Source organism: Megalops cyprinoides, chromosome 8 (genome assembly GCF_013368585.1).
Source record: "Megalops cyprinoides isolate fMegCyp1 chromosome 8, fMegCyp1.pri, whole genome shotgun sequence".
Classification (NCBI taxonomy): Eukaryota; Metazoa; Chordata; class Actinopteri; order Elopiformes; family Megalopidae; genus Megalops; species Megalops cyprinoides.
The window spans coordinates 11,872,527-11,983,843 of NC_050590.1; the positions used below are offsets into that span (position 1 = coordinate 11,872,527).

Genomic DNA, 111,317 nt, shown 5'->3' on the forward strand with positions numbered 1-111,317 from the left:
CATAACTACTCAGTCCAACAGATAAACTATTATATTTCCCCTTACTTAGATTTGCATCGCTGCATTAATTCACATCCCATGTACATCATTGTTTTCACACGACACGGAAAACTCTGAAGAATACCATAAGAAAATAAATGCAACACAATGTTCCATGCAACAAATCGTTTTCCATCTAAGGGAGCGCATGAAATAAACCGACAGTTCTGGACAATCTAAAAAACACATTCCAATGAGCAATGCAGTGCTGTTGATTATCTCACTATTCCACTGACCTTCAGTTTTAACTTTCATTCACCAACAGAAGGGCACTGATGGAGAAAAATAACTGGCCTTTCTCTCATCACTCCCCTAAACTCTGGAGAGCCGCTCACGCATAAAGAGAAGTTCATAAACTGCCACAGCTGGGAGAGAGCTGTAGAGCCCTACACATTTCTATGAGTACAAAGAGACATTTAATGAAAACACGGCCATAATGGCCATCATATAATAGCCACTTGGTGGTTCGGCTCAGTTCTTTATGCAAGGCAGGAGACAGCCATTACTCAGCCTGAGGCGAACTTTCTTAGAACACTGGAGACCTCTGTATGGGAACCAGAAGCGGTCTGCTTTAGGGGCAGTGTATTCAGAGGCACTGTGATTTCTAAATCCCTGGGATAAGCTGCTGTATTTAAGCTGCCGCACAGTGTCAGCAATTTAACCTGCCAATTAAGGAAAACAAGGAAGGCAGAGAACAGGAAGGCTAAGACTTTGACTCACTCTTAGCCAACAAATTTAGCAGAGCTGTCCTACTTTCCTCAACTCCAGCAAGGGGAATACTCCACAAGTCTTTCAAAAGACTTACTAAACCAGAACAAACTAAATTGAATGTTTATTACATGAAGCAATGAAATGATGAAATTGTTTGTTTAAAATGTGCCTAAACAAATCTCAGATGTGTGAAGTCACCACCTGGTGCACTGACTTGTCAGCAGAAAATTATAAAATATGTATATTGTTTGTTGTCTTTACAATTTTGTGAAGTAGGCCAGCTGTATCCCAGAATGGAGGCACACCCCCTAAAAATCAGATCTCAGAGCCACTCCTCAGATCAGATCTCAGAACCTGCTCATCAGCTCAGGTCTCTCAAAGAAAACAAGACTACAGTTTCACCTACTCCTAACCAAGTTAACTTAAAACAGGGGCTCAGACTGATGAAAAACAAGGTAGGTTCACCTTTCAGTCAGCTGTCAGAGACAAGGATTTTGCCCTCAGGAAACCAATTGGTTTGTATGATCTACTGTTGCTGTAATCTGGTAACAAAGACACTGAGTATCTGGAGGCTAAAGAGATTGCATAAGCACACTACAAAAGAGGTACATTCCTTGATATCCATCAGTCAGACAACAGACAAAGGGGCCATCGTTGAATATTCAAAGATCCTCTGTACTGATACCCTCTGTATTAAAAAAAAATCAAGACAAAGTTGATCGAACCACTGACCTGGCTCCGAAGCCAACAGTACTCCCTTTCGATCATAATGTATGACATAAATCGCTGAAAGCAACAACTCATCTCCTTCAGATAAGTGCAAATGAAAACTGCTTCATGTATAGGGAAGTAAGTTGGCTTTGATATTTAGGTTTCAACCACTTCAAGCCTTAGAAAGTGTCAATGGTCTCTGAACTGTGAATCTGTTGCTAGGATCTGGGGCCTAAGGCAAACCAGGGTAGCAGTGATTGTGGATGTAACTGGTTTCGTACACTGTGATTGGCTTCCAGCTTACTGTAGCAGCGAGAGAGGTAATGTGCTTCCACCCAAACAAACACATACCATAGAAAGGTCCATGGCCTCCGCTGGCACTATGCCAGTACGGTTTAATGTCATTCTTCCTGCACTTGGGTCTAATGTTAGCACAGCAGCCCTCAGTACACTTCTCAGCTGCTAGACTTGGACAGGAAGCCATCTAGATCGGTTTCCCCACGTGTACTTTCTGTCGCCAAATACAAAACATCATGACTAATGATGTCATTACTAATCTGAGTTACAATCAAAAGATAAGGCTGTTACACAACACTAATTTTTATCTGGGGTGGGGAGGAGTACACAGCATGTAAAATGTTAAAGTAAGCAAGCCTACTGTCAAAAATATAAACTGCTCATTTTAAACTATTTGGAATGGAAATGTGTAAAATGTGTGTACAGTTGTCGCTTTTTCTACCTTGTGTCAAAACGTACATTCAACAGACATACATAAAACAATCTACTAGGCAGAGATTCACCTGGGTTTTACAGCACTGTATGAAAGTGTTGATGTTAGGTTTTTTCCCCCCCATACCTCCACTGAAAATAGTACTGGATTGTTGAGAGCAGACCTGTAGATCAACACTTTCTGATGGTGCTATTTTTGTAATAATGCCAACAACTGACCTCACAGACCAAATTAGGGCAGCAGGTCCATCCACTGACAGCTCCTTATCTGTCAGACACCCTATGGCTCAGGTCCACTGATGACACAACTGAACGCCTGCACAGCACACCTCACATGAGCTCTATTTCAGCCTCCAAAGGCAAACAGCTGCTGCGCACTTTTTTTTTTTTTTTTTTAGCAGCCAAAGTTTAGGCCTCTGCCTCTGTTGTCAGTAAAGTACAGGAATGCGTTTATTCACTCCATGTACTTTGTTACAAACAAAACCACTTCAAAAACAGGTCATTAGCTTTGCTTACTCACTGAGGAACGCTGCCCAAAAACTACACGTGCCATCTAAAATGCCTCACCGGCAAGTCAAATCACTTCCTGGCTTCGACATGTTGTTCATCTCGGACTGTTACTTTTTACTGGTATGTATTCAGAGTAAACACAGTCATGATAGAGAGGAATCTTTTGTTAACATCTACACCAGTCCTACCTTCTGTAGAACAATCTTAACAGAAAGTCAGAAAGTCAGCTGTTGAGCCAAGTGGCAACACAAGTGCTACAAACAACTGTGTCAGAAGGGCAGTTCCCAATCTCTGCCTTCCTCTGAAAGCATGACCAGAACAAGAGGGAAGGAGAGGCAATTCTCAGCCTTACATTATCCCAAGCCATGCAATGCAGACTCCAAATAACATGAGTATTAGCACAGAAACTGTGTTGAACTCTCACTGCCACAGCTGAACAATGTGTCAGTTAAAGCAGGCTTTGCGGTTCACTGCCCACAAGAAGTAAACTTAGCTGCATTTAACAAACAACTCGTGCTAAGAATGAAAACATATCTAGGTTTTACCTGGTAAAGTATGGTATCCTTGTTTGACTTGCCTGATCATGACCAAATTACATATATAGACATAAACAGGAGATCTGAGAGAGTTTGAACAAGTCAACTGTAACCTGCTCATAACAAGTCATCTGTAACCTGCTCATTTGCACATTGTAGGCATAATGGTTCTCATAGTGTATCTAGTTACATTCTTGATTAGGCCGTCACATTTTTAATCCATTGTCACTATGTTAATATTAATGATTGAAAATACTTTTGAAAAGAGCATCTATACCCAACATAGTAATGAATAATGGCAAAAACGACTACCTAAGGTCTGGAAACAGTGTGTGAAATCCTGACTCAGGCTGCCTATTGCTCTATCTAAAAAAGCAAGAGCTGACCCATGAATTCTCCAAGCTGAAAGCAAACACATCTCACGTTGCTCCTCTCAAGTGTTGCATTGTGAGAGTTATGTGTTGAGGTCACACTTTTCCTGACTCGGCCACTTCTGCTTTATTTTTAGAGTTGACAAATGTAAGAAAATGACTTTTTTGTCTAACTGCACAGAGCACAAGGTAATCAGTTGCTATGGCAGCACTGCCTAGTTGTACAAAGCTACACAGATATGAACAAAAAAAGGCTAGTCTGCACAAAATAGTAGAACGGGCCCAATTTTTATTTTTTTTAATTAGGTTTAGCAGTGGGTCAATCTGTGAGTCAACATACTGTCTTTTGTAATATCAAACCAGACAAATGGATAAAAAGAGCTATATTTATCAGGCCCACAACTTTCCGATATGCTTTGCATGTGAGGATCTGAACATGACTGAAGACAGAATTTACCACCATTTCACTACACTGCAAGGCAGCTTCTTTTTACTGAGAAGGCAAAGGCAAGTGGAGAGGACCATACAACAAGTGTGCAATCTAGAATGGACAGGAACAATGACAGGTAAAAGTTTGGTTTAGATTACATTGTATCTATGTTTAGCAGTAACCTTAGTACTGCAGAATAAGGAATTGAACTGTCCTGAATTTATTGCATAGGTCAAAGACGACAATTATTTTTTGCCATCTAACATGTCATGTGCTGTGCTTCAGTTCCTCATAAAAAAAGTGCAAATTTCACAATACGAAGCACCAACTCCTTCAGAAAAGTAATCCATCAGTACTGCTCACTCAGGTCTTCTATTATCTTTTGTCAGTCTGGATTATTATAGGAAAATGTGATTAGTTGTGCAAAAACATACTGTCACTAAGTAAGTTAAAATTAGCTGAAATCTTAGTCTTATTCTAAAAATATGATCTTCCCTTTTGTGTAATTGGATGAAATGTTTCAGCTGTCAAAATCTTTTCTATGATCCTTAAATGAAAAGAAATACACACATGAAAATCTCACTGATGTAGCCTGTTCTCACCTTTTACCCTTCACTGGCAAAGAGGCTCAGTCTGGCCCCATGTGGCTTAGAAAATACTCTCTGTGTCACAAATAATACTAATTTAAAGTCCAACCTGTGAAAAAATGGGGAACAATCAAATCTCCTTAAGATTACCCACTGAGAATTAATGTTTACAAACGGCAGCAAATCTCTGGCAGAGAACAATGATCACAGTGATGATGTCTGCCTTGGAATCCTGAAATCTCACATGGGAAATCTGCAGTCCAGAGAAACAACATAGGGCTGAGTGCAGGCATTGAGCTGGTTTCCTGGGAAACCGTGGCATGTCCCTACAGTGGCAGGGATGATTGGCTATGCTCCACGCCTTCCTGCCCATTCCACCTTCCTCCTGATCCTCTACTGTGGGCCAGAGCACCTTTCTCTCTAAGGGCTTCCCCAATCACAACCAGCAGCTGCTTCACAGAGGCTCTTTCTCAAAAAGGCCACCATAAACCTAACACTGGAAACAGCTATAAACATACATGACCATATATTTCTGTTAAACAAAGCACATGACATGCATGGGCTTGATACAACTTCTGAAATATCATTGTTTTAATTATTAGTACATTGTTCTTTCTTCATATTTACATAACCCACCACATCAGAGGAAATGATCATTAGGGTAGCTAATCAACAATATGTTTCCCTTGCTTTAATATTAGGCCACATGCACAAGCATTCTTGCAGGACATACTGCCAAATAAATATGTCATGTGGGCATCCTGGCATCCAATAATACAAACACTCCACTATTTTTATTGTCCTCTCTATATCACTACAATACCTGTTCAAGAGCCAAGCCAAATACGGCATGAAATAGTTTGAGATATGTGGAAAAACTACCTCTAGCTGAATTTATCAATGATATTACTCCTTTAGTAACTTAGGAGGTCTGAGGAAAATGTATTCAGTAACTGATAAATCAGGTGCTTTTCAGGCAATTTAATTCTGAACATGCAGCATATTACAACAGCTGTCCTGCACAAACGACAAATGGCAGAGACTAAGGTAGTGTGATATTAGATAAATAAACTGTTCCCCTTCCATAGACAGCCCTTCCCTGTAAACAAATCAGACATAAAAGTACTAAAATTTTTACAAGTCCCCGAGGTCCATCAGGAGCAACCTCCCAAAAACTAAAGCATAAGCCTATTTCTCTTCTATTAAAAACATGCTACTGCTTCCACTACTGGAAACAGCCCGATTCATGACTACATACAGAGAAGGGCCAAATGAGGCAGGGGAGGATTCACGACAATGGGTTACACACTACAGAGGTCAAGAAAGGCCATGACAATGGGCTATAATGCCCTGTTGGTGTTTTCATCTCTACCCTCCAATTTGTGAACCGTAAACCCTAGGATAGATCTACAACAGGAAACCTACAGAATGGAAATATAACTGATTAAAAGTTAAAAAGAAGGATCAGAAAATTCATCATAACTGACAAAGACAACCACTTGTCCAACCTTTGACGGGTAGTGTTTTTGTTTGTTACGATTTTACCAATGGAAAATTACTAATAAGGAAGATGGAATGGCATAACCTGTGAATAGTGAACCTCATTCCACTATGACATCATTATTATGTTCACACACATGTACAACAGATGACAGGGACACAACTTTCAAGACATTCTATAGATGTGTTGTGGAAGGAGGCAGACTTGCATTAACCCAACACCAATTGCTGTTTTCTTAAGTATGACATGGGAAGCTGACCAAATCAAAAGATCACACAACATCTTGTAGTAAATGATATAATTAATAAACCTATGTAGCATAAACTTACATTTTAGTGAAAATAAATCATAGAATTCACATGTAAAATAAATCTTATTCACCTTTGAAAACTTCTGACAATTTTCAAACTATTCTCAGTTTTTTGCCTTTTGAAATAACTCTGCTCTGCATCAGAGCTGGCACATTTCTGGTAGAAAGCTAAATCTGTGTCAAACTTCAGTTTTGTGACAAAACTGTTTGTTTAATACTTACTTGAAACAATGACAGAATAACCAAATTTTGGCTCTCTTGTACTTAATGGGTTTAAATGTTTTACAGGAAATTACCAGAAAATGCATAAAAATGAAGTGGTATGATTTTAATTACTCATATCTTAAAACTCTCCTAGCAGCATTATATTATTTGTGCTTCCTAAATATATTCCAAGTCTAACTATAACCTGCAATCAACTACCTTCTCATATGTACCTTGCTTCAGCATGAAACATTTCAGTGGCTAAAACATGACATCAGCAGCAACAAAAATGAACTTCAGAGACAATCCTCCTCACATCTACACTGTAAATTTCTCACACTGTGATACAACATGTGAAACAACATGAAATCAGAAAATAGGAGCACAGCAGCACGTCATCAGTATTTTTCAGCTTCAAACAGACAGGTTAACACATACTAATTTAAACTAGCCTTTTAGGAGAAGAGATGTTACACGCTTGACCTAGTGTGAGAAGTCACCCACTTGACCTCATCTTTTAGGATGTGAGAGGTCACCCACTTGACCCAGTCTTTTTGGAAGAAGTTTTTAATTGCCACTTTCAGGCAACACTTTCAGAAGAGATGTGGATGACTAACAGTGGTCTACAGCAAAAAACAGTGAAATAATGCATTAATGTCCACATCAGACATGAGGGACAACACAGAGAGATAGCATGCAGTTTTACATTTTGAAGTTATAGTGTGGAAATAAATACTAACACCTAATCATGCTTTGGGAGGACAAATGAACACAAAACTTACAAAAATACAAAAGTTCCAAGTTTAATCTTGCAAAGGAAAAACCAGTAAAAACTAAACGACTGGGGAGATATATTAAAACATGAGAGCAGCTCTGTCCAATAAATTGTAATGCTTAGGCCTATGCCCCTCAGGAATATTCCAGAGGAATGCATTTATTTCCATAGCAACACAACTGTGACTGAGGAATCACCCTGCCTTACAGAGCCCCAGCAGTCAATGTTCTGAGAGGAGTATGTACAAAGACTACACATCGAAATCCCATGAATCCAACACGTTTGTTGTAATTAGCAATCCTATGATTTATAATGTATTAACACCTCCCTAAGTAGTCATATCCAAGTCTTATTTCTAGTGGTGCAGAAATCACATCAAGGCTTTGGTTACATGAACTTTGTGAGCCAAATTCTCAGCTTTAAATAACACATGTACCATCCCTACAAAATTAGGTCAATGGGTGACAAGACAATGTAGATGAATATTATTGATCCTGTGATGCTGTACACTTGTTTGACAATGTCAGCAAGGGAACAATAATGCAGCCCTCAAAATATTTTTTTCTGCATCAATAGGTTCAGAACATCCACACATTCCTTGAAAGTTGACACCACAGGCATCATGCAGCTCTTTTTTGGGGGGAGGCACTGTTATAAAAAATACATGTCAACTAGGAATTTTCTTCTTCACTGACTACACTACAAGGACAGAGACAGTAGGGACGCATAAAACAATGAGGTTTTCTTGTTTATTTAATGTAGCAGTTACTTGTGTTCTACCATCGTTCACTTTGCTCCCAGAGGACATTCTTCGATCCATTGAGTGAAGCCTCCTTACTTTTACTGCAATAACTGTAAGATGTAATCCTGTAGTGTGATCACTATCGTTATGTTCTGTTAGAATTTAATCATTAATCAGACGTCCGACTACTTCACATGAAAGGTAAATGACATTTCTGAATTTGTCCCTTAATTTTCTCTTTATGAAGTATTTATCCTGCTTGCACAAGAAACTTCCCACATCCAAAGTTGCTGCCAACACATATAGACAGAAAATAAGTTCATAGCACATAGCTGACAAAACAGACAAATATACCTAAACAGCTGGCAAGCTAGCTGGCTATTCCTGTGATGTAAGTATCCCTCATAAATTTACATCAATCTTATTTGTACTGCTGAATAGTATTAAAATTGATTAACCGAACTGAATACATAAGACTACTAACTTCTCAATTTTAAATTAAAAAAACAGGTTGCTGAATACTTACTGTCCCATCTCTGACGGCCACACAAAGTGAAGATTTAACTGTCTTTCCTCATACACCGGAGATACAGCTCCTCACCAAGGTGAAATGGCACTTCCAAATATAACTATGCAAGGAAAATGACAACAAATAACTGATGCTCAACTGTGTAATACTGCAAATGATCGAAACACAGAACTCAAGAAAACAGGGACTGTAACTCTTCAGGTCTTCAACGCCTCACACTCAACAGGCTGACAGAACAGTATGATACCCTGCTTCAACACAATTATTTATATGGACAACTTTGCTGTTCTTTTGAAAAACTATTTTTGAAGAGAGATGTGGCCTTTTGTATTATGTTCCCAAACAGGAAATGCATTCCACATGATCGAAAGCTGACAGTATTCCTTCTCACCCTGCAATACATCTCAAGTGGGAAATGCTCCACTGGCACACTACTGCTGTACCCTTCGGCAAGATAATTAACATAGAACTGCCTCAGTAAATATCCAGCTGTATAAATGGATAACATGTGAAAATTGTAACCTATGCAAGTTGCTCTGGATAAGAGCATCCGCTAAATGATAATAATGTAATGTAACGTAACAATAACACACCTTAGTGGCTAAATACTACTTCTATGAGGACTGAGTTGTGTAGAGTACATGTCTGAACTGCGATAAGTATCCCATTTCTTTACTTGTATGCAATTAAGTTGGAAAGCCATTTCATTATTGCATTTTATAAGCTCTTGTTTTTTAAAATAAATATTTCTAAAAATAATAACTGTCATCTTTAAAACAAAGCTGATTAAATACAATTTCATCTATTTAGCATCGAAAGTATCCAAAGAAACCAGAGAATGCTAACAGATAAATTACTCCTTCACCAGTTACAATAAACTGAGTCATTCATAAATGGCACACTGCACAAGATTTTGTGTGCTTTGCGTAAAACGTTCGCACATTTACTTATTCAGAATTTATTTCGAAAACATCAAAAGCAGTGTGGTCATTTAAAAACACTCCGAATATAGCCTAAATGATTATTACTAGCTATCTCCAAACCCATGTAGATCTATGAATGGTAGCAAGAGACAATTCCGTCTAAATCTATGAATGGTAGCAGGACAGTTTCATTCACCGCACGAGACAGGCTTAGCGACACTGCCGCTGGTAGCTAGTTACGTTCCAATATTAGCACTCGCAAGAAAACACACAAATACTGTTTAAAACTGGAAAATGAATATACTGAATATGCACTTTAAACATGCAGATTAACTGCTTACTGGTTGGTTCTAATCAACTGGACGGTGTGACTATGCATTGTATTTTCTAGCTAACTGGCTTGTTATTTCGGTTACTGGTTACGGAGTTGGGGCTCAAATACCAACAAAAACAACTTCTAGTACTGTAACAGCTTAACTATTAAGTCTGAATAAATTAAAACTCCTGCACAGAGACGCGTCGAAATCCATATCACCTGACGTCTCTCTTTTCTGTCTCATAACGCTTAGCTAAGTTATTTGTATGACTGGAAGTTAAACAGCCACCGCAGGGTATAAAAATATAGTTACAGCCAACAAGCTAGCTAGCTGCTACATAAAGAAGCTGATCACTATTTTGCAGGAAGGTCCATTGGAATCTCCGCAAGCGCAGTGTGTCAGTTTCATCGAAACTCCCGAGGACAACAGGGGAGGACACTTTGTAGCAAGTCATTAATATGTTTTTTACCCCCCCCCCCCCCCCCCCCCCCCCAAAAAAAAATAATATTCCGCCGCTCTAGTGAACTGAAGCGACGCAACAGTTCGGCGTTGTAATGTAGTAAGCAAACTAGCTAGCTACGCTTTAGCAACAACGTGGGAAACATCGATGTAAACGCCCATGAAAAGCACCAAATTACACAGCGATCGTTAACTACATGAAAACCACCTAATCCAGCTAGCTAGGTACTTGAGCCAAGTACGGAGTTTGCTGTAATAAATACTGACTCTCAAAATGTATGGAAACATCAAATGCCAGAATGCATAAATTGTTGGAATCACAATCTCAAAGACATACTTGTTCACATTTTCCGCAGTCTTTTAAACCATCTAATCGGCACGCGAAGAGAGTAGATCAATGAGACAAACGACTTAAAGCTAGGCTGCTAGCAATCTAGTTGTAAGGTTGCTTTGCTGCATACCGAATGGAATGTAGTACTGCACCACAGCTAGCGAGCTAGCTATGTCAGCCAGTGATTCCCGGACAATCTGCGACACGACTTTTCATGCCTTTGCAGCATATTCACAGATCACCACTTTATTTTACCAGTTCAGCAGAAAACTTATCGCCGTCGTAAGAATATTTCCGCGCGAAAGTATCTCATTTAAAAGGCTTAACCATAGACCTTTAAAATTGTCGACAGCCGCATCTCTTACCAGCAACATCCCTCCGTCCTGACAGCGGCAAATCCCTGTCTGTGTACACCGGAAGTGACGTATTCGATATCGACCACGTTTTAAAAAAATGGTCTTAAAGGGAGTTTCCCTAGGCTTGTGTGGGAGGGGATAATGTTGATGGTTTAACTTTTTGGTTGCGCTGTGCCATTAAATTAATAGATGGTTTAATTCGTGGTTGCTTGACATCTGAAGATATACACAATTTACATTATTGCTATATATATATATATATATATATATATATATATACACACAGCGAAACGTTAAAATTGACAGCAAAATACAAAAATGATAAAGCATTACATTTACTTTGAAAATACTTTGATGGATATCAAATAAAATATCTAGATATTTTGTTTCAATTATGTTAGTATGTATATATTGATAATACCAGTGCTAAGGTAATGACACAATTTAGGGGACAGACATGCACAAAGAACCATCATTCCCTTCCCTGCTGGCACTTTGAACCTTAGCTAACCCATACAGAAAATCGCCTCATACAAAACATTACCCCTCCATGTCTATATAACCTGACTTCAAATAGTTATGAGCAAGCTTGCAACTGAAGGCAGGAGCTGCTATACTGCAACTACATGGAAGAACATATGTTCCAAATGCCCACGTCAACGTTTCTCATGACAGGTTGTACAAGATGCCAAAAGGTAACTTGATTGGTTAACTAAAAGGGGCATTATACTAATTAATACTGTTTTTGGCAACTTTTATGTTAATGTGACCTGACACAAATGAAGACACAAAGAGAATTATTTCAATTGGAATATTTTGAAAGAAAAACGCCTAATTTAAATCAAATATCAAAGGTCTCTAATCTTTTTTGAATATCCCGTGAAATACATTTACTGTAATATACATATGGTCAGATATCACAGTTCCTTTTTTACCATTTCCACTTTTTGTTGCTGGATTGTTCAAAAGTAATTCCATAAACAGATGTACTTACAGCGATAAAAAAGGAGTCCAAAACGTTTTACTTCAAACAAAGATTCCACAGTAGGCCAAATCAGGGGTAAATGTGCAACAGAGGACCACATATTACAGCAAAGAAACATTCCATCAGCTTCAACGTAGATTTTTATAATATGGTGATTTCTGTCCTCTAGTGGTAACATTGTGTATTGATCACACTGTTGTTAACTTCCCTTGTGGAGATTATTGGCCCCCAGTGGGGAATTAAGAATGTCCATCCTCTTTTTTCCTCACAATATATACTTTTAACTATTAACTATATCAAAGCCAAGCAAAAGTAATGTCTCCCCCCTTGATACATTTGAACTTATGCTGAGTCTTTTAAATGCTTCAACTGAAAAAGGGGTCCAAAATGTTGATTAACCATTCAATAACCATGGCAAAAACACAGTGTCACAGGCAGACGCAGTCCACCTCTTACTTTGTACAAAAGGTAACCACGTCTGTTCACTCCGCCGGAATTATGTCTCGCGAATGCATGAACGTGCAATGTTGAGCGAGCTACCGAGCTACAAATTCAATTCGTAGCAAAGCAAACATGGAGCATGGTGACTTGCGCTTTCTTGCCACTAAAATACAAAGCGTGAATAACACGGACTTCATTAAATCCCTCATGCACTGTTAAAATACGCCAGACGTTCTGTTAATCTTTTAAACGAAGCACACTCACCGTCTTAGCAGACAAAAACTCGAGTGATGAAACCATCGTCCTCTTTCTTAAGTAGGGTAGCGATGTGCTACCACCAAAACTACAGGCAACAGGCGGATTCGTGATAGTTGGCTGTTTTCTTTGGAAATAGGCTAGCTGTTAATAGCTTTGATTTTGCATTTCACTTTGTAACGTTTATTGGGTTAATTAATATTGTATATTTTGTTAGACATGATTTGAAGAAATTAATCTGCCTTAACTGTTATTTTCGTTCATTAATTAAATTTTGGTTTATGCCTGTGGCCCGTGCTATAGCTACTACAGGTGTTGAGCTCCTGATTCTGCAACATTTTGAAGCAATCACGTGAGCAAAGTCGCACATACTCCGTTGGGCTTTTGAAGGCAGAGCTCGTTTCTGCCGTTATCTTCTGTGTGTTTTGTTTTGTCAGTCTGTCAGTCTTCCTATGCACTGTAAATACTCTACACTTTTCATGGGGACTAGAATTTGGGAATAAAAAGCAGAAGTATCTCACCAGTTCTTCAGCCTCCGTTGCTACCTCCTGAACGCTGGTACAATCCACATAGTTGTTTGTGAAATTAGCGAATGAAGTCTCAGGAAAACATGCATACATATCCAAAATAAAATAAGATCTCTATATGCAGACTCAACCAACAGGGGCAAAAAGAATGTGTATTGAATGTATTATTATTATTATTATTATATTTTGGTGCATGCCCAAGACATTACACAATTATTGAAAAGTCACTCCGTATAAGAGCATTTGATAAGAATGTAAACAATTATATTTCATTGACTGAACAATTAACAATTTCACACTCTCTAAATGATGTGAAATTTGTTTGATTACTCACTTCTAAGGATCTGATATCCCTTATCATTTCTGCTTGCAATAAAATGTATTGTGAAAGAAATCTGTGTTTTATGATAACATACAGATGACATTCTCCTGTCTCTTCTTCAGTCATTCCATTTAGTTTGACTGTTACTGTGGAATCAATATTGTCAGAGAGTAGGCCTATCTAACCTCTGCTGGCAGCTTCAAACTACAACCACAATACCCTCCAGTTAGCAGATCAGCAGTGGCAGCCAAAATGCAGTCCATTTCCTCATGGCTTCTGTTCTAGGACCTGCATGATCGGCTTCACTCAACCCTTGAGCTGATGACTTTGTGCCCTTGAACGTCCTCCTAATTGTTATTAACATCCCCCCCCCCCCCAAGGTACGTTTGAAAATTATGCTTATTTTCTCCTCTGCAGACAACAACACCACATCAGGTTTCTATTCAGAGAATAGCAGCCTCCCTCTACTATCCACCTGCATCTCTTGTTTTGATGTGTTTTGTAGTAGATTTTTCTTGTTTGGTTCACTTTTCTGCATTTTTCCCCTCCTTGATAAATGAGATTGTTGATATTTGGTTCACTGGGGCATGGTGTTTTTTTGTTTCTTTCATCTTTTGTTCTAATATGTCTGTGAGCAGTATCACGACAATCTGTATCTTCTTTGGGTTAGCACTGTCAGGCATCCTGCTAGTATACCTACCAACCCCCCCCCCCCCCCCCCCCCCCCTTCGCAAGGCATCCTTGGCTGATAATAGATGACATCATGGCTAGCCATGTAAGATAGTTGTCTTGCTAAATAAGCTCCTTAATAATGATTATTAATAATATATCTTTCATGGGCTGCAAATAAATTCCTAAATAGCACATTCCAGTCTACCAAAAAAAAAAAAAAAACATCTGTAATAACAGGATTTAACATTCTCATTCTAGATTTGCTGTTCTCATACAGTCGCAGTTACCTACCAGATTAAAAGGTAGCTCATTCTGTTTTCAGCCTTGAGGGGCACTCGCCAATACGTTACATAGCAAGGTACCAAATTTTATTTTCAGATAGTTTTCCGTTAGCTAGGTAAATCAATGGTTAGATGGCTATTGCCAAGCGAGATCGCTAGGTTGCTTGGTAGATAACACATTGAGAAACTAAGTAGTTAGCACCTGTGTGTATTTTGTAGATATACTTTGATACCAAAGTTTTGTCACATGCGTTTGTGAGTTTTGAGCTTGTAACGTGTAAATCGCTCTGGAAAAGATACGTCTGCTCAGTGCCGAGAATTTGATACAATGTAACGTCCATCAAAGTACGTGTTGCTTTTCTCATCGGCAGCTTTATTGGTAAGGACGCGTTTACTACAACATGTAAACCAATCAGAAGAGAGAAAGCGCACGCGAGCGGAGAAGAATATCCAGACAACGTTACGTAGTGGCGTAATAAAAGGAGGGGCACCTTGCTTGCACAGCTATTGGAGGAGAACAGTCAAGCGATTTCCTGCTTGCGCTGCATTGAATTGCCCTTCATCTTCTCCCATCAGCAAGCTGAGCTTCGCTTAACTCATCTCCCGGCGTACAGACAGGACCACTACGAGCTATACTCAGCACCATGGGACTCACAAGCGACCCAAACTACAAGAAACTGGAGCAATGGTACAGATCCAACGCTGGGAACCTCAACATGAGGCAGATGTTTGATGCCGATAAGGAGAGATTCAGCAAATTCAGGTAAGCACAAGGCTTGCTTCCGTTATAGCGTTCTGTGTCGCCAACGTTAATTATTGATATTGTAAAATGTTTATTCTGGTAAATTGCAAGCCATCGTCATGTTACCATGCGTAAAATAATTTCCCGTCACTAATGTCAAATTTAATGTGTTCGTCTGGCATAGAACATTTTGTACCGGTTGTAGACTGATGCACCAGAGTTTACCAGAGCGTGAACATGAAATGTGTGAGGGTCACATGGATACTAAGAAATAAAAGATAGATTATCTAGTTACCTGTTTTGGTGGCTAGGTGTATTGCTATTGGTATTTGACAGTTAAAACAATGAAAGTCTTGAGAAGCACAGTGTGTGGGCGGGGTCTTACGGTAAAAATGTCGCTCCGTGTAACCTGCGCAGTGTGGAGTGCTAACCATCCAACGTGATTTAGGTAGCCTACTGTCGGGAAACATGAGACGCAGGCCAGCCATACCCATCATATTCACTGTAACGCTAGCTAGATAGTATGCCTTCCAACACACCTAAACTCAGTTAAGTAGCTCACGCACGTCATTATGATTTCTTTTTTTCTTTCAAAGATCAATCCACCAGTTGATGTGCGGGAATGTGGTAGTAGCCAGTCAACTCGTAGCTAGCTAGCCTAAATAGCTAAAGGTCACGGCGGGCTCCTTTGGAGGAATCGGCTCCTTTATCAAACATCTACGTGATTTAAAATGAAGATTAATCCTAATTTTGAAATAAATGTTCGTGGCAGATTGTCTCTTATTTACACAGGTCGAAATGGCGAGCTGCAGTAGCTCTTTAGCTAGTTTATCGGCTAGCCAGTACGGTGCGATTCCATGGGCCACATCCTCGCCCTCCGATTTCTAGGGCAATAGCCAATTATCTTATTAATGTCCACTCGTTATATAAACAAAGAAGTCCGCTAAAAGGGAGACGCACAGATGCTTAACAAATGAAATCTGACAGATTTGTCCAGTCGGTGCCATTATGTCGCAAAAACGGTCTTTGCGTACGCCATTGATTCATGCAGTGCTACGTGCGGTCGAGCACATGAGGTCCTGTTGCTGGAAGAACGAGGGAGACGTGCACTTCCCTCTTCCTTATTTTAGCAGCGGCCAGGAAAGACAATTTAGCTTAACCTTGTGGATTCTCTTAACATCCATGTAACACTCGTGAAACATATTGAGCATGGAAGAGTGTGCGGAACACATGAATTGGTGCATAATGTGTCACACTGTGTACTTTTACCCCTATAATGCCAACACCCACTCAGGCATTGCGGCAGATAACGCTTTCCCTCAGATGGTAATTTATGGTTCAAAAGGTTATTTGCTGTAATTCTACGACGTGAAATAAAATTAATTGACCCAGATTTTGGTGTTAATCACTTTGTAATTTTATTTTCTCAACTGAATAGTACAACATTGGACACCGACGATGGGGAGATCCTCCTTGATTATTCAAAGAATCTCATCAATGAGGACGTCATGAAGATGTTGATTGACATGGTAATCACGAAGTTGTAATAACACTATTTGCTGAAGGAATACACATTACACGCACGTGCACGTGAATTTTAGCAATTTCCGTAGTTCATGCTATTCCATAAAAATGATTTCTGTATGTTTTCCTAAAACAACAATAACTAATTTTAAATAATTACTAAAATGATGAAAATATTTAACATTAATATTGTTTCCACCTGATAAGTGAAGTTTTATTATGTCCTGTGATCGGCTGGAATGGGTGACGGCATATATATTTTTTCCCATACTGACAAGGTGAGAACAGATTCAACTGTCATTTCTCATTAGCTTAAAGCCCCTCTTTCACAGTGAAGGGTCTTACATGGTAACTCCCCAGTCTTGCCTTTGCACATGAACTGAATTGTAAATCACCACTTCAAAAGGTTTCACGTGAACCAACATCATAGCTGTAGATTTGAAGAGAGCATGCAGTTGGCTCATTGTGGTTAAGCCTGTTGTTATTACGTACAGACCAAGTCTTTGTTTGGGTGAACATTTGCATTCCTGAATTTGACATCTTTGCCATAACTCATGGAGACATTCCAATCACACATGGGAAATAAGTAAAGTCAAAATATTGTTCTTTTTTCAAGGCCAGGGTATATTTACATTTACATTTATTTATTTAGCAGACGCTTTTATCCAAAGCGACTTACAGAAGTGCATACAGTAAGTATAGCAACAGTACGGGGACAGGATGTGCACAGTTCCACAATGAGACAGTTCTCAGCTGAGAGCAAGGTCTGTTTGAGGACAGTATATAATTGTTTGCAACCTGTATTTTGAGAGAAAAAAAACACTTTTGTATCAGGAAGCAATTGAGACATAAAAGAACAAGCAGGCTTGCTTAAGGGTGGGGCATGCTTTAATTTTAGTTGCATTGAATGTAAACTTGTTTAAATTGTTTGTCAGTGGAGCACTGCTCTGTTTTGTTGTTGCACAGGCAAAATCAAGGGGAGTGGAGGAAGCCAGGGAGAAGATGTTCGCTGGAGACAAGATCAATTTCACTGAGGTTCATACTCCCTGAGATGTTGCAACATTCACTGTATTTCTGCATAGAATGACACAAAGCAAGAACAAGACACTGTGGAACTGACTCCTGACACATGTATTTTAATGTCATGTCCATGACCCTTTTTAAAAAAATGCCTGGCCTGAGAGGCATTTTTGTAAACTATATAACGATTCTTTCAAAGCCAACCCTGAATATGCATTTGTTTTAAAACACCTGTTAAAGCTGCAGTGTACTCAGGGTGAATAAATAACAAAACAAATATTTGCAAAGGTTCAAGTATTGAACTTTATAGTTTCCTGTCTGAAAAAGCTTGTACCTTCACCACAAGATTGTGTTTTATCTTAACCAAAGTTATTGTGAAAGGAAAGCTGTGTCCACCCTCTTTTTGCAAACCATGCATTGTGCAATGGTATTATACAGTTACTTCTGCTATATTGCCTTTAAGCACACCCTTACATTTAAAAGGTATATGGGTGTGAATTTGGATGTGAAATGCAAGATGGATTTGTGATTCCCATTGTTGGTAATTTGTATGTAGATTATCTCTTGTTAGTCTACATATAGTAATCTACATCTACATAATCGATCTATCTGTTTTACTACATTGTTGTTGAACTATGCAACATTTACTGCACATTGCTGTGCAGATCAGACAAAATGTTTTTTGTTTTTAATGTTTTTTTTTAACTTGCTAATACTGCAATTGTGGTTATATTACATTGACACACTGAAAGCAGTCCCAATCCAAGTCTGTAACCTTTGTCACAAAAGAGTCTACAGAGATTCCAGACTGTCACACTCACTTGAATCTTGAATACCAGTATGACAAGGCCATGATATGGGTCAGACTCCCCCATTTAGGCTCAGAGGTATCTTAATATGTGTCAGTTGATATTGAACATAGGATCCCTACTATCTGTTGTTAACCCAGACTTTTCTCTAAAGTAAAAACAGGGCTCTGTTACTCTAACCCACCTGTCTGTTTTAATAGGGCCGTGCTGTTCTCCATATTGCCCTACGAAACCGCTCTAACTCCCCCATCCATGTTGGTGGAGCAGACGTCATGCCTGAAGTCAACAAGGTTTTGGAGAAAATGAAGAATTTCTGTCATGTAAGAAAAACTGAACTGGTGATAGTTAGTCTTATTATCACATCATAGAGTGATTCTTTTGAGGTGGGCAAATCAAAAATTTAATGTTGTGATTTATATATCTGCTTTGTTTCTGGGCACAGAAAGTACGCAGCGGAGAGTGGAAGGGCTTCACTGGGCAGCCCATCAGAGATGTTGTCAATGTCGGGATTGGTGGATCGGACCTGGTGAGTAGAATTCAGTAGTTATGTTATCTTAATCACGGTTTTTTGGGGGAAAAAAACCCATCTCTCTTGGGGCATAGTGTGAGAGAATTCACTGCAGCATAACTGACTTGGGAGAATGGGAAATGTGTTGAGTAGTTTGTGTCATGTACCAGGGCCCTCTGATGGTCACTGAAGCTCTAAAGCCATACTCCAAGGGCGGGCCCCGTGTGTGGTTCGTCTCAAACATCGACGGAACGCACATGGCCAAAACCCTGGCTGAGCTCAACCCTGAGACCACCCTTTTCATCGTTGCTTCTAAGGTACGTATATTTACCAAAGTCGAAGCAGATTTGCTTTATTATAGAGCAAGCAGGTGCTGTTGAATAATGCTGTTGCCAGTGGAAAAGCCTGAAGGGCCAAACAGTTGTTTTATTGGAGTCTCTGCTGTTAGGCTCTGGGCTTTCACACCATTACTGACTTGGAGCTATTTTCATTTTCCTTGTTCCGAAGTTTTTTTTTTCTTCAATTTTACCATGTGTAGAGAAAAATGGAAAAATGTCGCAAGGAATGACACAGGAATGATTCAAGGCTCCCAGACAAAAATTTTCCAAAGAATATATTTTCTTATTCTTGTTACTGCACATTTGATAAAGACCAGTTTTATGAGAGATTAGGTGGATATGCTATTGCATGCTATGATTATGCCATAATTACAGTTTATATCTGTATATTACAGTGTAAATATATATATGAAGTGATGAATAGGAAAAAATTATAAATAACTAGAGAATTAATACTAAAATGAGATGTAATTTAACAGATGTTCTTAAAATATAGTGACAGAAACTGTAATTAAAACTTCAGATAATTGTCCTATGGGTTAGAGTTAGACAAATTCAGGGGAATCTCTGTTGTGTGCAAAACAGCTTATAGGTGATATTTTTGATAACTCTCCTTCTAGCTGCAGTTGGATTTGCAACAGTATTCTGACTTGAAATTTAATACCCCAGACCTGTCTATTCAGTCTTAAAAATGTTTATTCTACTGCATTTCTGCATGCTGCAACTTGCCTAAACAGCCAGCCAACACAAAAGCCATTGCCTGTTCACAATCGTAGAAATGATGCCAAGGTTATGTCTGGTGGAATTTTTCAGAACATTTGACTGGCTTCACTGCACATGCCTTAACACTGAGCAAGTAGGAATAGCTTGAGTCTCTGCTGCTGTAGTGATAGTAGGTCAGAATTGACCAGGAATGTACAGGTCAGCATGACTTGACATTACTCTAAAACCTTCAGTGTCAGGTGGGGGAGGGTAGAGCTCCTCCAAATTATGTAACTTCCTCTGTGGGAATGAGTGGTTTAAAATAACTAGGATTTAAAGTCTGCCATTCCAAAGATGGCCAGTCGCTGTGACAGTGGTTGAGTCTGTTATTTTAAAGCTCTTTAATAATGAGACTGACAGTCTTTCCCACCCATGTTTCTGTAGTCTGTCATAAAAAAGTTAAGTCAGACAAAATTATTTCTTATGAAATTACTCCTCTGGAGAAGCAAAGCCCAACTTTATATGGTGAATTGCCACTAATGTTTCCACTACAGTTTCATTTAGTGTGCACTACTAATGCTTTCACTATCTAATGCCCTTGTATAGAATTAGTGGACAGGTGTATAGTGGTGCTGGTGTAATTTTGCAAATACCCTTTTTGAAATTTTGAACATGCAAAGTATGTTGACTGACCTGTCTTCGTTGTATTGGAGATTTGGAAACATACCTCTGAATGAACACAGTTCTGCAGTTGAGAATTAAGAACTCGGCTAAATTGTATTATTGTATTATTGTTACTGTCTCTGTGATGTAAATTCAGTCATTTGTACTGTCCTTTGCAGACATTCACCACTCAAGAGACCATCACCAATGCAGAGACTGCAAAAGAGTGGCTCCTGCTGGCTACTAAAGATGTGAGTTGCTTGTTTGTTTCAGTGAGGAGTATACAAGGACCTCACCATGAGCAAATAAGTATAAGTTAACTTGCATTTTTAATTTTGTTTACAGGCGTCTGCTGTGGCCAAACACTTTGTGGCACTGTCCACCAATGCAGTAAGTTCCCTTATTTCAAGATCTTTGTACTTTCAGTACATTCCGTGTTTGTGGTTTTTTTTTTTTCCACAACAGAGGCTTAAAGTCACTTGCTTTGTGTTTTCCAGCCCAAAGTGAAGGACTTCGGGATTAACACCGACAACATGTTCGAGTTTTGGGACGTAAGTGCCATGTGTTCATAGTCATGCATAGCACACTCCAGCAACTTACTTGACGAAGCTACAGGATATAGCTATTAATAGCTGAGCCCTTGAACTATGAAGCTGGTGTCTGCACACAAAGACTGATAGTTGCTGGGTAACCGGAATCCTCCATCCTATTCACTTTAGTATGGCGTTATTGATTGTAGCTTTGTCTGAGAGTGTTTACCACAAGTAAGTCCATTTAATTAAAATTCTGGTATTTAAAGAGTAATGCTGAAAAGATGAAATGCACTTTTATATACATTCTAAAATATATAAAATATGTTATAAAATATGTATATGTACTCGAGACATTTTTTGACTGTAAGGAGGCAACTTAAAAATAACTTCCATAAAAATGAACAAAACTGTAGAATGTAGTGTGTAGAATTTAATGTAGATGAAGGGTTGGAATATTCAGTGTAATTAGGCCTTGTTTACTGTAACTATTCATAAAACAAATCAAGAAGTACTGCTTTTAATTTATATGATGCATGTCCTCAAAGTGCATAAAGGCTTGGGCATATATGACTGATCCAGCCCCTCTAAAAAGAGGGGTACTGTACACTGGCCACTGTTTGTTTTGAAAACATGCAGACTTCTTAGGGTTAAATGTAACATGAAGATGTGCCAAGTCCTGAAGCACTGTGAGTCCTGGCTGCTCTCACTGTCACACGTTACTAAGGGCCATGTCTGACACAGAGCCGCTCAGTTGTCTTTTGTGAGGGGGGAGTTGGAGGGAAGAGGTAATGTGATAATATCCTGAGCAACTGTCTCTTTGACAGAGCTAGGGTTGCATGACTGCTATGAACATTCTGAATAATTAGAGATTTTGTATTTCTAGTGGGTTGGTGGTCGTTACTCCCTGTGGTCTGCTATTGGATTGTCCATTGCATTGCACATTGGTATGTACGCCAAAGGAAACTAACCCCATTTCATTTTTGTACAGATTTTATGAGTTCTAATGACTGATGCCTATGGCCCTTGTATAGCTGGTAGATAGCATTTGCATAGTCTTTACTTAGGCAAGATTATTCTCTGGGCATTACTGTACTTCCTAAATTTTGTCTGGTTGATTACACAACAAATTACTTAATCGGAAGTGAGTTATTTTCGGAAACTTATTTTAATCATTTATTTCTAAAGTTGGATAATTTACTTGACTCAGGTTTAGCACATAGGTGACACCAATTTTGTTATAGTTACTGCACCCTTTCCATATCCCACTGGAAACACTGGTGTATTAACTGCCCCTTACATTTAAAAGGTATATGGGTGTGAGTCCTTAGCTTGTCCAGGAAATTTACCAACACCAGAATTTACTGTTGTAAGTTGTGATAAAGGTCATGTTGTGAAGGCAGAGTAACTGTAGAGATTTTCATGCTTCTTTTCAGGCTTTGAGAACTTTGAGCAGCTGCTGAGTGGAGCTCACTGGATGGTAAGCAGATGAAAAAGCTCATCAGCCACCCCTTTGCCTCATGCAGATAAAAGTGTGGAATTACAATGGAAGCTATAGGAACTATGAGAGCTGAGACCTCTTTTTTTCCTTTAAACATTTGGTGCCTGGATTAATCTACAAACTTTTGTCAGATAAATGACACCAATAGTAATAAAAAATAATGACAAAACTTTTAATGTTCCCTATGTATGGCATACTTTTTTCACATGGCCCAGGTTTTATACAGTAGGTCTAGGTAAAATTGTATGACACACACATTATTTGCTTAGCAGACTCTTATCCAGAGCGACATCTGGATATTTAGTGTCATCTGGGAGAAGTATCTTGTTCAAGGGTACAACAGCAGTGCCTCACCTGGGAATTGGATTGGTAACCTTGTGGTTACAGAAGGCTGTGCAGCCTCAGAGCTCAGACAACAAGACTAGGTGCAGCTTCTTCCCTGAGGTTGTGAGGCTCATGAACTCGGTGCCATAAGTTGTCCTCTGCACTACTGCACTTCATCCCAAAATGCTGCTCGTTTTTTAACAATGTGTTTTAGTTATTATATGATTTTAGGTATTGATTTTTTTTGGCTTGGGTTATTTATCTATTTATTATCTATTTTAAGTGCTGGTCCTGGGAAACAGTTTTCGTTCTTTGTGTTTTTAACATGTGGAATGACAAATAAAGAACCTTAACCTTAACAAGCCCCACACCTTACCACCAAACTGTTCTGCTGTCCTAATACTGCTATGTTCACAGAAATGTGCAGTGGAGAATCTGAATGACCAATTATGTCATTGATAATTTAAAAGAACTAGCTGACATTTAGCTTAAAATTGACAACCTCCTGAACCTCTGTAACAACAGGAGCTATGTGTAATGCAACAGTGCTACCTCACACCTAAATTCCCCTTCTGTGCTGCATCTTGGACGTCATAACTACTCTGTGGGGGGGGGTGGGGGGGGGGGGGGGGGGGGGTTGGGGTATGGGCAATATTTAGCCCAACCCCATCGGCAGGAGTTTCCATGTCTCTCCGCTTCTCCTGCAGGATAACCATTTCCACACCGCTCCGCTGGAGGAGAATGTGCCGGTGCTCCTGGCTGTCCTGGGGGTCTGGTACATCAACTTCTTCCAGGCAGAGACTCACGCCATGCTGCCCTACGATCAGTACATGCACCGCTTTGCTGCTTACTTCCAGCAGGTCAGTCAGGCAGAGAGAAACTGGGGAGGGCCATCTGGCAGGGTGTGTGAGCATGCTCACCAGAGACTGCAGGAACCACAGAGCAGTGGCCTCTCACTGGAATGAAAGAGATGGCCGGCTGCCGTAGAGTTGATTTTAGTTGAAATAACACAAAGGCCAAATGGAAGATACTAAAGGATGCGTTGTTTACAGGGTGACATGGAATCCAATGGGAAGTACATCACCCGCCAGGGCACCCGTGTGAACTACCACACTGGACCTATTGTGTGGGGAGAGCCAGGGACCAATGGACAACACGCTTTCTACCAGCTCATTCACCAAGGTGGGGAGCATACACTTAAACATGGGGCGGATAGACTCACTCAGTCACAAGTGTGCATAATGATGTCTGGTTAATAGAAAGCAACTGAGCCACTGCCTATGGGTGGAGTGACACTGACTGCTTTTCTTTCTCTTTCCACAGGAACACGCATGATTCCTGCTGACTTCCTCATCCCTGCCCAGTCCCAGCATCCCATCAGAGACAACCTGCACCATAAGGTCTGCTCATGCTCCCAAAATCAAACAGGGTCTTTACTGCCCGGCTCTTTTCTTTTAGTCTTTCAGATAACTGAAGATGAGTCTTGTGTCTAGTTATGGTTAAATGCAGCAGGAATTGAATAATGGTACAGTATATATGTGAGGTCATTATTCTACCTGGGTTAGGTGTACCGTGCTTTAGTGGATGTAGTTAGAGGTTAATCATTCTTGCTATATTCTGCAAAAGATAAATCTGCTGCAAAGCAGCTTATGAAGTCTCCCTTTGAACTCTTTGCTTCAAACGAGTTGCTTAATCTTGCATTTTTCATGAATCACGAAGAGGTTAAGCTGCAGGTAAATGTGTAGAATGAAGTAGAATATTACTTACATTTCCTGTTCTTTGTGCAGATTCTGATTGCCAACTTCCTGGCCCAGACTGAGGCCCTAATGAGGGGCAAGACCACAGAGGAGGCCAGGAAGGAGCTGGAGGCTGGCGGCATGAGCGGAGAAGCTCTTGAGAAACTTCTGCCACATAAAGTGAGTGGACATAGGCAGTCTAAGGGGAGAGGATACATGCCATACTACACACTTTAAGGATTCATATTTAGCCTACTCTTTCCTGTCATAACAAGAGAATTGAGGAAATAAGAAAAAACAAATGCATGGTTATTTCTTTGGTGTGAAAGATGAAGCAAGCAATAATGCTACTGCTGTTTCCTGTATACATTTTAAATGATCTGGTTCTATATCTCTTAAAAAAAAAAAAAAAAAAGAATGTACAGTAAGAATGTATGTTTTGCTTATTAAAGGTATTCCAAGGAAACAAACCTACCAACTCCATTGTGTTCAAGAAGCTGACTCCATTCATGCTTGGAGCACTTGTTGGTAAGCACTGCAGCAGGTTTATATTTATTTACTTTTTATTTATTCCAGATGTCTGATGGCTGGACCAAAGATATTTGAATATCTTTAATTTTAAACTGTAGTTTGTAATGCATGAATCCAAGGAAATGTCTCACCGCAGAAGCAGATTCACCATTATCATATCAAAGTGTTGATTGGTATTACTTACATTATTAATATCCCCACTGTCCCCTTGAACCATGGCTCTGTTTTTTTTTTTTATTTGTAGCCATGTACGAACACAAGATCTTTGTGCAGGGCGTGATGTGGGACATCAACAGTTATGACCAATGGGGGTGAGTGTCAGTGCTCTGGTATAACCTAAATTTAATTTGGTAACATAGTACTAAATCATTTAAACATTTAATTAAAGTTTAATTCTGTTGCACTTCATATTTAGCTAAAGTGGTAAAGAGCAGATTTTAGATTTATATTTATTGTAAGACTAAATTGGTGAAATCTTTAATCCCTGTAACAGAGTTGAACTGGGGAAACAACTGGCCAAGAAGATTGAGCCTGAACTGCAGGATGACAGCGAGGTGCACTCTCACGACTCCTCCACCAATGGGCTCATCAACTTCATCAAGAAGAACTACGCCTAAATCCCCGGCCATGGTCCACTTGCCCCACTGCCCCACTGCCCCATGGGTATCAACAGCGCAAGGATCTGACACCCTAGTCACCGCTTGTTAGCCCTATGAGAGGAGCAGAGCACTTTACGCCTGTAATCACCTGTCTGTGTACTGAGTGTCTTGTGAATCGTGAGGCTTGACTGTACTTGTTAGTCTGTAACTTATAAGGGAAATGCCAGTGGTAACCCATATAATTGTGCAGAAATTAGACCAAACCCATTCCACTCTTTACCTAGTCTAGATGACTAGAAAAATAAATGTTTACCTGTCACTTTACTCAGTGATGTCTGCATCTTCTTTCACAGCAGCATGCTCACATCAGTCTAAAAAGGAACCACTAGATGAGATTGGACTCGTGATTGGTGTGTTTGAGGGTAGAGAATTCTTTTGTGTTTTGGGCATGAGGCTAGGAACATCATTTTTGACATCAATTTAATCAAACAAAAAAATTAAATATATATAAACAAAGTATAACATCAGGCCAGAGACCTTCTCGGCATAATTTTTTTTTTAGAAATTGCTTATGCTCCAGTTTTTGGAACTATTGGTTGTTTTTCTAAACAAATGAAAATAAAAAATTACTACCTGTAAAAGCAAGTTAGACATGAAAATTTTATTGGGATATCTCAAAACTCTAAACTTGCACCGTGAACAAAACATGAAACACCAACAGATTAATTAAAACTAAACTAAAGAAAATAACTGCATCATAGCAAAATTAATGAAACAAACAGTACATCTGGGATAAAACTACTGACAGTCATCAGAGTATAACCTTTTCTGGCCTTCCAGTCTTTCATGTGTCTCGCACAAGTTTTCACCACACATCATGTCCTCTTTCCAAACGCAGCTTGGAAAAAGCTCTGAAGATGATGAAAAAAACTGCATGCATCATCCATTACTTTTAGGGAAGGATACTTTCCATCTCTAGATACAGATGAATGAGTTTGGCTTGATTGTCCTTGATGGAGTTTAGCAAAGGAGAGTATAGTTGCAGGAACAGTGTACTGAAATGATGGGACAATATGGTGCTGCACACGGTCCTTGCACCAGTGCTTCAGTGCTGGTTGTCCTGCACTATGATGTGTGATTTCTGCACCAGCTTTGCCAAGGTTATGATACAGCTCGTTCAGGACCGGCTGCAACCCACAGCACCCATGGTAAAGTTTCCTTCATGTTGCCTGCAGACTTTTATCTCTGCTCGCTGCAGGCTGTTGCTCTCTGACCAATAATAATTCAACCCTGTCTTTTTAACTTTGCCAGACCGAAGGCCACTACATCAATAAAACATTTGTGGCAATTTGCATGCAGCTCAATTATCCTCTAGACAGAACAGCTCAGTTTTAATTAGACTTTTAACACAAGGGTATAATTGCATAATCATTAGTCATCATGTGAAGTTCTGCAAGTACAATGCAGAGCGGTGGAAATATTGTTTGCTTACCTGAAGATTTTAAGCTCACAAACTGATTTTATTATTTTTTTATCAAATGACACCAAGCAGGTTGTCTTCTTTGTCACTTGGTGCCCTTACAGAACACACAAAATCATCTACTCACAGATGATATTGTTAAAAGTTTTAAAAATGGAGTTTTAGCAACCAAAAACAACTGTAAACTCAGAAAGAATAACTTGCTTGGCAAATACTGTTAAAATTGCTACTGTGAATTAAATCTATTTTTAGCAGAAAAATAATTCAAATGTGCTCATACAGAATAAAGGACCTGAAGTGAATGACCTTTCTGTGATACAAAGGAAGATGATAGCCCTGTGTTTGCTGTCTACACAAAGAATAGCTCTTATTATCCCTTCAGTTTGATTTACAGTTTATCTCTTTCCCTTCCCTCTGAAGAAATAGTGGCATTTAAATCAGCCGCCAGGTGGCACTAATTCCCTGAAAAACCTCAGCCTCCAGTGCTGTTGAGAGAAAAGGGCAAGGGTTAGCGAGTTTTCCTCAGTTTTCTCTATCAGTAAGTTACAATCACTGATCTAACTCCCTAATCGCATTTTATGAAGCTTGTAGAAACTGTGTATAGGTTATATAGAAAAGTATTACTTGAATATCATCAACAACATATTGGCTGTTGATATAACTTGGGCAAAAGAATTCCAAACATCTCAATATTATTCAAAATGACTAAATGTGAGGTATTTCAGATATATACATGTCATATAAGAATATTTCATCCCTCCCATAATGCCTTGAATAATTTTTTGGCTGGCTCTGGTGTTACAGTATCTTTATCTACAGCACAGAAAATACTAGGAACCCAAGAGGCTGTTGATGGACATGCAATCTTGTTGCCTGGCAACTACACATTAGTTCAAAAGTAAGTTATTCTTTGTTATTCCAGGCTCAGAAGGGAGAAATATAATGAGTTTTATTATAGAGTCACAGAGGAGAAAAAAAATCCCAAAGGACCTGTTGACGAGCAATCTGCAGCTGCTTGGTCTGGAAAAGAACATGTTGTAACTAGTGCTTAAAGGAATTCTTAGAAAACACATTTGTTATACTTAACATAATGCACACTCAGACAGAGAACATTAGCAGATTAATGCATCACTAGGTGGAAAAGTGACTGTATCATTGCAATAACAAATATATTTTAATTTAATTTATATTCATGTCATTTATGTCCTTCAGTAAAGTTACTTGTAACTCTAAGTAAGAGTTACAATATTTCCAATAAAAATGTTTTTGAGTGCTGTCACCCCTATAAGTTTCAGTATGATGTGGAAAAATATCAACTAAAGGGCCAGATTGGAAATGGAGCTTTGCTCACAGAAAGAAAATATCTCTTTTGTGTGAATAAGTCAAGAAGCCAGAAAACATGGAAGAAAAAAGAACCCCAAATCCCAATGCAGCCAGAGTCCTTGGAATATCTCTTGCACAATCACACTAAATGATCTGAAACTTATTCCTTTGCGTCACTAGTTGACAAGTGAATCAGTTTGAGTTTGAACTGTCTTTAGTGAAACCCCCAGCCACATGTCTTTACATACGACACTGCACTCATTTAAGCAACATCTCAGACTCTATTTTGTGAGTCAACTTCAACTCTGAAACAGGCCTCTAAAATTCACAGAGACCTCTGACAGGAGTTGTAATGTCTTTGTCAGCTGGACCTTGACCAGGTGTGAACTGTCCACAGCTTATAATTTATCTCTGTCAGAGAGATACTTTGAATTCTTCCTTTTCTCCACCTTGGTCTGCGTCTGCACCCGTTGTCCATCTCAACAAGCTCTCACTTTTTTTTAAATTCTTTTTTTGTTCGCGTTTGCTAATGAATTCAAGTCATAAGTTGTATTACACAGGCAAATTAATGTGAAGACATTTTGCCAGAGGTGAGAAATGAGTAATAACACTGTACATTATACATTCAGGACACTCTGTCTCTTTGTTCCTTTTAAGATGCATGCCACTTATTTGGACTCCCCCCTCCCATTCCCCCCCCCGCCCCACACACACACACATGTATGCACTTGAATTACAAACAGACACTCAGTAGAAACAGTGTCCATATACTTCTAAAAGAGTTGTTGCTGAGCTTATACAAGATTACTCGTTTTACAAACCATATAATCGCCTGCTGACCCTTACCAAGGGAGCACACCTTGACGTTGCCCTGTTCCAAAGGGATTTTTACATGTATGATGTACTTCAGATTCACCTTGTTCCATTTTACACCCAAATTTGTGAAAATAACCTGATTTCCATTTCTACCTGTTTTCTGATTAAGAGTTCCAGTGAATTGTGATTCTATTTTTACAGATTATATCTCAGTTACATTCAAATGCAATACATAAGTGTGTCTGAAGCAACAAATTCAGGCATATACTGACGTATTTTTAGCCAGCAGCTCTGACTAAGTTACTTTATGTCCTCTTTGAAACACATAATAAGGTGAAACACAGCTCCATGTGAAAATGGGATATTAACAAAAAGCCACAGCCATTCAACATCTTAAAAGGCTGGTGGAAATGCCAGCACAATTACATGATGCATCTAATGGCTATAAATGGTCACTGCAATTTTCATGACATGGAAGAAATGCTAGTGAAGACATTTATTGTGCTTGGACTTGTTGAGCAGGGCTAATTTTGAGATGAGGCTTCTCCTGCAAGTCCATGTAGTTTGCTGTGTACCATAAATAAGTACTGATTCTTATTTTATATTTTGCCTGTGTGGGTTTATTCAATCTATAGTTAGCTAAGGATATCTGAGGTAGTTAAGGGTTTCACATAATGAGCATGTTTGGCTAGAGAGAGCTCATTTGGTAGACATACCACAAATACCTTATCATCTGCATACCATTCAGAGTGAGGCCAATATCATTCTACGTGAATTCAATAATGCACATTGAAAAGATGACAAGGAGCAAGACACAGCACCGAGAAAAACCCATGTTCAAATCAGTTCATTTGATTCAAAACTAAACCAAAAAGAAACCATTCAAACACAAATTTTACCTGACAAAAAGAGGAGGAAACTATTAAAATTCACTCCCGTGCTACAAAATACCAGTTGATTCTTCCGGAAACTCTACCAATTTTTTGTAATTTTTTTCACCTCCATGCATGTCACTATAAAATGTAGGACCACAATTTTCCTCAAACTTCCTGTGATCCTCCCCCCCTTTACTCTATATTCTGTTGACCCCCATTTACAGCCACCCGTACGTATGGTCACACAAAACTTGACTTGTGTGACACCAGAAATGAACATTACACCAGAAGTGAAATCGCTTTTGCACTCATCACTGGGTGAGGGAGCTGTGTCTCATCCTGGTGTGCTTGCTTATAAGAACCAGCTAGCAAGCAACCAAATAGAGATTAATTTGGCAATGTTGATCATTTCTAATGTCATGACATTTTGAACATACTGCCCTCCCAATACCTGTAGATGCCCTTTCACTAGGGAAAGTTTCATTTTTAGTGTAATAAGTTTATCAATATTAGTTCAATATAAATATTCTTAACATAAATATTAGTGGAGAGGTACAGAATTAAAATGAATGTGAAGCAGATCTGGCATCTATGGCTTGCATGTTCAGTTCTTAACACAAGCAAACATGTCAGTGTGGCCATAGGACAGTGGTGGGAGGCCACTCAGTGAACCTTCATGAGCAGATGGTACTGGACCTGTCCATTGGATGAGGACAGTGGAATTCTGGATCCAACTGGGAAGAACCATCATCAAAACCAGGGAGAAGACCCTGGGATATATCCTGGGACAAAGACCTGCATCAACATGTTTTAGCCTTTTCATCAAAATTGTAATGTAATGTATGACAACATGTCCATGAAGAGGCTGCTCATTGTCTGTGCATTTAAATTTGTATGGTTTGGTATTACATGAAAGAAACATCCTAAATGCAGTGAGTGACACTCTTACAAAGCTGATAACATCACATAAGACTGTATGGCATGGAGGCCTACAATGAAGTTCATGGGATTTTGAAAATGTTCTTTTGTGTATGTACCTCATATTGAAGGCCTGTGTCTTTTAAAAATAAGAGCTAGATAAAGTGACATTATTTTTGCAATCTTTGAACATTTTCATAAAACTCCCAATGGGAACATTACCAGGCAGTAGCTAAGTACATTGATCTTACTTTTTGTTTTGGTGTTATAGTTTTTTTCTTGTTTTTATTCATGTTAAATGTGCACATTTAAAATGAGTTTTCTACTGTTCTCATCACAGGTGAACAATTTCATCCTATTTATAACTGAAGGGTGAGTATAGCATTACCTTGTGTAGGAAGACTATTATGAACCTGAGGTAATCACATATTTTGCCCACTGCCTCTGGAGGAAGAAGGATCTCTTTGCTCCTGGGGAATTCTTCCTTTGTGTAATGTAACACAGCCCATCTCCACACAAATCCCTGGGGGACAAACCCAGCGCCAGACATTCAGAACCTACTTTCCACAGACTTCTGAGTCACTGGGCGGTGTCTCCACACATATAAAGGATGTTTTGTGTCCTGATTCCTGGAGCAGTCAACAAATACCTAGATCCCCCACAAATTCTGAAAGACAGTTTCCCTCTTAATACACCCGAGCACACAAAACACATCTGGTCTCTTGTCAGCGGCTGCGAGCAGGTGTATTTCGGAAAACAACATCCGGAATGAAGAAAGACAAACGCTTTTTTGTGTCCTCGAGTAGCCCTCTATGAACCTCAGGTGTTTCTCATGTATCTGCCAATTTGTCATATCATCAAATCATGTAGGCCAACGTCTACCACTGATGAATACAGTGCAATTAAAAGAAAGGATCTCTGGTGTTTGTCATTATGATAGCGAAATTTTCAACCCAGGACGTGTAAACGCCCATTGCGTACACAGAAAAGCCCTGCTCTACCACATAAATTCCATGCATAAAGTCCATGCTCAGATGTAAAAGGCTAATGAAAGGCAGTTCCTTGCTGTAGCCCCTCAGCTATTCCCCTGCCCAAATCACCATTCATTAGAGAATGGACACTGATGCCTGTAGAAGGTGATGTCTGACTGTGATTAAAACCCTTTATTAGCTGAGAATGCAGCATGGCCATAAAGAATTCCGATGCGGAACCATGGCCCGGCACTGAACCTTCCTCTGGAATCTTTGATCTTTTTATTAGTGCTCACGTTACACAGCCCACTCAGCTTTTATCTCCGTTCTGCACTGACAGGACTCGCATTTTTCACCTTGACAACACTTCCTAAATTCAGGTTAGTTCTGCATGGTTTTTCTGGACCGTGACATTTTCTGAATTCCAGGCCGGATAACGTCTGTCTGGACATCTTGTGCTGTGTTTTGCCCTGGAAGGGAGTGTTACTATGTTGGAGAATAAATCATGACCTCCAACTTCAATCCTCAACTTTCCAGATTGTATTCGCAAATTGATAATTTCATATCCACAGAAGTGTGGCCATATTATTTTTTGAGTCTTTTTTTTCTATTATTCTGACATTTTGAGAAAACACTCCAAAATCAATACAAATGTTTAGCTGTAGTGTGCAGTAACATTTGTGCTCTGAAAAAATGTATGTGCACAAAGTATTTACAAACAGGCCTACCTCTAACTCCAGAAAACAATGTTTCTCTCCTTTTTTTAATAAGACTGGACCACGTTATCAGTTGTTGATGTTTATCCCCCTTTACACTGACTAGGAGTATTTACATTATTCATCCTGAATTTACATCAGAACCTGAATTTCATCATACATAAAGGAATATTGATAAGAAAAGATTTGCTCAAATGTTCCCTTCTCTACAGATTTTTACAAAACGCGCAATACTTTTGTTTACTATTGAGAATTTCAGCTGCAATTATGGAGAACGATGAAAGTGATGAAAGTTCAAACCTTGTCAGACTGCATTATCTGCATAGCTCATTATCTCTGAAGAATAACTACAGACATGTTTACATGAGATATCCAGTACCATTTAGTGGATGTACAAAAACATCATGATGATTCCACTGATATTTGCAGAGAATGTCGATTCTGAATAAACAAATCAATGTTTCCAGAGTGCACTTTAGTGCAGCTTTGACCACTTAAATGAGGACCCATTGGAAACAGGGATTATGATTTAACAGATTACACTGCAGTTGTTCTTTTTATGCCTGAATTAACGCTAATGCGATATTGCTGTATGTCAATTAGATATTCCTGTCTCAGTCAAAATACATTCATGAGCCTTATATCCATTCCTAAATTGTTTAAAACAGCTCTCTTACACCAAGGAATGCCCCAGGGGGTCTACCTAAAAAGACACATAATCAGATTTAGTTTACCAGACGTATGGTGCTACCAAAACCTGATTATGGAAGTACAATGGCAACATGGTTAGAAATGGCTAGAAACAGACCTTCAAGTTTGTTTGTGAGTTGCAACTGACGTTGTGCTCTGTACCAGACATCAGACTTACAATAGTAACTGGTGTATTGTGTGAATGCGTTATCTCCCAGGCGTAACACCTGATTTAATTACAGTTTCCAAATCATTTACTAACAGGAATTCTGTATGCACACACACACACACACACACACACACACACACACAGCTCTATCCAAAGAAGAGAAAGAAGATGTATTTCTATACTGCTTTACTGGTAAAATTACAGTGGAATTCAGCTATCATTAATTATCCACCTGCAGTGCAGATTATTGTGTTGTAGTGTGCAGCATTATATTTCAGAGGCCAGTTTCATTGCCAATGCCTGCGATATCTACCATCAGGGCAGGGTATAAGATGGTCTCTGAGGGACAGCGATCACATGATTTCCTGTAAACTTGCGTGCTGAGATCTAATTACACTCTGTAATAACACAAACTCTGATACTGCTTAGATACCATTCTTAGACATACATTCTGTTCCAGGGAGAGCAGAGAGGAGGGTTTGATACCATGAGACAAGAGCATGATTTGTACTGCTTGAGAATGTGAAAGTGAAGCCTTCATTTAACAGATATTGTGTATAGCCCAAAAGTAGCGTGTACCATCAGTTCCAGAATCTTTACAAGCGAGTGTTTAAAGTAATCGTTTATCATTATGGTTGCTATTTATACAGTACCCACATCATTCACTACCTTTTCACACAAAAAACAGTTTTCTATAATGAGATAATTACTTTCTACTGTGTGTTCTGCTCTTGATGACATTTCTTGAAGAAAAGCATATCAATGAATAAATAAGGAGTCAAGTCCAACAGAAAATACCACACATTTCTGAAAAAGAGACAACTTCACTCAGGTTTAAGTTAACTACAAAACCACTTTATTGAAAAAAAAAGCAGATTATATCATCTAAGGTTAAATGACCCTCCTGACTTTAAACATATTAAATAACTTTAGACTTTTCATCTTTAGATAAATAAATCTACATTTCCGGTCTTTTCTTTTTCATGAACCATCTAGGGAATCAAACACTGAATAATACAGAAGTCTGTAATGCATGCGCTTTTTTGAGATCTACAGTAATGTTACTTACAGGAGAGAAATCACCTACTTTTTTGTTTGGATATCTGATGGTACATGGAAAGAAGCTAGCTTTTTTGTACAGATAAACTAGTCACGTGGTATACAACAGGAATCCAGTACAAATACTTAATAAAATGTTATCCTCGTGTGTAAATAAACATTTTTCTTGGGCTTGGTATTGTTAAAGTTTTAAAAATTGATAAATTCTGTTTGGGCAAAGCTGGTTGTATAGTGTGCCTTTTAAACTTGATCAGTGAGAAACTGTAAATAAATCATCATAAAATGAAAGACTTTAGATTCCAAATTTCACATTGTAAACCTGCCAGTAAATGCCTTTCAAATAAGTTTGGAATGTCAAATAAGTAATGGAACCACAAGACCTTGCTTACAAGGACTCATGGATTTTGATATGAGGTGTTAAGGTGTGCAGCATTTTACTTTTGAAAATTCAGTCATGGTTGCTCGTCGTAACGTGCTTGTATACATCTTGTTCTGGATAACTCTAATGTGACAAAGATAATGACATGCACATTCTGTCTTTTGTGCCCCTTCTTCCTTTCATATATGATTACATCTGAAGCAGTCCTGGGGCTCTGTTCAAATTCAGTAGTACTTAAACACCCCCACATTTTTAAGACTTGCTTGAGACCAGCTGTTCTGCAAGCAGTGGACGTGGTGGAGAGTAGAAAGAGGCTGTGCTTCTGGAGCAACAGACTATTGTGCTGTGTCTTAGCAGCACATAAGCAGGACGGAGGGAATCAAACACCCAACGAGAGAATGAATAAATTAAACTTGGAAGTTAAATACTGAAGATCTCCAGGCCCCGGTCCCAGATGTCCCCAGGGTTGGGGGAGTATCTCCGGGTTGTCTGAAACATCCCCTGTTCCACTCCAAAAACAATGATTACTGTACGACAAACTTCCTCTATAACCTTCTGCCAAATGCTCTATTTACAGCCTCATCAATAACTTGTGGGATATTTCTGTGTTGTTTCTGCTTTGAGGCTTGAACTCAGAGGAGGTTGGACTGTTTTATGGTCCTTGCTGTACTCAGCCTCTCTCCTAGAAAGAACCAGTGTCTTAAATATATTAAGAGCAAACGAATAGGTCTGCAGGTCATACGAAACGCCCACAACAGTGAAGCCTCTTGGACTTTGACTTCCAGATGGCGGAAAAACACAATGCACTGGACCAATGCAACACAGTAGATTAAGACTATGAATCATATACATGTACACAGCTTGTCAAGAAATGTAATTTGGCCTCTGACTCCATTAAATAATGTGGGGGGAAAACACTATGGTCCTATATCAATAAGTGGAAAATGCCTGTAGAAGTATATATTATAAAAGACACTTGTACAATCTATGTACATCTAACTGTCGTTATAATTATTAAGACACTGTTTGTAATTCTTTTAAGATCATCTTATGCTAAAAACAGACATTGAAGAAGGCATAGTGAGTGGATTTAATGCCAGCAATGCATGCTTAAACTGCAGCAATGTCGCTGACAGTATTTAAGTCTGTTAGGCAGGACAGTATGTGGAATGTTGCACAGTTACACATAGGCACAAGAGTTCCCTTGCATAGCCAATAGGAAAGTAGTTGAACTACTGTGTCCTGCAGGGGCAAGGATTAAGAAAGCAGTCCTCTTAAGTGCGATTCCTGGAGAATGGCTACTCTGAAGTCATAGCAGTTCATCTGTGTTAAGAGCTGAAAAGCACTGAGACATGGCTTACCAGAGCCATGACCTACAAGGTTTACTGTGAGTGCGCAGGAAAGCAGTGAGCACCCCAAAGCATGTGTCCTCAGTCATGAAGGAATGAGTAACAGAAAACTGAATGGTGCTTTTCCTCCTGTGGAGGTGCTGCAAGAGCTGCAGGGGATGTAAAAGTCACAGCTCTAGGTGCACAGAGGGCCTCTCTGGCCCAGGGCTTTGGGAAAGAGAGGGGAAAAGGTGAGCCCCCCTCTCTTTCCTAGCTCTGCCATCTAATGGGTTTGCAGCATGATTCCACAGCCTTGGTACCTCTCAAGGCATCCCTCTTGCTAGGCCTTGAGGCCTCCCACAGACTTGTGCAAACAGGAGTTGCTTTCTTCATCAGGGTGTGGCCCTCTGCCCCTGTTGTCGGGCAGAAGAGCGGGTCGCCTTGTCACGCCACTCCCTGCTCCCATTCGATGTCCAGCATCCCTCTCTCTGGGCTCCCCAGCTCAGCTTTCTCTTCCTCTGTCTGCACTGGCGACAACTCGCCATGCCCGCCCGCCCCCTCACAGCTCCGTCACGTGCATGGGGTAGCTGGGAGGGGGGTGTGCGTGTGCGTGTGGCAGCGGGGGCGCCTGCGCCTTCAGCCTGCAGAGGTGGCAACTGTGACACAGCAGGTGACCCTCCAGAGGGTAGCAGCGGTGGCCCTCCTCATCGTTCAGCTGGAGTCCGCAGTCCTGGGGGACAGAGGAGGATGCAAGTAACACGTGACTTCGACAACTAGAGACCACTCAAATGTGGACTGTGATATTTTACAATTGGTTCTCTAAGAATTTAAAACCAAACCTTGTGAGTCATTGCTGGTGTGTACAGTGATGGAGCATTTTAGAGAGCAGAACATACCAACAGTTTACTGACCGTTTTGACAGTGATCATGGCAGCATTTAAACATTAAATTCCTTTCCAATATATATATGTTCAGAGGCTAGGAAAACCATAATGAAATAACTTCTAGGGTCAACAGCAGCCAATTATCTAAGCAACTTCCTTAACAAGGGCAGCAATAACATCTAATTCAGCCAAAAAGCTGCCAAAATGAAAAGATAGCACAGACATTATTGAATGCACAAACATTTCATTACAGACATTATTCCAGCACAAACATTTCATTTTCTAAAGTAACTGTCAGTCTTATAATGATTTATCTCCATTTCATCACATATTTGCTCATGTGTTCTTCTGCTAAACCACATCCTCTAGTGAAGTGACACTGCACTTTGCTTCGCATTGCATCACTTCCACAAAACAGACCACCTAAATTCTTCAACAGCAAATGAAGCTGTGCAGATCATTCCTTTCCTAAGCACAAGAAAAGGGCTCAAGGGCTGAATCTGACACCAGACCCACTGTTGTGAGCATACTTTTTTGACCCTTAGACATACTCTCATGTTTTTTTGGAACATCTGTCATCCACATTCCTTCTTTTTTGATGACTATGGGCGTGCATTCTATTTCAATTCAGTGTCAACCCGAGGCATTTCTCCTCACCTATGGAAACCATATCCAGCCACCTCACTCCTTTTGTGAGGTAGACTATATCACTGTCACACTATTCACAAGAAACAAATTTATATACATGTTTGCTTAGTAGAAAAAAAGCATTGAAAAACAGTTCTGGATAAACTGTCGTAAGTGAGCTCATAATCACCAACTCATCACTAGAGATAGCCAGTACTGTTGGCTTATTTGGTCAGAGGAAAAAGGCAGTGGCATGGTCACAGCCACACAGTCTGGAATGCAGCAAGAGGTCTGAGTTAAACAACAACCCTTGGGACACGGGCCATGTCCCACTCTGTCTACTGGATCAACACTGGAATGTGCCTGGTCACTGATTAATGGGTGCTGTGTGGCCCCCTACAGAGGCATTTAAGACACCTACACACATAGACGCACAAACCATGGAGAATTACACATGAGCTCAGTCTGTGAGTTAAAGTGGCTCCAGCTCCACTTCAGTCCAGGATGGATACAATGCTGACAATGAGGCAAACACAGAGTCTGGCAGGGACAGCTCACCTCACAGTGATAGCACTCGACGTGGTAGTCCTTGTCCATGGACACCACCCTGATCGTCTCCTCTGAGCCCTGGGAGGAGACACAGCCACTACTGGTTAGCCATTTTTAAGACCTCCTGCTGAGAAGAATGCACTAAGGTACTTCTGATTTACACATCGGCAAAAAAGCACTCCATAGTTAATGGTCAATCACCTGGACAGGAAGGATCGGCTTATTGCAGGAGGCACATTTGGGGGCAAAAACCCTGCAAAACAAATAAAAATGACTAAATATGACACGTTAATCATTGTGTATATACAAACAAAGCCTTGGATGAAATGAACACATTCCTTTACAGAGTCTATTTGAGCAGGATGGAAGGAAATGAGTCATCACTACTTCTGCAGGCTTATTCCCAAATGTAAACCTTTTTTAAACAAAATAAATTACTGAGAACAAATTCACTTTTGATAGAAATGCACATACTCTTTTTCTTAGACATTTCCTTAACTTGTCTGCAGATTTTCTCCTCAAGCTTCTAAGCACAGCTCAAAATCTGAAACACTGTTCTGAACACCTTTGAAACAGACGAATGGGTCTGTGTCTGACTCATTTGCCATGAACTTGTGATGCTTTTCCACAGATAACGGAGGTGGCAGGTCAGTGGGATGACCCCAGCCTTACGTGTGGTAGTCTTTCACACAGTAGATGTTGTTCTCCACATCCACAGTGAAAGGGACCCCATCCAGACCCTCGTTACAGACGACGCAGCGGAAGCAGCCAGGGTGGTAGGACTTGCCCAGTGCCTGCAGGATCTGCAACCACAGTGGGAATATAAGAAAGACTTCAAGGAGCAGCTCTTCATGAAGGCTCTCCTTAGCCCAGGACTAATGAGCTGCATACGGTTCAAAGACTGCCCACCACTGTTTTTTTTAATACCCACAGGATAACCAGATGCCCCAATGACATGGTTTTGTGCTTTGATTAATAAACAGCACTTCTTAATAGTGAATAATAGCAGTAGGAAGGATTCCAGATACAATTACTAATTGGATTAGATATGCATTTTTATATGGATTTAAAGGAGGGGGGAACACTTTGGACACTTTGATAGGCACACAGTTCCTCTTTATCAGGGCTTACCATTTCCATGATGAGGTGGCCACACACAAAGCATTTGTCTGCCGTTTGCTGAAACCCAGAGTACTGTGGAAGAGAAATTGAAATGTTCATAAATACGAACGATTCCTCCAAGAGTTACAAACATCTTTACTACCAAAGGCAACTGTTGACAGCTGTGGCAGGCTTCATTGCAATACAACCTAGCTTTACTCCTTGATTACAATGGTGTCAACAGGGGGCGCTAATACTCTCCTTATTTTGAATTGCATTCTAATTCTTCCTTAAATGCCCAGACATGGGACAAAATGCAGTATTTTTCTATTTGTCAGCACAAATGCACAGGGACAAGAAGCCATTTCCTCTGTCTTACTGGTGTGGAAACCAAAGAAAGCCTTCCGAATATGCTTGAAACCTCTAAACGTGCCCGTTCTTCTCAAAGATCCCTGAGGCACAAGCGTGTCAATCTAGCCGCAATGCCACTAGAAGCATGATCCTGAGGTAGTGGCCTGTCAAGCCTGGAGGACCAGGTGGTGGATGGTGGCTCTGCTCAATGAGAGGCAACCTGTCCAAACAGACATACCATCTGCCAGCCTCTTCATTACAGAACTTTAGGGGGTGGGGATGGGGGTGGGGGTGAGGGAGGCAGTGACCCCTGCTTTGTCACACTGACCATATGACCACTAAATCCAACAGAATCAGAATTAAACTCCCAGTTTTCCCCTCAAAGCACAGACTATAAATGTGACCATTAGTCCCACTAGTTTTCTCTATAAAATGTGAATACATTTCAAATATCATTTCAAATATAATTTCAAGTAAGCCTTTACATTCAACACCTTGCATGCAACCACTTTTGTGATGGATCTTGTACAAATTATGCTTAAACTGAGTTACCACTGCTTCACTCACCTTCATGTGTAAATGTTTAAACAGTGTATGGGACACTGATGTGTATGGGACACAGCTATATCATACATGCAGCTGGGACTTTTCAAGACTTCAGCATGAGTACTTGAGGCTACAAACTGCACTACTCACAAAGTTAATGTCTGTCAAGCATGAACACTACAGAGATTCACTTAGCAGAGCTCAACGTTTGTATATGCTACATGATTCATTCCGGATCCTTGTCCCACTGTGCGATACAGCAGTGGACGACAACATAGCTTTGAGACTTGCTGCTTCCTATCTATGCTCTGCCTTGTCTGTACCATCATTACTGCTTCTGAAGAGTGAAGGGGGTCATTTCAGGCCTTGGGGAAAGAGGGGTCAGAGCAGTGATGCTCAAGTTAGATTAATACAGTACATCGACATTCTTTCCTTCTCTAGATGATGTGTTCCAAACCACACTTTTCCAAGTGGAAGAACCATGCTGGGTCGGAAAGTGAGTGAGTTTAAGGCTGTTGTCACTCTGTGCACAAAAAGCTAACACAGACACAGTCAAATAACTGATATATAATCATAAGTCACAAATGGACTCACCAAGAAATCCTCCTCACAGTACACCTTGCCATTGACATTGTAGAATGCCTTTCCTCTCAGTCTTCTCCCTAGGAGAGAAAAAGCAAAAACATTAAGCCTGAGTTGAAACCAGTCACTTCCTGCAATATCAAGCTTTGCTGTTGGATTACAGCAAAGATAACTGGATGATGGAAAACTACAGAGTTGATGCGCAGCGAAAACCATCACATGATGTTTTTCCTGTAAAGCATAATGATCCAAGACGGACGAGATCCAACACGGACCTTACAAATTGACCTGGCACCTCTTCAAAGACTTGTCTCAGGCTATCCAAAGAATCTCAGAAACATACTGCAAGAGAGCCAAACAGCATTGCCCACTAATTATAATCCACAGACCATAAGGTTTAAAAGACTGATAAGCAGAATCTGGTGATCTGTAAAGTTTGTTCAAATAAAGAGCTGAAAGAAGACAAAAGCCTACAGGCATGACTGTGTGTTCAGTTTTGCTCTTTTCCATCATTGGATCCTTGGGTGGAAAACATCATACCAATGTCAGCCAAAAGTGGCACAATTTTAGAAGTTCTCTCTACAGGCTCAAGGTACAAAGACACTTTTAGCAAATATGTGACTGCCTTGTACTGTCTGGGTTGCATTGATATTGGATTTAATTATTTTTAAGAATCACCATGACGACCACAAATATAGCAAGACTGAATTTTTCAGATTTTCTGAGGCATGCATAACAACATCTCTCTCACTTCCAGTGCTTTTAGGCTGACCCTCCAGGGAAGGTTTGCTTTGTGTGTGCTCACACAGCACATGTTGTGGAGCATTATGTTGTCAATACAGCTGGGCAGACTGCACTCTGTTCACAATGATATCATAAATCCTCAGTATTAGTTGGCATGAAGGAGAGCCCTCACCTGTCCCCCTCAGAAAACTGCTTGTTTTAAATTGTGTAATTGTTTGAATGTGTGCAAGAATCTTGTTTTTTGAACTTGTCAATAACTAAGCTCATGTCATATCAAATGCATCCAAAGAGGTTAATTGTTCAATCACTGACTGTCCAATTGCAGTCATTGTCTTGTGTGTGTGCCAGCAAATACTTAACAAATCTCACCTGCCTTATCAGGGCTGTTAAATGCAGGTATGTGGCTGGAGAGGGGGATCTTGTTGTTGCAGCAGTTTGGCTATGTGTTCAACATAGTTCTTTGTTTTTTTTTTTTAAATACGTTATTTAATTTATTATTTAATTTGTGTAAATTTGCTCCTTCTGTTTATTTTATGTCAGTCATTGGTCAGCTTTTCCACTGCCGGGTACAATTACCATGCTGATGTGACACAGCTTTTACGCACTGCTTATTATTTCCCCTCCTAATTTAAGCCCTTGCTCACAACAAATTATCCAACAGTTATATTTGTCACCACCTGCATCAAGGCACTGGATGGATTTTGATGGTTGAAATCAGTCTTGACGTGTACTTTTGTTTAGTACTGCAGGCACTGTACTGGCAGCACTAAACAAAACTACACGATAACCCTCGCCTAAATCCAGCAACGAAATTGGCTAACAACCATAAAGCCACAAATGGTCATGCATTTCTCTACCATACTCCACGCAACAGCCTGCTAAAGATGTAACGTAAGAAGTGTGGGTCTGGAAGGTAAACCCAGAGTGTCTGTCGGTGGCTCAGCCCTGTTCTGACTGAGGATTGTTCCTAAAGGACCAGAAGGCCTGTGCAAACAGGGACATTCTTTCTGCCTGAGGTCACTGGCTTGTCCTATTCATCACCCGCCTAGGAACCAGGCTCTGAGAGCGGGGAGGGGCTGGCGCGGCTGCTTCTCTCCCTTTCCTTTGTCACAAGCGGCGGCTGCGTCGAGCTGGAATGCTTTAGGTTTCAGTGGCTCAGCACGACAGGAGATCTCCTGCACGCATTTCCCCGCTTAAGGTGCTTCCTCGTTGCAATTTCACTTTTTTTTTTTAAAGACGAAAGTAAAACTTCATAATAATACAAGGAATTCTGAGGGAGAAGGCAGGCAGAGGAGACAACTGTATATTATTCACCAGTAAGCTTTTTTTTTTTTGAAAATGAGTCATTTCAGTACATTTCACACCTGAGTATCAAAGAGAATGTTTTTAATGGATCAGACCATTCCCTACAAAATGAGGTAAATAAAAGCAATGAAATATCAGGAATATATTCTGGGACAAATCTCATTCACACATCCACACTGTGGGGGTTGCTTGGTAAGGATGCAAAGTGTGTGAACAGAGTCCTCCAGGGGATTGGCTGGGTCACAGACGAACAGATGGCAGGGGAGATGACTACCCCCGTAGGGATGTCAATGTCTGAATCCTGGAGGTAGACCAACTGATCTGACTGTATTTCCTGGCTTCTCTTTCACCCGGAGAACCAGCTCCTGGAGTGAACAAAAGCTTGGCGAGCCTCTAGATAATCTTTCCAATTTGGGGTAGTCTCTCCCATAGTGGACTGGGGCAATTTGCTGATCAGCTTGCTATAGAACTTTTCAGTCTGTTCTTGCAAAGGTGAACTGACTCTTGGTTCACATCAAGGTTTCTTCCTCACTGCTGCTACCTCCAGCTTGCTGACTTCAAATTTCACCATCAAAGAGTTTTTGAGATCTACTTGCACTGCTCTGCCTTGTGGTCACTCTATCAGCAGTAAGAAAAGATGTAAGTAAGACATAGTAGCTTAATCAAAATGATTATTCTGTTAAGCTTTCAAAATAAAAGTGCAGTTCACTACTTCAAACACAGTGCACACCATCCTGCCTTTTATTTCAAATTATTTTATTTTATGAACAGCACAACGCTGGAGAAGTGACTTTATTGCTTGGAAGCATTTTCATTTCCGTCATGTCACCACATAGTTACCCTGGACTACGCCATGACTCACAACAATAATACCAAAAGAACAGAGGGACTTTGTTAGCTCTGAAGAAACCTTTCCTTTAAAAAATGCATTCTAGATTCTCCCCAACACTGACTCCCCCAAGTAACTACTGACACGTCCTGTCTCACAAACCAGAAAAGGTAATACGATGCAAATGAACTAAATACAATGTCTAACAGAAGAGAGAGGCAGACCCACTTACAGACACAAGTGCTCTCTACCACAAAGTGCTGCTCCCAGGGTTCCTCACGTAAGCCAGCTGTAACAATGTGCCTTTACAAAGTGGCTACATTGTTTCTCTTCTATCCCATCCATTTGCTTTCAAAAGAATGTTCTGAATTTTACAATTACTTGTTACTCTTGTAAACTTTGTTTTGCTAATGTTTGCTCTTGCTGACATTTGCTATCATTCTATTTGTGACATACCTGCATTATGTTTAACCCATGTTTAAAATGCATTGAAAAGAATGTGGTGCAGTCCTCAAAGTTATGACTGAGTTAGTCATGCTCCAAAGTCACTGAGTGAGTGAGTTTTTCCTTTCTCTGCTGGCCTCAGCCCCTCAGCTCCTGCAACCAAGTCCTTCCCATCAGAAGTTCTCAGCATAGGCAGCCTGTGGTCTTGGCACTAACAGCACTGTCTCTCATGAGTGAGCAGGAAAAGCAGCCTCATACTGCCATGCCCATCAAGTCTGAGTCCAGGAGCAGCCTCAGAGCTGTAATCCCTTAGGCTTCATGCACTTAGAAACAACCAGGGCTGCTGTCTGCTGTTTGCCTTGTGTCATTAAACAGGGTCTTGGCACTAGATATGATCAAGGCCTTTACTGTTGAGAGTTCAAGTATGATTCCTAAGACTGACTGAAATGAAGTTGGTTTGGAAATAACTGTCGTCAATAAAGACACAAAAAGACCTGCTGTAATTGCAGAAGGAGCAAAGGCTGCTGTTATTGAAGATGTAACCTGGATTGTTACAATATTGTCGTTTTCTTAAGTGTATCAGCAACGGGAAACATAGTCTGCTTAGAATGGCTGTTACTAACATGGTCTGGTGCTTGAAACATTGTCTTTCTCAGGGTGGGCTTCATCACCTTCAACAACAGAAAGCACAGAAGCTGGCCAACACATGAACCTGTGGAATCTGACAAGTGAATGACACTTAAACTTGACTTTTTCCCACTATAGACATCCTAACATCCTATTTTCAGTGTTTTAGTGGATTTTAGACTCCGGAGAAATCCAGTACTCCTCACTTTTATGGCTCTGGTACATTTACAGAAGTCCACTCAGTCACACACACTTTACATTTAACAATGACAGTATATCAATCAGAATTCCTGTATTTTGAAAGGTCATGCAAATCTTAAAATTAAACATGAAAATGTATGCTTCTGGTCTGAGCACAGGGCATAAGTAAAGTATGCCAGCAGGCAGTCAACACAGTCAATGGCAGAGAAAGCTTACACTGGAGCACGAACAATCTCTCCTACTGTTTTATTCAAGCTACTGTGCACCTGCCACAGCCAGCTCTTCGTCTTTAAGGGATAGGAGATCTGGGTTTTGGTGATATGAAATTCATTATCTTCTACAGATGTATCCTGTCCCACATGACTCATACCACATGACTCTGCATCTACTCCTATCTGACTAGCTAGCAGAATATTCAAAACAGACAGAATAACAAATTTAGAACAGGCTTGAAGCTTCATACCCTAAAATTCTGAAATCACAACTCCATTCCTTTGTCTTCATTTTAAAATCAGTGTACAGATTTCAACCCTACAAGCATTCAGCCACATATTTCAAATAAACTTGTACTGAGCAGATATCTATGGTATACTTTAATCTGTGAGATAACCTTACCAAAATGTCTGCAGAGGAAAAACATGCCTCTGCTACCTTGCCCTCCCCTTCTCCCTCTTTTCTTGCTGTGAACAAACAAGCCTTTATCACCTGCAGACACTGTGGTCTGGAGAATGCCTACCTAATGCCTTGTAAGAGCTGCACATGATAATGATTCATTGAGTCTGTGGCTACCATTGATAAGGGAAATTCATTCCTGTGTGGCTAGCGAGTGCAGGCCTGCTAGGCTCCTCTTCTCTCACTCTCTCCCAGGGGAATGGTACCACTCTAACCAGATCCCTCCGCACTGTGACACAGCTGTGCCAACATGCAGACAGGACTCAGCAGAGTGGGAGCCCAGGCTAGGCTTGTCTACATCATGCCTCCTTCAGAGCCCACACTCCCTGGTAAACTCCATGTACCAGGAAACGGTATTTTAAATAGGCTCCCAAAACACAAGCTCTAGTTATTTTCTCCAAGCAGTGTCTGGTGTAAAAAGAAAGACCAGTAACAGTGATAGCCTTTGTGAATCATCAGAGTTCCACATGAAAGGCAATCATTTGAGCAGGCAGACAAAGGGACGTCTGTAACTTTAACCACTTTCTGCTTCAGTCTGTGCTGGGTAAAGGTGAGGCTGGTGGAGCTGGAGGTTGAGGTGATGTGGCTGAGGGGCTAAAGACCCATGTGGAAAGGCTGTGTGTGTGTCTGTGTGTATGCGTTGGTGTGCAGAATTGTGTTTACACAGGACCCTTTAGTGGCTTACCCCCACAGATAAGCTGCCCGGGAACAATTTGTGAGTCCTCTCTGATCTGGTTCCTAGGTGGACCATAGGGGGTGGAGGATGACGGCAGCATTCCTATCATGTTTACAGCAACGCAAACATGACCTTCAAGCTCTCCCTGCTGCTGCTCACCACTGACAAACACTGAGTGAACAGGGGCTGGCTAACCTGGTCACTGCTATCCAACAGGTGAAATCCCAGAGGAACAGCTGGCGATGGGTGTGAGTAAAGTTGATGAGTGATTGTGAACAATTACTTCAGGTCATTTTTATGTCCAGCGGATCACTGTCCTGACGATTACTCAGAATTATCCAGACTGCATGTGTTATTTGTTACCAAGAATGATATTGGTAAGCAGAAACACACTTCAGTTCATAATAGAAAAGACAGGCTTTAAGGTTTTTTTAACTTCAATAAACATTCTTGATATCTGGCAACTAGACTGCATAGATTGCCAGCTTCCTACTTCCACATATGTGAAGCAATCTCACTCCAGCTCAGAGCACTGCACTGGGAACAGTAGCTGACCACAACTCTCCCAGCCACTGCCTCCCCACACACAATCCTTCAGACTGAATCCAGGAGCTTATTAGGCGCATAAACACAGACGCCAGCTGGCGGTCTTATTCACAGCCCCTGGGTGGATTTTCTCTTCTTGTGGAGCTTTTAAAAGCTTTCACAGAGAGAGCCTGGGCTGCATGAGGTGATTGCTGGAGCTGCCTGCTGATGGAGGTAACAAAGCCAGGAATAAGCTGCAGCACACCAAGGCTATGAGCAAAAAAACTTGCATCAAAAGCTTGTGAAGGTGGACCTTCCACACAAGACAGCCCAAGATATTTATGTTCACTTCAACACACCTTAGCAGAACACTTCTTGCACAAAACCAGCAAAAGAACAGTTGCTTCCACCTTTTCACCACTGAGATCAGTTACATTTCACCAATGTTGTACGATTACAAGCCCAGGACATGCTGATATCTGGATGATTTGGCTCCATTTTGCATTGTGCCTACCAAAACAGTACAGTTTTTGTGCACAATGATTATGTACATTGTACATATTATTCATTCTGTCTAAGGGCATGGCAAGGGTATCTGTATCAAGCATAGAGCAATGACAGAAATCTGCCCTGTTCAACTCCCAACTATATCCATTTAGACAAATAAGAGCACTGGCAGGTTACTGAACAGCCCAGTAGCTATGCCTCTTCTCAGTTACATAGACACACACACACAAATGGCAGAGGGAAATCTGACACTTCAAACACACCTTCCTAGAGGTACACTGTAAATAAAAACCCAGAACAGATGTTTCACAGTTGCTCAGACATGACCAGACAATCATCCGCTGTACCTGTGGATCAACAGCCCCTAAGCCAAGCATCTTCAAGCTAAGGCACTATACAGTGGAGCAATTCCATCATAAGCGAGATGGACCTCATGACTGCAGAGCCAATGAGAGTTTTTAGGCCCACGGTCAGCCAGGGAGGGGAAGTAGTGACCAGGACTATACATACCGCATGAGAAGCAGGTGAAGCAGTTGGTGTGGTAGAGGTTCCCCATTGCCTGGCAGGCCTGGCTGGCTCCATACACTCCCTTCCCACATTTTATACAGATACCTGAAGGGGAGAGCAGGAGTGGGGTTAGCAGCAAAATACACAATTAAACATTATTAGGGTACCTTGATTAGCACTTTACATGCACAATACCTTCCGGTGGACTGGCCCAAGATACTGTAAACTGCAAAAGCAAGGATTATTGAAGAATAAGAAATAATAACAACCGAATGGTGTAAATCCTGCCCTACCCAAATGTCTAATTACACCATATGTCAGATGATACAGAAAATTTAACATCAGACTATAAACAGACTGTGCCTGAGTATGATGTAGGTAACAGTGACCGAGGTTGACTGAGGATGAGGCAGATAAAGAACACTGGGTCACCAAATCAGATTTTGCATTTTCACCTGGTACTTTCTTTCACTATAGGAAAGCAGAATAGCTGGAAATGGCAGGCCTCAGCGTGTGACTGAATCACCAAGTGGCAGTGGTCATTTGAGGTGACTCATGACTGCCGTACTATAGCGGGGTGAGTCAGGATAATTTGCTGATGATCGCACTGCTCACATGCCTGCTAGGGTCACAGAGTTTCTGCATTTCATGACAGATGGGTTCTCTTCCTGGGTGGGGTGTGTCAGGAAACTTGGCTGACAAAGAGAGCACCAGGCCTGCAGGACACAACCCCCCGCCAGGGGATCAGCCAGGCCTCGCCCCCTTCCCCCTACAAATCACATAAATAAAGGGAGATTTTGGCACAGAATGTCCACGTCCTTTGAAGCTATTCCAATCCAATTCCAGAACATTAAAAGCTGCTTGTCTGCACATACACTGGCTTAGTCATTACTTTGCTGAGCCAGAGTGGGAAATGCAGGTTAGTTACAATCACATTGTTTGTGCATGTTGACAGCAGCCTGCTATCTTTGTGTAAAGAATTCTAAGACAACACTAAGCGAGGAGCAGTTCAGAGCAAATACCTGTATTTTCAAAGGAAACAGTTATTAGTATTAGTAACAGTTATTAGTTATTAGTACATTCAATTTATTGGGTTTATGGCCTAGTTCACGGAAATTAGTGTCAAGGTGAAAAAGATTTACAAAAAAGACATCACAACAGCTACAAAGGGGGAACAAAAAACTAGTTGCAGATTATTAACGCATCTGCTGATGATCCTGATGTAAAAATGAAAATTAATATCACAGATAGAGCACTGCCAGTGTTGAACTAGGGGGTCCAAATCCTTAGCACACTTCCACTACCTGGACTGGGCAATATGCACAATGGGCAAACAGCATGACACTTATGAGCATTTCTCACAGGAGGCAGTCTGTTTAATAGGCTGGAACTTGTTCACTCATGATTGAAAGAGGAAAACAGCATGTACATGAGTAACAGCATTTCAAGTATTACTGCCACTACTCCTGGGGTTGCAGTGAGGGGCAGATGTAATGCCTTAGGTAAGAAGAGACAGCTATAAGCCCAGCAACAGAGCCAGACCCTCCGTTCTTATTCATAACCTTTGACAAATGGGGGAAATATTTTCAGCCTTGTTGAAAATGCATTCTCAACGGCAGAAGTTGCATCCGAGATAAGGATGATAAGTGAATCCATAATCATGATTATCAGGTAGCAAAAAATGCTGAGGCTATTGGAATTATAGAAGGATTCCACTAACACGCTTGAATTAATGTTGTTTCTTACCTATAAAATAGTTGGTATCTTGTCACCTGAGCCTGGTACCTCCTAACAGAGGTAGGTGGTGAGTGTGGCCAAAGGAGCAAACCCTGTGTGCTATTCAAGCCTTTTATGCAAGACCTGGCACTCCTCTTCAAAAAGATAAATAATTTAAGTAAGATATTTAAATAAAATAACACATTCTGACCCGAACACCTCTTATTAGAAGGAAGGTGGGAATGCACTGTAATGCCAATTGTCAGTTTTCAGTTTCCGTTTCCGTTTCCTGTTATTTGTGTGCTTGCTCTCCTCTTGCATAGGTAGAACCTTATACCTCTTTTTGAGGTGTAAAAGAAGACTGACCAGCAGTCCATTGTCCAGCAGTCCATTCAGCCACACTAGACTAGTGGCTTTCCAATAAGCTTTATCACTGAGAAAGTCAGTCAGCTTTACTGGAAATAATAAAACTGTATAACAAAATATAACTGTGCAAGCCACTACTTATAAGAACACTACAATGGTTGCTTAAGCTGACGGATCACCCGATTTTATGTAGGATAATGACTGTGTTAGTTAGCAAGTATAAGCACACTGCTACAGGTGGAAGGATCAAACAAAAACACCAAATAAATTTAGAAAAAATGGATCAACCAAGGCAAAAACAATGCAAAATAATTTATGGCAGCTTTCTGATGAGTTATATAACCGTATAACTGCATAGTGCTCCAAAAACAAATGAAAGAACCAGACAAACATGGCCTGACTATAAGAGGTGTTGATCAACAGGTTTCCACTAGCAGTGCTGAGGCATATAGCCTCATCCAGGTATATTAAAGCTTGTTAGTAACATATCATACTTTTTAAGAGCTGTATAATGCCATGTGAAGTCAGTGCAACAGGCATAACTTTACATACATAAAATGATGTAAACAGTTGAGGAAACAGTAGACAGTAGAAGAGAGTGGAAAGAAGCGAATGAGGGCCCAGCCAAGAATAAATTTGTCACCATCTCATTGAATTGAAAATCAGGTGACAGACCAGAGACCTTTACTTAAGGTCAACACTGCAGCACTCAGAGGTTAAGCCATGTCCCATTTATCACTGAGAACTCACCTGGCACATGCTGGTCCCACTTCCTCATTGGCTATATCAAAGGCAGATTTTCTTTATCAGCTGATAAACAGCACAATGGAACAGTCTGGGAGGCCAGGCATGGCCAAGAGCTCCTTCTGCAATCTGAGCAAGGTCAGCACTTGCACCACTTCATAGGAGCCAATAAAGCCAGTGAGGCTGATTAGAAACACATACTCCTGAAGGGTAGGAAGTTGCTTATGCCATTCTGGAGGGAGGAGGATGTCTGAGGAATTTACAGAGTGGCATCACCACTAGGCTGTGCCTCAGTACAACTGTGAAGCAGGAGAGCTAAAAGGCCTCTTCACTTGAGGTTTATTGTGCAATTCGGGCCAAGGACACCTTTAGCTATCTCCTTACCATCCCACTGCATTCCAGATGACATCCATCTAAAATGTTATCCTGCTAGCCAACTTTTCAATACCTAGAGGACAACTGTAATGTGTTTGTCCAGGAGGCTGTGCTCATGGGCACTTGACTACAAAGTGTCAACCCAGTAACTTCTTACAATGAATAAGCCTTCCAAAAATCCCTGTGTCCTCAAATTTCCCATCCCTCTGACTGTGCTTTTCTCAAGGATATTTCTATGGTATGTTCTGTTAAACACAGTGGAAATGCAGGGGACAGGCTGCTTGTCAACAGAAATCATTTCAGAATGGACACAAATATTATGTACATTTACAATGCTTTTCCTGAGAGTGGAAACTTTGCTCAAAACCGACACAGGAAAAAACACAGCACAATGCAAATTTTAGAACGTCCTTAAGAACCCTTGCCAAATCATACCCTTGTTCCAAAACCATATCTCTAAAATCAAAAAAGGCTAAAAGGATGTGGTCAGTATTTAGACAGAAGGGAGGAGGCTGAACTGGAAACTTTTAATTTGTACTTAATTTAAACCAAACCATAAATCCCCTGTGCTTGAATGAGTACAGGATGTCCAGATTTTGAACCGGGCCCAAAAGAGGGATTAACTTCAAAATTATTATCTTAACATCAGTTCTTTACATTCCAGTAGTGGAAATATGTAGTACCTTTATTGAGCTTTCATTACGCATGGAAAAAAACACTTACATTCAAAAACTTACAGAGACATTACTAATACGGCCCACAATAGCTTTCTCCTCAGAAAACAAAGCATTTGTAATGTGGGCGAGGTAGGATAAGACTTGATCTAATCAACTACCCACCACAAAAAAAAAAAAAAAATCCAAAAATTAAAGAGAATAACCAGACTTTTTTTAATCTAGTCAACCTGATCATGGTTGATATCCAAAATACTCAACTTATTTTACTTTAATACATGTAGAAAATGTCCTTCTGCCAATCTCACACACTCAGACACTTTCTATGCAACAACATCTATGATGCAGGTCTATGATACAAGACTTTCAATATTCCCACATTACTTTCAAAAGTATGAATCCATGGTTCAGTTAACCCATTAAAATGCTTCATTCCAGTCATGAATAACTGAAGCATTTGTGGGGGGCATGAACGCAGCTGGTTTCCCAAACTCAACATTTGTGACAATAATATTTATCATTGCTGTTATTACTATTCCAACCGGGTAATCAGACTTGACCCCCACCAGTCCTGTCTGGCCAGTGAGCCAAGATCCTGTGCCAAGTGTCTGGTGCAGCCTAACACCCCACTGACTGGTTAATGAAGGGGCTCTTGGGGGGCTGGGGTGGGGTTCGCTTTGGGCTACAGCTTGGCCAGCTGTTGATTCACAACTCATTCAGGAAACAACAACAAACAAAAGCCACACAAGCTCCAAGACAGCAGCAGACAGGCCTCAATGCCTTACGGATCAATCTCTCTGCCGTTGCCATGGAGACAAACGGGGCTTTCTTATCCTGGTGTGAGAAGATTCCCTCTGCTTTTTCTACTATCACCTGCTCCCCTATGACAAATGAATGACCATCTCAGTACCACTCTAGGCCTGTGTCCAGCCCTGCAAATCCTGGCAGTGCTTTTATAAGGTGTGTGCACAATGACCCAACAGCCCCAGGCCTCATTATGCAGAGTGGAAGAGCCTCGCTTGACGGTGTTTGTTAGCTTTTGTCTGTAGCTGTCCCTCCCAACTCAACACTTTCACATGACGTCATATGCTGTTTGTTTGCAACTCTGCAATATCTGAAAAAACCCTCTTCCATAAAATTTAAGCTACTAACAGACTGAAAAAATGCTTCATCATCCTCTGTTGTATTTGACTCTTGCTATTCTGCTTGTTAGGGAGTACATCTGGTATCACATGTTAGAGGTACACAAAAAAAATTACCAGTTGTGTTCCAACATATGTCAGCATAGCAAGGCTATGGATTGCTGGGCCACTACAAAAGCAACTATAGGGGCTTTCAAATGGGAGCATAACTTTTTCAGATTTTCTTACATTTTTGCTGCTGGGCCAGATAATTGTAACAAAATGTACATGTACTATTTATGTAACTGACCACTGCTGATACATGCTTAATCATATAGTCATATACTTGTCAATATTTTTGCCTCTCCAGTTTTCCTTTGAAAATTCATAGATTTTAAGCTATTTACATAGCAGACAACTGGGGTGTAATGTTAGAGCTCTTCCTGCACTCCATTATACAAGCATTTGAGGTTTTTGGAGAATTTATGCAGGGTATACTCATTTCACATATTAACGTAAATGAAAAGATATTTAAAATAAACATTCCACACATATTTCCATTTGTTAGATTTTTTTTGTACGACATTCACATGCATGCGCATGCAAATAATTACCTTAAACATGTTGCTTAGGTAGTGTGTTTGCTGCAATGAGTTAGTGCAAACTGTTGCACTCACCACATGACTTGCTGGGAGCTGCCTCAAATTACAGTACCACTTATTACACACAACCTCACACACGCTCATCCGCAGAGCACAGCCTTGCTGTGGATTTTCTGGATGGCTCACACACTGTGATCTTGGAGCCCTTTTAATACAATGCACAAAAAAACATCCAAATTAAAAAATGGAAACAAAAAAAAAACTAACAAAAGCAATAAACAATAAAGGACATTCCCCAACATAACAGCAGGACAGTCTGCAACTATCCACAGTAAACCTATCCGTATGTGCTGTTGCATGCTACAGTCTCTGCCGAATGCTGTTCTTTAGCTTAAACTGCAGAACGTCTTTCACACCAGCCTAATTTTCATAAACAGGCTTATTCACATTTATGGTCATACAGGAAAAAGCTGTTTCCAACACCATGTGAGGCGTATAATCAGTGTGATGAGATTATTTGTTATGAGCCTTCACTCTGGGAGAGAGCTCAGGGACCTCCCCAGCGCCCCTGCCCCTGGCAGTGGCAGGGCCATCCCAAAAACTACCACCAGCCTATGGCGACTGGGCAGTGGCTAGACTGCTGTGGCCTGGTGCTCCCTCTGGCCAATCAGTGGTCAGCTGCTGGATGGACAAAGCGGGTGAGAAGTTAATGCTCCAGTTAGCTGAAGCTCCCTGCCAGGGAATTAGCATTGTCTTGCTGAATATCAAACAAACCACATACTTTCCTATTGACGTGTCTGAAAATACAAGAAACTCGGTCCCTTGCAAGTACCTTGACAACCACAGAAGTGCAATACCTCCTGAGCAACAATGTATAAATGGTAACTTTCTCTTTTAGGCTGATTTAAGGCTCAAAGTACTGAACTTTTCATGACAGAGTAAACCTCAACCATGGCTAAAATTTTACAATTAGATTAGTACCACATCACGGCTTCATACTGTTCACTTTCAAATTCACTACCATCAAAATATCTTAAGTTCCAAAATCTGCAAAACTCTCCAGCCATGAAAGTACTTTATATGGTGCTAGCACAGTATGGATTTTCAAAGGCCAGACATCTATTTCACACAGCAAAGTTAACCACACCAATATCAAAAAAATGCTGTTTCTGTTCATCTGACAAATCAGAAGGCTGTGCATTAATTCCTTCTCTTCCAATTCAGCCAAATACAGGTATGTCTATGGTTTGAATGTGTACAGACTTTGATCAGGTGCAAGTGGAAAGGGACCTCAAGTCAACTGCTTCACTCAACCTTTACCTTTTCAGATAGATCAAAAGACTAACCACCAGTCCACTATGAACTATTCTGCCATAATCATACATTTCATTCAATATTATTTCTGCTGAATGCAAAAATCAGTTAGGCTGATAAAGGCTGAAATTAAGTCTCTGTTGTCAAGGTGGTTTCTTGTATAGATACATCATTAAAGGTTTTAAATATAAAAAGAGGCACAGATGACCTCAGCCCTAGATTACCTCCTAATTATGTGACAGAAGAAGACTTTTTTTGAGTTTCCTGCAATTTTAGCTTTATACTAATAGCTACTGTTTTTATTGATGAAAAATAGAAAAGTGGTCCATGCTGATGCATTACTACTTCTAATCTGCAATCTTGCTCAACCTTATGTGTGGTGCAGTGGTTAAGAACTAGGCTTGTAAGAAGAAGCCCACATGTTTGAATCTGAGGTGGGCACGACATTTGTACCCTTGAGTGTAATCTGAATTACTGCAGTGCGTATCCCTCAGTCTACACAGGTCAACTGATAATTGACAATGTGCAAATGTAATCTATGCCAGTCTTCCAAGCACATACAATATGCAATATAATGAATCTTACAATGAGGAAAATTGCTTCTTTCTTTAACTGATTCATGACAATGACTTCTGTGATGGGTTGGCTAGTTAGTTGTCTAGGTAACCAAAGATATGTGAGGAAAACTGTTCTTTCTTTGTGTTGGGGGAGGTAACTGAGGACTTATTTTTTTTTTAAACACAGCTACAGTAGCATATGATGCTGCAAATGTTTAAGTCAGATATTTGTCTTATAGTGTTTGAATTGAAAATAATTCATTGTGTGAATTACAATTTCTATATTTACATAACCTACTGGCAGCCAAGGAAAGTTCAGATGAGTGACTAGTTCCTTCCTCAAATTAACTAAGCGTCCATGGAAATAACCTTGCATGGAAAAAAGTGTATGAGTTAAAACTTAAACCAAAGAAAAATAATTGCATACTATTTCATATAATTCTAACGCTGAATACTGCACTTGAATTCTAGCCTATTAAAATAAATATTCGAAAGCAAGACTAGAAATTAAATTTCCGCAAATGAGGCCTGTAAAGTCAGCAATACCTTAAATGCACATTCTCATGTACCTGAAGTTCCACCAATTCAATACAGAGCATGGACCAGTCCGTTTCAACAGCCCAGTAACAGTTTAACAATGAATGAGACACTTCTGTTCTCCAGTGTTATTTCAGTCAACATGAATTTCTTAAGATGCCTATATATTCAGAAGAATAATGACTGAAATTGTTCAGATTAAACAATTTAAGCAAGTGTACAAGTGCATCCCCAGACCTGGGAATCAAAGCTACAACAGTCTGGTACAGTGAGTCAAATCAACAAACATCTCTGCTGCTGCACAAAGCAGCATTACCGCTATTCTATATATCCCAATGTAATTTGTCCTGTAGGATATGGGAGATTGCAGTTATCACACTCACCGAAATATTCTTTTTTCATGTGCATCTCTAACTCCTTCTCCAGCTCCAGGGTGAGAGCCTCCAGTCTTCTTTCAGCTTGGCTGGGGCCAGTTTCACGGCATGGTGTGACTTGATAAGGTAACTTAAACTTCTGTGCCGAGGCTGAACTTTTCGGGGTGCTCCCGTAATTAAAAGGTGCAGGAGCACCCGTGGTCAGATCGGAGTTTAATCCATGTTGGCTTGACTGCTGTTGCTGCGAATCTTGTACTGCTGGGGAAAGCTGGAGATTTACTCTGTTGTGAATACAGTTTGTGTCTCCAAAATTCTCAACAACTGTATCCTCCTGTAAACCAGGTCCCAACATTGACGACCTTGGCGAAGGCAACTGTAGCTCGGGGAATGTACCCATAGATCCCCTGGAACTACGAGAGCTTCTGGAGCTGTGGCTGGAAATGCTGGAGCGCGGGCTTGCCACGGAGTTTGCTGCCACTCCTGGTCTACTGCTGCCGTCCTGGCTGCAGATGCTGGACCGGGGACTTACCACAGGCATACCGTGTAACGCTGCTCCCTCAAGCTCATGGTTGCCAGTAGACACGTACCGAGAATCGGAGTAGCTGGACCGCGGACTAGTGGTGCAAGAGTACTGGCTAGCCGTACTGGACCTTGGGCTGATGTGCCTTTGGTCGTATCCCATGCTAATGCCACTGGTACGATTGCTGCTAGGTTTACTACCGCTGTCATAACTGTTCAAACTGGTCCTTGGGCTGGAATGTTTACTGGTGTCACTGGCTGTACTTGCATAGCTGGACCTTGGGCTAAATGCATTATTCCCTTCATACTGCACCAAACTGGATCTTGGACTTGTGTACTTCTCTTGACCAGGAACCACCAAACTAGTCCGAGGGCTGCTGATGCTAGACCTGGGGCTGGCATGCTTGCTCTGCTCCTGTGAAGACACGGAGGATGCTAAACTCGAACGGGGGCTAGTTGCATTGTACCTGATGTCTTGGTTAGTACTGACGCAGACACTGTTGCTTCTATTGCTAGGGAAGGGAGGAAAAAGTCCGTGTTTATTCAAGAGTACTCCATCATAAGCGCTACCTGTGCTGTACCTGTGTCCTTGCACCTCCAACGAGTACCTCCTGTGCCTGTCCGATGCACCGGTGTAGCACGGCAAGGCAACTTCAGATTTGGTGCAATGACCATCATCACAATAAACTGCATCTCTTTGAGAAGTGCAACAATCCAGAGGGAGCGCACGGTTTCCGTTTACAGGGCGCACGAGAGCCGCGTTGTAAACTTTATTTCCAGGCGCCGGATAATTTTCAAAGCTATGGAGTTGTTGGGGAAGCGCAGGACCACCACCATTCATTCTCTTACTTTTCTGTTCGGGGATCATCTGAGCCGAAAACTCCAAATCCGGGTTGATTACAATGTCTCTTCTGGCATTGTAAATCCCGTCCTTGTATGATTCATAGAGCGAAAGATCTTCTATTAATTTACTTGCCCTGTGTCCTATATCCTCCTCGCTCTTATCCATGTTTTTACCTCCCGAGAAATAAGTTTGCCAGCAAAACAGCGCTAGCTCACTATCGACTTAAGAGACAGCTAGTCACAATTTCGCTACACATGGAAATGACAATAAGAACTATCTTGATCCAACCATACCGCGGTGTTTTACCGATGAGACTCCTCTCCTCGTAATCTTGCCATACTGAACGACTTTCACCTTCGAAGACAAATATCCGTTAAAAGGAGTTGCGGCCACGAGAGAAGACGTTTGTCAATTCCAGTCTTTGCTAAGTTGAAAGGTCTTTACAGTCAATGGCGCGCTGCGCGGAGGAATTTTCCATTGTAGGCTTTTTCAATCTAGTTGATTTGCTTTTGTACTGCACTTCAGATCGTGCACACATAAATTACTCACCCACTGGAGATAACAGTTCCGAAGCTCAAGCGAATCGCGTCTCCTGGCACAAGCCTTTACAATAAATGACAGAGCTACGGACTAGTTTGTGTGGAAGGAATGCGAGGAAGGAGATGGGATGCGCTGCGTCTCTCTGGAATGTAGTTAATGCTGGAGCGAAACAATGATCGCAACCAACTCAGCAAGGGGGTGCAGAGTTTTGAAAAAGAGTAGTTACTCCACTCCGTGGGCATGCCTCTGTATTTATTTGATTAGCACCAGGAGATCAACTTCAAGCGAGTAAGACATTACTGCATGTCTTCCACAGCTCCGTAAAGACTACACTGGATTCAAAACAGAGTGCGTCTAATCAAATAAAATAAAAAGCATGGATAGAGGCCAGCGCTATTTTCCCAGGCTCAACGCCAGAGTGGTCATAACGGTGTTCACATTGAGCTGCGCCTCCCACCCACTGACTAAAATACGATCGTGACCAAAGGGTCAGCTAAGCAAGTTAAATTAGTACAAACTAGGTAAATATATCAAAAATTGATCTTTATAGAGCGACAGAACGTCTTCACTGTAGCACTGCATATTCCAGAGATCATAAAAAAACAAACTGCAACCTGATCAGTCAGACACGTTATAATGTTACTACACTGAACCAAAGAACAGACAAGAGTCTGACAGGTTAACTACATTTGAAGTTTCTTTTTTATATACTTTTCTGTAAGTGCAAGGAAGGTTGGTAAATTGTTCCAGTGTTAAAAAAAGATTATTTTTACAAACATTCCTGAAATGTTCCTGTTGTCCATCAATGGACAACATCATACTTGAAAATCAATACTATGAGTTCGGTAAAGATAGTGATTACAAGAACCTGCTATACTGAATGTATTTTGTGTTCCTTCATGCTGTAACGAATGATGTGAATACACAAATACACAATATGTAAAACAGTCTTCACCTGTGTTTTGCTTTTCTAAATAAATCTATTTATATCCATAAAGATTCATGAGGATTATTGATGCCCACCAGTTAATTAGGCTACATGTTGTTTTTAATTACATAACACTGAAAATGTTTACAGCTTTCTGAATGTCTATAGATGGGAAGTTATATTTACCTTATATTCCCCTGTAACCCTTCTTTAAAAGGGAAAACTGATACTGAGAAATGGCACTTCAACACTTGAATCTTGTCTTACTGATATGAGCCACAGGGCATGTACATCAAATATACAGAGAATAATAATAATTATAATCATCAAATACTTGGTCCCCATGGGGAATTTTGTCCTCTGCATTTACCCCATCCTAAACACAGTGAGCAGTGAACACATACACTAGGAGCACACACACACTAGGAGCTAGGAGCAGTGAGCAGCCGCAGTGCAGCGCCCGGGGGACCAACTCCAGTTCTTTTGCCTTGGTCAAGGGCACTGACAGGAGTATTAACCCTGAGATACATGTCTTTGACGGTGGGAGGAAACCGGAGCGCCCCGGCGGAAACCCACGCAAACACGGGCACGACATGCAAACTACACACAAAAAGGACCTGAGATGGCCGGGATTCAGCCCCAGTACCTTCGTGCTGTGAGGCAATAGTGCTAACCACTGAGCCACCGTGCTGCCCCAAGTACATACACATGGAATTTCAGTTTTGGTGTCAATATCAGCCTTAGGTGGTATAGCCTCAGATGATGTAGATTTCCAACACTGCGGCCTCAACTTCCTCATCGCTAAACTAGGGACAGAGGAAGTACAAACATGCAATGTTACGCCATCTGGTGACATCCTGAGGCTACAGCAGTAGTCTCTCATCAATGGACAACATCATACCTGAAAGTCAATACTAAGAGTTCGCTAAAGATAGTGATTACAAGAACCTGCTATACTGAATGTATTTTGTGTTCCTTCATTCCATTAAAAGGGAAAAAAAACTATTGATTAATTTACTTCCATGTCATTTAATGTAGCATGCAAATTTTAAAGTCTTAACAGATATGTCAGTTTTGGTGTTTGACAATGATTTGGCACAACTTCAATCAAAATGCAAAAAAGGAGAAACACACATATCAATATCATTAAAACAGAGCTTTAACAACAGTAAATTCAAATAAACCCCAGGTTAGCTTAATTATACTTCCTTATGTGACTCCATCATTTTGGACTCAACAGGCCTGAAGCAAAGCTATTGCTGGTCCTGTGTTTTAATATCATATCACCAGAGAGGGTGAAATTCTGAATTCCTCTCACATTTTTGTTCTTGCAGACACAAAATTTCCTCAAAACTACTTTAGACCTGTTGTCTTAAAAAATTATATGTTGACATCATAAACCAGTTTTCTACATGTATTCTATTATGGCTGGATGTTGGGATGGTGAAATGAGTAATTATAACAAAAAAAAACACCTTCTTGGACAATTGTTCACAGATTACAGTTTATTTTCGAAGTCCTTTTCCACATTAACAGATTTTTTTTTTTTAATTTTGTACAGTGTAATTTACAAACAGTTGTATTTCACTTGTGGACAAAGATCAGCTGCTTTCAGTAGCATAGCAGAGGTAAAAGTTCATTTGTAGCTTGAAACATCTGTGAAAGAAAGCAACTGAGTAGAACACCTGTTAATGAAAGGAATGTCCAGGGATGGTCAGCCAAATCAGCTGAAAGTGCTATTCTTAATATGAGGTCCTCATTTCAACAACTGGCTGGTTTCACTGTAAATGTTCCAGAATGCAACTGAGTAACACTGTTAGGATGCTGTAATTAAATTCTTGACATCACTGCAAGCGTGACCTCCATCAGTCTGAGTTCATCCACCCTCAAACCAAAAATATGCCAAACTGCTCTTCCATTACCAGGAAACACAAGCCATCTCCTAAGAAGTCCTGACAGTCTGATCCATAACACTAACGTGTCTTCAGGCTTCAGGCACCAGTTATGTATTAACTGTATGAAATCTGACATTATTCTAGAAAGGTTTTCTATCATATAACAAAGATTAGTTTTGAATGTATGAAATTGGATATTATTTTATCATTTTCAAGGTACTCATAACATCTGGAGCTAATGTGCCAACAACTGGAAGGCAAGAGAGCACCACAGCAATAAATGCAATTATTAGGAATGTATCCCTAATTAAGCCTAATAGTTTTGAGGATACAGATGGCTTCTTTCCATGGCCTTTATTTTTAAACCACTGCACAACTTCATCCAGGTTATACTCCTGAGGTTCATATCCCAGCTCTGCCTTTGCCTTCTCCAGGCTGAAGTAATGTGTGACCCCTGTCTTGTAGACCTCTGTGCAAGTGAGAAGAGGCTGGAAGTTATAAATACGGCCAACAAGGTAGTGAACCATCTCAGTAAGAAAGGCAAAGAGGTAGATAAGGGAGAGAGGTAAGCGCACTTTTGGGAAGGAGTAACCTAGTCCCTCCACAAGAGGTCTGAAGAACTCAAAGTTGTTGATGGGTTTGCCATCCGATATAAAGTAAGGCTGCCCTGCCGCATGGTACTGCTTCTCAGGAGTCAGGGCAGCAGCTGCCAGCTCATGTGCAGAAACCAGGTTATCCACATGAACAAACTCCACCAGGCTGCTGGCCTCACCGTACACAAACCGGAAGATCCCCTTCTCGATGTAGCTGACAATCCTAGGTAGGTGCCTCTGCTCACCAGGCCCATATATACCAGCTGGACGCAAAGCGCAGGTTCTCAAGACACCCGACCCCCCCTGCAAGGCACTACCATTGGCTTTTAGCACTGCCATCTCTGCCATTGCCTTTGTCCTGGAGTAGTGATCAGGGTGGAGTTGGAGGGGCAGGTATGGAAGGCTCTCATTACCATTCTCTATGACCTGACCACCAAATATGACATTAAAGGTACTCGTGTAGACCAGCCTGGGAACAGCATTCATTATGCATGCCCTGATGACATGATCCGTCCCATGCACGTTCACCTCCTCAATCAGCCTTCGGTTCAGCTGCTCCCTGCCAGACATTCCGTAGGAGGCAATGTGGAAGACACAGCCCACCCCCTGTGTTGCTGCCTCCACCTGTGCAAAGTCACGGATATCCCCCTCCAGGAACACCATACCATCAGGCATCTCTTCGTTCGGTGGTCGCACATCAAACAGAATGACTTGGGCTCCCTTTTTGTGTAGTGCGCATGCAAGGCTATATGGAACAACACGAGAACATTTGTCACATGTATGCTTTTCAGTGAGAAACTCTACATCAAAACGAGTATTTGTGAGACATGAGCAGTCAAGTGTGTGAAAGATGCTGTGGATGATGTGGCCCAATTTTCCACAAAGTAAAATGGCCTGGGACATATCTGATACTCTGACAAAGCAAGAAAATACCTATTGCAGATTCAAAAAAATCAGACTGTGTAATCAGTCTAGTTCAATTTAAAAGATAATAAACAATGGCTTTCCAAAGAAGCATTTTAAGCATTTTGCCAACTAAATCTGGACAGTGTGGTCTAAGAATTGACAGACAAGTTTTACTTTCTTTATAGCAATTTACTGACATCCACAATGAAAACTTATACATAAGAAACAATGACATGTGTGATATGGATGTCTTCTACATTGCAATCAAGGATCCATTTATAAAGTTAATATATTATAAATAATTCCACAAATTCTGCTATTGAACAGAACTGTATGGAAAAAGGCACTATTGTGGGAGTAATTTCCCTTCTCAGTTCATGCAATACTAACAACTCTCAAAAGGGTGTACAACTACTTCCAAATAGAAAGCACTCAACATAAAATGAAAAATTTGCACATTCATGATTATGTAATTAATATCCAGGAACCATCACTCATTCATTAGATGCTGTATATTCAAAGAGTACATATTCATTACTGAGCAATAAATAACAGAAATGGTGCCATATCTAGTTGATCCCAAAAGGAGATAAAATATTTAATCTAATCAAAGATTCATTTGTTAGAGTTTAGTATTCAGATCACCACTCCCTTCCCCTTTGTCTCACCTCAATACCAGATGTCATATACTTTATATATAAACTTTGTAAGACTTTGGGTCTTTGCATCCATTGAAGAAGGCAAAAAAGCTGAAACATTTTATTATTACTTTTCCTGGGTAAGTGTGCATTTAGTGCATCAACACATTTACCTGAACAGATGAAAAAAGAGAGTCAAATCTCTTAATCTCAGTTCGAATCCAACCACTCAGTTTTACCGTCATATAATGCACAGGTATAGCTATGTAATACAAATGAATAATCGGGCAACTACAATGACCCTTTCACTGGGGTTTAGCACTGGACCATCCACAGCTTACATTCACATTTTCAAGGTTTTTTACAACTTCAATGAACATCTGACAATTTTGGTCACATGAAATTCCAAGAAAAACCTGCTATGTTTTGTCTAGCCTGATTTACAATAGTCTACAAATTTACTGTCTAAAAGCCCAATACTGAAGGGAATTATTGCTGAGTGAGATTGCTGAATCATGCATTGTGAGTGTATATGTTTCAACATTGCTTTAACATTACTAATACCATATTAGTTGCTGGATTCTGCGAAGAAAATGCTTTTTGACAAAACAAAGACTGGTGCAAGTGAGCCATCTAGTGATACTATGAGGTACTGCAATAAACCGTAAAACGTGTGAATATCTGCGCACAGTCAGGGTTCGAATTACGAGTGGGATTTGGGAGGGTCTGACCCCCCTAATTAAGACTTGGACCCCCCTCAACAGCAGTGGCGGCGGGTGAGCTGGAAACAAGGGAAAGCCCGAACACTACCATTAAATCTATCATTACTTTCAACCTATAGGTAATATCCTATCTCAGGATAACAAAGTGAGATGCCAGGTTGTATTTAATTCTAATAGGCTTTTAGCTACTTCATCTATCTATGCTTTCTCCCCAACATGCTGATGCAAAATCTAAGATATTCAGGATCTCACTCTCATGAGTAAAAGCAACAGTGATCAATGAGAGTATACGAACGTCAATTCTACACATTCAGTCTCCGCTGTGTGGTTTCAGATATTATTACTGATTGAGAATACTGTGACCAGACAGTGGTAAATAAAACACTGGCAGCTAGATCTGTAATGAGATCTGTAAAAAGTTACAAAAAAAAAATGCTAATCAGAGATCTTACCGATAGCCAAAGTATCCTCCTCCACCGGTTATCAGGAATGTGTTTGTCAGTGTGAGGTCGAGGTGCTCCATTGCTGCAACGTCAAAAAAGAGACGTCAGATCACTCAACATCAAAGACATGGACACCTATTTACCCGGAAACATAAAACCTTCTCGTGTATTGAAGTTGCTATGGCAATGATCTGTCAGTCTTTACAATTACCACATGAAATTTATTTTCCAAAATTATTTTACAGCACATTTAATGTGATTTAAAGGACAATACTCTTTTCCCTCCGTTTGACAGCTAGAATTATTCAGTATTTTTACCCTTATTCAGTTAACTTGAAAAAAACGCATTTTTTTACATTACTGTGCATCAATCTTCTTGAAATGCTAGTGTGCATTAGTTTATATTAACAATAGCAATTCACCCCCTCAATAATGCACTACAAATGCGATTGCTGAATTTGCTAAACCAATGCATTCTTATCTGGACTTGCTCACAATACATCGTTCTCTGGATGCATGTTATGTCAGCCAGTTGTGTAACTTCGCCTTTACAGATTTGAATTTCACAATGGCACCTACATCGGGGTTATATCGCGATGGAATTTAAGAGTAAAATCCAGATAGTCTGGATAACCTAACATATTACACATATTAACGACACATAGTAAATTAAAGTATGCTATCTGCATCAAATATACCTCCCCAAACCTACCTTCCCTTGACTACAACTCTCGAATCACTACGATCACTCTCTCAGTAAAGAACCTACTTCCTCTGACGTAGGCGAGTCTGTTCGGTATTCTTCAACGAATATACGCGTCGTGACAGATCCCAAATGTAGTTACTAGTTACGCATGTAGCGTTCGGAAGTTCGTCGTCTTCGATTTGCAGAAGGCAGAGATGGCGCGAAAGCTTAAAAGCGAGAATATGAAAGATATCATACGCCGTTTAAAGGCCACTAACAGCATAAACGGTATTTTATTCGCCTGTTTTAACAGACGATGACATAAACGTTGCATATGCTACCTTGTTAATGTATTGTTTTCTGCTAAGATTTGAAAGGATGTCTTTAACACGTCGCTGTATTTTTGCCAGATGTAACGGTCGCCACATTGGACCGTAGCAGGAGGGATATCGGAAAAGCACTCGAAACACAAAACTATCTCCACAAGGTGGGCTACTTGCTTTCTACAACAGTGAAGATCCTGAATGATTGGCAGTTATTAAAGCGATGCCTTCATGAATAGCTATATTGATTGACATGCTCATCACAAAACTGTTCATAATTAGTTTTAAAACATTTACTGTAGTTATTAGTTTGGCTAATCTATATCTCGACAGTAATGGACAAAAATTATTCATCGATTTATTATTGGTTATTTGAGACAATTACAAGATACATACACGGAGATGGGAGTTGCAGTATAATATCATGTTTTAATTCACTGTATTGACTTTGTTCTGTTCATCCTGAATGTTCACTACAGTAACGGATAGGGAAAGAAAGGGTGTTCTCAGTAAAGATGACGCTCTTGCTAGCAGTTGACGATTATACGCAATGTCAGTTCGTTGCAAAACTCTCACACAGACTAGGCCTGCGTGAGAGAAGATAAATAGCTGTACCACTGCAAAGTAGTACCGTAATCTGAATTTATATATTATTAGATAGGTTGTTTGACTGGTGAGTCAAGTGAACGAAGTTAAGAATCGTGAACCAGTGTATGCAGTACACTGAGGAGATTTTGCCAAAAAGTTTAGTTCTTTCGCGAACTGCACAGCAAGAGTAAATACCCAGCTAAATTAGCCACTTAATTATTTTGTGTTGGTTTGACCGGACTCGCTTTGTCCAGGTTAGTTTTTCTTCAACCATGAGAGGTAAGAGGGCGCATTCAGTATTTGTATCGTTATGGAGTTCATTATTGAGGAAATATTTACTTTTGCAGCATACATTTTAAACTGAACTTGCGTTAGCTCACTACCCTGCTGTTCTTTTGACATTTTTAAAATACTTCTTAAGACGTTGATTTGCCCATTATTAGACAACTGACTTTATGAGACAAACGGGTAATACAGTCTTGCTGAGTTTTCGGTTGTGAAAAATATGAATGCTGTAAACGCCAAGCCGTATGGATTCCTAGCGGCGATGAGGAATTTAGCCGAGTATGTTAACAGCAAACAAATCAGTAATTGGTTAAGTGTCGGTACTTGGTAAGTGGTTATTAAGTGTTTTCAATTGTTTTGTGTTTATTCCACAGACTATTAAGTACCTGTGCACGAGCATTGCTCCAGAAGATGACCATATGACATTAAGTAAGTTAAGGGGGCAGCTACAAGGAATAGCAGTGATTTAAAGTGGGATTCGTAGTGTACTTCGCATAGAAGGAGCAACCTTTCATGTTGAGACTGTTGTCAGAGGTATGAAGTTAAACCCATAGGAGCGGCCTTTTCAAGACCATTAGTTTACAACATACCATTTGTACAACAGCAGGTAACTATATTTTTGAAATTTGCTGTCTTGTTTATTCTTGAAAACTGGTTAATTTACCTGAGGGCTTATTAACTCTCCCTTGCAAATGCTTACGTACTAAGGACCAAGACTTCCATGAAAACGTAATTACCGTAACTAGAAGCCAGCCCCACCCATGACTCCCTTACATAATACTTTGAACTGCTCCTTGGACTCAGCTAGCTCCTCTTGCAAATCAGGAATTTGGGAAATAGTGTTACTCCATGTCAGTGGTAAGTTGTTTAGCTGTAAAAATGTAAATAGTAATGGTGTTGCTTATATTGTTTTAAGATGATTTAATACTTTAAAAAAAGTACACCAGCTTCTGTGATTTGTGCAGTGGTGCAAGTATGTTCTGTGACACAGTGCCTGACATTTGTTCCCATTAGCCATACAGCTAAGGGTTTAACATTCAGTTATGTTTGCATTTTTGTATTGTTTATAAATTTAAAAATTATGTGCGTGTGTGTTGTGTACACCACTTTCTGGCCTTATCAACTGATCTTTTTACTGAATTACTGACATTAGTTTATAGACTGCAGTGTATTTGACAAACTGGAATAGGTGAATGAGTGTGATTGTGTTACAGCTGAGCTGATGCAGGTATTCTGATGCCTCAGCAACCATGTTGTATATCTCACTCGGCAGGTCATGTATCTCCTGGGTGATTAACTTCATCCTGTTAAACATTACAGATGCTGAAACCATAGTTTATTTCAAAGCTATGCTGAACCCTTTTTACTTTTTATTTTATGATAAAATGAATATGTTTTGATTATTGATAATTCTGATCAGTAATTTAAAAATGAGAACTTTATTCAAATCCATTTTAGCAGGTCAAGATGAATCTGGAGAGCTACTTTAAGAGGATTGGTTTCAATGGGCCATTTGACAAACCAGACCTTGAAACCCTGAAGAATGTTCACAAGAAACACATCCTGTCAATCCCATTTGAAAACCTCAGCATTCACTGTGGAGAGAGGATCACCATGGACCTTGAGTTCATTTACACCAAGATTGTAAGGAGCAATCGAGGAGGCTGGTGCTGTGAAAACAATCTGCTTTTCTCCTGGGTGCTCAAGGAGATGGGATATAATTACACAACACTGGGATCAAGAGTGTACAACAGCGCCAAAAAGGAATTTGGCCCATTGGAATCCCACCTCATCAACAAGGTGATCATAGATGGAAAGGAATACATAGCAGATGTGAGCTTTGGGGTGTCTGGTCAAATACGGGATCCCCTCGAACTCATCTCTGGGAAAGATCAACCCCAGCTCCCTGGTGTCTTCCGCTTGGTAGAGGAAAGTGGAATATGGATTCTAGAGAAAACCGGAAGAAAGCCACTTATTCCAAATGAGAGCTTTGCCAATTCAAATCTTCTAGACAAGAGCTTGACTAAACAAATCTACTGCTTCACCCTAGCACCACGTAGGGTTGATCATTTCCTAGAAACCACCCAAATCCTGCAGACGTCTCCAGAATCTTTATTCACTAACAAATCCATCTGCTCCCTGCAGACACCAACTGGATTTCGAGCACTTGTTGGCTGGACATACAGTGAGGTCACGTACAATCACCAGGAAGGAATTGATCTGTTTGAGATGAATGATATACCCAATGATGAAATAGACAGGCTATTGAAGGAAAAGTTTGGTGTTGTGTTAAAGAATAAACTTACTCCCATAAACATCAAAGCCTGTTACACCATTTGACTGTACACAAGTCATGTCAGACTGGGGCAACACCTACAGTGCACACATTCATCAACTTTCTCTGCAAGTTAATTTTGTTTTTTATAATTATTCCAAAACCCAAGACAATAGGCTAATTGCACTTGTAATTGATTGTGTATTTCAATGTAGCCTATTCAAGAGTAATTAACCTTTAACATTTCAATTATCCTGTTCCATTTGTGCAACAGTAAGCAAATTAAATATGAAACAATACTGTAGTGTATATAAAACATGGTGTACTTATCTGAGCACATACAATTTTTCTTGCTTCATTGTAACAGTGCTTATGCCTAGCTGTTGTTCAGTGGTTTAGAGTTATGTGGGCTATAGTTAATTATTGTACATGGAAGTTAGCACCACCCCTTGACTCCTTTATATAATCTCTGAATCTGCTCTTGTAGTTCTTACGCTATTATAGTTCAGGAACCTGGGAAACTCTTCCTTGCTATTTGCCATTGGTAAGTTTTACAACTGTTGAAATATTAAAGGTTGTGCAGGTCTAAGATGGTCCTTAAAATATGCTAATCTGGGAATACAGTTTGCTTGTCTCCATTTTATTAACAGTGTCCATCTCACTTCTTTCTGAATAATTTCTCATGAATGTAAGTGAGTAACTAACTACAGCAACTACAACTGAGAGTTGCTTTTCTCTGGGAGATTTTAAAGGTAAATCTATTCTTATTTATAGTAAAGTGTTAATACACAGGGTAGAGTAGAAAAGGCTAAATGAAAAGTGGCATGCTCATGCAGGTTAGCAGGGTAGAGATTGAAAGCAATTTTAAATCCAGGACAAAAGTCTTCAGTCCATCAAGGTAGTGGCATTGCTGTTAACATACAAAAAATTGATGCTCAAGAAGCATTCTTGGGGAAATATGAGGTATTTCAGTAGAGGATAGGCTATCACACCGAGCCTACAGAGACCTTGCTCTCTGTAACCCCTGTGAACTCTTCTCCTTCCACTGCCAATTCACAGCTCTTTGTGAGATGTGAGTGTTGGTGCTTACTATGTGTACAAGTAAGTTAAGTAAATGTATGTCCTGTTTGAGGGGAATTTGGTGTTATGTCTTTAGTAGTTTACAATATATTGTTCACCAGCTTGTACAACATAGTTGAAATCATTTATGAAATTGTACTTAATTTGTATTTGTAAACTTAATGTAGAATTTTATAATTATGTGCGTTGCAGTGAAGATACCTGCCTGTAGACATATATATTTGAAAAACGTAGCAAATACCCATCATAGTTCATGTCACAATCTACATACTTTTGCCGTGATAATTATACATCACAAATACACAAGGCCTCATCCACATAAATGCAGTGCTTTTAAAAGTTGTTCTGATACCTAAACAGTCAAGTTGCTTGGTTCAGCATTTTCTGTCATCAGGTCACATCTCCTCCATATATTTTTAACTCCATCCTGTTAAAAATTGGAGATGCTGAAACCATAGTTTATATAACAACTAAGCTGCTGAAGCCCTCTCTTAAGGTTATTCCCTAGTTATACTGTAACTGAATATTGCTCTGCATAACATTTTCCTGGAAGAAACTGCATGATCTTATATTCTACTCAATTCTCTTTCTGCACTGCATATTTATATGCTGTTGATAATCCTGATTAATAATTTGTAAGAGGGAACACTTTATTCAAGTCCAATTTTTAGCAGGTCAAGATGAATCTGGAGAGCTACTTTAAGAGGATTGGTTTTAATGGGCCATTTGACAAACCAGACCTTGAAACCCTGAAGAATGTTCACAAGCAACACACCCTGTCAATCCCATTTGAAAACCTCAGCATTCACTGTGGAGAGAGGATCACCATGGACCTTGAGTTCATTTACACCAAGATTGTGAGGAGCAATCGAGGAGGCTGGTGCTGTGAAAACAATCTGCTTTTCTCCTGGGTGCTCAAGGAGATGGGATATAATTACACAACACTGGGATCAAGAGTGTACAACAGCTTCAAAAAGGAATTTAACCCAAGAGAAACCCATCTTATCAACAAGGTGATCATAGATGGAAAGGAATACATAGCTGATGTCAGCTATGGGGTGTCTGGTCAAATACGGCACCCCCTCGAACTCATCTCTGGGAAAGATCAACCCCAGCTCCCCGGTGTCTTCCGCTTGGTAGAGGAAAGTGGTGTATGGACCTTACAGAAAACTGGAAGAAAGCCACTTATTCCAAATGAGAGCTTTACCAGTTCTGATCTTCTGAACAAGAGCATAACAAAAAAACTGTACTGCTTCACCCTAACACCACGTGGGGTGGACCATTTCCTGGAAACCATACAATTCCTCCAGACCTCTCCAGAATCTCTATTCACTCACAAATCCATCTGCTCCCTGCAGACACCAACTGGATTTCGAGCACTTGTTGGCTGGACATACAGTGAGGTCACGTACAATCACCAGGAAGGAATTGATCTGTTTGAGATGAATGATATACCCAATGATGAAATAGACAAGGTACTGAAGGAAAAGTTTGGTGTGGTGTTAAAGAATAAACTTACTCCCATAAACAACAAAGCTTGTTACACCATTTGACCTTCCATGATTGGTGCAACATAGTATACCCACGTATTCTCTCTGATTTCTACACAGTTTTGTACTTTGATCATAAAAATTGTTTGTATAAGTTTGTAAAGAAATTCTATCATCACTCTAAACTTGAAAAAGAAAATGGTCAATACTGGAAGTGTGATCTGTCTTGCAATTATCTGAATGTTTGTCATTGTGCAATTCCTATATAACAGGCATACAAAGAATTTTGAAATGTAATTTGGCAGTCTTACATTTAGAAAATGCAGCTCTGAAGTGGGGCAAATAACCCCACATTGTGTAACCTCTCCATTTGTATAGTCCATTTTCCATCTCTCCATCAATGTGAGAATATATTAAACACAATGAATTATTTTGTTTATCATTTTAGCAACACCTAAGTGGCTTCTAATTCTGGTCTTGTTTTTGTTTATCAAGTAATCAGGTTGTACAAATGTACTCAATTTACAAAGAATCACACACTATTTGACTATTCAGAAGGCTTCAGACATTTATGCTGCAATAAAGAAAATGTCCAAGTTACAAAAGAGGCAAGTCTTCAGCAAAATTGTAAAATTCACTTTACTGAGCAATGTACACTTGCCCAGAGTTCAAAAACAAATAAAAACATAAAAAGCCTTTGTGTTGAACCATACTTTAAATCTGTGAAACTCAAGCTTTCTTCATCTTTCCACAGCTAGGATGCACAACATCCATTTAAAAACATTAAAACACAACTAAGGAAATACACAGTCAGTCCGGTTTTTTAAAATTATATGTACAAAACTGAGAATTTCTACCTCACTTGCACAAAAGGCTTTTTGCAATTTGGATATTATGCTAGACACAAATACATACCCAGGCAAGGGTACTAATCCAGTGGTTTTAAAAACACCTTTTTCACTTTTGTTTCTTCTGTACTTTGATTGACATCTTCATCCTGTGTTGAAGATCGCTCACGTTTTTTGGCAAATTTTCTTCTCATACTTCCCACTAAGCTCTCATATCTAGAAGGCAAAAGAGGGGCTTTTTTAATATTGAATTCAAACAAACAGTTACTATTCATACTATTTAGATGTTTGGACTGCGTTCAAACAACATTTAGAGACACTGCATTAAATTCTTTTCAATCTCGAATTTCCATCCAACATTACTGATGTAGTTAACCTCTTACCTTCTTGCCATTTCTTCATCTGTAACATCTGTGTCCATTCTGGTAACGTCCTCCTCCTCTTCCTCCTCTTCAGCTTGTTTTTGTGTGTTCATCACTGCCATCAGTTTCTTTATCAAATGCAAAACACAATTAATAAGTTGCCCAAGAACAGATAGATATAGATGGCATTTTAACTTTACAATCTCCAGCATCCATTTCTGCATCCAAAATGACATCCAAGTATCTATCAAGATCCCCATTTACTGTCATCTCTGTTATTCATCCAGGGGACTACAATAAAAAAATGCATTAAAACAGTATCAGCATGCAAAAGCACACAAGCATACACATTGATAATATTTTGGTAAAAACAGTTACTGTATAATCTTGTGATAAATCTAAGAAAATTGCCCAATACTTACGAAAACTACCTGCTAGGAAAAAAGTTAAAGCAACGTCGTTATATACTGCATCTACTGCATTGCACTATATGTTTACCAGAAGGCATTAACATGACGTTCTGAAATTAAACGAGGGTATCAAACAGATTCATCTATATTACGGTCACTGACATTCAACGCAGTTTTGAAACAAGCGGAAGTGAAAAAAATTACATGCATTACCTCAACCTCAGGATTGAATCCTCTGAATGACATTCTCCCATACACCAAGTCCTCACATGGTACAAAACTTCTTTCTTCTATGATAAAATTCCTGCGGAGACGGGGAGGCATATTACGTTGGCGCAATTCCAAATGATAATGCCCTAAATACGTTAAATATATTCAACGCCGAAATCGAACGTTACTAAATCGTTAGCCCACAATCATGTGTATATGCAGTCTTGCATGTCGCAATGCAAGCAATTAATACGTTTGCAAATGACCCCTATGTTGTCCACAAAGCTGCATGTAATAATATGTAAGTAATGACAGACATACTCTTTAGCTTTGAGCTCTGGCAGGTCGAGATACCAATGCTCATCGCTAATGATCCTCTTCTCCTCCTCCTCAAGCTGCTTCTTCACCTCAGCATCAAGGCCCCGCTGCATGAACTGGAATCAAGCAATCAGAATCAGAACTGAAAACGCTTTAATCCAGCCTTAGATGTTTTTTTTGAGGGGGGGTTGTAGGTTCATAGGGATAATTATGAGCACATATACATGGCTGGCAATAAGACACTTGAGTGGCTGGCTACTAACAGGCCAATAATAAACAAAGCTAGCTGGCTAGATAGTTGCCCTTTAGCAACTTCTTTTAATTACGACAGCTACCCATCTGCTCAGAATAAGGACACAGAACCACGTAGTTAGCTCGCAAGCCAGGTAATACTTCAACACATGCAAACTGCAGCACTATCTAGCTAGCCTGCCCTGGACAGAAGGTGTCCGTAAGTGCGGATCTAGGGAACTTTTGTTGTCTAGTTTATAATGGTTACTGTTACAAATGTATTTGAAGAATATGGTCCTAGAGCCACACTTAGTTGTAACTTCTACTTCGAGCTAGCTACCTGAACGTGCCCCAGACTTCACGAGCTAGCTAGCTAAATGGGTTGCGAACTACCTTCATCCGCAGGAGGTTTTTGGAGAGCTTCGCTGCGTTCTCGCTTGCCATTTTCAATTGTCGTTAAGATTAAACAAACGTGTATTGCTTTAAAAACAACTAGCTACCTACACATGACATGTGGTAGCGTTTGAGAGAGCAAATATAAAGTCCACTAACAGTCATGTCGAATCGAGCACAGAAAAGAAGGTCCATGCCAACGTTCATACCGCCACCTACAGTCCTGAAGTACTAAGCAGCGGCACGTCAGACTTGATTATCCAGATTCGTTATTACGATCACAAGGATTCTAGCATTCTAGTACAGTGTTTCTCAACCCTCTCCTGGAGTACCCCGTGCCCTGCATGTTTTAGATCTCTCCCTGCTCCAAAACAGCTGATTCAAGTGATCAACTCGTTATGAACTCCTGAAGCTGCTTAATAACATACTGATCATTTGAATCAGCTGTGCTGGAGCAGGGAGAGATCTAAAACATGCTGGGCAGGGGGTACTCCAGGAGAGGGTTGAGAAACACTGTTCTAGTATACTGTAGCCTAATTTGCATATAGATATTGGAAAACTAACATACGAATGCCCCAGCTGCCTTTAGGAATGTAATTAATACCGGTATGTGTGGCAGGCTGTTTTATATCCGCGTAAATCATTTGAGAATAAGGATTTAGATTAATAACTAGCCTGCAATACACCAGAATTTCCTTTTTCTCAGAAACATATCAGTTCCAAAGCACTTCCTGAAGAATGTAGTCCCACCAGACTCACCTTGTCGTTCACGTTTTACAAGATCATGCTAATATACCCAATCCGTATGTACATTTTGTTAATATGATTGTAGTAAAACCACTGCCTTATGTTATAATGTTCAGAGCAGAAGATGTGACATAGTGGTTTGTCATGCAGAGGTTGCAACTAGGTGGCAGTTTAATTACCAGTGCAGCACAGTTGACGTAAGTTTTTATTATACCTGAATTCCTTCAGTAAATAACTCTTTAAACTGTTAAAACTGCATAAACTGTAATGCATGAATTATATTTTCTGTAAACATGTAAAACTCATTTTAAAATGTTTTGTGTCTGTACCCAGTAGTTTTGTGAAGGGGGGTGTTCTCTACAATTTTCACGTAACTTTAAGTATTTAAAGTATTTATTTATTGGGGATAATTATTTAGTTCTGTATTTGTAATAAACAACATGAATTCATATTATGTACACAGCAACACTGCAATTGAGCAAATGAAAAACACCCAAGCTTGTAATTTTAGCACTATTCTAGAACTGCTTAAAAGCGCAATTAGAATTCCAGATGATGATACGATTACTTTACATGACCTTTTTAGTCCCTTAGCAGCCCTTGTGAAAACATCTGAGCTGGCACAGAAAAACGTAGGGCCACGTACCGTTCAACAGTACCATGGCGACAACAAACAGTGGCACAGGAAGGGTACATAGAGGAAGACGGTGGCAGGCTGGAGGCTTGCCAGTAAGTGCTGATCCAAGAGCTGGATTCCCTTGCACAAGTCTGACCTGAACATTTATACATCAACCAGCACGACCACTTGCTGGCAACTCCTTCCTGGAGTGGGAGGCGGCCGAAAAATTATCACCCGGATGTACGTCATACTGGTGCAGCTAGAAATCGTGTCCTTAACCAATAAAAATGCGAGTTTTAGGCTTGACCAATGAACATTGAAATTTGTTTTGCGCACCAGGGCCTGGGGATACCCGAGTCCGACTCCAACGCAGCTAGGCAGTTGGCAAGTGGGAACGATGAATTCGCTGGAACAGGCGGAAGGTAGTAATGTTAAACATCACAGGTTTTAAAATGTATCACTTTAGAATAATTATATTCTGGTAAACAATTCAGACAGTTACGAAATAATGTAACTGCCGTGTTAAGACAAATAGCTATGCTCCCATGAATCCAGGCTACTGTATCGGAACGTTACCTTGTAAACGTTAACGGCGGCTTACTCTGCGTCGTTCAGCGATTTTGAAATCGTATCAAAATAAAGCAAATGAGTCAAAATCATTAACAGTTGCCTAACGAAACTTATCAGTCAAATATAATTAAGTCAGTGATTGACTCATTACCCAGTTAGCTAGCTAATTGGCTACCTTGTTGAGAACTGGGCACAACTGGCTTTGTAGCTTTCATTACATTACATTATTGTCCTTTAGCAGACGCTCTTAACCAGAGCAACGTACACAGGGGCACAACTTACAGGGTTTTATTTATGTAATTTTTTTTACATGTTATCCACTGAGGCAATTCTGGATTAAGGAACTTTCCTAAGGGGACAACAGCTGTGCCCCATCGAATCAGCAACATTTCGCTTACGAGTTCTGCTTCTTACCACTGTGTTACTCTGACAGTACTTTAATCGGGGATGGCTAGCTAACCGTAGTTTCTTAACTGTCTGAAACGGTAGTGTACGTTTTGTAACTTGGCCTATGTTAAATAGTTGCTAAACGAGTTTGGATCGCCAACGTACTGGCTATAGCGAGCATTCAGTGTGGTATGAAGGGCGAAATAACTTCTTAATGCAACTGCCTGTTAGTACCTGCCTGTTCGTGTGTTGTTTCATTTGACAGTCAGTCTAACCTGCCGCCGGGTATCTAGCTAAAGTTAACTTGCTAGATATCGAGCTGTACGGTAATATGCTAGCTAAAGTTACTTAGGTTTGTGCACTAATGGTGTATCATAAATTAGTTTTATTACCGTTAGCTAGTATAACTTCACCAAAGAATGTTCCAGATTCTCTCTGCACAGTAGTGTTTTGCATGTAGTTTGGAAATGTCACTAATAATAAACACTATAAACCAATATGTAGAAAATGCTCAGATCTATATACTTAGCTAGCTACTGTATATTTGTCAGCACTGCTTGCGGTTGAAAGACCCGCTCCCACCCCACCCCTACGATTACTATGCCTTCTCTAACTCCTTCAGTGAACTTGTAATGATACCTCCACTATTCAAATACATGCCAAAGGTTGTGCGTTTAGTGGGGGGTAGGGCATGGGTCACAGCTATTTTTGGTGCACACACTTACCATGTCCACTTCAATTTGCACATGCTGGAATTTTACAAAGGTCTGGAGGAAATTATAGAGTGGGTTCCTACTGGCAACCGCGACCGGTGGTGAAAACTTGTATTTATCTGACACAATGCAGTTACGTTTTGAGCTTTTGAAAGCATTTTATTGTTGCTTGGGAATTACTTCGAATAGCATTAAATTGTTTTTGGTACATGATTGTTTGCAGGCATTGCTTACAAGTTTGTTTGCAACCATAGCTGTTTTTTATTAGACTGTGTTTAAAGGATTATGAAAATTACATTTATAATATAATTCACTAAACAAACCAGTAGATAAACCCAGTTTAAGACCACTGAGATAGCTACATAGAAAGGGACTGTAGCATGTTGAATTGCAGTAAGTGTTTGGAATATGACTCTGGTTGTTTCTGCAGATCTTAAAGCATTTGAAAGAAGATTGACTGAGTATGTGTCCTGTTTGCAACCTGCGACAGGCCGGTGGCGAAGTGAGTCTCAGCAGTTTAAAACCATTTAATTGTTACAAATGTGTGTAAAAAAAAAAAAAATGAGTTGGAGAATCAGACAAAAACTAGGTGGCAAGCCTATGTATTTCAGGAGAATTATGAGTCTCCAGGCCTGTTTTTGAGGAAAGGTTAAACTTTTACTTCTCTCTGTCTTTCAACAGTGATTCTAATAGTGGTGTCTGTATGTACAGCAACTGGAGCTTGGAACTGGTTAATAGACCCAGACACTCAGAAGGTCGGAATGACAGATTTGGTGGATCTGTTTTATACTATCATGTGTTGCTTGTTTATACTATCAAGTGTACTATCTAATGGTATTGTTTATTTGACAGGTGTCATTCTTCTCTTCCTTGTGGAATCACCCCTTTTTTACAATAAGCTGCATCACATTGATTGGCTTATTCTTTGCTGGAATTCACAAACGAGTAGTTGCCCCTTCAATGTATCCTTTTCATTTAAACGTTTTGTGTTGAGATGTTACAGAGACATTTAATATACATCTCTTTTTTACATGTTTTTACATGCATTCATCTTTCCTAGAAGTTTTTCATAACTCGCATTCCTCAGAATTGCAGCCCGTTGCCGGACAGTACTTGCAGAATATAACATGTCCTGTGATGATGTAAGTTCTCTTGTCAACTGTAATATATTTGCATGAGTGACTGGGATGGGTAACTCATTTTTGTCATGGCTAATTTACAGGGATTTGATTGGTGGCTTTCACTAAGAAATGAAAAGGCCCTGAGGAAAAGAAAAGGTTTAGTTTGAAGTGATTGGAGTCTATGTCATAATAGAAACTAGGATGAATCAAAGTGCAAAATAGCTGTGATCATTTGTAATGGATTCATTTTTCAGAAGTCCTCCATAGGGCATTGTGACGCTTTTAGCTAGTTTGACAGATTCTTAAATATTGTGGGCATTTTTTCCCTCTCCAATTAAAAAAAAAACTTGTAGCCTTCAAAACGAAAGTTGAAAAATATGTACAAATATGTTCATTTGAAAAATGATCAGGGGGAATACCACTACAGTACATTTAAATTAAAAGGAAAATTAAAAAAATAATAATAAAAATAGAAAAAGACTTCTCTTTCTATCTTAACTTCTCTTCTCTAACTTTTCTTTCTGTAAGTCTTTGTAGTAATGTTTGTAATCAGCTATGTATTTTTAATGCCTGTTTTTCCAGACGGGGAAGCTTATCCTGAAACCACGGCCACATATCCAGTAGCATCTTTGCACGCTTCGTCTTCCATAAATAAATGGATTTTCACCGAATCACTTTGTCAGTTATTAAAGAACATCCAATAGGGGCCCACTCTATTATTGTGGGTAAGAAGAGAAAGAATACAAACTTGTACTGTTGCACTTGCATAAAGAACACAGTATCATGGGAAGAAGCTTTTGAATAACATATTTCAGTGTTGGTGTGTAAGCTTAGAACCCATGTGTGTAAAAGCACCTTAAGAGCCCTGTTTAATGTTTTGGTTATTCATCTCAAGCTCAGATGCATTTATTCGTATGTCATTTGTCTTAAATAGGTGTTGTTTAATATTTCTGATTTAAAAAAAATTGTTTAATATAGTAGTAATAAATACTAAAATGGGTGTCTATGCATATGCATGAGCGTAAGCATGTAGCTTGAGTCCTTTTATTCTTTTACTGTATTTAACTTTCCTTTGTATTTACTGTACATGTTTTGGGCACAATTCAGAGACAATGAGCAATTGTGTGTATATGATGTATATCTTTTAAGTACATTTAAAGGGAGAAACCATAGTTGTTTATACACCATTACCTTGATCCTATTCACTACCTGAAAGAAGCGATTTTCTTTTTGGACATTGTTCTTAGTCTGTCTGGAGTGAGTTCCTCAATGACATGACAATTAAATTTTTTAAAAAATTGAGAACACTTTTGTAATAGTCTGCTTAATTTTTAGGTTTGTTCAAACTAGTGTATTTACAGTAGCCCTGTCAGTCACAGAGCCCAGATGGTATTCAGAGTGCAGTTCCACAGAAGCACAATGTGCCCACTTGATGAAAACAAAAGGCTCCAATAACAGATTAAAAATCAGGAGTTAATCTCCCAAGACCCCAGAGCCCTTCCAGTCGGCCAGTCAAATCACTTTTTTTGCATTTTAAACCTTGAGGTGAGCCTTCAGAACTTCAACCAAAGCAAAATGTATTGTCTTGACATTTCTGACCTCAAGGAGAAATGATCAAGATAATACATTTTTTGGTTGCTCTTGTATGAAGAGCACAGTATCATGGGAAGACAGATAGCATTTGGGACTAATTGTGATAATGGGGAACAGGCATGCTGGTAATTTCACCTTTCAGGTCATGACAATCCCATATTATGTCCCCTGTCTCTTTCAGGGGCTGTACAGTGTTTTCTTGATTTTTAAAAACATGATGGTCGCACTTACAATAACAAAAAAGTCTAAAATGGGATGGAGATTGCAGTAGTCAATGAACATAACCTCACTCTTGTAAATTGTATGCTCGTTATGTAAAATAAAACAAGTATTCATCTTCATCTGAGGTCTACATTGCTGCTGTCCGTATCAATGACACAAAAATAAATACTTCGTTTGTGTATTGCTCAGCACAGAAAGGTGTTTACTGGGATATCAGAGCTAAGAGGTAGATTTGTGTGTACATGTATGTGTGTGGTACAGTACTAAAGGAATAGGGGAATTTGTTGCATAACAACTACACTTCAAATAAGTTAGGGGTGCGAACAAAAACAAGAATGAAATGCTCCAGTTCTCATGAGACACTGCTGCTTTTTCAAAAGAAAGTGAAGAGAAAGAAGTTTGTTTTCTATCTAGCAAGACACCCAAAAAGTTTGGATGTGATGTAGCTTGTGGTACTCCTATGCAATCTATTCCTCCTTTGTGTACTATTAAGAAAGAGTCACACTAATAAAACATAAAATTACAAAAAAAACTAAAATACAATTACAGGAATCGCTTTTTAATTCAATTTCACGCATCCCAGCCAAACTATTTTTCACACTACAATCCCGCACTGTACCACACTGAAACAGGTGGCAATTGGAAAATAGGCATGACTGCACTGATATTATTCGAGCAACTGTCAGGCACCAGACGAATGACAAGGTGCTGAGAGCAGTGTGATGAGGGGGCTTTCTGTCACCGATACATTCCAGTCCTGATACTTTAAATTCCACTATTTCATGATTTCATGATTTATTACTGATAAACATTGTTTTATGTTAGAAAAGGCCTCTGATATGTTGCTAAACATTATGCAGAGCTGCAAGAAATCAATGACACAATAATCACTATTTTAAACAATGTAGGCTTTGCCCTTTTATTGTACACATGAACCAAAACCAGTACATCAGAAATCATTTCACCTGGTCTAGTTCTCACTTCTTTAGGCAATTCCGTATAAAAACTTCACTGATATGCGATAGGTGCGATAGCTCACATAATGTCTGTTAGAGCTTATACTACTTTGCATTTGTTTTTTATGAGTCACTGCAATAGAGGTCTTCCTTTCTAAGGATACAGTGGGTGCAGAACCAGGTGCTCACCTGTCTCTACAGCATACTGTCTGCAATTGTGTCTCTGGGAAAAACTGCTCTACAAGCACTGGTTAAGTATCTGTTCCACCTGGTCTTCATCCACCATGAATAAAGCATGAATTTGTGTAACGTGATTTACTAGGCTGCTAGATTTACTAGTGAGAAATTCCCAATCAGGAGAACATCCTTGAAACTGTCATCAGCACTACGTGAATTGGTATCACACAGTTCAGGCTTTCAAAATCATTTTGCAGAGGAAGGGTGATTGATCTACAGTTCATCACTCCAGAGGCATTTTGCAAGTCTTCCCTCAGAGAACAATTATCAATAATTCCTAATTAACTGCACACAACTTATTTAATTAGTGCCAAACGAGCACTTTATTTCTCAGCTCTCTCTGGCTCCTGGAAGGCTCCTATTGTGTTTGTGCAGGAGCCACCAGTATCTGATGTGCAGTGTGAAGTATCAACACAGTGTGACAAGGTCAGTACTAGAGTAAAAACACAGGTCAGCCTAGGCACCACTTACAGCACCCCACAGCCTGATAAGGAACAGGCCAGAATCAAAGCTCTGCGGGCACTCTCACTCTCACATTTCACAGCAGACCACCACACATGCACGTACTCCTTCACATATGCAGGTATGTGCATACATACATAAATACACAGGCCACAGACAGTATGTTACTACTACAAAGAACCATGTTAGACTTCACAAATTCTGCTGCTGCTGCTGATACCTCTTAAACAGAAAAATACCAGTAGCAGGCTGTACATACACTGGTCGTCTCAATAATTTCTTTGCCAGGTTATAGTACTCTCTTAGTGCTCTGTTTGTCTGAAAGACACCCAGTTGTATCATGGTGAGAACTGGACTGTGAAGTAACTGCGCCAGATTTTTTCATAAATACAGCAAATGAAGAAAGGAATTAAGAATATTTCTCAAAAACATTACATGCACAGTGTAAAACTCAAGATATCAGAAAGATCTACGCATTCTCTCATTTAATAATCACCATACAAATACCTCTCATAGTACCCATCAATGAGTCATTTTACCCTGATTTGAAAATCCCTGATTTAAACTGTCAGCTTGACACTGCTATCTTGTGACTCTGAATGTGTCCTTTCTGGCCTACAGTTGCATAAAGAAAGGAAGGGTAAGTGCAGAGCGGAACGGCTGTGTGTGCTGACGCCATCATGTTACACTTGAGGAGATTCATCTAATGTCTGGAGAAACTAACCAGCCTCAAAAAGACACATACAGTACCTGTGGTCATTGATAGTGGATTAGAGAGGATATCTAGTCTGTCCAGCAGACAAATATTCCTTACAGCATACTGTCCACAGGGTAGGCTAGGACTTACTCCCCCTCCCCATTGGATGGCCAATGCTGCTCTTCATATATGAAAGCATTCGTATTTTTATTATAATAAAGTTGTCATTATTAAACAGCAGTTCACCTGGTTAAGACAAACCTTGACATGTTTTTCAGACAATTCAGCAGATAAAATGTATTCCAATAAAGCTAAGGCTAAGGCTGTCACTGAATTATTTCAGTGGTCTCTAAATTATGTAATGGATTATAACTGAATTGACCATATCACCACAATTTCCTCATCTTTGTCGATAATGGCTAGTGTATGGAGTCTATATCTGTGAGGGTTATCGTGCCAAACGTAGGTTTATATTGTAAATTATATTGTACAGTGAGGTGAGGATAACATGAAGGACAGCGGGAAATAAGAGTGTTTTTTGAGAGAGATGTACCCCCACTGAGTCAATGAAATATAACAAAGAGACTGTCCAGCTCTGATTTCCCGTGAGGGAAGTGAAAGAATGATATTAAGATACAGAAGAATGAATGAATTAATGAATGAATGAAAGAGATGGCCTCCCAATGAACGATCATTTCAGGTATAACAAAAATATACAAAATAACAAAAAACAGTCTGAAAATAAAGACGAGCTGAATGACTATCCAGCTTTGTTGTGTTAGCTCCATGCTAGGGAATTGGAAGTTAGCGGAGGTGACCACACTATGCAGCAGTCTGCAAAAAGTGAAGTCAGACAGTCTGAGCAGCACAATGCTGTTATCTGAAGAGGAAATGAAGAGGAAGGACAGTCATTGAAGAATCGCAGTAATCAAGGTGAGAAATGACCAGTCTGGGTCACGTGTTGGATGGAATGTGTGCAATGTAAAGGGTCAACTTCTGTAAATTCAGCACAGAAAGAAATATGTTGAGACAAGGACAGGAAAGGGTCTAGATTGACTCCCAGGATTTAAAACAACCGGAATAGGAGTGGTAGTCCTCAGAGAGGGTCTATGCCCACAACATCATAAAAAACACTGTGCATTCAAAACAATTCTTTTTATTCAGCAAAGGTTATAATATACATGAACACACTTTTGCTTTTTACATGTTAGATAAAGCACTTGATAAATGTTGATATAATTACCTATAATTTCTAATATGGAGAAGGGTCAGGATTTGCCATTTTTGTGCCCTGTTTGTTTCAAAGTGTGATTAACAGGTGAGATCGCATGAAAAATACTGTGTTCACACCTGTCACAAGTACATAAAATCACTTGGGCCTAGGTGCAATCATATTTAAATACAGGTCCTGTGATACATTATGATTTGCTAGAAAGTACAATATGGTATTTAAGGTGGAATAATGTAAAAAAAAAGAGTCAATACTAGTAGGGCCAGATATGGGAAAATTAGTATAGTGATTTGTGCACTCCATATTTTCAAAACGGACAGGAATTTATCAATTGCTTATTGTTATGTAACATAAAAAAATGCTGTTCTCTGTTGCGTAACACCTCGGCTTTCCCCGCCTAGTTCAGCCCCCCGCACCTTCTCATTCCGTGCGAGTATGCGCTGTGACACTGCATGGTCCGCCATTGAGGGACCCAGCAAAGAGCAGGGTCAGACTCGAAGCGACAGTTAACGGGCACACGTTTTCTTCTCTTGGATTCCTTGAAAGTGAACTTCGGTTCTGTTACCTTTTCATTTCTGTTTTCGTGATTTATTTAAATCACGTCTAATGGTAACTGAATTGGATACCTTTGGAAAAACGCAAAGCAGTTCAGCAAAGCTAGCTAGCTAACTAGTAGCTAGCTAGTAGCTAAACACGCATAGCCACGAACTGAGCCTTGGTCGAGAGGCAGTGTGCAGTTTCGTTTGATGGATCCGAGAATCGCCTGGTTTCAGCCAGAACAACTCGGACCTGCTAACAGCCAGTGGATGCAGATTTGGGAAACGACACAAGGTCTGGGGAATCTGTACTTTAACAGCAATTACAGCACTGGCTCTAGCACGGCAAGCCAGAGTCCTAAATTAAACAGCAACGAGGGAACGGGAAACGTGAACGCGGTCAAGAACGGGTCTCTGCACGGAGGCACCAGCGAGGCGAGGAATCAGGGAATGTCTAACTCAAGAGCCGAAAGTGAAATAGTGGAGCAACGGGACTTTATACCTTTGGAGACCAATAACAACCACAACAACCGGGCATCGGGGAGGGGCGGCGGCGGTGGTGGTGGAAGGGGGTTAGTGGGTGGTGTTGGGATCGTTGGTGTCTGGAGAGGTGGCTCGGACGTCGGACATCGCAACAAAAGGAAAAGGGATAACAAGGCGAGCACTTTTGGGTTCAACAGTAGCCTTCTGCTAAACAGCTCAGGGACCGATGGGGTCGGGTGCGGTGGTGGCTACACGGGTACGCCTTGGAAAACGAGGAACTACTCTGAAGGGATTTTGGGGTAAGTCGCTAAGCCTGTTGGTAATGAAGATACATATATTTAGCCACACAGTGTGTAGTTACCCGACTATATTGCAGTAAACTAGGCAGTTAGTGCCGCGACGGACAAATTAACAAGCATTTGTAGCTAATTTAAATGTAATTGCATAGGCTAATACTATCATTAGCCCGCAAATGTATCACATCACTACACTCACTAGGCAGAGTTATGTATGGGCAAGTAATACTGTGTAGCTTGCTAATCAAGCGCTTCATGTCTAGAGCACCAAGCAGTGAAGGCATGGCTTTAATTGTGTGACATTAAATTTTCGTGTATAACTTTGATCTATAACTCGTGCATAACTGTGTTTCCTATCACGGTGAACAGATGTAGTTAATAAGTTAGCACGCCTTTCCTATTGGAATATTGTGAAATTGTAAGCCTGCCTCGAAAGTCAAGATGAGTTTTGAATGAATTGCGCAACTTACAGCTTTAAAAAATAAAGAAGCACGCACAGTCTCGTGTGGCTTAGTCTTTCTGTTAGTCGCGATTCGTGGACACTTCGTTTTACATATGAAATTACATAGCCAGAAATATTCCACGAACTATTTTTTCTAGAAATATCTCCACTGCCTCATGGGTATTGCGATGGGATTGACTTATTCTCTGACTCATTGTGGAGCATATGAATAGCGCTACTCGGGACCTTTTGACAAGTAAGGAAAGGCCCTTTTTATTCATAATGAAGCTAGTTTCATATTTTACTCAAAGTGTTTTATGAGGGCACAAGGTGTACATCTGATTTTTTTTTCTCCAGAGGATCCCAAAGGTCAAATGAGCATTATTTTTACAAAAATAACGTAGGCCAAATCCGATGTTATTGTTATACTAAGGTAGATATTCTGCGTGGTTTCTTAGTTTTACAGAACTCCGACGGTCTGTTTTAATGAAATTAAGCGATGAATGCCAGACAGTGGTAGAAGTTCTCTTGATTGTGCTCACCTAATATTTTGCTGAAAACGACATTTCATTTCCCCCTAGTCATAATCAGTACCTAGACTACCTTCAATGAATGATGTTCTTAATTTGAGCAGTTAAGTTTAATACCTTCTCAACCAGTTATTTTACTCTGTAGTCAGAATGCAAGGGGGGTGGAGTAATGTTTGCGCTTTGGAGGTGTGGAGTTTTTCCAGAAGCTGATAGGCATAGCAGCTCCTCAGAGCCCAGAGCAGCAAGACACAGGCGGATCCTCATTTATAGTAATATTGAAGTGCAGTGTTTGTACAAGTGCATTCCTTTGTGATTAGGCTAATACTCAAGCCTTTACTACACGGCCTGGATCATATTTGAGACATGACATAAAATTCTTTTTAAAGGACACCTCCGTTCAGTTGCTGGACACGAGTGTTGGCTGCCCTAGATGCATTTTAGTAATGCAATTCACGGGCTTAATGTTAATCAGTCAAACAGCTACAGATTCTACACATGTGCAGATTTTCTGAGCTGAAGTAGTAGTCTGTAAAAGTGTCTGTAAAACGTACAAAAAAATAATAATTAGACATTTAGACTGTTTGTTTACTGTTTGAATAATTTCCACATAGTTGTATTCAGTGCAGTTTGACATTTGGAAAGCATGTGAGGACATCTGCAGTTCTTATCTCTGGCTGTGCTAAACCTTTTCACTCCTAGATTGCATGAATACATAAAGAAATTTGCATTTAAATGCATTTAACTCTGAATCTGACATGCACGGAATGATTCATCCATGCAGTAGTCATGGGATAGGTGTGCAATTTTACAGTTATGCCTGCATGCAGTGTGGACCTTGAGGAATACGGTATAGAGAAAAGCAATGAATGAGCCAAAGTGGCGTAAAACTGATTCCAGCAGTGGGTATGTATGCCCCAGAGTGTGAGGACTGTGTTTGGAAAGAGGGTGTAAGGGGTTCCAATAGTGCACAGTCAAGCCTGGAGGGCCCCTCCTCTTATAGCAGATGTTTACATGCAGTGCACGCTGAGCAAGTCCCAGCTCCACTCTCCAAAACAAACCCGGCCCCTCCTGTAGTGTAACCCGATCTTTGCCTTTGTGAAGTCACCAGCAGCCAGCCAGCCCCTTTTCAGCCACAGAGAGCTCCACGACAGCTGTTCTACTGATAGACCGCAGTAGTGTAAGCCTGGTCGCCTTGTGTGGAAATATAATGCATCTCTTTTTTGGTTAATATAGTCACGCCCCATTACGCTGGTTCACATGAGACCTTGTGTGCGAGAATTCTGTCATGTCCCCAGTCCACAGCTGTATGAATGCAAGTACTGCCCTATGGGCGTGGAGTCCTTTTTTGCTGAGAAGAAATGGGAGTAACCCCATCGACTGGAATGTCTATACAGTGATGGGTGATCCTCACTGACAACAAGTGAGACAGACAAACAGTAGCAATAGGAACACCATTTGCAATTAAATATTCACTCACTGTTAGACTGAAATTGTTGTTCTATAAATAGTTTATAGTAATGGCTCCTTTGAAACAAAGCTCTTGGGGAGAGAGTTTATTTTGCATGAAAAAGATAGCAGAAAAATTATGAATATTTGGCCATTTTGTTGTCTATTCTTTGTTGATTCTGTTCCACTCCTCTGTGTTGACCTTGCATGCCATGTGACCTGCACCTTGAATGGGGGCATAAGGTTTAAGGATTTGGGGATTGATAATCCTGATGTTTATGTTGGACTCTTCCTCTTTTTAAACCTGTCATTTCATTGTGTTTGCTGCAAAGGACAGCAAAGCAGCTTGCCACAGTGAGAACCATGACATCTTTGTCCAAACCTGTGATTGAATACTCCACTGATGTGATATCTATGCTTGTACTCACTCTGTGTCTACATGAAACAGTCATGATTGTGTTTCACTGACAGTGTATGTTTGGATTTTTGTTGTCTGTGGTCATTTTGAGTGGCTGTAAGAAAAAAAAATCCTCAGATCGCCTGATAGTGTCTGAAAGTGACCTAATCCTTGCTTGGCGCTGCCATGCCTTTTACAGCTGTAAGCAACAGTAGTCCTCACAGTGCTGTCTTTGAGAGTCTTTTTTCTTCTGCCCTGTCAAACAGATTTCCGCATGGTAGCATGCAGAGGTTTGGATTGTTATGAGATTACAGTTAGTACCAGCATGTAGACACAGACTGTAGATTCTTTATATATTTTCTCATTTCAGTGCATTTCCGATTTCAGTTATATATTGACAGTAATCATGCAAAATATCAGTCAGTTTTGCTGGAAATTTGTTTTCTCTGTCCAGTTGTATTTCTCTGTAATGTTGTCATGAGGCTCCAGTTAAAGAGAACTGTTAAGAAAAGAGGCCATGTGCAGCCTCAGTGTGCATTGGCTATGGAACATGGGCAAAGGAAGAGGAGGAAGTGAGTGGTGAGTGCATGTTCATGTCTTAGGTGCAGGTGACAGGATGCATGCTTTAACTGGAAATCTGTATATGTGTGGATATGGCATTGCAGGATTGCTTGGAGGACTATGGCAGAAATCAGCCCCTGCCCCCCCGGGCCTCACCTTTGATTCGCCCTGATGAAGTCAGTCATATAGAGTGGAGTGTTCCCCCTCTTGTCCCTTTAATGTAAAGCTTTCATGCTGGGATTCCTGGAAGGATGTGAAAGTTAAGGCAATGCAAATAGGATAGTGACTGAATAGAACAGAGGCTGCTCTTTCTATATTTGCATTTACAAAATCCTATAGTGTCAATGTGACATTCCCTGTTCTGCACTGCAGCTCTGCCAGCCCCCGTCTGCCTTTTTTTTTTTTTTAGGACAGATACTATTTTATGGCATGAGGCCGGTAGGCTACGTTATATTTATGTTATGCTGCAAAAGCTGCGGAGAGTAGAATGTGGAAGATTCCCTTTCGGGGCCACATGAGGAAATGCTAAAGTAAAGAGCAGAGAATGCGTAGTTTGATGACTTTTACAATTGTGGCATAAGTACTGTCACAATAAAGTTTTCCCTGGCTGAAAATAAAAGGATCAAAAAGTTAAAGCTAGTTTAGCTAGTGTAACCTGTGTGCATTTTGCGAGTGTGTGGAAAAAGGAAACCAATCCAAAAAATAATCCAAAGAAGCAAAAGGTGAACCTACCAACCCTGGGGATCTCCTTGAAAATTAGCTCTGTCTTCTGGGTTCCACAGCCATCGGAGCCACAGCGGTGGTTGTACAGTTTATTTTTATTTTAATATGATAGCACGGCATCAGTAGTCCAAAGCCTGGCCTCATGGAACCAACGGTGAATAGATGAATCCCAAAATGCTGTCGTGCAAGTCCCAGTAACACAAACAGCATAAACTACCTAGTGCTCCGGTTGTATATAGTGACGTAGCGGCTAGGGGTCGACTGATACAGTTTTTTCGGGGCCGATACCGATTATTAGTAATTGAGGAGACTCAATTGTAATTGAGTAATTGAGAAATCTTGTTGTCAAAATTTAGAATAACACAAACTCCAACAGAAAGCTTTGTTGAAATGCCTTTAAGCATACGTTTAATTAAAAGACAACTTTTCAACATTATCTTAAAACAAATAGTGCTAGGAGCTCCCAGCAGCATTTCTTATAAAGTTAACTGAAATTTTTAATAAATAAATAAGCAAAATAGCTCCCCTAAGTTTTATAAAGTAAATAAAGTAAATATAAATAAAACTAGTAAAACTAGTAAAAATTTGTCTCAATTAGTAGTTCCAATTCAGCAGCACTAGACTGTGGTGCAGAAAGCAGAGTTGCTCAGCGTGCTCAGCCAGTCAGCTGGCTAAATTATGGATCAACAAATGAACTTGTTGACGTTCGCTATCGCATTCAAGTTAGCTCAACTAGACTCAACATTAGCTTACATTATTATGACCATCGACTACCTATAACATGTAAAAATACCAACTCATATGGGCAAGTAATGTTACCTTCGCAAAATGGTAGCTAAAATAAGTTCCAGTTGCACTGGCACCAACATTACTCAAAGATACAGCTATCACTACATAAATAAACTATTATCTCATTAGAGTTAACTGTATATAGCTGCAACAATGAGCATTATTTGGGCATTTTCAGTGTAACTGGGAAACTGGGTATGCTTGTCATCATAGAAATGGATCATAAGATTGTGGTGTTTTTGCAAATTCAGCGTAGAGAATTGTGATGTTTATTGCAACTTCAGCAATATCTGCTGCCTTACCTTCGAAACACAGCTCTGCTCACTCGCCAGAGCTGCTCCAGTCTGCAAATGCGTTCCACTGTGCCCGTCTGTGGCACAGTAGCCTTCAGTGGTGATAGGCTATTACTCGTGACGTGTAACCAATCAGATAGTGCTGTGGGTGGGATATTGACATTGCTCAAGACCACAGAGTGGTGACTACAGACAGAGAGAGGCAGCTGCATCGGAGCCAAAGTAGCGCATTTTTAAATTAATTTATTTTATCGGCAATCGGATAAAAAAAAATTCCGATAATCGTAAAAATGCTGAAAATCGGATCCGATAATCGGCCAGGCCTTTGCACAAGTCTGAAAATCCGAAAATGTTTGCTTCTTAAAAGTGATATTCCAATCTGTTATTTTCTGTTACTAACTCCTGTCAGGAAAGAAAAAAATGGGAGTCAGTGAGCAGCCATGACGATTTGATCAAAATGTTGCTGTCAAGCAAGAAAGAGAATGCGATTTTGGCTCACCAAATTTGGAAAAAGAGGCGAAAGCCTCTGAAGCTGATGGCCGCCCGGCTATCGTTGCGGTTAACTCTAATGTATCTCTCATTAACAATGATATTAAATAGATCTTCATAACCCAAATCGGAATTAAATGTTGAACTGATAGCCAACTAATATTGACTAAGATAGACACCATTAGTTAACTGGTTACCTTAGCTTTCTGCTGCCAGTGGGCTTAACCCAGGCAACATAACGAAAGACTATCTAACATTATGTTTGCTCAATTTAAGGAAAACATTGTTGTAAACAAAAATGTATTTGTTTTTCTATTTATGTGCAATTGTTTATAAAAAGTTTACAATATTAGTAAGCAGGGATGTAACAATATATCGAATTTCGCGATATCGTGATTACAAAATACCTCGATACCATCGTGGGACTGTGATGAAATCTACCAGGATATTACATGGTTATTTCGCTAGTATAGCTGCGTTCTACTATCTCTCCTTGTCGAAAATTGTATTGTTTTTCAATTGGACCAGGTGCGGTTTGTTCCTTAGGGCGGTCGGGTGACGCACCACCAAAGGGGGAAGGGAAGGGGAGGGAATTTTTCTATCACATTCTAGCACAGTGTTATGCTAGGTATGACTGTTCTAGGCAGTTTGTCCTGCCTCTGAATGTCATCGTCCAATCAGCATTAAGTCTTGTTCCATGGAGTACCGTCCCTTTCGGGCGATTTCAGTCTGGCTGAAAATCGCCCAGATCGCACTGATAGACTCTCAGGTTAAGGCAATTTTTTTCAAACTGCAGGCACTGCAGTGCAATCTGTTTGGGTTCCAAGTGGGTTTGCACTAACGTGCTTTCGTCATACGTAACCTGGTGTAGGGATCGCTGGGGCAGCCAGCGATCTTGTCACATTCAAGGTCAATATGGATAATGTTACTTCAACTCAGAGCAACTCGATTGTGTCATTAAGAGAAATACCGTTCAGTTGTCATTTGTCAGTTGTCATAGAGAGATTTGACAGGAATCGCTACTGAATTGTACTTACTTAGTGTAATCATTCATTGACAAAGACAATTCATGCCAATTTTTGCACATGCTTAGATCATGGCTGGCTACTTGGTTGGTAGCTAGTTAACTACTTGCTGTATTGATACCACCATTTAACGTTAGCCTTTTCCTTATAATGTACAAACATTAACTTCTCTGTAAATGTCCTAGTATTAAATTTGACTAGGCTACTGCTAAAGTTAACAAATGTAGTGTGATTGCTACCCAGCAGTCATCTCAGTCCTTGTTATGTCTGTGCTCATTTCTTTTGATAATTTCATGTTGTGGGTGTAGCCCTCCACAGCATACTTCAGGCCCTTTGGCGACAATTAGATGAAATTGAAGAGCTGTTTTACTAAAAACTATGTAATAGGCCTACTTCCTAACGAAGTTCGCTCTGGGAAATAGCTAACAGTTATTCTCTCTACTCTCTCTCTCCGCAGTAGTTACACATTGGGTTTGCGCTAGTCCTAGCGTAGCTGAGCAAATTAGAGTGCCTGTAAAATCAGCAAAATAGCAGAGTGGGGCCCGCTCCCTGCGTCCTGTTCCTGGTATGATTTTGGAAATGTCTGAGGATACAAAAAGATTGATTAGTGCATATGTTTTAGGATAGTTTGGAATAACTCTAAAAATTGGAATAGTAGAGTTCTTAAAGTCTAGTGCGGCTTCCTATTCCCCGCCAGAGGCTCTAACCCCAAGACCATCATGGGAAAGTTTTAGGCTACGTTCAGACTGCAGCTAAAAAGTGGCCCAATTCCGAATTTTCCCCCTTATGTGACCCAGTTAGGATGTTTTTAGAACAGTGTGAACAGAAAAAAACACATCTTTTCAGTTCCAATCTGGGCCTGAATGATCTGAATGTGTGGACATAAATCGATGTCTAGCCATGCAACCTGCATGCGATCTGTGTGTGGATATTTAAATTGGTATTAAGTGTGTTTTACTAGGCTCAAGTGACTTTTGCATCACTCTACACACAACAGGTTGCTGTTGTCATAATTCTGCATGAATAGACAGCTGTGATATCTTCTGTTGTTTTTATGCGCATGTGCGATATTTCAGGATGGAGATCCGTTCAGACAGATTCCGGATATGGACCACTTTGAAAAATGAATGTGAAAAGAAAGAGAAAAAAATCAGATCTGAGCAACAATTCAGAACCGAGCATTCGTGTCCATAGGCTTCTGAGTGTTCAGCACACAGGTATCAATTCTGTGTAAAACTATTAGTGGGGCATTACTCCTTAGCTAATAAATTCATTTAATGATAAACCCTGAGATCTGACACAGGCGCAGGAGTGGCACAGGAGTGTCCTGTTGTGTTCAACAGTGAAACACATCAATCAGTGTTCAGCCTAACTGTATAATTCTTACTGAGGATGTTGTTTTTTTGTACAGGAGTTGACTGTCTCCATAATGTTTCCCACTGAAAAAAAAGAGTCTTTTTTGTATGTTCACATTCCTGGCAGTCCCATGTCAGGACATGCATGCAGTGATTCATTGTAGTGTTCTGACAGTTCTTAAGGAGTTGTGTCTATAATTGTTATGCCAGTCCCTTTCGGGTAGATGAAGTGAACTTAATTAAATTCAGATGTAGCTCATCGCTGTCATTTCACAGACAGAATGTGTTGTAATTGTCCCCTATTCCTTGCTCTACTGAACAGATGTGCTTGTTGACAGATGTACCACGCTGCCCGTTCACTCTCGCACGAGTGTCCTGAACATTCTGTGTTGCTGCACTGGTTGCCCTCTGTTGTTGGATTTATATGTGTTTGGAGCAGTACTGGGGCGGTGTGCCGCGGCAGGTGCCAGCAGGCACAGGAGGTCTTCTGGTTCTGCAGTTGCTGGCTGTAAACTGTATGACTGTAGGGAATTGTCAGTCTTTGTGATTTTTGTGTGAAGAGCACAAGGTTGCTGTGAGCAAATGGTGAGCGAGAAGCACGCAACATACAGAAGACCCTGCCGCTTTCCACTTGTGGAGCCAGGCACTTTTCATTCAGCATCCGTCTTTGACCTCAAATATGTTCCCTTTATTTTTTTTTTTTAATGATAGCAGGAAGAAACACATTAGCTCAGTGTCTGCACTGTGTGCCGGGAGTTTATATGAGTGACTGTAAGTGAGCACTGTTTGATTGTCAGATCTCCCCTCTTTGCTTTTGTGGATTTCGGGGGAGTGCTGGGAGAAAGCCCTGCTGTTGCTTAAGAAGATGAGGAGGGTAGTGTCTGCAGCCAGGGCTGCCCATTGGCTTTAGGTGTTTCTGAGCAATGGGGGATTCTGGGAGATTTTACTGCTGCACTAAACACAAGGCTTTGACTGCAGTCTTTGTGAGGGAGAGAGAAGGAGAGGGAGATTCATTTGGGAGAGGGAGATCGCTGCTGCACATAACTGGAACTGTGAAACTTTCCTGCTACAGTGGGAATACATCAGTCATCCCCTTTGCAGACCATTATTGTGAACATGCCGGCTGGAGTTGGTCTTCAAGCTTTTTGCTATTCTACAAACTGAGTGGAAATTGTCCAGAAAGTGGAACAGGGAGCTCTGCGATGTATTTTTAATGAATGTGCTGACGGCACTGTTACAGGGCACAGGGGTCCGCAGACTCGTGGCTGTAGTGTTTTTCTTCAGTTCTGTGCATGTCAATAATAACCAGCTGTATTTCTGTACATATTAATGACTGAGTGTTTCTGAGGGTGCTGGAAGTGTGAGTAAATACAGTCTGATGCCTGTTGCTGACTGGAACCACTGATGAGTTAGGAGGGAGATATTTTGGGGGGTGGGGGTGGTGGGGTTACAGACTGAGAAAAGGCCTGTTTGACATCGCTGGGCTCAGGCATTTGGACGATGTGTCTGACGGTGCCGCTGTTTTGGGCACTGCTCTGAGACTTGGAAACCCAGTTATTTCTGTCCCTGATTCCTCTGCAATATTTATAGCGTGATGCCCGTACCCCATGCTGTGCAGTGCAGTCTACTCTTGACTGTTTTTCTATGCAGGAGTTGGCATATTGAAAAACAATCTCCAGGCACTTCCTCCAAACATGTATACCTACCTCTAAGCATGCTTCAATTAGCCTACCATTCTGAGCTCTTTCTGTATGCATATTGCTGATGGTGAACTCAGATCGCCAACGGATGCATACCTTTGCACTGGTGGTATATCTCAGTGTTTGATAAGTGCTGTTTTACCACTGCAACGACAACTTCAAGTAGCTGACTTTGCAGTTGCTCCCTTGGCCTTTGATATGAAGAGATCTTTATGGCACTCCCACTCCTTAAAGCCCCCGTAAGGCAGCTTTGCATGAACAGAAATGTTGCTTATTTAATTTTCAAATACCTTGCTGCTCACAGGGAAACCAGTTTTTCTCCTTTATTTTGCATATTAGCTGATTCTGTGAGAAAAAAGGTTTATATGTAAACCTTAATGTAATATGTTCGCAGGATATTGGATAATTTTCATATTCTATAAGTAGGGAGATAATCTCACCAGACATGTCAAGGGCTTCAGCATTACTTGGCTTCAGTTATGTATAGGTAATATGATACAGGGGACAGATTTTTCCTGTTTTGTCAGGAACTGGAGGTGCAGCAGGTCTTTCACTGTAAAAGGTTCCCTCTGTAGCAAGGCTATTCAGTGTTGCAGGTCATTTGTTGAAGTCTAATCCCTGAAATGAAACTGCTGGCAACACCATTTCACTGTCAGAGCGTAGGCACAAACCCTGAAATGAAAGTGATAATAATGTGCAGAGGAATAATATGGGGAAGGTAATAAGTCTGTCCTCTGTCAGTTCCCTACAGTGTATCTGCAGTGTCAGAGAGGCAGGACAGCCCCTGCTTGATGGTGCAGGAAGGCATCTCCAGGGCACTGCTAGGGCATTCCCCTCTCCTTCCTGTGCTCCTGAGTAGCCACCGTGTGTGTGTATGTAAGTGTGTGCTTCTATGTATATGCATGTGTGTGTATGCATGTGAGAGAACTATGAGTGTGTGTGTGTAAGTGAGCTTGTCTTTGTTTTGTGTGTGTGCTACTGTGTGTATGAGAGAACGTGTGTGTGTCTGCGTAAGCGAGTGTGTGTTTGTGTGTGCATTTCTGTTTGTGTATATGTGTTTTGAGTGTCGTGTGTTTCTGAGTGTGGGAGCGCTCAGACCCACGTGCATGTGCTCTGCTGGCCCCTCCCTAGCAGTGTTGCAGTCCCTGTTGCAGTGAATGGGCGTGATAAACGCTGTCAGACTGCCACTGCAGAGCCTGTGTGCACCATCATGCCACTGGCCTTTTGCCCGCTTTAGTGTCACATCAGCACAAAGGCAGCTGAAGTCATTAATCATGTGATCTTGTCTCAAGGTGCTTCACACAGCTGGATGTCCATGTGGCCATGTGAAAGAGCTAGGTAATATTCACCTTAGCGCTGGTAACCACTGCAGTTTTAGTAAGGGGCCCTAGTTTAATACTGCAGGGAAAAAGTGTGGTTCACAAGTCAAGTGTGGCTTTAAAAATGTAATAAATTATCTCAAAAAGAGGCTGTTAATAGGGTCTGTCATTTAATCTGATGATCAGTTCTGTGGAGGATGATAGTTCAGTTCAGTATCTTCTTGTCAGTCTCCACGTGTAGTGTGTTCTGACTCTGAACTGTGTGCCAGAGATCCTGGTTGTGCTTGAAGTTGTGGTTCAAGAGCGTCCTGCCATTTTGGGCAGTTGTCACATGATGTGACCTCAGCAAAGTGTTATCCAGTTATGTTGCTCTCTCTCTGCGAAAGAGATCATTCAAAACCCAGGAGAGGTTACTTGGAACAAAATGTAACACAGGTAGGCAGTAATGTAGTTGTTAGCTAACTCCTCTGGCACTTAGAAAGGGGCGGTGCAGCTGCATTTTGTCATGCTTCCGGTTTGACTGAAGTTGAATGCGTGCCCATATGCACCCATGATGGATGTGTGCTGCTGCAGGGGCAAGCTCAGGCAGAGCCTGCTCTGGAGCTGGAATGTGCTTGTGTCCCATAGTCATGTGGATAGAGGCTTGCACTTGACTGCTGCTGTTATGCTTCTGAGCCCCACAGCATGCGCCCTTTGCACGGCAGTCCCGCAAAATTAGCTACGCTAGGGTTGCAACGATGTGAACGTGCACTGCACAGCTAGTTATGTAAAATGGACTGGATACAGACCCTCACGTCAGATCTCTTTAAACCTCCCCTTGAACTCCTATCCAGCCTTAATGCCTGATCACGCATTTGAGAAAACTAGTGAAAGCTGTTCCAGGTAGTTTTTTTTTTTTCTGACATTCTTAGTAGCTGTTTAACAACAGGCTTTGAGAATCTTACCACTGTTATTTTCTGGTGTTTTCGTATGAAGACATACTGCTTGAAATGGCACACGCTGTGCTTTCTCCATTTCCTGACGGGGGAAGTGGAGCTGAATGCATGCCATCGGACTCATACTTTATTTGCAGAACCCTGCTGGTGATCTTGGTCAGGATTGGATGGCCATGTGTGGTCAGTCTGAAAGTGTGTGCGGTGGTGTGTCTTTCAGCTCCTCAGCTGGCCTGCTGTCCACCAGATAGGAACTGGACAAATAGGAACTTCCTGGTACAAAATGTTCACTTAGGGTAAACCCATTAACAAACTCTTCATAGTAAGAAGGCCCAACTGATTCTGTCATTATCTCAGACTAGGTGGTCAGTATTGGCTGGGTTTTTTTTTTTACTAATTCACTTGTCCCCTGTCATCTTATGTCTCAACAGGCAGACATGTGTGTTCAGTAATGAGGAAGAAGGTTGGTGTTAAATGTAGAATGAGACTAACTTCAATTAATTTCAGAACAGGTCATAGTGAGCACTTCCTTTAGTGTATATGTAATCCCCTTTACTTCTGTTTAAACTGCTCAGACAGTCAGGATGGTTAGTTTTGATTCTTTCTCCAGTTTCGCCCCTAGCATCACTCTTGTTGCTGATTGAGTGGCCCAGTAGAGATCTTATCGGACACCAGGTCTCCTCTGTCTACGTGTGAAATTAGCTGCTCCACCTTTACTCAGTGAAAACAATAGCTGTTGCTTCATTTCCACTGGTCTTTGACCTACTGTTTCCACCCCATTCTGTTGTTATTGCTCACCCCCAGATTGTGCCAGTAGAATGTGGAACAAAGCCGTGTGCTGAACCTGACAAGTCAAGGTTAGCGGATGTAGCTAGTGTTGTCAGTATGGACATGCTATAGAATAGCACCCCAAATGCGTAGCACATTGAGGTGGTTCATGTCTTATTACAAGCAGGGATGTTGCTAATTGATGGCTTCCACTCAGCTCACTAACCTGCTTCCAAAAAGAACTAGAGTGGCCCAAACTGCATGTCAGATGAAGACTTACAATCTGCCACTGTTCACGTATTTAGGTGGTGTAAAGTCACCGGTACAAGAGCAGCAAGGAGATTTCTTTGCCAGGCTTTTTAAATAGGGTGTGTGTGATCTGTCAAGGAGGTGTGTGTGTGTGTGATGTGTCAAGGGTAGTGAGTCACTAAATGAATAAGTAAGTCCAGTGGTGCCTTACAGTCCACTAGTGACCTATTTGGCTTGATTATGAGACTGTGGCTAAATGTTGGGTATATTCCTCTTGCACAGAGCCTGAGTATAGAAACACAGCCTTGTTTCAAAACACGGGCTGGCAGTTCCCCTTCAACCACTATACTTAGATTTTGTTGAGGTGTAATAGGATTTCTTGTCTTTCTGCCAAGCAGAAGTGCCAAGGATATGGAATATTAAGGAAGATGGATGTGAATGTTTTACAGTATGTGTAGAGACTCACTTCATCAAAAACACTCTGTGGTCATCTGCCTGGATATGTTGTAGCTGAAAGGTCAAATGCTTCCTTAATGAGATCATATGACACCTATTTGGGTGTCATGTGAATGCCAAATTTATGATAAAATTATGCTGAAATGAATTTAACTAGTCAAATAAGCTGACGTGGTTCAACAAAGAAAAGGCATGTTTGCCATCTTAGGCTTTGATGAATGACTGTACCCTTCCTTAAAGGGTAATCTATGCATTGTCACAACTGGTACTACAGTGGTTTGGCAGTACAAATTGAGCAAAATACACCTGGATGAATCCATAGTGGAGAATAGTGTTTAAGGTGTAATTCAAAAGAAACAAGGTGTACACTATATAGCAATGGCTTAAAAGAAAATTACCTCTGATATTTTTACTTGCTGGTCACGTTTGGGGGGGGGGGGGGGGAGAAATGGCTTGGTGTGAAGTTGAATGAATAGTCGTTCAGAAGAGGAGTATGATTGCAGATTCCCCTTCAGCACCAGAAAATCATTAAGGACACTGTGCTTCTCATACCCATGAATGACAGTTACATGCCGCCCTCTGGGATAGACCAGTCTCCCTCAAATGCAGAGCCCCTGTTAATGGCTTGTGTTGCTCCACCAGTACATTTTATACTTCCACCCATGCAGACCAGAACATATCCTTCAAATTTATATCACAAGCTCTCCTCAAGTGTTTTATTTAAATCATGCAAAACTTAAATTATTATATGAAAAAAATGTTTGAATAATAATTAAACTGTGATTCATTTCAAGGATTCATTGCTTTCTTACTTTCACGTATAGTGTCTAGCAAATGGTGCAAATGAACAATATGTATTTATCAATGTAAACCAGCTGTTTTTCTGGTTTGAAAGGAAACATTCTTCTCAGGCCAACATGTGTGTTTTCTGTAATTGGTGTATAAATAGGACGTGTTTACACATAAGATGATGTTTTCCTGTTGACACAGAGAATTTAATTATATGTAATATGTAACTTATGAGGAGGGCTAAAAAAAAAGATTTTCCCAATAACTTCGCTGTACATAGATGCCATTCATACTGACACTGTTTCTGCAATGCAGAGCTATTATCCAACCACAAGGAAAGGTTTGTGTGCATGGACTGCAGCTTGCATTCATTTGCTGAAATGTCCATGCTACTCTGGGAGTTAAAAAATGCCATATTATGAGTAAATGTGTATGCTGGTGGTATAGAATGACATTTGTTTGAAATGTGCAGTTGAGTCCCTGTTTGCCTGCTTAAGATTTGAAACTTTGCACGTTTAGGCATTATCATGCTTGTGGATGCTACCTCTTGGTTGTTATTTTTTGCTCTTAAATTACAATATATGTGCATTAGACTGAAGTCTAGTGGCTGATAATTTCCTATAGAGTATAGGAGTTCACTTGGAGTCTACAATCCGACACCACCCCAGTGTACATGATGTTCTGTTTATTGAATTTTCCAAGCATGAACAGAGTGTTGGATTTCATGCCTCTGCTCTCAGCGAAGCCTGGGCTTGCAGTGCAGAGGTGTGTGCACTGATGGATCTGTGAGTCCAGACAGAAAAGTCATATAATAAATTGAGCAAGGAAGTAAGGTGTCAAATTGACAACCTTCTTTTGACCCAGAGACCAAACAGTTCCTCTGTAATAGTTCCTCTTTGTAAATCCATCGGCTCCCATTACCTGCTTCTGTAGCTGACCTGCCGCTGCCTCTCTGCTTCACTTTTTTGTATGTTGCCAGAAGCCTCCCTCACTACATTGCCTGTGCCTGTTTTCAGACTGCATGAGGAGATCAATGACTTCTATGAGTACATGTCCCCACGGCCGGAGGAGGAGAGAATGAGGATGGAGGTGGTGGAACGGATCGAGAGGGTTATCAAGGAGCTGTGGCCCAGCGCTGACGTAAGTGTCCTTGTCTCCACACCCACGCAGGGGATATGCACTGGGGGCCACACCCACACGGGGAATACTCGATCAATCATGTGAATAGATACACAATGAGGCCACACCCACAAAATGGATTCACACAGGGGTCCTGCCCACACACTGGATACTCACCGAGGTCCCACCACCACTGAGGCCACACCCACTCAGTGGGTATTTACAGTGGCTCAATCCCTCTCCCCCTTCAATCCCTCTCCCCCTATGGGACACAAGATACGTACTTGCTTTATTCTCCATTTTTCCCTGCAGGTACACGTACCTATGGGCTGATCATACATTAATTTGGATATGTGAAAGAGACTGATGGACCTTTTACCGGTGGCATATTAACTACCCATTTTGTCTTCAGGTTCAGGTTTAATGTGAATAGGTCTCTAGAGCCCACACACAGTCCTTTGGCAAAACTCAACCTTACAGAGTTCCCACAGTTTACCGAGTAGTGGTCTTATCTTTGTTTCATTATGTTTTTGGCACATAATCAAGTGTTCCTGTGTAAGACCATTTTCCAGGTGTCATTATTCCCGTCGATTTTGAGCCAGCTTGCTGATGAGGGAGCTGCTTGTGTACCTCCACCCCTGAGAACTCTTACAGGGGCCAAGACTGAAGCAACACGCCTTATGCTAAGCACCTGGTGCAGCAGTCAACTTCACACATCAGCCAGTTCCACACAGGCTTCCTCTGACACTGTCACGGACTCTGTCACCCCTTGAAAATGGCTTGAAAGCTGTCAGGACTGTAATATGACACCAGCTGATTAAAGTGTAATCAGTAGGTTCTAGACCCATGATTATATCAGTTTCAAAACGTCAGAACCACAGTCGTGAGGACACGTTTTACTGTTCCTTTCATTTGTAAACAAACTGTGTGCTGTCTGTAATGTGAAAGGATAGCCATTTTCAACCAGGTTTGAAATGACAGGATGAAGTATATAGGAAATAAAATACTGATATGATGTTATGTCAATGATTCTACCTAAAGATAAGTCTTTCGTTATGTTGAAACATCTACTGTTTGTGGTCTTTGAGATATGTTGACATGTTCTTCGCCAAAACTACAAAAGGGTATCCTTTTCTTTTAACTACAGTATTTGTAAAATAATAGTCTGTAGGCTAGGAAGCATAGACAGTGTAGTTTTTAGGAGTGACATGCATGTAGTTTAACATTGTAGTTGCAGCTGCAGAGCTGTGGTTAGTGTAAACATTTCATTGTGTCTGTTATATATGTAGCTAGCCTTGATTATCTTGTAATCTGGTCTCCTACATAGTAAAGCTCATTCCCCAGGCCAACTTTGTCTCTGTATTTTTCAAGATAGCACAGAGCTAAGCAGGTTAATAGGTTTACTTCTTTGGAGAGTAAACCTGATGATCACATGTTCATCACCATGTGGTATCTTCCCTTCCGACTTACAGCAGAAGCACTTAGTACATCAGTGAGTCCAACGCAAACTCACCAGTCCATTCTGCTCCTGGTTTTCTTGCTGCCTGGAGAAATGTGGAACCGTTTCCCTTTCCTTCTTTTTATCATTATGCCATTCTTGTCATAGGAAAAATGCGGGCTTGATCATAAATTGAGATTCCGTGTCCAAGGAAATGGACACAGAAAACAGCTGCCTTCAGGAAATAATATGTATTGAAGTGTGTGCCAGAGTTGCTGGCTAGCTAGTGAGCAATTTTCATAACTAGCTTTCCCAAAATTGGGAGAAGAGCTTTGTGGTGTGTTTCTATTACGCTGACATAAATTTCAACACATGAAATTAAGATGAAATGCTTCTGATGCTGCTTTTCTCTATGATTCACCATGTCAATCTGAGAAACCCTGTTGGCTTTTGGACTTATTCAAACTTTCTGGTTCCCCTGTCTCTGTCATTCTCTTCAGCAGTAAAGGAGAGCACTGTAATGACATTAAGCGTTAAGGTTGTTAAACTCCTTGTTGTAATACTATAGCTCTTCCAGTCTGATGGATTGAGCTGCAGCAGACTCTCTCCTATCCCAAATCCGTGTCCCTTGCAATAGCTGGCTAACACAGCTGGGTCCATTAACTCAGTCTCTGTAATCCAGTATCACCCACTGGGTAAATCTCCTTCGGCTCATTCTGAATTGGTTCATTGATTCCTACCACCAGCTGGAGCTGGCCTTAGTAGGCCTTTCCATGAAGGCTTGCTATCGTACTGCCTCACTCTCAGCAGCTGGAGACGCAGATCCACTGCGCACACAGGCGTTTCCCAGGTCAGGAATGGCATTACCATTACTAGCTTGCTGTCAATCTAAAAATTGTCCAACATATAACATTGATATTACATTTCATCTGCTTAGCAATTATGCATGACAATAAATAGAACTAACTATACTGCTACAATGCTACTGTCATGCAATATATTACAATGAGAAATTGGTCGATTGACCTACTGTAGACAGCTGTCTGTGAATTTTGCGGTGTGCGTGGCCTCTGAACTTTGTTTCAGTTCGGACTTGAAAGAAAGAGTCGGGGCCGGGGAATTGCCATCGCAGATCATTCTCTGTTGTTACAGGCAAATTGTAGGTTGTAGGGGTTGCTGAAAACAGTAAAGTTGCCTAAGGTTTTTTTTAACAGTGGAGGCAACTTATTGGAGCAAAAGAAAATAGCGCAGCTTTGTGGAATGGCAAAGCAGACCTGCTCTGATAGAACACAAGGCACCAACTGACAAAATATTGAAATATTACACACTTGAATTAGATGTCCCCTCCTTCTAACACTTAACTGGCCAGCAGTGACCACCCACCCCTTGAGACTGGGAAAAGACACCACATAATTTGTGTGCTTCTGCACACCCTTATTGGCATACCCACTGCAGGGGGAAGAGGGACACTGAACTTCAGAACAGCACCAAACTGGTGCATGCCAGAACTTTAGCTAAGAATGATAAAATATTAATGTTAAATGTTAATGAAAATTAAGGAAACATGGTTTTGGTGTACGTATGGAAGTACTACATCCCCATTCCGATATGATCACTTTCCCACAATGTTAAAGTTGTGTGCAAACCTCTTGGCTCTTGAGTACACTTCAATTTGGGTGTTGTTAGAGTGTTTCACAGGGGTGAAAACATGGCTAGATGAGATGTATTTTCTTCCCATGTGAAAGTTAAATAATCTGGCAAAATGTGGGGTTCTGTTTAGGAGTTGTCCTTCCCTCAAGTAGGGAATGTTCTGTACGGCCTTTTCATTGGCTGAAAAAGACAACGCCCATCCATCTTTGCTGCACGCTTATAATCCTGCCTCTTCAACATTTGGAGACCACGTGTCAGTGTAGGACTCTGTATGAAATCAGTACAATATCAGTGTGTTGTGTATCTCATCATTTCAAACCTGTTTAAAGTGTGTTTCACCGTTGCTGTCCTTCTTCTTATCAATTGTGTGTTCTGCTCTGTTATCATTAGTACTAGTAATTGGCCTCTAGAAGGCAGCATTTCACTTCAGTGATGGTTATGAAAAATAAGAAAAGTGACGTTGATGCAAGCCAGCATTTCCGTTTTAATGAGTATATGTTGTCTGATTTGTGCAGCATAAATATGTGTTTTTTTATTATTGTTTGTAATTATGACTGCCATTGGTGCTCAGGTGCCAACTTAAGTCAGTTATGTTTATATTTTTTCAGGTTCAGATATTTGGGAGTTTCAGCACTGGCCTCTATTTACCAACCAGGTGAGCCTTTTGAATCATTGAGTTTGTGATTCTTCTCGTGAAATGAATGGGTATTGCACTTTCTGTATCTTATCTTGGTACCTCTTTTACACAAGCTTGAGCAAATTGTCTGTTCAATAGGAATTGCACAGAGAACACTTGAAGTTCTATGTATTTGCAGTTGTTTGGCACCTGTGTTTTTACTGATTAAGGAGTCCAGTCCCGATCTTAGCTGATCCTGGTCTTCTACAATTGTACCACAGAGTCATGCCACTGTGAATGTTAAGGCCAGAAATACAGTGTGACAGAGAACTAATTTCTGCACTCTGTTTTTAGTGATATTGATCTGGTTGTGTTTGGAAAATGGGACAATCTGCCCCTGTGGACTTTGGAAGAAGCTCTTCGGAAGCAGAATGTGGCTGACGAGAACTCCGTCAAGGTGCTGGATAAGGCCACGGTATGTAAGAGGGGAACTGCGTGTCTCCTGGCAAAATAAAAACGGGAATGGGAAAGTGTTGGTCACGATTGCCGAGTCGTCCCCAGCCTTTTTTCCAGTAATGTTTTGATTTTTTGTTGAGTAATTTTGCTTTTGTTCTCAGGTGCCTATCATCAAGCTGACAGATTCCTACACAGAAGTCAAAGTGGACATCAGCTTCAATGTACATAATGGTGTAAAAGCAGCTGTGCTCATCAAAGAGTTCAAAAAGGTGAGGAGAAACATACTCGTGCAACCTGGAAGACAGCATGAATTGTTTGAGGAATGGCACATGATGTAGTATGTAATCTCCCTCAACTCAGCTGTAGATGATTTTTCTGAGGGGACATATTTAGAATCTTTTGTGCTTTGCTGCAGATATTCTGTTAAGATTTGCGTTCATAGCATCTTTACACACAAAGTAAAAAGAGCAAATCCTTGATAATCGCTATGTCTAAATGGAATATTCTGTAGGAATTCATACAGATGTGGATGTTTGAATAGATGCACAGTAACTCATGAAGCTCCATCAAGGATGTAGTGTAACAGATACATTACTGCCTGTTACACCGGGGCTCTGAAACATTTTCCACACTGCTAATCAAGCCTTGCCTTTCTGACCTTCCTTAGAAATACCCTGTGCTTCCCTACCTGGTGCTGGTGCTGAAGCAGTTCTTGTTACAAAGGGATCTGAATGAGGTGTTTACAGGAGGGATTGGTTCCTATAGCCTCTTCCTCATGGCGGTCAGCTTCTTGCAGGTGAGCTCTAATTCTCAATGGTCACATTTTGTACCAAACCAGCTGCCATCAGTGATGTGGTCTACTGAAATACATATAGATAGAATTCTTTATTCTACTCTAGTATATTATTTTAGCACTTTAGCTTTTATAATAGTATTAATTCCACTTTTACCTGTTTAATTTTTATATCTTTTCTTACCAGCTATTGTTGTGCTGCTTTGATAGGAATGAGCCATGACACATAACGATTATTTGAAACTAGATGCCAGTCAGTCCTTTGTGTGTTCTAGTTGCACTACAGGGAAGACGCCAGCAGTCCCAACGCAAACATTGGTGTTCTTCTGATAGAATTCTTTGAGCTCTATGGAAGACACTTCAATTACCTGAAGACTGGCATCAGGATAAAGGACGGTGGCTGCTATGTGGCCAAAGATGAGGTGCAGAAGAGCATGCTGGATGGCTACCGACCATCAATGCTCTACATCGAGGACCCTCTGCAGCCAGGCAAGACCACTTCCAGACTCATCCCTGCCCAGATACACTATATTTTAGAAACAGGATAAGTACAACTGTGCATCAAATACGGTATTGTGAAACCAAATGGTACACCAGTAGTCGGGTGAAACCACAGACTGAGCGGGTGACGCTACTGTACTTGCACAGATTGCTGATGATCGTACTGTTGCACAGAAGTGGGTTATCACAATCTGCTCTTAAGAAGGTTCCACTGTAATTTTGTAGAAGCTTTTTAATGATGTCCTAGCGTACACATTCCTGTCTTTGCAGGCAATGACGTTGGCCGCAGCTCTTATGGTGCCATGCAGGTGAAACAGGCTTTCGACTATGCTTACGTTGTGCTCAGCCATGCCGTGTCCCCCATTGCCAAGTACTACCCCAATAATGAGTCAGAGAGGTAAGAACTGGTTGTCTGATTGTGGGTAGTTTGCATCATCACTACGCCGAGCAGCACTGTGCTTTTTGATGGTAATCAAACCCCTACTCTGTTGACAGTATATTGGGAAGGATTATCCGGGTAACACAGGAAGTGGCAGAGTACAGGGACTGGATCACGAAACACTGGGGGGCCCAGGCCCAAAAGGATGCAGCCTTTAATGGTATGATTTTTGAAATGGTGATATGGAGGAAATGATTATGAAAAGTTTTATGATCACTTACAATAAAAAGCTGATCATCTGTTACTCTCTGCTACTCCCTCTCTGCTTTTATTTTGCACAGGGAATGACGTGACCTTGCTGGTGGAGCCACAGCAGTTGGACAAGTGCAACAACAACCTGTCTGAAGAAGTGGTGGTGCTGCCTCCGGTGCCCCACAGCAAGCGCTCTTCCAACTCCTCATCCCCACCCCCTTCCTCGCCCTCCTCCTCATCCTCTACCTCTTCACCTTCCTCACCCTCCTCCACGGCCTCCAGCTCCAGTGATGCTGTGAGTACTGCCCCTACTGCCATGAGGCACAGTGGCACCTGCCTGCCTCACCTGTGCTCTGATGTTTAGTCATCAAATCTGACAGCTGCAGAGACAATGTAGCATCATGTACAAAACAATGATATTCAGTCTGAAAGTTGATGATTTATGATTTGCATAAATGCTCACCAAAGTAACAGTACACTGAGTACCCCAACAGGCTACACTGCTGCCGTAGAGACACATGAATGCAGTAATCTGATTGGATTGCTGAGGTGTGCATTTCTCTGACAGATAATTGGTTCTTCCCAGGACTCTGATGGAACCCCCTGTAAGACATTGAAGCAGCTGGGTGGGCGGGGCTCCAGTTCACACAGAGAGAACTCGGGGAGTGTACCCACACACAGAACACAGAGCCATTCCTTTAGCAACCAAGCAGGCAACATCAACAAGGGCAAGGTGAGACACTTCAGGCACAAATGGGGCATACAGTACTATATTTTTATGGTATATCTTGCATAGTGCATTTTTGTATTTGTTAAACAATCGAGCTTTTTGCTTGATATTAATTAATTAATTAATTAATTAATTAATTTTTTAAATCATTTTTAATCGTGTAGTGCACTCCTTTGCTAATCTGTGCAGTCCTCTGCTATCTGTTTAGTTGGTCACATGGGTGAATTTCCTTGAGGAAAAGTAATAGAAGGAGTAAGTAGAACATATGTTGGTTTGTAGTAATTACTTGAAATAAATGTTTGTTTTTGCAGACGGGAACCAGGCAGTTTCGTGCCTCTAGTAGAAGTGTTCAGGGACAGGACAGCACAGGACACTTGAATGCCACCTCCAGCTGCAAGACCCACCAAAGCAACAAGCCTCACCACCAGGGCAATGGCAAGAAGAGGAAACCCCAGCGTGAGGCTGTGCACGAGGACTTTTGCAGATAGGGGGCACCACCTGCTCCTTGAGACTGCCCATCTTCCCCACATCTGCTGCAGAAACTTTCCCCTATGGGATTGTTAGTAGTATTACCTTTTTTTTGTCCCTTTAGGGATACACGCGTTTTTATAGAACCTAAGAATATAAAAAGGGGTGAGCTCCTGGGCTTGAGCAGACATAATGAAGGATCTCTTAATTTTGTAATACAAACACACTGCCCTTCCGTGGAGCAGCTCCCACACTTACCAATCGATCCCCTGGCCCTTCTTGGTACCCCTTGATGTTTAAGGGGAACAGAGGCTGCTGGAGAAAGACTGACCATAGGAGCAGTCCCTGGAGTTCTAAACCTGAACGATCAGCCACAGCAACACACACACAAAAAAAGGACGCAATACAAAATGTTAAAAAAAAAAAAGTATTATATTGTAAAAAGTAAAACAAAAAATGCAATGGGTAAGAATGGGAATTTCAGTTATGCATGAAGATTGTTTTCCTTTTTTTGTTGACGGGTAGAAAATCTTTTGTTATACATATATGGATTATACAAAGATGTATTTGTATAGAAAAGGTAAAGCAAAATTACAAAGAGCAACAGAAGGACAAAAAATTTCATATTACTTTTGACATAATGTACTAATTTGAGACATAAATGTGTACATTTTCACTCCTAGCTGACAAAGCCAAGTGCGGGTCTCATTGCCAACACCTGTCATCAGCATTTGTCGTACCTGGCTGCTGTGTCTGTCTCTGAGCACAAGCGCTCGATCAGGGCCCAGGCACCCACAAAGCCCTATAAATCCTCAGAACGGATTAATAGGTTCTGTTTTTCCTTTTTAAGATTACAATACTGTAGAAGTGCTTCAGACTCCGAAATAAGAAATGCGTTAATTGAAATATTACAAAAAAAGAAAAATCTTGCACTTGCCATTTTTTCTTCTTGTGTGAGGAATCAGTCTTTTTTCTATATTTTACCAATTACAAAATCATTTGTATTTGTTTATGTATTTATTTTTTATATCTATATAAATATAAATATATATACATCTATATAAAAGATAAAGTGAAGCCCATATCCCTTTTTGCTACCTTTAGATGGCTAGCTGGGATATGGAGGGAGTGTAATCTGTTAGTTACAGTGCTAACAATGTCTGTCTTCATGTCTTCAGTCATTCGATGCCTTTTTCCTTACAGTGATAATTGTATTACAGTGACCAAGTTACTTCAAGAAAAGTTGTGTGACCATTTTACATAAGATGAAAATGTATGTTCAAGTGTGGTGGGCCTACTTACTTCAAAAGGGAGCTGAATCTTGGATGTTCCTGATTGGATTCTGTTCAGTATCTAGTAGTAGAAACGAGAAGTTCTCACATCAGAATTGGCTTCTTGCAGCAATTCCTCCTTAGAACAACAGGTGGCGTGATAGAACAATGGACAGAACACTGAGGTAATTAACTGGTGCCATTTGTATTCCCTAATCACTGATGCTCAAGTGGAGTATTTAAAGAGGCTGAAACTGAATTAAATGAATTGTAGTTACTACAGATGCTTAAAGACATGCAATAAAATGAAAAGTACAATTATTAAATAACTGGAAAATGTATTCATTTTTAAATATGATTTTAACACCAATAAAAATAACTTTATGTGGTTACAATACAGTTGTTGATTAGCACTCAGGTGCAGCTTGGGAGGACATTTTTGAGCATAACTGCAATTAAAATTCACTGGATATTATGACCTGTTGTCAGTGGAAGTTTTCAAAATTGTGTGACCTATTGATTGGCATTTAATGAAGCTATTACCCTGAATATGTGCATTAGCTAAATTTCATGATATGGAGGGTTAGAAAATGGACTTTGCTGTGGAATTGCTACAATTTCACATGATGGTTTTGTGCTGATTAAAGAATGTTCTTGTCTGCAAAGTGCTATTAAGTAGATTGGCTTTCAGTGGGTGTAATTAAGCTTCAGAAAGCAACCATTTTGAGTTCCCCAAATTTTCTTCCCAAAGTTTGGTGATTACTTATTATTTTACTCCCATTAGACAATTAAGTGGGTCAGAATTTCATTTTGTTTTGTATTTATGTGTGGGATGGGGCATATGAATAGTGCATACACATGGATGTAAGTAATTTTAACAGTTTTCCTAATGCCTCTTTTAACTGAACATTTGCACATACAAAAAGTGAGCCTTTCAATTCATTCAATTCAGTTCAATTATGAATAATTATGAATCTATATATATATAATAGAGAGAGAGAGAGAGGTATAGTGGTGATTGGCAGAAAAGTGCAACATTTGTAGCTGTGTATCACGCCACAAAAGAAGGTTATTGTGTCCTCTTCCAAAATCTGTCTGTGGCTACGAATGTATTCATGTCTATTCATTGTAAAAGGTGCATTAATTTTCCATAGTATTGCTGCTGCTATAAGATTACTGCATCTAACCTATCAGTATAGTAAGGATAAGGAGGTGCATGTTCACTCTTTCAGAGTCTGGCCCCATGTTTGTCCGAACTGATGGTTATACGTTCTCAAGTTTAGGCACCCAAAGAGTTTACCTTGTGCGCTAAATGTCCTCACAACATTGCTTATTCAAAGCTCTTTTAACGAATTATTTTTAATGAGAAGGTTCTCAATTTGAAAATACATTTTGAACATTATTTGAAATTTCTGAGGGATGGTCTTATTTAAGAGGATGCCTACAAACTCAGATTTTGAGAAAGTGGAAATTCTTGACATATAAACCATTACTTGATAACGTCATTTTTGTAGAAACAAAAGACTTTATATATTAAATGTGAACAGTTGAACTGTTCTGTTCTCTTTTTAATGATGGGACTTTCCTCTGTCTGTTTCTTTTGTTCATATCACTGTCCACCTGTATCATCATCTCATTCTAGTTGTATTTTTGGAGCATATAAAGATCTTTTGCAAACAATATTTTTGTGAGTATTTCAATAAACACTTCATTTGAGTGCTGAACCCCCTCGGGTTTAATCGGGGTTAAAATGATCTTTAAATTGCGTATCTCAAAATTAAAAGGCACTTTAATATTTCATGTTCTTTGTCACATGTTTTTTTTGTATAATTACTAGTATGTAAGGGGCATGCTGTATTGCACAAACTGAGCACAACTGAGACTGTGTCATTTGTGTAAACATACTTTTTACTGTTATCTATTGTCACTATGGTATCGTAATCTTTCCACCTTTACCACGTAAAATGAAGGTCTTGGCGGAGTAGCCTAAGGTGTTCATGATTCAGCGGTCAATCATTACGTTCAACTCGACAAGTTTAATGTTTTCGTTTCACTTGATTAGCTAGGTCAATACTTGAGGTTTTCCACTTAACAATGTAAATCCAATCTTAAGTTGTTTATTT

General features: G+C 40.4%; 8 protein-coding genes across 9 annotated transcripts; 5 read left to right on the forward strand and 3 right to left on the reverse strand.

Annotated features, from left to right (window-relative positions):
- The first annotated feature begins 15,050 nt into the window (after positions 1–15,050).
- On the forward strand, positions 15,051–26,405 carry LOC118781925 (glucose-6-phosphate isomerase-like). The gene is made up of 18 exons (XM_036535073.1): positions 15,051–15,317; positions 16,735–16,825; positions 17,787–17,855; positions 18,850–18,969; positions 19,092–19,175; positions 19,328–19,474; positions 21,040–21,111; positions 21,206–21,250; positions 21,358–21,411; positions 22,277–22,337; positions 22,827–22,870; positions 23,923–24,075; positions 24,268–24,397; positions 24,539–24,615; positions 25,003–25,131; positions 25,404–25,479; positions 25,727–25,793; positions 25,976–26,405. Exons 1-18 carry the CDS (start codon positions 15,199–15,201, stop codon positions 26,097–26,099), a joined length of 1,662 nt encoding a protein of 553 aa, XP_036390966.1. The 5' UTR covers positions 15,051–15,198; the 3' UTR covers positions 26,100–26,405.
- An 8,542-nt stretch (positions 26,406–34,947) lies between these two features.
- LOC118782324 (WT1 interacting protein) lies at positions 34,948–58,879 on the reverse strand. The gene is made up of 8 exons (XM_036535637.1): positions 56,872–58,879; positions 48,486–48,587; positions 41,458–41,525; positions 39,997–40,059; positions 39,538–39,668; positions 39,067–39,118; positions 38,875–38,943; positions 34,948–37,535 (listed from the first exon to the last, which is right to left on the reverse strand). Exons 1-8 carry the CDS (start codon positions 58,388–58,390, stop codon positions 37,365–37,367), a joined length of 2,175 nt encoding a protein of 724 aa, XP_036391530.1. The 5' UTR covers positions 58,391–58,879; the 3' UTR covers positions 34,948–37,364.
- A 1,569-nt stretch (positions 58,880–60,448) lies between these two features.
- Positions 60,449–65,655, reverse strand: sdr42e1 (short chain dehydrogenase/reductase family 42E, member 1). Its single transcript, XM_036535591.1, has 4 exons — positions 65,603–65,655; positions 64,900–64,972; positions 61,837–62,926; positions 60,449–60,499 (listed from the first exon to the last, which is right to left on the reverse strand). Exons 2-4 carry the CDS (start codon positions 64,968–64,970, stop codon positions 60,449–60,451), a joined length of 1,212 nt encoding a protein of 403 aa, XP_036391484.1. The 5' UTR covers positions 64,971–64,972; positions 65,603–65,655.
- An 824-nt stretch (positions 65,656–66,479) lies between these two features.
- On the forward strand, positions 66,480–69,147 carry LOC118782099 (arylamine N-acetyltransferase, pineal gland isozyme NAT-10-like). Its single transcript, XM_036535353.1, has 3 exons — positions 66,480–66,765; positions 67,146–67,200; positions 68,230–69,147. The coding sequence occupies exon 3, from the start codon at positions 68,239–68,241 to the stop codon at positions 69,109–69,111; it is 873 nt and encodes a 290-aa protein (XP_036391246.1). The 5' UTR covers positions 66,480–66,765; positions 67,146–67,200; positions 68,230–68,238; the 3' UTR covers positions 69,112–69,147.
- A 1,598-nt stretch (positions 69,148–70,745) lies between these two features.
- On the forward strand, positions 70,746–71,679 carry LOC118782469 (arylamine N-acetyltransferase, pineal gland isozyme NAT-10-like). Its single transcript, XM_036535841.1, has one exon. The coding sequence runs from the start codon at positions 70,807–70,809 to the stop codon at positions 71,677–71,679; it is 873 nt and encodes a 290-aa protein (XP_036391734.1). The 5' UTR covers positions 70,746–70,806.
- A 605-nt stretch (positions 71,680–72,284) lies between these two features.
- mphosph6 (M-phase phosphoprotein 6) lies at positions 72,285–74,554 on the reverse strand. The gene is made up of 5 exons (XM_036535816.1): positions 74,389–74,554; positions 73,768–73,880; positions 73,450–73,540; positions 72,848–72,954; positions 72,285–72,680 (listed from the first exon to the last, which is right to left on the reverse strand). The coding sequence occupies exons 1-5, from the start codon at positions 74,437–74,439 to the stop codon at positions 72,545–72,547; spliced, it is 498 nt and encodes a 165-aa protein (XP_036391709.1). The 5' UTR covers positions 74,440–74,554; the 3' UTR covers positions 72,285–72,544.
- A 1,549-nt stretch (positions 74,555–76,103) lies between these two features.
- cnep1r1 (CTD nuclear envelope phosphatase 1 regulatory subunit 1) lies at positions 76,104–79,432 on the forward strand. The gene is made up of 6 exons (XM_036535359.1): positions 76,104–76,176; positions 77,855–77,926; positions 78,106–78,179; positions 78,277–78,386; positions 78,512–78,566; positions 79,128–79,432. The coding sequence occupies exons 1-6, from the start codon at positions 76,152–76,154 to the stop codon at positions 79,167–79,169; spliced, it is 378 nt and encodes a 125-aa protein (XP_036391252.1). The 5' UTR covers positions 76,104–76,151; the 3' UTR covers positions 79,170–79,432.
- Positions 79,433–84,425: 4,993 nt separating this feature from the next.
- Positions 84,426–108,363, forward strand: LOC118781858 (terminal nucleotidyltransferase 4B-like). Of its 2 annotated transcripts, none has more exons than XM_036534978.1 (12): positions 84,426–85,261; positions 100,538–100,661; positions 104,337–104,383; positions 104,699–104,819; positions 104,962–105,069; positions 105,468–105,596; positions 105,869–106,082; positions 106,365–106,491; positions 106,590–106,693; positions 106,815–107,020; positions 107,294–107,458; positions 107,767–108,363. In XM_036534978.1, exons 1-12 carry the CDS (start codon positions 84,690–84,692, stop codon positions 107,941–107,943), a joined length of 2,094 nt encoding a protein of 697 aa, XP_036390871.1. In that variant the 5' UTR covers positions 84,426–84,689; the 3' UTR covers positions 107,944–108,363. The 2 variants fall into 2 exon arrangements, with proteins under 2 accessions (XP_036390871.1, XP_036390872.1); XM_036534979.1 differs by having other exon boundaries at positions 107,312–107,458.
- The last annotated feature ends 2,954 nt before the right edge of the window (positions 108,364–111,317 follow it).

Bases quoted from the DNA above. Each gene is read 5' to 3' on its own strand.
- LOC118781925 (XM_036535073.1), top strand. From the start codon at position 15,199: ATGGGACTCACAAGCGACCCAAACTACAAGAAACTGGAGCAATGGTAC. The intron at 19,176-19,327 runs GTGAGTAGAATT...GTCATGTACCAG, and splicing joins GGATTGGTGGATCGGACCTG to GGCCCTCTGATGGTCACTGA. The intron at 25,480-25,726 runs GTAAGCACTGCA...TTTTATTTGTAG, and splicing joins CATGCTTGGAGCACTTGTTG to CCATGTACGAACACAAGATC.
- LOC118782324 (XM_036535637.1), bottom strand. From the start codon at position 58,390: ATGGATAAGAGCGAGGAGGATATAGGACACAGGGCAAGTAAATTAATA. The intron at 48,588-56,871 runs GTGAGTGTGATA...TCTCCCCTTCAG, and splicing joins CATGAAAAAAGAATATTTCG to GTATCTGTATAAAATGTGGG. The intron at 40,060-41,457 runs GTGAGTCCATTT...TCTCTTCCACAG, and splicing joins ACTGTGAGGAGGATTTCTTG to TACTCTGGGTTTCAGCAAAC.
- sdr42e1 (XM_036535591.1), bottom strand. From the start codon at position 64,970: ATGGAGCACCTCGACCTCACACTGACAAACACATTCCTGATAACCGGT. The intron at 62,927-64,899 runs GTAAGATCTCTG...TGTTCCATATAG, and splicing joins GGAGGATACTTTGGCTATCG to CCTTGCATGCGCACTACACA. The intron at 60,500-61,836 runs GTTGGCACATTA...CTCTGTCCCTAG, and splicing joins TGCTCTCTTGCCTTCCAGTT to TTTAGCGATGAGGAAGTTGA.
- LOC118782099 (XM_036535353.1), top strand. From the start codon at position 68,239: ATGAATCTGGAGAGCTACTTTAAGAGGATTGGTTTCAATGGGCCATTT.
- LOC118782469 (XM_036535841.1), top strand. From the start codon at position 70,807: ATGAATCTGGAGAGCTACTTTAAGAGGATTGGTTTTAATGGGCCATTT.
- mphosph6 (XM_036535816.1), bottom strand. From the start codon at position 74,439: ATGGCAAGCGAGAACGCAGCGAAGCTCTCCAAAAACCTCCTGCGGATG. The intron at 73,881-74,388 runs GTAGTTCGCAAC...GCTTGATTCCAG, and splicing joins AAAACCTCCTGCGGATGAAG to TTCATGCAGCGGGGCCTTGA. The intron at 73,541-73,767 runs GTATGTCTGTCA...CCGTCTCCGCAG, and splicing joins CCAGAGCTCAAAGCTAAAGA to GAATTTTATCATAGAAGAAA.
- cnep1r1 (XM_036535359.1), top strand. From the start codon at position 76,152: ATGAATTCGCTGGAACAGGCGGAAG. The intron at 77,927-78,105 runs GTGAGTCTCAGC...GTCTTTCAACAG, and splicing joins TGCGACAGGCCGGTGGCGAA to TGATTCTAATAGTGGTGTCT. The intron at 78,387-78,511 runs GTATCCTTTTCA...CGCATTCCTCAG, and splicing joins CGAGTAGTTGCCCCTTCAAT to AATTGCAGCCCGTTGCCGGA.
- LOC118781858 (XM_036534978.1), top strand. From the start codon at position 84,690: ATGGATCCGAGAATCGCCTGGTTTCAGCCAGAACAACTCGGACCTGCT. The intron at 104,384-104,698 runs GTGAGCCTTTTG...CTCTGTTTTTAG, and splicing joins GGCCTCTATTTACCAACCAG to TGATATTGATCTGGTTGTGT. The intron at 107,459-107,766 runs GTGAGACACTTC...TTGTTTTTGCAG, and splicing joins GCAACATCAACAAGGGCAAG to ACGGGAACCAGGCAGTTTCG.